This window comes from Spinacia oleracea, chromosome 5 (genome assembly GCF_020520425.1).
Source record: "Spinacia oleracea cultivar Varoflay chromosome 5, BTI_SOV_V1, whole genome shotgun sequence".
Taxonomy (NCBI): domain Eukaryota; kingdom Viridiplantae; phylum Streptophyta; class Magnoliopsida; order Caryophyllales; family Amaranthaceae; genus Spinacia; species Spinacia oleracea.
In genome coordinates, this window is record NC_079491.1 from 125,554,734 (window position 1) to 125,698,912 (window position 144,179).

The following is a 144,179-nucleotide window of genomic DNA, read 5'->3' on the forward strand; positions in this document are numbered from 1 at the left end:
ACAAATTGGAACCATAACGGCCCAAAACCAAAGTATTGAAAATCCAACAACTCAAAACATGATTAAAGTATAATTCAAACCACGAAGGCAATACGAGATTAAAATATTAAAATAGTTTCCAAAGCACAAAAGAACGCAACTCTCAACCATCCCAAGCTACATGATTTCGATCGTACTTTGTTCTACCAACCTGTTAAATTAAATCTACTCCCCAACAATGCAAGTGCAATAATGGATCATCATAGGGTCATTAAGGCAAAGGCCATGACCAAGAGACATAAAGCACGTAGTCAGCAAAACCTGAGTACTTACAAGACTAGAGTGAAAGAAAATTATAAACATGCATCACTCGCTAAAGTACTAATCCACATGCAAAAGCCATTTAATAAATAAAAAACAAATCATGAATATAAGACTCGACTCTTGACTCACAATTTAATTAGAATAAGCTTCGAACGGGCTAAAAGAAATTTCCATAAAAGGAAGGGTGTTGGGAGCCCACCAAACACCATAATAAATAATATAATGAATATCGGACCATACCGAGTGTCGGGCCATACCGACGAAATTCCAGCGCATAAATAAAATGAAACAACGTCTTGTATCATCAGTAGGAGATCGAGTTTTCCGGCAAGTCTCCCCCCATTGTTCATACTCGAGGTATATACGTTCCAAGAGTTTTGAAGCTTGTTCTGGTTGCACTTTACGTTTATTAATATTTTATTAATGGCGAACTCGAGACTCAAACCAACATACATTTAATAAACGACAACCAAAACAATCTCATTTTAATCCTTTAGGACTTGTGATCAATAAATCAAGACATAGTGAATTTACTACCAAGTTCCTTCTCACAAAAGGTGAAATTCCACATCATGCCTATTAACATGAGGGTTGTGCCCTAGCACGACAAATCCTAATTCATTTCATATAAAATATTCCCAACTGAACCCTACATGTGTTGTGGCTTACGTGAGCGAACCCTTCACATGTGGTAAAATAAATAGTGTAACGACGCACGAATAATTGGCTCAAAAGTATGCTAGACATCCCGTACAATAGCATAACAATAAATAATCCATCCCTTGCATAAGAAACAAACCATACATGCATAAATATTAAACAACATGATAGACAATGAAATCCATACTCACAATAGTCCCAACATGCTTGTTCAATCAACAAATCAATAATTCCAATAATAATAATTCACATGATTGTCCACCAAATCAAATATAAATCCACAAAGTTCACGTAATATAGTTCACATCAATTAAAGAATCACGTAATGTCCCTTGACAATTAATGTGGTCGCCCTAGACTTGTACGTACCTTGAATACCTAAGTGTAGGGGCCACTTTGCGAATACGATCACTCACTTAGAAATCACCTCCTATCATCAAAATAATGAAACCTTAATTATTTCCATGTTCATTAAATTTTCAGCAACTTTATGAAATATAAAACCTTGATGTTGTGGGATCTTTTACGGTGCTGACGTGGCACGCGCTCCTCGGAGGTATCAAGTATGACCTGGCACGAACTTATGGCAACCTGCAAAACAAGAATATTCCCGTAGGAATATTCCCTCCGATGCTTAAGTAAGTATAAGCTAGAGAGATAAGTAATTTGTAGAGAGAAGGCAGAGCAAAGATAGGTTTGTTGTTGTTGGGCAAGAAATGAATGCCCTTTTACCTAGGGATCTGCACTATTTATAGTGCTAGGGTTTCTCGGGAACTGGTCCTGTATGATTGAGTGTTTACGCTGAAGGAAATAATGCCCTTGGTCCAAGTATGCATTCTATGTTAAGTCTAATAAATGCGGTTCAGTATTAATTAACAAGTTAATAATTCAGTGAGATCAAGTGAGCTGAATGCCTAGCTAGAGGCCGCTTCAGTTCAAGTGGAATTAATGATATTAATCCACAACTTACTCTTGACTTAACCCGTAGGGTCACACAAATAGTACGTAAACGGATCAAGTATTTAATGGCATTAAATACTCTATCTATGGATATTCGGAATCGACGGATCTTGGTTTCAGTGGGAGCTGAGATCGTCACAAGCAAGAAATGAATACTCCGGAAACGATGATATTGCCGGAAACGGAAATATGGATCGCATCGGAAATATAAATATTATCCAAGTCGTAGATGTTGCCGGAAACGGAAACATGGTACGTATCGGAAAATATTATCGGAAATGGAAATATTGCCGGAATCGGAAATATTGCCGGAAACGGAAATATTGTCAGAATCGGAAATATTATCGGAATCGGAAAATAATTCCGGAAACGGAAATATTAAATATTTGTTCGAAACGGAAATTAATTCCGGAATCGGAAATATTAAATATTGTTCGTATCGGAAATGAATTCCGGAATCGGGAATTTAATCGGAAGCGCATCGTACGAATTAGCATCGGACGAGGCCCGCTAGACGAAGGCCCAGCACGAAGCCAGACCATCGCCCAGAGAGCCGCACGCAACAACGCACGCCTCGACCAGGCCCAGCGCAAGGCCAGGCCCAGCCAAGGGCGCACGCGCGCGCAGCACTGCACATGGGCTGTGCGTCTGTCGTGGGCCGCAAGGCCTGCGCAGGTGCACGGCTTGTACGATGCGTGTGCGGGAAATCCTAATCCTATTAGGATTTGTGCAAAGATTAAAATCCTAATCCTATTAGATTTGCTTTGTTATTTAGAGTCCTAATAAAGTTCTAATTAGCAAATCCACATCCTAGTAGGATTACAATTCCTTTTCCATACCTCTATAAATAAGGGCCTAGGGTCATTATTTGAAAAAAAACGATTGAAGTATTCAAAGGGTAAGGTTTTGAAATAAAATTAACCATACACTTGCAAACACTAGCCGAAATTCCTAGTAACCTTAAGGGCGATTCTAGTTGGTCTAACTTGAGGCTATCCGAACGTACTGTGGACTATCTACGGAGGGACGACATTTGGAGTCCTAAAGACTTGTTCTTGTTCGGTTCGGGCGCAGCTAGGGAAGGCACGCTACAACATGTATGCATCAATTCTATGCTAAATGATTATGTGGATATAATATGCTTTTCTGGCTTTTTGGTTTTTCCACATGATTTATGAATTGTCATATGTATCATAACCTAACAGTGGTATCACGAGCCTCTTATTATTTTCATAATCTAAATTGCATAAACATGGTTAAATATTACAAATTTGCAAGAATTAAAAAGGGGTGATTAATTTTCGTAATTGTTAATTAATTGCAAATTGCGTTTATTTAATTATACGTACGCAGTTTTTCGGCAGTTTCTTCGTTACTCATCCAAATCGAGTGATTTTTGTGTCGATTCCGCATGTAAAAGGCATTCTAAAATTTTGACAAAAACAAAAACTTTCGGCCGAAACCAGAATTCTCAAATTCGAAGCCTAACTATGACTTTTCGGAGGTTTTAGTTTTTCGAATGCAAAATTTCGTAAATTTAAGATGTTAAATTAAATATTTGCGATTCTTGTTGATAAATCTTGAATTTTTTATTGACCTACTGTATATGTTTAACAAGTTTGAATGCCTAGCCTTGTTAATTATGCAATCTAATTTGTAATTATGATTAATTTGTTGAAAATTGGAATAATTTAGAATTAATTTGATTTTCATAATTAGTTATAATTTAATTAGATACCTATGATTAAAAACCACCATAAAAATTGTAAGTTTATGTTAAATTTTAAATTTTTATGACCTAGACTTGAATCCATGTTAATAGGAAATCAATTAAATAATAAATTTTCGATTTTTCGCCCTAAAATTATGAAATTAATATTATTTATTAATTTGTCATTAATTTTGAATATAAATTTTTAATTTTTTATGCGATTCGCTCATATAACTTGCACGCACAAAGCAATGGACGCTACGTGTTACCCTTAAGGGGTGTTGTATAGTGCGGGCATGCGACGACGAGCAAGGGAGCACGTCGCCCATGCGGTACGAATGCAGTGAGCAAGGGCATGGTGCACGAGCACAAGGCAGCAGCCCTGCCATGTGTTGTGGGCTGTGAGCAATGGGCGCATGGGCAAGGGCGAGAGCAAGGCACGAGCAGTCGCGTGTGGGCAGCAAGCGTGCTGCGCCACAGCGCGCACTGCCTCGAGCAAGCATGCGGAGCCTCGCGCGCAGCGAGCGCTAGTGTGCGTGCGACGAGCGCTGCGCCCAGCGATGGCGTGCAGCGTGCTTGTTGCGACGTGCGGCGAGCGCTGCGCCCAGCGATGGCGAGCAGCTTGCTTGTTGCGACGTGCGACGAGCGCTGCGCCCAACGATGGGCTGCGGCAGCATGCTTGTTGCGTCGAGCGCTGGCGCGCGCAGCGAGCACTGGCTCGCGTGTTCGATTGATGCCTTGCGATGGGGAGCAGCAGCGATGCGACGCAGCGCATAGGCTGCGCGCACATGGCCAGCGATGGCTGTGTGCGTATGGCCCATGGGCGTGCGTTGCGTGGGGTTGTTGCGTTGCGATTAGATCATTTTGAAATTTTAATTTGAGATTTTTAGTTTACGTAATTTTAATTAATTTTAAAATTAATAATTTAAATTATTTTCTTGGATTTTAATTTTGAATATTGTAATTATAATAAATTTTATTTATTCTAATTATTTTACTAAAATTAAAATCATGAATTAATTTAAATACGACTGTAATTAAATTAAATTTATGGATTCAATTATAAATTTATATGAGCTTTAAATTTTAATTAAATTTGTATGTTTCCGGTTAGACTAGAAATACATTTTTATGTTTAAAATTAGTAAAGCATATGAATTTATTGGTTTAAGTTGGAGCCCTTTTTAGTCATAAACTCTTGATTAGGTCTACAAATCCTTAAGGTTAAAACAACTTGATTAGAATTAATAAGGACTGAATAATTTGTAGATTATTGGTGCCCTTGATTAATTGCTGCAAATGTTTATGTGAATCATAATGTGTTTTACTAACCAGCTATGTGGGCCATTCATGATAATGAATGGGTGAATGGTATATATTGTATATGTACTGTTTTGCAGGTTATGAAGTGACTAGTATGGCCCAAATAGGATAGAAAATATGGTCTGCGTACCATTAATTTGAATGTAATTGGTCTAAAGTATCAAAGTTGTTTTTCAATTCAAATATGGTCTGCGTACCATCAAATAGTTGTAATTAGTTTTAATTATAGCTTATCCTATTTGAAGAAAATGGTGCCTCCCACGAAGATTTTCAAGATGGACTTTGAAGTTAAAGCTTCAAGATGAAGTCGGGCCATACTAGATCACATTTATCTTATGCATGTTTTAAGTTATTTATTGCTTTAAATATGTCTTAATTATGCATGAGATTGTGGCTTGATTATGTTGCATGATTAAGGATTTTAGTTCACTTAAAATCTAACCAACATAGTAAGAGCCTTAAGTTCCAAACTTAAAAATTGAGTTAAAAGGTGCCATGCCAAAATATACACTTGCTTGGATATCCTTTACATCAATCTAGTAATAGTTTTCGCTCAGCGAGGTGTTACTTATTGGTCCTAAAGGGGCAAGGTACACAAATAATTGTGAGTACATGTTAGTTTTGGTGAAACTCAACGATATAAGGAGTCCTTTTATGTCGTGGCAAAGTCAATAGGTTTACCTAATAAGTTCTTAGACGTACCTATCAACCAAGAGTAGTTTCTAGACTATTAGCAAAAGGCTTTTGCTTACCTAAAATGTTTTAGAATTGAGTCGACAATCTGTGCTTAATTCTTCAATGGTTTTAGGGTCTTGGAATCATTTTATTCACACCTGCCGGAACAATAAATTCGAATAAAATGCTAATAACTTGTTTTAATTGCATGATTGCTTTAATTTTCAAGTTATTATTCATGATAAATGGTTAGACTTTGCATGCTTCAATGTATGTTTTAATTATTGTTTATAATTAAATATCTTGCACTGCGGTAAATTCTTTTAGAAAGGTAACAGTAAATTTCTTCGATTGGTAGTGAATCCAAGAACGATTCACGGAAATGAGAGAAAACGAGCAATTTAAAATGTACGTTTCTTTTAGCGACTTTTATGGTTGTTTTCGAATATCAAAATCGAATGGCAAACCAATTGGTGCTTGTGAATTCAAAATACACTGTAGTTTTGAGATCATAAAGCATTGAGCTTAAACGCTCAGCTTTACCAATGGTTAACAACCTAATATCTTTGTCCATTTAATTCTCGAATGAGTCTAGTCCCTAGACATTCGAATAGATCGATGCTTAGAGAACTTTAGAAGCTTCTGGTAAGATCATCTAGTTGAAACAGAATATTCAACATAAATTAAATGGAAAGAACCTTGTTGGAGTGACATTGGACATGTCTAACAAAATATAAAAGTCAACACTAGAGAATTCAATTCTTAAGGCTATAAGAAAGGGTACAAGAAATAGGAAAACAAAGGAATAGATGAAAGGAATTTACAATTCCGTTTCTACCTGTAAGTTTATGTTTAAAGAAAAGTGACCTAGCAATCAAACTTCCTTGGTATCATATACCGCTTGAGGTTCTTACTTCGGTAATAACTCAAACAATGGAAGCTAGGCTACACTAATGGCCTACAAGTGGGAAATGAAGCATGGCAATGCTACATTAGTTGTAGGGTCATCTAGTTTGTTTTAAGTCCTTTCAAAGGCTGGAACTTAATGGCTATTTTGTTCCATAATCAGCATACCTAAATGTCTGTTTTTTAAACACAGAAAGACTCACATTCAAGAAAAACAAAAACAATGTTTGTTTGTTTATTTGAGTGAAATGGTCAATTACGGGTTGAGTCAATATGCTTGATTAAAACAAAAAACTCTTTAACAATAAAAACTTTACTAGGTTCAAATCAATCCCTTGATTTGAGTTCCACTAATCTTTGGCATTGTTGCTTAGACCATATCAACAAGTTAACATTCAAAAGCTCTATTTTGATGGACTTTTGAAAGTTCATTGATTTCTAGATCAATTTAAGACGACTAGTCTTACTTGTTGAAAGTAACAAAAGATATGAACTATTGTTAGAACGCCTAGACAATAGAGTTCAAAGCTAAAGAAAGATTTTATGACTTTATTATTTCACATGGATTTGAGTAAATATAGGTTTATTTACTCAAATGTGATATAAGTTGAATCTGTTTGGCTAGTTCAAAGATTCAGAAGTATAAAATCCACTTAGAAAGAAATCATAAAGATCTAGTGTAGATCATGTTGATGATTACTTGAGACCAAATATGATCATCAATGATTGTGTGTTGTAATTTCACAATCTAGGTCCATAAGATATGGAATATCTTAGTTGGAATAATCGAAGTCAATTAGTACTTGATTCGATTAATGATGAATCATAAAGACTTTTCCTATAATTTCTAAAACAAAATGCTCAACTACCACCGAACTAAACCAAATTCGTCAAAGCTATTGAAAATTAATTTCTGAATAACTTTTCATAAAATATATCTAGAGAGTTGCAAAACTCAGTGGGAGCTTAGTGTTTGTCATTCGACAAACTAAGGCCCAAGTATAGATATATGTTTCATTGTGATTTATTCAAATGAGACACAAGGGTATTGTTTCTACCACGAATTTTTGAGAACATAATGTTTGTTTGCTCGAAATGATGTCCTTTTGGAGATTCGTTTCCAAAATGACATGTGGGAGAAAATAGACCTCGAAAGTCTTCGAGGCGAACAACAAACATAGACGGACATTCCGGAGGCTTTTCGAAGTTCTTTAGAAAATCCGAACACGTATTCTTTAAGGACTTTAGAAGTGGCTTTAAAGAATAGACATCTCTTAGAAGACTTTACAAGTGCTTCAAGGAGAACAGAATATTCAAAGGACTTTCAAGTGTCTATTGATATTCTATTGTTTGATGTTCTATACCCAAGTAGGCATGGAGTTCAAGTCACTGAAACTATGAGATTCTTCTATTAGATAGTGAAGAAACATAGAGTTCAGGTCAATGAAACTATGAAATTCTTCTATTAGATAGTGAAGAAACCTACAACTTGCAGTCAAAACTATTGTCATTAATGAGTTTGTGACTTGCAAGAAAGCTATGACGAAATATAGATTCCCTAAAATGGTTAGAGGCCATATATAGACTCAAATGTTTTAAATGGTTAGAGGCCATAAAACATACTCAATGTTTTGATGACAAAATTGAAATTTTGTTGATTTGCAAGAATAGTTTCACACCTATTGGTTGCAAGTTTGTTTTAAGGATAAAAACCATTAAACATGGAATTGTGTTCACACACAAAGCTAGATCAGTTGCTAAAGGTTACAAGCAAATTGATGGCATGGATTGTGTTGAAACCTCATGCATAATCGTAATGCTCAAGTCTATAATTCAAGCAATGATTGCATATTGGTAAATATGGCAATTGGATGACAAAGCGTATTCCTCAATCAAATGTTGGAGTAAACTATGTACATAACATGTCATAGGATTTGTGGATCCAAGTAATGCTTAAAAGGAAAGCTAGCTTATGAAATCTAAGTACAGATTTAAGCAAGCAATTGGGAATTAGAAATGTATTTTAGTGAAGCTAAAAAGTATTTTAGTTTCATAAAATGTACATGATTCTTATAGATATATAAGAATTTTAGTGGGAGTACATAAAACTTAATTGGTCCTATGTGTATCACACACATATCTCTCTATTGTAAAATAACATTCAAATGCTAATGACTTAGATTTGAAATTATTCATCAATGACGGACCAAGGCGAAACTTAGTACATACTGGGTATTAAGATCTGTTTTAGATTAAGTAATGGAATTTACTAAATCAAACACGAAAGACTCCATAGGAGATATTCGACCCATATGAATAAATCTAAGTAATGAATGTTTGAACTATGTATAAGCAGTTACTAAGTTAAACATCAAAGGATCTAAATGAGATTCCTAACCTATATTATATATCAAAGAATTTAGCTGGATTCAGTATCTACTGAAATTAAATGAGCTAAAGTTACATGAATAGAATTCAATTGAGAATTATTCTGCAAAAGAATTTATCATGTATGATATAATATGAGGATCGCCAAAAATGTATCGTATGACTTTGGGCATGACGAACATATACCAATCTCTATTGATCTAAGTGAAGATCAACTAGATTGAGATCAAGAAAAACTTATGGTACTTGAAAAGGTACATAAGACTAGTTCTTGACTCAAGGAAAGAAAGATATGCTAAACTTTGATGCTACACGCATAAACACTGGCAAAGGATCAAGCAAGATCCCTTTGGAGTTAACCATTGGCAAGGACGAGCTATAGAGCATCGTGTTTTGAAAATGGCAACATGGATTGGGGACCATGAGTTGTTGCGTGGGAAATTAAATATTAATTTCTATGTTCTAAGATACAGTTGGAAAGACTTCCACATATCTGTGAACTGCTTGGATAAGTAAATCTAAACAAAGCATCACTAGCAACCTAAATAGTTGAAGTAAAAGTACTTGTTGCCTAAGAAGCAATTAAACAGGGTTGTTTATGTGAACGAGTTCTTCATTGAACTTGGGTAGATCACATGTCTGCTGACTTGATAGTTCTTCATTGCAAAATGCGTAGAACCACTCTTGTAGCTAGAAAGAATAGATCACAAACTAAACACACCCAAAAGATATGCTAAACTTCGATGCTACACGCATAAACACTGGCAAAGGATCAAGCAAGATCCCTTTGGAGTTAACCATTGGCAAGGACGAGCTATAGAGCATCGTGTTTTGAAAATGGCAACATGGATTGGGGACCATGAGTTGTTGCTTGGGAAATTAAATATTAATTTCTATGTTCTAAGATACAGCTGGAAAGACTTCCACATATCTGTGAACTGCTTAGATAAGTAAATCTAAACAAAGCATCACTAGCAACCTAAATAGTTGAAGTAAATGTACTTGTTCCCTGAGAAGCAATAAAACAGGGTTGTTTATGTTAATGAGTTCTTCATTGAACTTGGGTAGATCACATGTCTGCTGACTTGATAGTTCTTCATTGCAAAATGCGTAGAACCACTCTTGTAGCTAGAAAGAATAGATCACAAACTAAACACACCCAAAAGATCTTATCATCATATCTCGAAGAACATTCGATGAAAAGGATATTAAGATTCGCAAAGCATGATAACTAAACCTATGCAACAAGTGAGAAGCAACACTCACATTGTAGCACTGGAAATCAAGCATAGCTTTGAATTCCATGAACTGTTTTAAAGATGGGTTTTGAGGCCCATGGTTCTTAAACAATGGGGTTGAACATTTATCATATATGAAATGTATTTTCATATTCCATTTAATCTTGGTTTAGTATTAAATGATGAGTCCCTTCAATTTGACGATATATTCAAGATAGACTGTCAGGACCAGTCCTGTGACTAAGAAATGTCTATCAAGTGAACTTGAATGTCAAAGGTTGAAAATGGTCCCTAGTCGGAGTTTTCTATAAAATTGGACGCATAGAAAACTTTAGATGACTAGAATGCAAGATGACTAGTAGTTCTGTTTCTTGAACTATGTGGACATGGCAATGTCATAATCATTTGCATAGATACTTACTTTGGGAAGACTAGTATCGGACAGACCTATGCAACTTTACTGTAAGAGATGAAAATCAGTCATAAGTAAATTTCATTAAAATTATTAGACACTAAATCCTCAATACCTGAGTGATTTGAGATTACTTGTTTGAGAACTGGTTGCTTTGACGTTGACCAACCGTCGCACCGTAAAAGTAGGCTATAAAGGCAACGCTCAGGTAATCACCTATCAAACGAAGTCTAATCTCAAGATCGTAAGATTGGGATTGTCCTCCCATAAATCGGGATGAGATGCTTAAAAGTTGTACAAGGCCACTCGGAGAGCTATAAACTGTGAAATGCATGGCCGTGCTCGGATGAATCATAGGCTATGATTATCTGTTTATTTGATCAGTTGAACTCTGAAACCGAGGAACACCTCTGGACATAATAAGGATGACAACTCTTACCTTATGTTCAAGAGCAAGCATCGAGCGACAAAGGAATTAGGAAATGCACACTTGTCCCTAAGGACAAGTGGGAAACTGAAGGAAATAATGCCCTTGGTCCAAGTATGCATTCTATGTTAAGTCTAATAAATGCGGTTCAGTATTAATTAACAAGTTAATAATTCAGTGAGATCAAGTGAGCTGAATGCCTAGCTAGAGGCCGCTTCAGTTCAAGTGGAATTAATGATATTAATCCACAACTTACTCTTGACTGAACCCGTAGGGTCACACAGATAGTACGTAAACGGATCAAGTATTTAATGGCATTAAATACTCTATCTATCGATATTCGGAATCGACGGATCTTTGTTTCAGTGGGAGCTGAGATCGTCACAAGCAAGAAATGAATACTCCGGAAACGATGATATTGCCGGAAACGGAAATATGGATCGCATCGGAAATATAAATATTATCCAAGTCGTAGATGTTGCCGGAAACGGAAACATGGTACGTATCGGAAAATATTATCGGAAATGGAAATATTGCCGGAATCGGAAATATTGCCGGAAACGGAAATATTATCGGAATCGGAAAATAATTCCGGAAACGGAAATATTAAATATTTGTTCGAAACGGAAATTAATTCCGGAATCGGAAATATTAAATATTGTTCGTATCAGAAATGAATTCCGGAATCGGGAATTTAATCGGAAGCGTATCGTACGAATTAGCATCGGACGAGGCCCGCTAGACGAAGGCCCAGCACGAAGCCAGGCCATCGCCCAGCGAGCCGCACGCAGCAACGCACGCCTCGACAAGGGCGCACGCGCGCGCAGCACTGCACATGGGTTGTGCGTCTGTCGTGGGCCGCAAGGCCTGCGCGGGTGCACGGCTTGTACGATGCGTGTGCGGGAAATCCTAACCCTATTAGGATTTGTGCAAAGATTAAAATCCTAATCCTATTAGATTTGCTTTGTTATTTAGAGTCCTAATAAAGTTCTAATTAGCAAATCCACATCCTAGTAGGATTACAATTCCTTTTCCATACGATTGAAGTATTCAAAGGGTAAGTTTTTGAAATAAAATTAACCATACACTTGCAAACACTAGCCGAAATTCCTAGTAACCTTAAGGGCGATTCTAGTTGGTCTAACTTGAGGCTATCCGGACGTACTGTGGACTATCTACGGAGGGACGACATTTGGAGTCCTAAAGACTTGTTCTTGTTCGGTTCGGGCGCAGCTAGGGAAGGCACGCTACAACATGTATGCATCAATTCTATGCTAAATGATTATGTGAATATAATATGCTTTCCCGGCTTTATGGTTTTTTCGCATGATTTATGAATTGTCATATGTATCATAACCTAACATACGCAAGATTGGGACACGTGTCCTGCATTGGTTCTGGAGGCTTGTTTAGGACCAATGTGGACCTCTTAATCGCTTGGGCCTGGGCCCTGTGAAGTTTGAGAAATGCCCGTAGGCAAGCTTTTGGGCTCTTTCTTCTGGGCTTTGATAGTGCAGTCAGGTGGAATTCTTTTAGGCCACATCATTTGCCCCTCAAGGAGGATGCCCCTTGTCACTGTGGGGTAGGCTGCTTGATCGGAAGGAGCGCCACGTGTGAGGGCTTTTCAGAGCTTAGATTTTCCTTTAAAAGCTTCAATTCCTCTTTCATTTTTCTTTTGTTACTTCAGAGCGATTTTTTCTTTAGAGAGAGAAAGTAAATTTCGTCCTGCCAAAGATCTGCTGGTGCTTGCGCTTGAGTGTTCTTGGATTTGCTGTCCAGTGTGCTTGAGGGTTTAGAGGATTTGCCAAGACTTCTCATCAGTTTGATCATTTTCTGGTAAGTTTTCTATCAACACCTTGTTGTTTGTATGCTTGTGGGACCTCTCTTGTTTATTGTTTATAGTATTCTGTGGAGGCGTCTTGGGGGTTATGACATCTATCCCTTTCATTCTTTTGCTAAAGTCAGACGTCCTGTCCCTTATGCAGGACGACATGGCTCGAATTAGACTGACAGCTAACGTGCGTGCATGGGCTGCACCGCGAGAGGGGGATGATATAGGGTTCCTTTTTCGAACCCATCCCAAGGAAGTAGGATTGGAGCCCGTTCCTCCCATAATACAGGAGACGGGGCCATTAGAACGACACATTCTCCTAGGAGAAGGAAGAATGTGGCTTCCCGTCCCCGCGTTCCACGCGAGGATTTTGAAGATGACTCCTCTAGCTCCTCAGACGAGGAGTTTGCAAAAAATCTTCCTCCTATGGTCCGGGGGAAGGAGGACGCCAATCTGTTTCCGTCGGATATCTTTCCCAGCATGAAATGGCTGCGGTACCTGAGGGAGCAGGGACGTGACTTTGAGCGTTTTCTGCTCTTGCTCCCAGGTTTTAGTCTTAGGAGCCCTCGACCTCATGACTCCGTGGACCAACTCTCCCAAGGAGAGGTAGCCGTTTATACTGCTGCCTTTAGGTTGGGCCTTTCATTTCCGTTGCACCCCTTTGTGATGGACGTTTTAGAGGGGTATGACATTGGCCTTGCTTTATTGACGCCCAACTCATGGGCAAATGTTTTTGGTTTTATCGCCAAGTGTGCTTTGAGCGGCGTCACCCCTTCCTTTCCTGCTTTCCTTCGTCTCGTAGTCATTGCCCCTTCTTCTCGTTCTCCCCAGGGGTGGTTCACCCTCTACAGCCGTCGGGGATATAAGACGGTGGTGGGTAAGACCTCTAGTTGGGTTTGGTGGAGGAAGAAGTGGTCTGTTGTCCGAATGGAAGACCTCTCTCTTTCCAGACGTCTTTCTCGGTGGAACCGTCGGCCCCGCTATTTGTCTAGAGCTGACGCCTACCCTCGCCTCTCGTCCAGAGAGTGGGGACTAGTGAAGCCCTTGTTCCAGGCTGAGATGTATCGGCTGTCGTCAAAAAGCCATGCCTGGGTGCCTAATGCTTGGCTTCCCCATGTCGGCCAGTTCACCAATATAGTCTTTCTTTCGGCCGTTGGTCTTTGTTCCTATTTGAGTAGAGGTAGTTCCCCAGTAGATTTTCAAACATTTTTCTTTCATCTTTTTTTTTTTTTTTTTTTTTTACTAACCCTTGGCTTTGTAGGTTCTGCCATAGATCGCTTATCTCCCGAAGACAAGGGTGTAGTGGAAGTACCCGCTTGGCTGTCCGAGGTATATACCGAGCACATTCTCAAGGCCGTGGAGGCCAAGAAGAAGGACTCCTCCAAGAAGTCCAGTGAGGGTGCCTCTGGCGACGTCGCCAAGGTAATATATATATATATATATATATATATATATATATATATATATATATATATATATATATATATATATATATATATATATATATATATATATATATATATATATTTTTTTTTTTTTTTTTTGCCTCTGTTCATTTCTGGTCATGATTTGGTCGCTGATTTCCTTTATCTTTAGGAACCCACCTTGCCGGCTACGAAGAAGCGTCCGGCATCTTCGACGGAGGCTCCTAAGCCAAAACGACCCTTCTTTAAGAAGATGGGTCCGGCCGACGCTGTCACCAAGCCGTCGGTACCCAAACCGTCCGCTCCCCTGGCTGAGGGGGAGGTTCCTCCTATCCAGACGCCCATTCTTCCTCCTGTGCAAAAGGAGGTTCCTTCCCAGGTGGACATCGAAATGGATGGTACTGCCGGAGCAGCTGCTGACGAAGTAGCAGTCGATCAGACTGCGGCGGCTGACGCCACCACCTTGTCCAGAGAGGACAAGGGTAAAGGCAAGGAGACTGAGGCTCCTTCTACTGATAATGCCTCTACTCCTCCTGCAGCCTCGCCAATTGGTTAGCGTCTCTGTACTTTAAATCTGTTATATCAGGTTGGGATTTGCACGATGTTTGTTAATCTTGATGTTTGGTTCAGTTGAGATGTTCAAGCGGATGCGTCGGGCCGAGGTGGCGAGCATCCCTCCTTCTGCCGGTTTTAGCTCAGAGGCGAAGGATAAGATCCTTGCCGATGTGTATGCGGCCATCCCTGAGGAATACGTGAGGTCACTCCCCGAGATTGACTTGGGATTCTTTGGGTCCATTTAGTCTCTCGTCCTTGATGTGAGATACTTACCTCTGGATTTCTGTGGTTATGATTATATGTGTACGCTATTTTTAATTCTATATTGTCTTTGGCAGCTTTTCATTCGCTGTGCCGAGAGTAGGAACTACCGCTTTGATATGCACAATGAGATTCTCAAGCACAAGGACCAGATCGAGAATCATGAGCAATATGCTGAGAAGACGGCCAGGTTGATCAACTTGGACGCGGATAAGAAGATCGCTCTGAAGACGGAAGAGCTGAAGAAGGCCGAGGAGGACGTTGAGAAATATGAAGAGAAGCTGCTGGAACATGAGGGGCGGCTTGCCATGCTGAGAAAGGAGTACTCTTCCGTCTTAGAACGGGTGACTGATTTCTCTTCCAAGGTGAACGTTCTGGAAGGTCAGCTCAAGGCCATGCAGGGGAAGATCGAGGCCGTGCGCAAGGAGGCTGCAAGCTCTTTTAAGTTGGGCGAGGAGTCCATCTTGGAGAGTGCCCAAAAGGCGTGGGATCAGTCCATAGACGGGAAGGATTTTTCCTGGTTCAAACGCCGTATCTCCCACCAGATAGCTGTTTCGACGGCTAGGCGCTTAGGCTTAGATCCTCCCGAGTTCGTTAGTGACGGGGAGGAAGACATAGAAGAAGACGAGGTGAAATCCCCTGAAGGCCAAGACGTCCAGGACGGGAGTTCTATTGCCCCTCATCCTTGAGCAGTTTTTCTTGCAGTTGGTTTAGATGACGCCGTGGGCGTTTGTAATAACTTTGGTGCCTTCTGGCATTTATTTGATTTGGTTTGTTTGCGCTTTGGGCGCTATGTATAAACAGTTGTGCCATTGTGCACTGTATTTTAATTCTATCAGTTCGTTACTGATTTCTTAGGAATTTTTCTTTGGGTCCAATTGTTGGACAGAAACCTCAGTGTTTTAGGTGATCAGCCTAATTTGAGGCGCTAATCTAGGCCACTTCTCAGGCCGTCAAACGATTAGTCTTTTTAGACGCCATCCAAGGAGGAGGTCTTATGTCTGAATGTTTTGCGAGCCTAATTTGAGGCGCTAATCTAGGCCACTTCTCAGGCCGTCAAACGATTAGCCTTTTTAGACGCCATCCAAGGAGGAGGTCTTAGGTCTGATTGTTTTGCTCTTGTTTGAGTCTTTCCTTTTTTTGGGCGCTTTTCAAAGAAAAGGCGTCATGCTGGATGTCTAAACCCTTTGTGTTTATTAGCACGGGGTACATCCAAACCCCTCGTGTTTATTAGCATTGGGTATTGTTTATTTAGCGGATAGGGACGCCACTTTAGGAATTGTTTTCTGGTGAGTTTCTTTCAACTGAGACTTGTATTCGTCAGATAAGTCTTAATTTACTAAATTGCTTGCTACATTCACCGCGTCTTAGGCGGGTATTTACAGGCCGTTTTGTGGGCTCTGAGTACAATAGCTAGGCCGTTTTGTAGGCTCTGAGTACAATGGTTACCCTAATGATGTTCTACTCTTAGCCACTTTCTTCAATTTTGACCGCTTCTATTTGGATGGGTCCAATTTCTTTGGTGACCTGGGGTTCATCTTCATGCTTTCGTTTTCCTCTGACTTCAGCAGAATATTGCTTCCATGCTGACGGGTTGAGGGTCGTCAGGTAACAATCCCTAGCCTGTTGTTGATCTCCATGTATGGTGCCTATAACTCCATCATCGCACACGAACTTCAGAAGCATCAGATGGGTGACGACTACAGCCTTGATCTTGTTTAAGGTGGGTCGTCCCAAGATGACATTGTATGCAGTCAGGTCTTTGACAATTAAGAAGTCCACCTCCAATTTTCGCCCATTCTTCCTATCTCCAATTCGAATTGGCAGAGTGATGACGCCAACAGGATGAATGATACTCCCTCCAAAACCAATGATGGGATAGTGAATTATTTCAATGTTTTTGGGATCGTGTGCTAAGCGATTGAGGCATTCTAGACTCATTATGTCGGACGAGCTTCCCGTGTCTATTAGTATGCGTTTAACTCTCATGTTATTTATCTTGAATTCAACCACAAGGGGATCATCGTGCGGCGTGGCTATCCGTCCGCCGTCTGACTCACATATTTCAATCTTTGGGAATGGATCCATGGGCGCTTTGGCTGACAGCAACACTTGTCCTAAGCGGCGAGCATAATCCTTCTGTCCTCATGGTAGGTCCTCCAGCGGCCGGTCCTCCAGATATGACAGCTACAAATCCTCCGTCGCTGTGTTGTCCCTTAGTCGGCGAGGCAGGGGACTTGTTCCTTTTGTATTGGTTTTTTCCAAAGCCATGAGCATTCTTCTGTAAGTAGTTCTTGAGATGTCCTTTGGAGGCTAGACCATCTAAAGCCCTCTTCAAGCTTCTACAATTCTTGGTTTCATGTCCTATATCTTCATGGAACTGGCAATATAATTTGGGATCTCGAGTCTCAGCAGGAGACTTCATGGGGAAGGGTCGATCAAGGTCGTACCTTTCCCCACGTCTTTTAGTATGGTGAGAAGGTCTGTGTTGTACTCAAAATATTCCCGTTCTTGCGGTCGTTCTCTCTTGTGCCTAGGAAAGTTGGTATCGTGCTCTTTTGAGAGAGCCCATGTGCCATTTACCCGTGGAGGTTTTCGGTCCACCTTATCCTTCTTCCCGGAGGAGTCTGTTGTTTCTCCAATCCTCCCTTCCTTTGACGCGCTGCATATTTCCGTTGCATGGATAAATGCTTCAAAGCCTCGTCTAGGACCTCTGCCATAGTCCTTACACTCTTCTTAACTAGGTCAAACTTGAAGGAGCCCTTCTTCAATCCTCTGATAAAATTATCAAAAGAGACACCATCGGGCAAGTCTGGGATCTGTCCCGCCTCCAGATTGAAACGCTTCACGTAGCTTCTTAGGGACTCGTCCTTCCCTTGCTGGATCCGTCCTAAATGCATGCTAGTTTTCCTTTCTTCCTTGTGTGCCAAGAACCTTGTAGAGAACAAAGTCTGTAATTCGCTAAAAGAGGCAATTGATCCTGGGGGCAGCCGTTCAAACCATTTAGACGCTACTCCCTTGAGCGTGGCTGGGAAGTACTTGCACCAAGTGGCTTCATTGGTTCCCTGAACGTACATGTGGTGGCGGTATGCGACAAGATGCATGTCGGGATCGGTGGTCCCGTCATAAGCTTCAATGGTAGGGGTTTTTACTTTGGGTTCCTTCGGGGCGTTCATGATCTCGTCAGAAAAAGGGGTACTCATGTGCCTTACGTCAGGTTGTTGAGTCCTTGCTGAATATGATAAGTTGGTTCACGGCGGTTTGATAGCAGGCGGGGGCGCATGCTTACCCTATGGGGCGTCATCTGGATCGGTCCACGTGTAGTGGGATAAAATGGTGGGTCTTCCATCACAGGGGTGGACCCGGTGTCTGATAGTTAAGATTCAGCCTCATAGTGTTCTTGACGCCTTGAATCTGGTCGCAAGATGGCTGGAGGACTTCCCCTAGATGATGGTCGTATGACCGGGTCCCTTCGAGGTAAGAAGGTGGGTGGGTCACGGCCATCTTCCGAGTGCTCAGGCACAGGGCTAACTCCCCTGCTTGCTTGTGGACGAGAACCTTCTCCAGCTCTCCAGACGTTGGACCTGAGCGGCATTCTGCTTATCCGATTGACGCCTAGACTGAGGGGCCTCTGCGGAGCCGTCCTCTCAGCGCAGTAGATCAGCATGTGTTTTCGAATTTCATCTTGCAGTGTAGTCCTCATCTGTTGTCGAAAGGTCTGATTCATTTGCTGTTGGAATCCTGGTAAAATCTCGCGTAGGGAGCCCACCGATACTGGCAAATCTAGATTCTCATCCAGCACGACGTCTCGGACGCTAGGGCTTAGATGGCCGCCTGGCGGAGACGCGTCGGTTATTGGTTCTTCTTCTACCACCACCTCAGCTTGCATTCGTCCTGGTGTGTTCCCTGCATTTGCAATTCGATTGGTCTCTTCAATGTGCCGTCTCTCTTCTTCTTCACCAGCATGCTCTCTGTCAGAGTGTAGTTCGACCATGACACTGTACCTCCCCACAGAAGGCGCCAAATGTTGTGGGATCTTTTACGGTGCTGACGTGGCACGCGCTCCTCGGAGGTATCAAGTATGACCTGGCACGAACTTCTGGCAACCTGCAAAACAAGAATATTCCCGTAGGAATATTCCCTCCGATGCTTAAGTAAGTATTGTTAGGTTATGATACATAGGACAATTCATAAATCATGCGGAAAAACCATAAAGTCAGGAAAGCATATTATTTTCACATAATCATTTAGCATAGAATAGATGCATACATCTTGCAAGCGTGCCTTCCCTAGCTGCGCCCGAACCGAACAAGAACAAGTCTTTAGGACTCCAAATGTCGTCCCTCCCTAGATAGTCCACAGTACGTTCGGATCCGCCTCAAGTTAGACCAACTAGAATCGCCCTTAAGGTTACTAGGAATTTCGGCTATGTGTTTGCAAGTGTATGGCTGATTTTTATTTCAAAACTTACCCTTTGAATACTTCAATCGTGCCTGCAAATAATGACCCTAGGCCCTTATTTATAGAGGTATGGAAAAGGAACTGGAATCCTATTAGGATACTAATTAGTTAAACTAGAATCCTAGTAGGACTCTAACTAATTAATTTTATCCTTTTAGGATTAGGAATTTAATCATCAAACAAATCCTACACAATTTAGGTGTCGTATGTGAACACAAACTCTACACGAGCATGACCCACGAGCGTGCAGGCCATGCCCGCGCACAGCCCACACGGCCGCTCGGCCCACGCGAGCCGTAAGCCCACGCGAGCAGCAGCACAGCTCGCAGCCCATTGCTGCGCGCGCTGCGCGCGCTGCCATGGCCTGCTGGGCCTGGCGTGGCCTTGGCTGTTCGTGTGGCGCGCTTGGCTTGCTGGGCGATGGCCTGGCTTCGTGCTGGGCCCTCGTCCGGCAGGCCTCGTCCGATGCTTATTCGTACGATACGCTTCCGATTAAATTCCCGGTTCCGGAATTCATTTCCGATACGAACAATATTTAATATTTCCGATTCCGGAATTAATTTCCGTTTCGAAAAAATATTTAATATTTCCGTTTCCGGAATTATTTTCCAATTCCGATAATATTTCCGATTCTAACAATATTTCCGTTTCCGGCAATATTTCCGATTCCGGCAATATTTCCATTTCCGATAATATTTTCCGATACGTACCATGTTTCCGTTTCCGGCAACATCTACGACTTGGATAATATTTATATTTCCGATACGATCCATATTTCCATTTCCGGTAATATCATCGTTTCCGGAGTATTCATTTCTTGCTTGTGACGATCTCAGCTCCCACTGAAACCAAGATCCGTCGATTCCGAATATCCATAGATAGAGTATTTAATGCCATTAAATACTTGATCCGTTTACGTACTATTTGTGTGACCCTACGGGTTCAGTCAAGAGTAAGCTGTGGATTAATATCATTAATTCCACTTGAACTGAAGCGGCCTCTAGCTAGGCATTCAGCTCACTTGATCTCACTGAATTATTAACTTGTTAATTAATACTGAACCGCACTTATTAGACTTAACATAGAATGCATACTTGGACAAAGGGCATTATTTCCTTCAGTCTCCCACTTGTCCTTAGGGACAAGTGTGCATTTCCTAATTCCTTTGTTGCTCGATGCTTGCTCTTGAACATAAGGTAAGAGTTGTCATCCTTATTATGTCCAGAGGTGTTTCTCGGTTTCAGAGTTAAACTGATCAAATAAACAGAATATCATAGCCTATGATTCATCCGAGCATGGCCATGCATTTCACAGTTTCTAGCTCTCCGAGTGGCCTTGTACAACTTTTAAGCATCTCATCCCGATTTATGGGAGGACAATCCCAATCTTGCGATCTTGAGATTAGACTTCGTTTGATAGGTGATTACCTGAGCGTTGCCTTTATAGCCTCCTTTTACGGTGCGACGGTTGGTCAACGTCAAAGCAACCAGTTCTCAAACAAGTAATCTTAAATCACTCAGGTATTGAGGATTTAGTGTCTAATAATTTTAATGAAATTTACTTATGACAGATTTTCATCTCTTACAGTAAAGTTTCATAGGTCTGTCCGATACTAGTCTTCCCAAAGTAAGTATCTATGCAAATGATTACGACATTGCCATGTCCACATAGTTCAAGAAACAGAACTACTAGTCATCTTGTATTCTAGTCGTCTAACGTTTTCTATGCGTCCATCTTTATAGAAAACTCCGACCAGGGACCATTTTCAACTTTTAACATTCAAGTTCACTTGATAGACATTTCTTAGTCACAGGACTGGTCTTGACAGTCTATCTTGAATATATCGTCAAATTTGAAGGGACTCATCATTTAATACTAAACCAAGATTAAATGGAATATGAAAATACATTTCATATATGATAAATGTTCAACCCCAATGTTTTACAACCATGGGCCTCAAACCCATCTTTAAAACAGTTCATGGAATTCAAAGCTATGCTTGATTTCCAGTGCCACAATGTGAGTGTTGTTTCTCACTTGTTGCATAGGTTTAGTTATCATGCTTTGCCAATCTTAATATCCTTTCCATCGAATGTTCTTCGAGATAGATGATAAGATCTTTTGAGTATGTTTATTTGGTGATCTAGTCTTTTCTTGTTTCAAGAGTGGTTCTACGCATTTTTCAATGAAGAACCATCAAGCCAACAGACATGTGATCTACCCAAGTTCAGTGAAGAACTCTTTAACATAAACAACCCTGTTTTATTGCTTCTTAGGCAATAAGTACTTTTACTTCAACTTTATAGGTTTCTAGTGATGCTTTGTTTGGAATTACTTATCCAAGCAGTTCACAGATATGTGGAATACTTTCCAGCTGTATCTTAGAACATAGAAATTAATATTTTAATATCCCACGCAACAACTCATGGTCTCCAATCCATGTTTCCATTTCAAAACACGATGCTCTATAGCTCGTCCTTATCAATGGTTAACTCCAAAGGGTCTTGCTTGATCCTTTGCCAGTGTTTATGCGTGTAGCATCAATATTTAGCATATCTTTATTTTCTTGAATCAAGAACTATTCCTATGTACCTTTTCAAGTACCATAAGTATTCTTGATCTCAATCTAGTTGATCTTCACTTAGATCAATAGAGATTGGTATATGTTCGTCATGCCTAAAGTCATACGATACGTTTTTGGCGATCCTCATATTATATCACAGATGATAAATTCTTTTGCAGAATAATTCCCAATTGAATTCTATTCATGTAACTTTAGCTTATCTAGTTTTAGTAGATACTAAATTCAGCTAAATTCTTTGACATATAATATAGGTTAAGAATCTCATTTAGACTCTTTGATGTTTAACTTAGTAAATGCTTATACATAGTTCAAACATCCTTTACTTAGATTTATTCACATGGGTCGAATATCTCCAATGGAGTCTTTCGTGTTTGATTTAGTAAATGCCATTACTTAATCCAAAACAATATCATAAGATCTTTGTAAATAGATCTTAATACCCAGTATGTACTAAGTTTCGCCATGGTCCATCATTGATGAATTATCTCAAATCTAAGTCATTAGCATTTGAATGTTATTTTACAATAGAGAGATATGTGTGTGATACACATAGGACCAATTAAGTTTTTATGTACTCCCACTAAACTTCTTATATATCTATAAGAATCATGTACATTTTATGAAACTAAAATACTTATTAGCTTCACTAAAATATAATTCCAATTCCCAATTGCTTGCTTAAATCTGTACTTAGATTTTATAAGCTAGCTTTCTCTTTCAAGCATTTATTTGGATCCACAAATCCTATGACATACCATGTACATAGTTTATTCCAACATTTGATTGAGGAATACGTTTTGTCATCCAATTGCTATATGTACCAATATGCAATCATTGCTTGAATTATAGACTTGAGCATTACGATTATGCATGAGGTTTCAACACAATTCACACCATGAATTTGCTTGTAACGTTTAGCAACTAATCTCGCTTTGTGTGTGAACACAATTTCATGTTTGATGGTTTTTATCCTTAAAACAAACTTGCAACCAATAGGTGTGAAACTATTCTTGCAAATCAACAAAATTTCAATTTTGTCATCAAAACATTGAGTATGTTTTATGGCCTCTAACCATTTAAAATATTTGAGTCTATATATAGCCTCTAACCATTTTAGGGAATCTGGGTTTCGTCATAGCTTTCTTACAGGTCACGAACTCATTAATCTACATGATAATAGTTTGACTGCAAGTTGTAGGTTTCTTCACTATCTAATAGAAGAATCTCATAGTTTCAGTGACTTGAACTCTATGCCTACTTGGGTATAGAACATCAAACAATAGAATATCAATAGCCACTAGAAAGTCCTTTGAATATTCTGTTCTCCTTGAAGCACTAGTAAAGTCTTCTAAGAGATGTCTATTCTTTAAAAGCTACTTCTAAAGTCCTTAAAGAATAAGTGTTCGGATTTTCTAAAGAACTTCGAAAAGCCTCCGGATTGTCCTTTTATGTTTGTTGTTCGCCTCGAAGACTTTCGAGTTCTATTTTCTCCCACTTGTCATTTTGGAAACGAATCTCCAAAAGGACATTATTTCGAGAAAACAAACATTATGTTCTTAAAAATTCGTGGTAGAAACAATACCCTTGTGTCTCATTTGAATAAATCACAATGAAACATATATCTATTCTTGGGCCTTAGTTTGTCGAATGACAAACACTATGCTCCCACTGAGTTTTGCAACTCTCTAGATATATTTTATGAAAAGTTATTCTGAAATTACTTTTCAATAGCTTTGACGAATTTGGTTTAGTTTGGTGGTAGTTGAGCATTTTGTTTTAGAAATTATAGGAAAAGTCTTTATGATTCATCATTGATCGAATCAAGTACTAATTGACTTCGATCATTCCAACGTAGATATGCCATATCTTATGGAGCTAGATTGTGAAATTACAACACACAATCATTGATGATCATATTTGGTCTCAAGTAATCATCAACATGATCTAACCTAGATCTTTATGATTTCTTGCCAAGTGGATTTTATACTTCTGAATCTTTGAACTAGCCAAACAGATTCAACTTATATCACATTTGAGTAAATAAACCTATATTCTCTCAAATCCATGTGAAATAATAAAGTCATAAAATCTTTCTTTAGCTTTGAACTCTATTGTCTAGGCGTTCTAACAATAGTTCATATCTTTTGTTACTTTCAACAAGTAAGATTAGTTGTCTTAAATTGATTTAGAAATCAATGAACTTTCAAAAGTCCATCAAAATAGAGCTTTTGAATGTTAACTTATTGATATGGTCTAAGCAACAATGCCAAAGATTAGTGGAACTCAAATCAAGGGGTTGATTTGAACCTAGTAAAGTTCTTTAAAGTGTTGTTTGTTTTAATCAAGCATATTGACTCAACCCGTAAATGACCATTTTATTTAAATAAACAAACAAACAAGGATTGTTTTTGTTCTTCTGAATGTGAGTCTTTCTGTGTTTGAAGCAGAAATTTAGGTATGCTGATTATGGAACAAAATAGCCATTAAGTTCCAGCCTTGAAAGGACTTAAAACAAACTAGATGACCCTACAACTAATGTAGCATTGCCATGCTTCATTTCCCAATTGTAGGTCATTAGTGTATCCTAGCTTCCATTGTTTGAGTTATTACCGAAGTAAGAACCTCAAGCGGTATATGATACCAAGGAAGTTTGTTTGCTAGGTCACTTCTCTTTAAACATAAACTTATAGGTAGAAACGGAATCGTAAATTCCTTTCATTTGTTCCTTGTTTTCCTATTTCTTGTACCCTTTCTTATAGTCTTAAGAATTGAATTCTATAGTGTTGACTTTTATACTTTGTTAGACATGTCCGATGTCATTCCAATAGAGTTCTTACCATTTTATTTATGTTAAATATTCTGTTTCAACTAGATGATCTTACCAGAAGCTTCTAAAGTTCTCTAAGCATCGATCTATTCGAATGTCTAGGGACTAGACTCATTCGAGAATTAAATGGACAAAGATATTAGGTTGTTAACCATTGGTAAAGCTGAGTGTTTAAACTCAATGCTTTATGATCTCAAAACTACTTTGTATTTTGAATTCACAAGCACCAATCGGTTTGCCATTCGATTTTGATACTCGAAAACAACCATAAAAGTCATTAAAAGAAACGTACATTTAAATTGATCATTTTCTTTCATTTCCGCGAATCGTTCTTGGATTCATTACCAATCAAGGAAATTTACTGTTACCTTTCTAAAAGGATTTATTGCAGTGCAAGATATTTAATTATAAACAATAATTAAAACATACATTGAAGCATGCAAAGTCTAAACATTTATCATGAGTAATAACTTGAAAATTAAAGCAATCATGCAATTTAAACAAGTCATTAGCATTTTATTCGAGTTATGTGTTCCGGCAGGTGTGAATAAAATGATTCCAAGACCCTAAAACCATTGAAGAATTAAGCACACTTTGTCGACTCAATTCTAAAACATTTTAGGTAAGCAAAAGCCTTTTGCTAATAGTCTAGAAACTACTCTTGGTTGATAGGTACGTCTAAGAACTTATTAGGTAAACCTATCGATTTTGCCACGACATAAAAGGACTCCTTACTTATATCGTTGAGTTTCACCAAAACTAACATGTACTCACATTTATTTGTGTACCTTGCCCCTTTAGGACCAATAAGTAACACCTCGCTGAGCGAAAACTATTACTAGATTGATGTAAAGGATATCCAAGCAAGTGTATATTTTGGCATGGATTTTAAGGCTCTTACTATGTTGGTTAGATTTTAAGTGAACTAAAATCCTTAATCATGCAACATAATCAAGCTTTGATCTCATGCATATTTAAGACATATTTAAAAGCAATAAATAACTTAAAACATGCATAAGATAAATGTGATCTAGTATGGCCCGACTTCATCTTGAAGCTTTAACTTCAAAGTCCGTCTTGAAAATATCCGTGGGAGGCACCATTTTCTTCAAATAGGATAAGCTATAATTAAAACTAATTACAACTATTTGATGGTACGAAGACCATATTTGAATTGAAAAACAACTTTGGTACTTTAGACCAATTACATTCAAATTAATGGTACGCAGACCATATTTTCTATCCTATTTGGGCCATACTAGTCACTTCATAACCTGCAAAACAGTACATATACAATATATACCATTCACCCATTCATTAACATGAATGGCCCACATAGCTGGTTAGTAAAACACATTATGCATCACATAAACATTTGCAACAATTAATCAAGGGCACCAATAATCTACAAATTATTCAGTCCTTATTAATTCTAATCAAGTTGTTTTAACCTTAAGGATTTGTAGACCTAATCAAGAGTATATGACTAAAAGGGCTCCCACTTAAACCAATAAATTCATATGCTTTACTAATTTTAAACATAAAAATGTATTTCTAGTCTAACCGAAAACATACAAATTTAATTAAAATTTAAAGCTCATCGCTGGCCATGTGCGCGCAGCCCATGCGCTGCGTCGCATCGCTGCTGCTCCCCATCGCAAGGTGCGCGCCAGCGCTCGTCGCAACAAGCATGATGCTGACCATCGCTGGGCGCAGCGCTCGTCGCACGTCGCAACAAGCACGCTGCACGCCATCGCTGGGCGCAGCGCTCGTCGCACGTCGCAACAAGCACGCTGCACGCCATCGAGGGGCGCAGCGCTCGTTGCTCGCGAGCTTGTGCTCGCTGCGCGCGAGGCTCCGCACGCTTTGCGCGAGGCAGTGCGCGCTGTGGCGCAGCTCGCTTGCTGCCCACACGCGACTGCTCGTGCCTTGCTCTCGCCCTTGCCCATGCGCCCATTGCTCACAGCCCACGACACAAGGCAGGGTTGCTGCCTTGTGCTCGTGCACCATGCCCTTGCTCGCTACATTCGTACCGCATGGGCGACGAGCTCCCTTGCTCGTCGTCGCATGCCCGCACTATACAACACCCCTTAAGGGTAACACGTAGCGTCCATTGCTTTAAACGTGCAAGTTATATGAGCGAATCGCATAAAAATTAAGAATTTATTTTCAAAATTAATGACAAATTAATAAATAATATTAATTTCATAATTTTAGGGCGAAAAATCGAAAATTTATTATTTAATTGATTTCCGATTAACATGGATTCAAGTCTAGGTCATAAAAATTTAAAATTTAACATAAATTTACAATTTTTATGGTGGTTTTTAATCATAGGTATCTAATTAAATTATAATTAATTATGAAAATCAAATTAATTCTAAATTATTCCAATTTTCAACAAATTAATCATAATTACAAATTAGATTGCATAATTAACAAGGCTAGGCATTCAAACTTGTTGAACATATACAGTAGGTCAATCAAAAATTCAAGATTTATCAACAAGAATCGCAAATATTTAATTTAACATCTTAAATTTACGAAATTTTGCATTCGAAAAACTAAAACCTCCGAAAAGTCATAGTTAGGCTTCGAATTTGAGAATTCTGGGTTCGGCCGAAAAATACTACTTTTGTCAAAATTTTAGAATGCCTTTTACATGCGGAATTGACACAAAAATCACTCGATTTGGATGAGTAACGAAGAAACTGCCGAAAAACTGCGTACGTATAATTAAATAAACGCAATTTGCAATTAATTTACAATTACGAAAATTAATCACCTCTTTTAATTCTTGCAAATTTGTAATATTTAACCATGTTCATGCAATTTAGATTATGAAAATAATAAGAGGCTCGTGATACCACTGTTAGGTTATGATACATATGACAATTCATAAATCATGCGGAAAAACCATAAAGCCAGGAAAGCATATTATTTTCACATAATCATTTAGCATAGAATAGATGCATACATGTTGCAGCGTGCCTTCCCTAGCTGCGCCCGAACCGAACAAGAACAAGTCTTTAGGACTCCAAATGTCGTCCCTCCGTAGATAGTCCACAGTACGTCCGGATCCGCCTCAAGTTAGACCAACTAGAATCGCCCTTAAGGTTACTAGGAATTTCGGCTATGTGTTTGCAAGTGTATGGCTGATTTTTCTTTCAAAACTTACCCTTTGAATACTTCAATCGTGCCTGCAAATAATGACCCTAGACCCTTATTTATAGAGGTATGGAAAAGGAACTGGAATCCTATTAGGATACTAATTAGTTAAACTAGAATCCTAGTAGGACTCTAACTAATTAATTTTATCATTTTAGGATTAGGAATTTAATCATCAAACAAATCCTACACAATTTAGGTTTCGTATGTGAACACAAACTCTACACGAGCATGACCCACGAGCGTGCAGGCCATGCCCCGCACAGCCCACACGGCCGCTCGGCCCACGCGAGCCGCAAGCCCACGCGAGCTGCAGCACAGCTCGCAGCCCATTGCTGCGCGCGCTGCCATGGCCTGCTGGGCCTGGCGTGGCCTTGGCTGTTCGTGTGGCGCGCTTGGCTTGCTGGGCGATGGCCTGGCTTCGTGCTGGGCCCTCGTCCGGCAGGCCTCGTCCGATGCTTATTCGTACGATACGCTTCCGATTAAATTCCCGGTTCCGGAATTCATTTCCGAAACGAACAATATTTAATATTTCCGATTCCGGAATTAATTTCCGTTTCGAACAAATATTTAATATTTCCGTTTCCGGAATTATTTTCCGATTCCGATAATATTTCCGATTCTGACAATATTTCCGTTTCCGGCAATATTTCCATTTCCGATAATATTTTCCGATACGTACCATGTTTCCGTTTCCGGCAACATCTACGACTTGGATAATATTTATATTTCCGATACGATCCATATTTCCGTTTCCGGCAATATCATCGTTTCCGGAGTATTCATTTCTTGCCTTTGACGATCTCAGCTCCCACTGAAACCAAGATCCGTCGATTCCGAATATCCATAGATAGAGTATTTAATGCCATTAAATACTTGATCCGTTTATGTACTATTTGTGTGACCCTACGGGTTCAGTCAAGAGTAAGCTGTGGATTAATATCATTAATTCCACTTGAACTGAAGCGACCTCTAGCTAGGCATTCAGCTCACTTGATCTCACTGAATTATTAACTTGTTAATTAATACTGAACCGCACTTATTAGACTTAACATAGAATGCATACTTGGACCAAGGGCATTATTTCCTTCAAGTATAAGCTAGAGAGATAAGTAATTTGTAGAGAGAAGGCAGAGCAAAGATAGGTTTGTTGTTGTTAGGCAAGAAATGAATGCCCTTTTACCTAGGGATCTGCACTATTTATAGTGCTAGGGTTTCTCGGGAACTGGTCCTGTATGATTGAGTGTTTACGCAAGATTGGGACACGTGTCTTGCATTGGTTCTGGAGGGTTGTTTAGGACCAATGTGGACCTCTTAATCGCTTGGGCCTGGGCCCTGTGAAGTTTGAGAAATGCTCGTAGGCAAGCTTTTGGGCTCTTTCTTCGGGGCTTTGATAGTGCAGTCAGGTGGCATTCTTTTAGGCCACATCACTTGACAATAATTAGAATTTAATCGTTCTTTAATAAATTAATCGTCTCAATTTGCAAAACTACTCCCTAGTATGAAAACATACTTTTTTCACCCTTAAAATCAATAAAAATTGTCACTTTAAACCTTTTTATAAATCTGAAAATATAATTGATTATCATAATTAAATCAATCATCTAATTATGCTAATCAATTGACCCTTTTAGGTCTAGGTTAAAACCCTAACTTTAATTCTTCAATAAAATCAATTTAACACCATAAAAATCAAGTCTTTATTAAAATAAATGAATCTGAAAATTGATGCTTTAATAATTAAAATACGCCTCAAGAATCAAAACATGTAAGTCATCATAATACGGTGTTTACAACCGATTCCCAGCATTTTAATTATTCAAAACAATAATAATATAATTTAAAATACGGAATTGAAATAGAATAGGTAACGAGAAAAAGAATTTTACCAATTCGACCTATAGCACGGAACAATCACGAATTGAATGTGATTGGGCAAAAAATTGAACGAACGAACAAAAACAACAAACACAAACACACACGACTCGTGTGTGCGCGCGCGGACGAAGGACGAGAGCAGCAACAGTGCGCGCTGGGCGCGACACACGAGGGAGAGAGGGGTCTGCTGGGTGAGCAAGAGAAGGACGAGTGTGCGTGTGGCTGGGCGAGAGGGCAGCAGCGCACACATCAACAACAACAGCAGCAGCGCGCAACAACACTGGGTGCTGCGCTGCGCGAGGGAGAGAGGAGCGACGAGGTGTGGGCAGCGATGGTGTGCGAGAGGCACGGGCACGGAAGCACAAGGCACGACTCGTGCTCGTGCTGTGCGGGTGAGGGGAGCCGGGCACAAGGAGAGAGAAAAGAGAGAGAGGAGTGTTGGGCAAGTAAAGGAGGAAGGGTTTAATAAAAAATAAGGGGATCATTTAATGAGGGGGAGTCCTTTTACAGACTCCCAAATCCCTAGTGGGCTAGGCTTAGGAATTTGATATTGGGCTAAGCAATTAAATGATTGGGCTAGCTTTAGCGTTTAGAATTAAATTCTTTTTATTGGGCTCGTTTAATAAAATGAGTTGGACTTTTATTTAAAAACCCAAACCTTTAAAATTACATGCGACCCATTAAATTTCCCGACTCGAAAATTAAATTCGTTTCATAATTAATTAAAATAATAAATATTCTAATTAATTAAAATACATTAAAATACTATTTAAATGAGAAATAAATTCTAAAAATCATATAATTCTTTATAAATATAATAAAATATATTTATAATTCCAAAACTTGGGTTCGGAAATCAAAATTTAAACTCAAAACTTGAGACTTTAATGCGTTCATTTGCAAAAAAATTCAAGTTGCTGTAGTCTTTACATGATTAAACAGGACAATAATGAGTGCAAATTCAATAGAAAGCACTAAATTGGGCATAAAATAGGGGAAAACAAGGTAAAAAGCGCGAAATTCTACCGCACTCTACCCCCCTTAAAAGACACGAGTTACGACCCCGTAACTCAACTAACCTTGGGAAAAAGCTCGGGATATTTCTTTCTCATTTCGTCCTCGGCTTCCCAAGTTGCTTCCTCAGATTCTTGATTAGACCACAACACTTAGAAAATTTTCACATTAGTACGTGTACTACGCACTTTACTATCCAGGATTTTGACAGGTCTTTCCTCGAAATTTAAACTTTGGTCTAATTCTATGGTCTCCGGTTGCAACTCATGCGACTTATCCGGAACATATTTTCTCAACTGAGATATGTGAAACACATTATGCACTCTATGCAAGTCCATAGGCAAGGCTAGTCTATAGGCTACCTTTCCAATTCGTTCTAAGATTTCGTATGGGCCTATGTACCTAGGGCTTAACTTCCCTTTCTTTCCAAATCTCATATCACCTTTCATTGGTGACACTTTGAGCAACACCTTATCACCTATATTGAACTCTTCATCCCTACGTTTGAAGTCTGCATAACTCTTTTGACAATCCTGCACCGCTTGAATTTTCGATTGGATGGTTCGTATTTGGTTCATGGTGTCCTCTATCATTTGAGGTTCCAACACTACAGTTTCACTAATGTCATTCCAAAAAGTGGAATTCTAAATTTCCGTCCATAAAGGGCCTCAAATGGTGCCATTCCTATGCTAGCATGGTAGCTATTGTTGTATGAAAACTCAATCAAATTCAGGCTATCTTCCCAACCTCCTTGGAAATCGATGCTGCATGCTCGAAGCATGTCCTCAAGGGTTTGAATGGTTCTCTCAGTTTGTCCATCTGTGGCTGGATGGAATGCTGTACTCATTTTCAATGTCGTACCAAAGTTCTTCTGCACACTTTTCCAAAAGTTCGAAAGAAACCTTGAATCCCTATCTGATACGATATCCTTAGGAACTCCATGTAGTCTCACAATATTCTTAATGTAAGCCTTGGCAAGTTGTTCCATTTTCCAGGTTTCCTTCATTGGTATAAACACTGCCGACTTGGTCAACCTATCTACCACAACCCAAATTGTATCATTTCCGGTTTTTGACTTGGGCAAACAAGTGACAAAGTCCATTGAAATACAGTCCCATTGCCAACTCGGAATATCCAAAGGTTGGACCTTTCCTTGAGGTCTCCTATGTTCTATCTTGACTTTCTGACAAATCAGGCATCTAGCCACAAATTCAGCCACTTCATTCTTGATTCTTGGCCACCAATAGATCTTCTTCAAATCCTTATACAACTTGTCACTACCCGGGTGCACAGAGTATGGCGTATTATGCCCTTCTCTCATCAATTTCTCCTTCAATTCACCACATTTTTGAGGCACGCACCACCTGCCTTTGTACCTCAAACTTCCATCATCATGGATCTTGAAATCTAATTCCTTTCCTTGCGAAATCTTTTCCTTGATTCGCTCCAACTTTACATCACCAGCCTGATTCTCCTAAATCTCATCAAATATCGACGGCTGAATGGTTAAGGAATTCATCATTCCCTCAAGACATTCACCCCTCACTATTTCTAGATTCAATCGTTGCATGTCCTTACACAGCTCGTTAGCAACTACTAACGCATTCACATTGTGACTTGATTTCCTACTCAAGGCTTCCACAACTACATTGGATTTTCCTTCATGGTATTGAATGTCAAGATTATAATCCTTGATTAACTCCAACCACCTTCGTTGGCACATATTCAAATCCTTCTGTGTGAAAATGTACTTCAAACTCTTATGATCCGTGAATATCCTACATCTCACACCATACAGATAGTGTCTCCATATCTTCAATGCAAACACTATAGCGGCTAGCTCTAAATCATGGGTAGGGTAATTATATTCATATGGTTTTAACTGCCTCGATGCATACGCAATCACCTTTCAGTTCTGCATCAAAACACACCCTAAGCCATTCTTAGAGGCATCACTATATACATCATAGGTACCACTCTCATCTGGCGAAGTTAACACCGACGCGGTTGTCAATCGCGTCTTCAAAGCTTGGAACGCCTCCTCACACTATTCATTCCATTCAAACTTCGCTTCCTTCTTCATCAAGGTTGTCATTGGCTTGGCTATCCTAGAGAAGTCTTGCACAAAGCGTCTATAGTAACCAGCTAATCCCAGAAAACTTCGAATGTCAGTCACACTCTTGGGTGTAGGCCATTCACTCACAGCTTTGATCTTAGCAGGGTCTACTGCCACTCCTTCCTTAGACACAAAATGTCCCAAAAATGCAACTATTTCCAACAAAAACTCACACTTTGAGAACTTGGCATACAACTGGTTATCTCTCAGGGTACTCAACACAGATCTCAAGTGTTCAGCGTGATCCTCTTCACCCTTCGAATACCCTAGGATGTCATCTATGAAAACCACTACAAACTTGTCCAAATAGGCATGGAACACACGATTCATTAAGTCTATAAATATTGCAGGTGCATTGGTTAACCCAAAAGGCATAACGGTGAACTCATAATGTCCGTATCTAGTCCTGAATGCGGTCTTTGGTATATCGTGATCAACGATTCTCAATTGATGATAACCTGAGCGCAAATCGATCTTTGAAAAGATTCCTGCTCCTTTCAATTGGTCAAATAGGTCATCTATCCTAGGTAAAGGATACTTATTCTTGATCGTGACTTTATTGAGCTCCCTGTAGTCTATATAGAGCCTCATACTTCCATCCTTCTTTTTCACAAACAAGACTGGTGCTCCCCAAGGTGATGCGCTTGGCCTAATGTAACCTTTCTCTAACAGATCCTCCAATTGGCCTTTTAACTCATTCATTTCTGCTGGAGCCATTCGATATGGTGCTTTCGAGATAGGCGAGGTTCCAGGCACTAAGTCTATGGTGTAGTCAATAGGACGATTGGGAGGCATCCCTGGGATCTCTTCCGGAAACACATCGAGGAATTCACTAACTACCGCAATGTCCTCAGGTTGATCTTTGGTCAAATTCTCTAGGTTTCTCACATTGCATAAGAAGACTGGGTTCCCTTTACTGATTAGCTTCCCGAGTTCCATTGCCGTAATAATCCTTATGTTCTTAGGTTTACCAAAACGACGACACGACACTACTTTGCCTAAGCTAGACCTCAAGTGAACCTTTTGCTTCTCACAATCTATTTTGGCTTTGAACATGGCCAACCAGTCCATCCCTAGAATCACATCTAGCTCTCCTAACTCAAACTCGATTAGGTTAGATAGGAATACGGTCTTGGCTATGGTCAAAGGCACATCCCTATGGATTTTGGTACACCTTACTACGCTACCAGTAGGTATGACTATAGGTACCTCAATTGCTTCAGGCTCTTCCAAACCTAATTTTCCCAAAACGTTTACTGAGATAAAAGAATATGTTGCACCAGAATCAAATAGTACTTTAACTAAAACGGAGTTAATAGAAAAAGTACTATCTATGACGTCAGAGGAAGTTTCTGCTTCTTGCCTAGATATCACATTCAGCTTCCCTTGGGCAACTCCTTTATTATAGCCACCTCCAGTAGCGTTTCCATTGTTGTTTCGGTTCCCATCCTGCTGTTGGTTTCCTCCAAGCTTTCCATGGTTCTGGTGATTGTCATTGCTATTGTTACCACCTTGGTAACCCCTTTGGTTTCCACCTCCATTTCCTCCATTTCGGTGTTGGTTATTCCGATTATTGTTCTGGTGGTTACCTTGGTTAGGATTTCCATTCTTAGAATAACATTCGTACTCTCTATGGCCTAACTTCTGACAGAACGTACAGGTCACTAGGTTTCTGTCACAGTCCTTTCCAGGGTGATTCATGTTATAGCGCCTACAGTCGTAGGTCCTTACTCCATTCCTTCCAGACTGGTTTCCACCACCTTGGTTGTTGCGATTTCCACCATTGTTACCTCTAAACTGGAAATTCCCATTCCCTTTGTTCTTCTTAAAACTCCCTTAATTTTGTTGGTTACTCCCCTGATTCGAGTTTTCAACATCCTTTCTTTTCTCAGCACCTCCACTTTTCCTTTGTTGTGACACATACAGGTGAGCAACTTTTCCGTACAGGGTGTCTAATGAGGTAAAGGTCTCTCCAGACAACAACAACTATAAGTCCAGGGTCAATCCATTCTCAAACCTTTGAGCTCTAAGCTCTTCCGTTGCCACCACTTCAGGTGCAAACCTAGACAGCTCTACAAACTTAGAATAGTACTCTGTTACTAACAAACCTTCCATTTTGAGTTCGATGAACTCCTGCGCCTTTTGCTTCCTCAGGTAAGGTGGGTAAAACTTTTTTCTCAGTGCGGTTTTAAACGCTTCCCATCCAAAGTTAGGTGTGGCTCTAAAGGCATTCTCACATCATTGCCACCATAAATCAGCCTCGCCTCTAAGGTAATACACATCACTGTTTACCCTAAGGTCTTCAGGGCAATTCACAGCTAGGATAAGCTTATCAAATTTTCTCAACCAGTTTCAAGTACACTTGGTTCAATCTCCCTATGGTACAGTGGAGGCTTACTTTGAGCTATTTTCTTAAACATTTCCCCAGCCGGATCATGCACTAGGTTGGCTCTAGTTTGAGCTAGGTCTCGAACTACCTTAGCTAGTTGTCTAACCACTTCAGAAATTTCTTGGTTAGCCATATCTCCTGAATAGAATAAAAGACAAAATTTAATATTGGTTGGACACGACATCACTAAGGCACTAGTTCGACAATGAACCCACTCACACCAAGAACACGAATCAAATGTGTCCTAGGGGAAGTTGGCGCCAACTTTAGGCCTTCCTTCCCACTTATTCGAAGCATGTAATTTAGATGGTTGCTAAATTGACCACCTTGCATGTAATACCTCGTATTTTTATAATATTTATAAATATATTTATTATATTTATAAAGCATTTTACGATTTTTGGAATTTATATTGCATTTAAATATTATTTAAATGTATTTTAATTAATTAGAATATTTATTATTTTAATTAATTATGAAACGAATTAAATTTTCGAGTCGGGGAATTTAATGGGTCGCAAGTAATTTTAAAAGGTTTGGGTTTTAAATGAAAAGTCCAATTCGTTTTATTAAACGAGCCAAATCAAAAGAATTTAATTCAAGCTTTAAGATAGCCCAATCATTTAATTCCCTAAGCCCAATTCTAATTTCTTAAGCCTAGCCCATTAGAAATTGGGAGCCTATAAATAGGACTCCCCTCATTAAATGATCCCCCTTAATTTCATAAACCCTCTTTTGCTTTTCTTTCCCCACACTCCTCCTTCCTCTCTCCCCTTTGCCCGTCCGGTTCTCTCGGCCCGCAAGCACGAGCCTCGTGCTGTTGATGCGTGCCGCTGCCCCTTCACACTCGTGTGCCCCCTTCCTCTTTTGCTGCGTCGTTGTTGTTGTGTTGTGTGGCTGTCGCTGCTGCTCTCCCTCACTCGCCCGGCCTCACGCCACACTCCCTCACTCTCTTCGTCCGCGCCTAGCGTGCTGCTCCCCTCTCGCCCAGCACTGCTGCGCGCCCTTGCTGCCTTCGTCCCTTCGTCGCTGCACACACGCACGCGGGTGGTGCGTTGTGTGTTGTCGTTGTTTCTTGTTCATTCGCTGTTCAATTCTTTTCGCCCAATCACATTATATTCGTGATTGTTCCGTGCTATAGGCCGGATTGGTATAATTCTCTTCTTCCTTGCCTATTCTATTTCAATTCCGTATTTTAAATTATAATATTATTATTGTTTTGAATAATTAAAATGCTGGGAATCGGTTATGAATACCGTGCGTTGAGGTTTTATGTGTTGTGATTCTTTAGGCTTGGTTTAATTATTAAAGCATGAATTTTCAGATTCGTTTATTTAATAAAGAATTGATTTTTATGATGTTAAATTGGTTTTATTGGGATTTTCAAGTTAGGGTTTTAACCTAGACCTAATGAGTCAATTGATTAGAATAATTAGGTGATGATTTTAATTATGATAATCAATTGTATTTTCAGATTTTTATATAAAGGCTTAAAGTGTTGATTTTTATTGATTTTAAAGGCGAAAAAAGTATGTTTTCATACTAGGGATTGGTTTTGTAAATTGAGACGATTATTTTATTGAAGAACGATTGAATTCTAAAGTTTAAATAAGGTTTAAGATTCTATAAAGGTGCTGGAAATTTAATGAACATGAAAATAATTTAAGTTTCATTATTTTGGTGATAGGAGGTGATTTCTAAGTGAGTTCTCATATTGCAAAGTGGCCCCTACGCTTAGGTATTCAAGGTACGTACAAGTCTAGGGAGACCACACCATTTGTCAAGAGAACTACATGATTATTGTTGATGTGAATTATATTATGTGGAATCATGTTTATTTTGGTGAACGATCATGTGAATTATGATGTTGGATTTACTGGATTATTGATTGAACAAGCATGTTGGGATTATTATGAGTATGGATTTTATTTTCAAGCATGTTGTTCAATATTTATGCATGTATGGTTGTTTTCACATGCAAGGGATGGATTATTTATTATTATGCTATCGTACGGGATGTCTAGCATACTTTTGAGCCAATTATTCGTACCACGTTGTACTATTTATTTTACCACATGTGAAGGGTTAGCTCATGTAAGCCACTGCACATGTAGGGTTCAGTTGGGAATATTATATGAAATGAATTAGGATTTGTCGTGCAAGGGCACAACCCTCATGTTAATGGGCATGATGTGGAATCTCACTTTTGTGAGGAGGAACCTGATAGTAATTTCACAAGTGTCTTGCTTTGTTGATCACAATTCCTAAAGCATTAAAATAAGATTGTTTTGGTTGTTGTTTATTAATTGTATGTGTGTATGTTGTTGAGTCTTGAGTTCACCTGTAATAAAATATTAATAAACGTAAAGTGCAACGAGAACAAGCTTCAAAACTCTTGGAACATATATACCTTGAGTATGAACAATGGGGGGAGACTTGCCGGAAAGCTTGATCTCCTACTAATGATACACTACGTTGTTTCATTTATATTATGCGCAGGAATTCCGTCGGTATGGCCCGACACTCGGTATGGCCCGATTTTATTATTCATTATTTGGTGTATGGTTGGCTCCCATCACCCTTCCTTTATGGAATATTTTAGCTTTTGGCCCGTTCGAAGCTTATTCTAATTAAATTGTGAGTCAAGAGTCGAGTCAAGAGTCGAGTCTTGTATTCATGATTTGTTTGTTAATTATTAAATGGCTTTTGCATGTTGATTAGTACTTAGTGAGTGATGTATGTTTATAGTTTTGTTTCACTCTATTCTTGTAAGTACTCAGCTTTTGCTGACTACGTGCTTCATGTCTTTTGGTCATGGCCTTTGCCTTAATGACCCTATGATGATCTATCATTTGCACTTGCATTGATGGGGAGTAGAATAATATAGCAGGTTGGTAGATCGAAATCATGTGGCTTGGGATGATTGAGAGAGTTGCATGCTTTCGTACTTTGAACTATTTTATTATACTTTAATTATGTTTGAATTCGTTGAACTTTTTGTACTTTGGTTTTTGGGCCGTCATGGTTCCAATTTGTAGGAGGACTCGATAATTTATTATTTATGTTTTTGAAAAGTTAGATGTCATTAAATTCCGCTGCGTAATTCTGGTACTAGCCTTAACCGTTATCACGGTGGCGGTAATACTTTAGTAATTCCTTTATTTTAAGTCAGAAAATGGTTTTATAAAGGCAAGGAATTATTAGGGTGTTACAAAATGGTATACTAGAGCTTAGTTTCATTCCTTCTTTGTAGTAAGCAATACTACAAAGTGGTAATCGGAGACTAATGCGGAACTTTAGGATTTTTAAATATTATTTTCCTAAAGTCAAAACGTATTATTTTGAGTACTCAATATTTTAAAGGTCAAATATCAATTATTTTGGGTCGTTTGAAATAAGTTGAAAAGTTTGAATTATTATTTAATTTACTTAATTTTTCCGAAATTCATTTTATTTATTCGATATTTTCGAATTAAATTCGAATTTTTTTTTTTCGGATTTTCCTTTTAATTATCCGAATTTATTTTATTTTATTTATTTATTCACTCGAATTTCTTTTTCGAAATTTTCGGATTAAAAAAAAATAATTCGGATTTCCTTAATTATTATCCGAAATTAATTTGTTTAATTAATTAATAATTCTTATTAATTTTCGATTTTTAATTTCAATAATTTCAACTAAGTTAGGAGTTATTTCTTAATTAATTTCGAAAATTAATATTATATTCAAGTGAGGAATGGGTAGATTAAGAAGGGCATATTAGTTTAAGAATGCATATTATGTGACAATGTGATTTATTAATTGCCATGTATGTGTTTTAACCATGTTTTATCTTGCTTTATGTGATTAATTGCATCATATTTCATGTTGAGCATATACTTGTGCATTGAAATTGTATGGCTCCACGAACTACTTATTGTATCCTTTTTGGGTTGGAATCTCTATGGGAACGCGTTAGTAAGACTTTCTAGTTGTGAATTTTCAGGAATTAAGGATGCTACCTTCTAATTTAACCAGTCTAGGATACTTAGAGAAGATGGATAACGAGACTCCACACATGTATGTCCAGAAGATCGTGTTTGTTTGCAACTATTTTGCTTCGACCAAGGATATGCCCCACCTTAGGCACAAAGATATGATGGCTAGTATGGTTATTCATTGTTTTCCCCATAAGAACCCTTACATAGACCTTTAGAACAAGTTCAGTGACATGCATTTTAATGATGGCACCCCTAATTGGTACAAATATGGGACTGGAGATGGTAGGTAAAAGTATGATACTGAGGTTCTTACTACTATCTTAGAGGTTGCGAGAATAGCTATGAGGATGGGAAGTACTCTGCGGGCCTACGTATGGGCTATGGAGGAGTAGAAAGTGATGGTGAGGATGACATGATCCATGATGAGCAAGCAAATGATGTTGAGGAGGACGATGATGATGATGATGATGTAGTGGAGATTGAAAATCCTAATCCTATAGTTCCTGAACCAACAATTGAGATATCTAGTGGATCTGAGGATGAGCTTGAAGAGAATAATGTGATTGATAGTGAGCCACAACAGGATGATGAGGCTATGGATGAAGACTTTGATCCGGAAGAAGACTTGGATGATCCTAATGATCAAGACTTTACTCCAGAGCAATACAAGGAAAGAAATGATCGTCGTGATGACATTAGTCTTTAGAGAAATGTAATCCTTAGTTATTTATTTTTCGTTGAATAATAAAGTGGGAAAGCTACTACTTATGGTTGTTAGTTCTGTTATAGTTGGAGAAATAAAAGTTATATCATTGGTGGATGTAAGACCTATTCATTGAAGCATTAATAAAAGCATAGAATTTCCTTTTCGTTATCTCTTAAGTTCAATTTTCAATTCTAAGTTTTGTGGGTATCGCAAAGGGATTAATTGTTATTTCTTCAGTGAAATTTTATGTGCAAGGTGGTCAAAGTAGCAACCATCTAAATTACATGCATCGAATAGTTGGTTGAGGAAGCCCAAAAGTGGCGCCAACTCCCCCTAGGGCACGTGTGATTGTGTTCTTGTTGTTGAAGGAAATAATGCCTTTGGTCCAAGTATGCATTTAATTTTAAGTCTAATAAATGCGGTTCAGTATTAATTAACAAGTTAGTAATTCAATGAGATCAAGTGAGCTGAATGCCTAGCTAGAGGCCGCTTCAGTTCAAGTGGAATTAATGATATTAATCCACAGCTTACTCTTGACTGAACCCGTAGGGTCACACAAATAGTACGTAAACGGATCAAGTATTTAATGGAATTAAATACTCCATCTATGGATATTCGGAATCGACGGATCTTGGTTTCAGTGGGAGCTGAGATCGTCAAAGGCAAGAAATGAATACTCCGGAAACGATGATATTGCCGGAAACGGAAATATGGATCGTATCGGAAATATAAATATTATCCAAGTCGTAGATGTTGCCGGAAACGGAAACATGGTACGTATCGGAAAATATTATCGGAAATGGAAATATTGCCGGAATCGGAAATATTACCGGGAACGGAAATATTGTCAGAATCGGAAATATTATCGGAATCGGAAAATAATTCCGGAAACGGAAATATTAAATATTTGTTCGAAACGGAAATTAATTCCGGAATCGAAAATATTAAATATTGTTCGTATCGGAAATGAATTCCGGAATCGGGAATTTAATCGGAAGCGCGTCGTACGAATTAGCATCGGACGAGACTTGTTAGACGAAGGCCCAGCACGAAGCCAGGCCTACGCCCAGCAAGCCAAGCGCCCAAACACACGCTGCCAAGCCACGCCAGGCCCAGCGCAAGGCCAGGCCCAACAATGGCTTTGGCGCGCGCGGAGCTGCGACATGGGCTGCGACGAGTGGGCTGGCGTTGTGCGTGGGCCGTAAGGCCTGCGTGCGGTGCTGGCGTATCACTCGAAGTGTGTTACTCGAATCCTAAGGCTACCGGGATTCGTCATATGATTAAATCTAATCCTAAAAGATTTAGTTTATTTAATTAGAGTCCTAGTAGCATTATAATTAAATAAATTAGTATCCTAATAGGATTCCAAGTCCTTTTCCATAACTCTATAAATAAGTGCCTAGGGTCACAATTTATAAGACACAATTTCAAGTATTCAAACAATAAAAAAAGCTAAGATTTTTAAGTAGAAAAATCAGCCATATTCTTGCCCTATTAGACGAAAATATATAGTACCTTAAGGGCGATTCTAGTTGGTCAATCTTAAGGCGGATCCGGACGTGCTGTGGACTATCTACGGAGGGACGACACTTGGAGTCCTAAAGACTTGTTCTTGTTCGGTTCGGGCGCAGCTAGGGAGGGCACGCTACAAAGTGTATGCATCTGAATTATGCTAAATGATTATGTGTAAATAATATGTTTCCTAGCTTTATGGTTTTTCCGCATGATTTATGTTTATTCATATGTATCATAACCTAACAGTGGTATCACGAGCCTCTTATTATTTTCATAATCTATATTGCATGAACATGGTTAAATTTTACAAATTTGCAAGGAATTAAAGGGGTGATTAGTTTCCGTAATTAATTGCAAATTGCGTTTATTTAATTATATGTACGCAGTTTTTCGGCAAAATATTCGTTACTCAACCAAATCGAGTGATTTTTGTGTCAATTTCGCATGTAAAAGGCATTCTAAAATTTTGAAAAAAAAATGGTGTTTTTCGGCCGAACCCAGAATTCTCAAATTCGAAGCCTAACTATGACTTTTCGGAAGTTTAAGTTTTTCGAACGCAAAAGTTTGTAAATTTAAGATGTTAAATTGAATATTTGGAATTCTTGTTGATAAATCTTGAGTTTTTGATTGACCTACAGTATATGTTTAACAATTATGAATGCCTAGACTTGTTAATTATACAACCTAATTTGTAATTATGATTATAATTTGTTGAAATTCGAATAATTTAGAATTGATTTGTTTTTCATAATTAATTAATAATTTAATTAGGTATCCATGATTAAAATCCAACATAGAAATTGTTAATTTATGTTAAATTTTAAATTTTTATGACCTAGATTTGAATCCATGTTAATCGGAAATTAATTAATTAATAAATTTTCGATTTTTCGCCCTAAAATTATGAAATTAATATGATTTATTAATTTGTCGTTAATTTTAAATTAAAAATTTTAAATTTTTATGAAAACGCTCATAAATGTTGCACGCACAAAGAAAAGGAAGCTACATGTTACCCTTAAGGGGTGTTGTATAGTGCGGGCATGCGACGACGAGCAAGGGAGCTCGTCGCCCATGCGGTACGAATGCAACGAGCAACAAGCAAGAGGCGCGCGCGCGAAGCAAGGGAGCTGGGCGTGTGCGACTCAATGGGCGATGGGCGGAGGGCGTGGCATGTGCCAGGCGAGCAGTCGCGTGTGGGCAGCAACCGAGCTGCGCCACAACGCGCGTTGCCTCGCCCAGCGAGCAAAGCAGTAGCGTCGTGCTATGCGGGTTGCGCGCAGCGTGGCCTGGCATGGCTGCGATGCGTGTGGCCTGCTCGTGCGCGCCTAGCGATCAGTCGATGGGGCGCGGCTGCCTCATGAAGCATTAGCGCTTTTATTTCCGAATCCTTTTGTTTAATCCGAAAAGGAAAAGAAATAGGAGAAATACACATTTCTTTTATAGTCTTGAACTTGCAGGTTGCTTTTTCACATTTATAAGAAAATATCGCTCCTACACAATTACTTATTCGTTGAGAAAATAATACACGGAAAGGACTTAATGTGAGGATGAAGAATTCGTGTTACCCACTCGGTTTCTTCTTTCCTCCCCCTTTTTAGTCCGAAGGAGAAGTGTTGCAACAAAGAGAGTATTTCGAAATTCACATGAAACCTAGTACCTAATTAGTAATTCTAGGGCTTGGGCGCAAGCCCAAGTGCCTCGTCATGTTACGATTGACGCGTTTTGAATTTAATTTGAGATTTTCAGTTCGGAAATAATTTTAATTAATTTTCAAATTAATAATTTAAATTGTTTTCTCGGATTTTAATTTTGAATATTATAATTATTATAAATTTTATTTATACTAATTATTTTACTAAAATTAAACCTTGAATTAATTTAAATTCATTTAATTCAACTGAAAAATAAATTAAATAAAATGGATTCAATTATAAATTTATATGAGCTTTAAATTTTAATTAAATTTGTATGTTTCCGGTTAGACTAGAAATACATTTTTATGTTTAAAATTAGTAAAGCATATGAATTTATTGGTTTAAGTGGGAGCAATTTTAGTCATAAACTCTTGATTAGGTCTACAAATTCTTTAAGGTCAAACAACTTGATTAGAATTAATAAGGACTGAATAATTGGTAGATTATTGGTGCCCTTGATTAATTGCTGCAAATGTTTATGTGATGCATACAATGTGTTTTTACTAACCAATTATGTGGGCCATTCATGATAATGAATGGGTGAATGGTATATATTCTATATATACTGTTTTGCAGGTTATGAAGTGACTAGTATGGCCCAAATAGGATAGAAAATATGGTCTGCGTACCATTGATTTGAATGTAATTGATCTAATGCACCAAATTTGTTTTTCAATTCAAATATGGTCTGCGTACCATCAAATAGTTGTAATTAGTTTAATTATAGTTGATCCTGTTTGAAGAAAATGGGGCCTCCCACGGTGAAATTCAAGACGAAGTTTCCATCCATTTTCAAGACGGACTTTGAAGTTGAAGCTTCAAGATGAAGTCGGGCCATACTAGATCACATTTATCTTATGCATGCTTTAAGTTATTTATTGCTTTTAAATATGTCTTAAATATGCATGAGATCGAAGCTTGATTATGTTGCATGATTAAGGATTTTAGTTCACTTAAAATCTAACCAACATAGTAAGAGCCTTAAGTTCCAAACTTAAAAATTGAGTTAAAAGGTGTCATGCCAAAATAACACTTACTTGGATAACCTTTACATCAATCTAGTAATAGATTACGCTCAGCGAGGTGTTACTTATTGACCCTAAAGTAGAGCTGTCAAACATTGACCCGACCCGAGAAACCGATCTGAACCGACCTGTATTTTTAAGGACCCAGACCCGACCCGAGACCTGGAATTTTGTTAAAATAGGAAACCCGTAACCCGACCGTGTCAAACCCGTTAAAACCGACGACCGATTTTGACCCGTTAATGCATGACCCGGACCCGAACCTGACACCCGACCGAAATATAACCGATAACAAAACTGAGTCAGCTTACCCGACCGAAAAATGACCCGAACCCGATTCAACACCCGACCAGATGTCAACCCGAAACCGATTATAACCCGATGAAACTTGTTATTGACTCAATTCGTGACAATCCATTACCTGAATTTACGCGACCTGTTGACAACCCGATTTGTCATTGACCTAACTAAATAATTACTTAAATCAAGTTAATATTATTTTTTATAATTACCTAATCTAGAACAAGTGAAAAGAGTTAAACCAAATTTAACCAAATTTATAAAAGTTAATTATAAGGTTAAAACTTGACTAAACCTGATAGCTATCGTACCGGTCTTAACCTGTGCCCGATGGTGAACCCGACCTGAATTTTAACCGACCCGATAATTATCCGATCCGAACTTGACCCGACTCGTTAAGACCCAAACCCGTAACTGAACCCGACTAGAAAAAGACCCAACCCGAACCCGAACCGAACCCGACCTATACCGAAATAGAAAAATAACCCGACATGACCCGACAAATTTTCAACCTGACCGAACCCGACCTGAACCCGACCTACACCCGGTGATAAAATGACCCGACACGACCCGACCAGATCATGACCCGTGACCCGAGATGACCAGACCCGGACCGGACTCGAGTAACCGTTTTGACAGCTCTACCCTAAAGGGGTAAGGTACACAAATAATTGTGAGTACATGTTAGTTTTTGTGAAACTCAACGATATAAGTAAGGAGTCCTTTTATGTCGTGGCTAAATCGATAGGTTTACCTAATAAGCTCTTAGACGTACCTATCAACCATGAGTAGTTTCTAGACTATTAGCAGAAGGCTTTTGCTTACCTAAAAGATTTTAGAATTGAGTCTAAATACATAATGTGCTTAATTTTTCAATGGGTTTTAGAGTCTTGGAATAATTTTATTCACACCTGCCGGAACAATAAATTTGAATAAAATTCCAATGACTTGTTTAAATTGCATGATTGCTTTAATTTTCAAGTTATTACTCATGATAAATGTTTAGACTTTGCATGCTTCAATGTATGTTTTAATTATTGTTTATAATTAAATATCTTGCACTGCAGTAAATCCTTTTAGAAAGGTAACAGTAAATTTCCTCGATTGGTAGTGAATCCAAGAACGATTCACGAAAATGAGGGAAAATAAGCAATTTAAAGTGTACGTTTCTTTTAGCGACTTTTATGGTTGTTTTCGAGTATCAAAGTCGAATGGAAAACCGTTTGGTGCTTGTGAATTCAAAATACAATGTAGTTTTGAGATCATAAAGCATTGAGTTTACACGCTCAGCTTTACCAATGGTTAACAACCTAATATCTTTGTCCATTTATTTCTCGAATGAGTCTAGTCCCTAGACATTCGAATAGATCGATGCTTAGAGAACTTTAGAAGCTTCTGGTAAGATCATCTAGTTGAAACTTAATATTCAACATAAAATGGTAAGAACCTTGTTTTAGTGACATTGGACATGTCTAGACAAAGTATAAAAGTCAACGCTAGAGAATTCAGTTCTTAAGGCTATAAGAAAGGGTACAAGAAATAGGAAAACAAGGAACAAATGAAAGAAATTTACGATTCCGTTTCTACCTAAAAGTTTATGTTTAAGGAGAAGTGTCCTAGCAATCAAACTTCATTGGTATCATATACCGCTTGAGGTTCTTACTTCGGTAATAACTCAAACAATGGAAGCTAGGCTACACTAATGACCTACAAGTGGGAAATGAAGCATGGTAATGCTACATTAGTTGTAGGGTCGTCTAGTTTGTTTTAAGTCCTTTCAAGGCTGGGACTTAATGGCTATTTCGTTCCATAATCAGCATACCTAAATTTCTGTTTCAAACACAGAAAGACTCACATTCAAGAAAACAAAAACAATGTTTGTTTGTTTATATGAAATGGTCATTTACGGGTTGAGTCAATATGCTTGATTAAAACAAACAACTCTTTAACAATAAAAACTTTACTAGGTGCAAATCAACCCCTTGATTTGAGTTCCACAAACCTATAGCATTGTTGCTTAGACCATATCAACAAGTTAACATTCAAAGGATCTATTTTGATGGACTTTTGAAAGTTGATTGATTTCTAGATCAATTTAAGACAAGCTAGTCTTACTTGTTGAAAGTAACAAAAGATATGAACTATTGTTAGAACGCCTAGACGATAGAGTTCAAAGCTAAAGAAAGAGATTTATGACTTTATTATTTCACCTAGATTTGAGTGAATATTGGTTTATTTACTCAAAGTGATATAAGTTTGAATCTGTTTGGCTAGTTCAAAGATTCAGAAGTATAAATCCCACTTGGCAAGAAATCATAAAGATCTAGGTTAGATCATGTTGACGATTACTTAAGTCAAGAATGATCATCAATGATTGTGTGTAGTAAATTCACAATCTAGCTCCATAAGATATGGCATATCTAAGTTGGAATGATCGAAGTCAATTAGTACTTGATTCGATCAATGATGAATCATAAAGAATTTTCCTATAATTTCCAAACAAAATGCTCAACTACCACCAAACTAAACCAAATTCTTCAAAGCTATTGAAAAGTACGTAATTTCATTATATCTTTTCATAATATATCTAAAGAGTTCCTAAACTCAGTTGGAGCTTAGCGTTTGTTATTCAACAAAGTAAGGCCCAAGTATATAGATATATGTTTCATTGTGATTTATTCAAATGAGACACAAGGGTATTGTTTCTACCATGAATTTTTTGAGAACATAATGTTTGTTTGCCCGAAATAATGTCCTTTTGGAGATTCGTTTCCAAAATGACAAGTGGGAGAAAATACACCTCGAAAGTCTTCGAGGCAAACAACTAACATAAACGGACATTATGGAGGCTTTTCGAAGTTCTTTAAAAAAAATCCGAACAGGTATTCTTTAAGGACTTTAGAAGTGGCTTTAAAGAATAGACATCTCTTAGAAGACTTTACAGGTGCTTCAAGGAGAACAGAATATTCAAAGGACTCTCAAAGTGCCTGTTGATATTCTATTGTTTGATGTTCTATACCCAAGTAGGCATAGAGTTCAAGTCACTGAAACTATGAGATTCTTCTATTAGATAGTGAAGAAACATGGAGTTCAGGTCACTATGCAATTCTTCTATTAGATAGTGAAGAAACCTACAACTTACAGTCAAACTATTATCACATAGATTAATGAGTTTGTGACTTGTAAGAAAGCTATGACGAAACCCAGATTCCCTAAAATGGTTAGAGGCCATATATAGACTCAAATGTTTTGAATAGTTAGAGGCCATAAAACATACTCAATGTTTTGATGACAAAATTGAAATTTTGTTGATTTGCAAGAATACTTTCACACCTATTGGTTGCAAGTTTGTTTTAAGGATAAAAACCATCAAACATGAAATTGTGTTCACACACAAAGCTAGATTAGTTGCTAAAGGTTACAAGCAAATTCACGGTATGGATTGTGTTGAAACCTCATGCAAAATCGTAATGCTGAAGTCTATAATTCAAGAAATAATTGCATATTGGTACATATGGCAATTGGATGACAAAACGTATTCCTCAATCAAATGTTGGAAGAAACTATGTACATGGCATGTCATAGGATTTGTGGATCCAAATAAATGCTTGAAAAGGAAAGCTAGATTAGGAAATCTAAGTACAAATTTAAGCAAGCAATTGGGAATTAGAACTGTATTTTAGTGAAGCTAATAAGTATTTTAGTTTCATAAAATGTACATGATTCTTATAGATATATAAGAAGTTTAGTGGGAGTACATAAAACTTAATTGGTCCTATGTGTATCTCTCTATTGTGAAATAACATTCAAATGCTAATGACTTAGATTTGAAATTATTCATCAATGATGGACCAAGGCGAAACTTAGTGCATACTGGGTGTTTGGGCTCCCAATTAACTATCAATTGGGCCACTAAGTCCTAATCCCAATGGCTCAAATATAGCAACATCAATCCCACAAACACTACAGTCCAAAAAGGCTATTCAGCCACCAATCAAGGCCCAAGGCCCACTTGCAATAAATGACCTAAGGGGATTTATTGTACAAACACTATAAATAAGCCGCCAGGGCTCACATACCAAGGTACGTCCATTTCACGCCTCAAGACTACTCTTCTAGAGAACTTCTCTCTAGAATCCGAGCATTGTTCTTACTTAGGCATCGGAGGGGCTTTCCTCAGAAACACCCCCGAGGCTAGTAACTTGTTTATTGTGCAGGTTAACTTGGACACGACGCATTCGAGCTAGCAAGACCTTCAACACACACAAAAGGGGCCTTCATACGAAGCCCATTGTTTCACCCACTTCAACACCGGAACACTTTGGCGCCGTCTGTGGGGAAGAACACTTGAAAGCTCCGAAAAACACTTCACTTTTCACGTAAAAAATGGAAATTCCCAACAATGACAACCAGGTGGGAGATGTCCTTGTCCAAACGGATTCGGAATCCGATGGAGGGGAACAGCTGCACTCAGTGGCGAGATCGCAGCCAACAAGGGCCACCGCCACAACCAGCAGACCACTCCCTTCTCGAGAAGAGCTCGCTGCAGCCATGACCATCATGCAGAACTTCCTCTTCAACGAGAAAGAACAAGCCCAGGCAGCAGCACGACGAGAGGCGAGGAGAGCTAGGCGACAGGTCTTGCTGAACATGCCCTCGACTGACGAGGACAATGTGAGGCCCGAGCAAGATCTCTCCACAATGTCAGGAACACACCTGATGACAATGTGGAGAGAGACCACGTGGGACACGCAGCAGAGGGCTGCACAGCAGCCAGAGTGGTTCGCAACGCCGTCTCCAACACCGCAAGCTCTCCAAAGCGGGGCAAGTGATCGCACTCGGATCCGAAGCTCGGTCCATAGCAGACTGCGACCTTCAGTTCACGATAGGCTGGGTAGCCCCTGTGGGTCCAATAGACAACCTGAAGGCGGTGGCCAGTCGAGAAGGAGAAGGAGAAGTGACCGAACTCCTAGCCCCCTACACGCCCCCGAGCAATCGCTTAGAGGGAACTCGAAGAGCGAAGGTATCAGGGCGAGGCTAGGAAAGAGGATCATGACTCCAGCATCGTCCCCATTCTCGGATGACATTGTCATGGAGACGATCCCCAAAGTGAGGCTGCCAGCACACTTGACATATAGCGGGATTACGGATCCGAGGGATCACGTCATCTCCTATGAACAACAGATGTTTCTAAGTCCCTACTCCGAAGCCTGTTGGTGCAAATACTTCCCAACCACGCTGACAGGAATTGCGGGAGAATGGTTCAGATCGCTGCCGAAGGGATCGATCAAAAGTTGGAAGAAGCTGAAGAAGAGGTTCTGTGTGCAGTTCGTGAGTAACAATCGCCCAGAACGAACCACTGCCGAGCTAACTTCTATACAGCAAGAAAGAGACGAGAGCCTGCGAGACTTCATGACCAGATTCATGAAAGAATCCACCAACATTCTGAACCTGCAGCCAGACGTGGCAATCTTCGCCTTGAAGCACGCGCTACGGGAAGGAAAATTCCGAGACAAACTGACAATGAAAAACCCCTCCAAGATAGCGGACGTGCTCCAAATGGCAGATGCGTTCATCAGAACAGAAGAGTTCAACAAGGCCGCAGCAAGGCTAAGAGGAGCCGCGGATCTGAAGTATAACAAGGCAAATCAGAGTAAGCCCGAGGGCAACTCGAGAAAGGGGAAAGAGAAGGTGGGTGCGAGAGAGGTGAGCCCAAAGAAAGATGGGAAAAAGGGTGAATTTCAACCCAAATACACCAACTACACTCCACTCGCCATACCCCGAAGAGAAATTTTCAATCTCCACAAAGATGATGAAAAGTGGAAGCTACCAGACAAGCTCAGATCCAACCCCCTCCGTAGGAACAAGAACAAGTGGTGTGAGTTCCACGATGACTTCGGCCATACCACTGAGGAATGCAACTCGCTGAAGGACAACATCGAGGACCTCATTCGCCGAGGCTACCTAAAGCAATACTTGGTCGACCGTAGAACGGAGAGGGAAGAAAAAGAGAAAGCAACATCCGGAAAGCTACAAGAGCAAGCCCAGAGAAGAGTCCATGAGACCGAGGGGCAAAAGAAGAAACCAATTCTCGTGGTGTTCGGAGGACAGAGGTCCGGCCACGCCAGCAAGAAACACTTAAGAGCTCTCTCCCACCGAGTTAACTTCAGCAATGTTGGGGAGAACCAGCCTACCCCCCCGAACATGACCTTCACTGCTGATGACTGCCTCGGTACCCAGTACAAACATGACGACCCGTTGGTGATCGAAATGGATCTCAACAACCACAATGTCCACAGAGTACTAGTCGATGGAGGAAGCGCCGTCAATATCATCTTCAGGAACTGTTTCGAGCAGCTCATCCTCGAAGAGGGAGAAGAGTCACTGACCAAGGTCAGCTACCCATTGATCGGATTCAACGGATCCGCAGCTATTCCCCGAGGAAAGATCACCCTACCCGTCACAATCGGCCAAGGCCTGGCGGCGAGAAACGTCCGAGAAGAATTCCTGGTGATGGACTGCGACTCAGTGTATAACGTCATCATGGGACGAACCATGATCCACAAAATACAAGCAGTCCCATCCACATACCATCAGATGATGATGTACGTCTCGGATGCAGGCTTCGCCGAGCGGATAAAAGGCGACCAAGAGGTGCCAAGATCAACCTGTCACACGGCCATCCGAAAGCCGAAGCTAGGAGACAGTCCTGAGGACGAAGATGAGAAGAGCCCTCCCCCAGGTGGAGAAAAAGAGGCCAAGAGGAGAAAGGCAGAGCCGAGCAGTTTGGTAAAGCCCGCAGAGGTTGATGCTCGACCAGAGACCCTTTCCCCCGAACCAGACCAAGAAAGGGAAGATATTCCCCTAGAGGGTGATTCAGACAAAGTATCCGAATAGGCAGAGGCCTAGGCTCGGGACTTCGAATAGAGTTGATCAAATTGCTGAGGGATCACAAAGTCATTTTCGCGTGGTCGGCGGCTGACATGCCAGGGATAGATCCGAAGATGATCTGTCACAAGCTGGATGTCAGTCCCGAAGCTCGGCCAATCAAACAGAAGAAAAGAAACTACTCCTCGGAGAAAAACAAAGCTATCGCCGAAGAAGTAAAGAAACTGCAAGAGGCAGGCTTCATCGAGCCATGCAGGTACCCCAAGTGGTTGGCCAATGTGGTCATGGTCAAGAAAGCGAATGGCTCATGGCGCATGTGCGTCGATTTCACTGATCTGAACCGAGCCTGTCCAAAAGATTGCTATCCCCTCCCGAGGATAGATCAGCTAGTGGACTCAACCAGTGGTCATGCATTGCTGAGCTTCATGGACGCCTTTTCAGGTTACCACCAAGTGTTCATGCACCCTGACGATAGAGCGAAGACCGTCTTCATCACAAGCGCGGGAGTGTTCAACTACAGAATGATGTCCTTCGGATTGAAAAATGCCGGAGCCACCTACCAAAGACTAGTTGATCACGTCTTCGCCGATCAAAAGGGAAGGAACGTCGAGGTTTATGTGGACGATTCCATAGTAAAAAGCTCGAAAGAAGAAGATCACATCAAAGACTTGGCTGAGACCTTCGCCAACCTGAGGAAATACAACATGAAATTGAACCCGAAGAAACGTATCTTCGGGGTAAAGTCAGGAAAGTTCCTCGGATTCATGGTGAGCGAAAGGGGAATAGACGTGAACCCGGACAAGGTCCAGGCCGCGCTAGATTTGCCCGAGCCGAAGACAAAGAGAGACGTGCAAAGACTAACAGGCAGGTTAGCCGCACTGTCGAGATTCATATCGAAAGCTTCGGATAAAGGGGCACCCTTCTTCAAAGCTCTCAAACCTAAGACCCTCCCAGGAGGAGAAGCAGAACCTATAAAAAAGAAAGGCGTCCCGAGGAAAGTAGACCCCGAGTTGACATGGGAACAAGAGAAAAGAGACGCATTCCAGCAACTTATGGCTCACTTAGCTCAACTGCCGACGCTAGCCAGGCCAAAAGAAGGGGAAACTTTGTACTTGTACGTCGCAGTCAGCCCCGGAACCGTAAGCGCAGTGCTCCTCCGAGAGGAGGAAAAGAAACAACAGCCAATCTATTTTACCAGCCGAACCTTGACAGACGCCGAAACTCGGTACCCGCTCAGTGAGAAAGTAGCATACGCGGTGGTGGTAGCAGCTCGGAAACTGAGACCCTATTACGATTCCCATCAAATAGTGGTGCTAACTGACCAACCACTTGAGAAAGTGCTAGACAAAATAGAGAGATCGGGAAGATTGGCTGCATGGGCTTTCGAGCTATCTTAGTACGGGATCAAGTATCAGCCAAGGACAACCATCAAAGCGCAAGCGCTCGCAGACTTCTTAGCCGAATGCTCATATCACGAATTGCTAGATGACACCAAAAAGACATGGGAGGTCTACACTGACGGATCTTCCACTGTGAATGGCTCGGGAGACGGAGTAGTACTGATACCCCCAGTGGGAAAAAGCATAGAGTACGCCCTAAAGTTCGGTTTCAAAGCAACCAACAACGAGGCCGAATATGAGGCCGCAATCGCAGGGATAGAGCTGTGCTTATCTCTGGAAGCCGAACATGTTTGTCTCAAGACTGATTCTCAGCTCGTAGCCAACCAGATCCGAGAAAAATATGAGACCAAATGGCCAAGCATGACAGCTTACCTAGCATAAATCAAATCCTTAACGTCAAAGTTAAGATCCTTCGAAGTCATACTCATCCCCCGAGGTCAGAACGCACAAGCAGATGCACTATCCAAACTTGCAAGCTCAACGCTCACCGACCTAAACAGGTCAGTCCATGTGGAAGTACACCAAGAAAGAAGCATTGACATGCCACCCCCCACAGTGTGCAATGTGCGTCCAGAACCGAGCTGGATGGAGGCAGTCATTGCGTACAAAAAGAGGGGAGAACTTCCCGAAGACAAGCTGCAAGAAAAGAAGCTGAAAAGGTTCAACCAGTGGTTCATCATTGACGCCAACAGAGAGCTCATGAGGAAGTCATTCTCAGCCCCACTGCTGAAATGTGTAGGCCCAACCGATGCCGATTATATCCTAAGGGAAATCCACCTCGGCATATGTGGAAATCACATCGGAGGAAGGGCACTGGCACACAAGGCACTAAGGGCCGGATTCTGGTGGCCCACCATGGTCTCCGAAGCAAAGGCGCTGACAAGGAAATGTGAGAAATGCCAAAAGTTCGCACCTGCAATCCACCAGCCAGCCCAAACCCTGCAAGTAACACTCTACCCCTTACCATTTGCATAATGGGGTTTGGATATCATCGGTCCATTCCCTTCGGCTGTGAATCAGAAAAAGTGGCTGATTGTAGGGATCGACTACTTCAGTAAGTGGATTGAGGCCGAGGCAGTCTCATCCATCAAGGAGCAACATGTCCGCAAGTTCATTTGGCAAAATATCATCACAAGGTTCGGGATACCGACGCTAATGGTCTTTGACCATTGGAAGCAATTCGACAACACACCACTGCAAAGATGGTGTGAACAGTTCGGTATCCGCCTCGCCTACTCAGCAGTGTGCCATCCTCAGAGCAATGGCCAAGCCGAAGCCGCAAACAAACTCATCCTCAATGCACTCAAGAAGAGAGTTGAGAACGAAAAAATCAAATGGCTAGAGGAGCTCCCTGGGACACTCTGGTCCCTTCGGACCACCAAGAAAGAAGCCACAGGAAAAACACCCTTCCACTTGGTTTACGGTTTCGAAGCTGTCATCCCTGTAGCGATCGGAACAGAAATCCTAAGGTCCAAGCATACAACAAGTATGATGGAATCCATGGGCAAAGCAACAATCAACTTCTGTCCGAATCCTTGGATCTACTAGATGAGGCTCGGGACGAAGCCAGAACTCTCAACGCAGCCTATCAGCAAAGAGTCAGCAAGCACTACAACCGAAGAGTCAATGCCAGACCTCTAAAGGTCGGTGATCTAGTGCTCAGAAATGCTGCTGCAGTTCAGAAGGGAAAGATCCACGGAAAACTCTCGGCAACATGGGAAGGACCATACATCATCCACTCTGAAAAGAGGACTGGCACCTTTATGCTTAAACAGTTAGATGGAACAATCTTGAAGAACCATTGGAATGCCGATGTTCTCAAGAAATATTTTGTATGATCTCACCCCTCCTTTTGTATTCCAAGTAAGTCGTTTAATGAGAAGAGGAAAGACACTGGCACCATGTGTTTCATTAAACATATCCCTATGTCTTTCTTATTTTTCTATCACTATGTTCTCATTCGCATGCATGCAACTTCGGATCTGATCAATCCGAAGCTGAAGTCAACCCGAAGTAGCCATTTCTTGGGGTCAAAAAACCCAAAAAATAGCTAACTCAAAACAACCCGCAAGGTACCGTCAAGAATCCTTGGATTCGCGATACCCAGGGGCATTCCGTTCGCAAAAAAGTCAGACTTGCGATTTCTTGCCCAGGTTATGAAGAGTTCGGCTCAGATCCACGGATCCCCGAAACTCATAACTAAATCTGTTAGGTTATGATACATATGACATTACATAGATCATGCGGAAACAACCATTAACCCAGGACAACATATTATTTACACATAATCATATAGCATAATTTAGATGCATACTCTTTGTTGCGTGCCCTCCCTAGCTGCGCCCGAACCGAACAAGAACAAGTCTTTTAGGACTCCAAGTGTCGTCCCTCCGTAGATAGTCCACAGCACGTCCGGATCCGCCTTAAGATTGACCAACTAGAATCGCCCTTAAGGTACTAGAAAATTTCGGCACTTTATGAGCAAGATGTGTGTTTTAATTTTCTCTCAAAAACTCACTTTTGAATACTTTGAAACTTGTGTATAAATTATGACCCCTAGGCCTTTATTTATAGAGTTATGGAAAAGGAATCGTAATCCTAGTAGGATACGAATTAATTGGAATTAGAATTCTACATGAATTCTATTTAATTAATTTATCCAATTAGGAATAGAAATTTAATCATACACTGACTCTTGTAGATTCAGGAATCACGCATGAGCACAAACTCACACACACACGGCAGCCACAAGGGCTGCCCATGCGCGTGCGAGCAGCAGCCCGCGTAGCACGGCCCACGCAGCCGTGGCCCTTGGCGCGCGCTGGGCCTGCCTTGCGGTAGGCCTGGGCGCTGCCTTGGCTGGGCTTGTGGCGCGCATGCTTGCTGGGCGATGGCCCCGGCTTCGTGCTGGGCCTTCGTCCGGCAAGCCTCGTCCGATGCTAATTCGTACGATACGCTTCCGATTAAATTTCCATTTCCGGAATCTATTTCCGATACGAACAATATTTAATATTTCCGATTCCGGAATTAATTTCCGTTTCGAACAAATATTTAATATTTCCGTTTCCGGAATTATTTTCCGATTCCGGCAATATTTCCGATTCTGACAATATTTCCGTTTCCGGCAATATTTCCGATTCTGGTAATATTTCCATTTCCAATAATATTTTCCGATACGTACCATGTTTCCGTTTCCGGCAACATCTACGACTTGGATAATATTCATATTTCCGATACGATCCATATTTCCGTTTCCGGCAATATCATCGTTTCCGGAGTATTCATTTCTTGCCTGTGACGATCTTAGCTCCCACTGAAACCAAGATCCGTCGGTTCCGAATATTCATAGATGGAGTATTTAATGCCATTAAATACTTGATCCGTTTACGTACTATTTGTGTGACCCTACGGGTTCAGTCAAGAGTAAGCTGTGGATTAATATCATTAATTCCACTTGAACTGAAGCGGCCTCTAGCTAGGCATTCAGCTCACTTGATCTCACTGAATTATTAACTTGTTAATTAATACTGAACCGCATTTATTAGACTTAACATAGAATGCATACTTGGACCAAGGGCATTATTTCCTTCAGTCTCCCACTTGTCCTTAGGGACAAGTGTGCATTTCCTAATTCCTTTGTCGCTCGATGCTTGCTCTTGAACATAAGGTAAGAGTTGTCATCCTTATTATGTCCAGAGGTGTTCCTCGGTTTCAGAGTTCAACTGATCAAATAAACAGATAATCATAGCCTATGATTCATCCGAGCACGGCCATGCATTTCACAGTTTCTAGCTCTCCGAGTGGCCTTGTACAACTTTTAAGCATCTCATCCCGATTTATGGGAGGACAATCCCAATCTTGCGATCTTGAGATTAGACTTCGTTTGATAGGTGATTACCTGAGCGTTGCCTTTATAGCCTCCTTTTACGGTGCGACGGTTGGTCAACGTCAAAGCAACCAGTTCTCAAACAAGTAATCTCAAATCACTCAGGTATTGAGGATTTAGTGTCTAATAATTTAATGAAATTTACTTATGACAGACTTTCATCTCTTACAGTAAAGTTTCATAGGTCTTGTCCGATACTAGTCTTCCCAAAGTAAGTATCTATGCAAATGATTATGACATTGCCATGTCCACATAGTTCAAGAAACAGAACTACTAGTCATCTTGCATTCTAATCGTCTAACGTTTTCTATGCGTCCAATTTTATAGAAAACTCCGATTAGGGACCATTTTCAACCTTTGACATTCAAGTTCACTTGATAGACATTTCTTAGTCACAGGACTGGTCCTGACAGTCTATCTTGAATATATCGTCAAGTTGAAGGGACTCATCATTTAATAAACCACAAATTAAATGGAAAAATGAATTCCTTTCATTTATTGTGAATGATTAACCAATAATGTTTTACAAAGATTTAAACTCTAAAACTTTAAAACATTAAACAGAGACATCAAAGCCATTCTCCAATATGCTTGATTCCCATAGCTGCAGTGTGCGAGTTGTGCTTCGCTTGCGGCAGAGGTTTAGTTAATGGATCTGATATGTTGTCATCAGTTCCAATTTTGCTTATCTCGACTTCTTTTCTTTCAACGAACTCTCGTAGAAGGTGAAATCTACGAAGTACATGCTTGACTCTCTGGTGGTGTCTAGGCTCTTTTGCCTGTGCAATAGCTCCGTTATTATCACAATACAGGGCTATTGGTCCTTTAATGGAGGGGACTACACCAAGTTCTCCTATGAACTTCCTTAGCCATATAGCTTCCTTTGCTGCTTCATGTGCAGCAATGTACTCCGCTTCAGTTGTAGAATCCGCAATGGTGCTTTGCTTAGCACTTTTCCAGCTTACTGCTCCTCCGTTGAGGCAGAAGACAAACCCAGACTGTGATCTGAAATCATCTTTGTCGGTTTGGAAACTTGCGTCCGTATAGCCTTTAACAATTAATTCATCATCTCCACCATAGACCAGGAAGTCATCTTTGTGCCTTTTCAGGTACTTCAGAATGTTCTTGGCAGCAGTCCAATGCGCCTCTCCTGGGTCTGACTGGTATCTGCTCGTAGCACTAAGTGCGTACGCAACATCCGGGCGTGTACATATCATAGCATACATTATTGAACCAATCAATGATGCATATGGAATCCCATTCATTCGTCTACGCTCATCAAGTGTTTTTGGGCACTGAGTCTTGCTTAGAGTCATTCCATGAGACATGGGTAGGTAGCCTCGCTTGGAGTCCGCCATCTTGAACCTATCAAGCACCTTATTGATATAAGTGCTTTGACTAAGTCCAATCATCTTTTTAGATCTATCTCTGTAAATCTTGATGCCCAATATGTACTGTGCTTCTCCTAGATCCTTCATCGAAAAACATTTCCCAAGCCAAATCTTGACAGAGTTCAACATAGGAATGTCATTTCCGATAAGCAATATGTCGTCGACATATAATACTAGGAAAGCAATTTTGCTCCCACTGACCTTCTTGTATACACAAGATTCGTCTGCGTTCTTGATGAAACCAAAGTCACTGACTGCTTCATCAAAACGTATATTCCAGCTCCTGGATGCCTGCTTCAATCCGTAGATTGACTTCTTTAGCTTGCATACCTTTTTAGCATTCTTTGGATCCTCAAAACCTTCAGGCTGTGTCATAAACACAGTTTCTGTTAAAACGCCGTTTAAGAAAGCAGTTTTGACATCCATCTGCCATATTTCGTAATCGTAATATGCAGCGATTGCTAACATTATTCGAATAGACTTTAGCATTGCAACTGGTGAAAAGGTTTCATCGTAATCCACACCGTGGACTTGCCTGTAACCTTTTGCAACCAATCTTGCTTTGAAAACTTCAAGTTTCCCATCCTTGTCCTTTTTCAGTTTGAAAACCCATTTGCTTCCAATGGCTTGGTAGCCATCTGGCAAATCGACCAAATCCCATACTTGGTTTTCAGACATGGAGTCTAATTCAGATTGCATGGCTTCTTGCCACTGCTTGGAGCTAGGGCTCGTCATAGCTTGCTTGTAAGTCGCAGGTTCATCACTTTCAAGTAATAGAACGTCATAGCTCTCGTTCGTCAAAATACCTAAGTACCTTTCCGGTTGAGATCTATATCTTTGCGATCTACGCGGGGTAACATTTCTAGATTGACCATGATTCTCACCAGATTCTTCTAAAGATCTCTGAGTTTCATCCTGAATGTCATCTTGAGCATTCTCTAGAGTTTGTTGTTCGACTCGAATTTCTTCGAGGTCTACTTTTCTCCCACTTGTCATTTTGGAAATGTGATCCTTCTCCAAAAAGACACCATCTCGAGCAACAAACACTTTGTTCTCAGATGTATTGTAGAAGTAATACCCCTTTGTTTCCTTTGGATAGCCCACAAGGATACATTTGTCAGATTTTGGATGAAGTTTGTCTGAAATTAATCGTTTGACGTATACTTCACATCCCCAAATCTTAAGAAAAGACACATTTGGAGGCTTTCCAAACCATAATTCGTATGGAGTCTTTTCGACAGCTTTAGACGGAGCTCTATTTATAGTGAGTGCAGCTGTATTTAGTGCATGTCCCCAAAATTCTAATGGAAGTTCGGCCTGACCCATCATTGACCTGACCATGTCTAGCAAGGTTCTGTTCCTCCGTTCTGACACACCGTTCCATTGTGGTGTTCCAGGAGGAGTCAATTCTGATAGAATTCCACATTCTTTCAGATGGTCATCAAATTCATAGCTCAGATATTCACCGCCTCTATCAGACCGCAGTGCCTTAATCTTCTTGCCTAATTGATTCTCTACTTCACTCTGAAATTCCTTGAATTTGTCAAAGGATTCAGACTTATGCTTCATTAGGTAGACATAACCATACCTACTGAAGTCATCAGTGAAAGTGATAAAGTAGCTGAAACCACCTCTAGCATTTGTACTCATTGGTCCACATACATCTGTATGGATTAAACCCAATAGTTCATTTGCTCTTTCTCCAACTTTAGAGAAAGGTTGCTTTGTCATTTTGCCAAGTAAACATGATTCGCATTTACCATAATCCTCTAAGTCAAATGGTTCTAGAATTCCTTCCCTTTGAAGTCTTTCTAAGCGTTTCAAGTTTATATGGCCTAATCGACAATGCCACAGATAGGTGAGATCTGAATCATCCTTTTTGGCCTTTTTGGTATTTATGTTATATACTTGTTTGTCGTGATCTAATAAATAAAGTCCATTGACTAATCTAGCAGATCCATAAAACATCTCTTTAAAATAAAACGAACAACTATTGTCTTTTATTATAAAGGAAAATCCCTTAGCATCTAAGCAAGAAACTGAAATGATGTTTTTAGTAAGACTTGGAACATGGAAACATTCTTCCAGTTCCAAAACTAGCCCGGAGGGCAACGACAAATAGTAAGTTCCTACAGCTAATGCAGCAATCCGTGCTCCATTTCCCACTCGTAGGTCGACTTCACCCTTGCTTAACTTTCTACTTCTTCTTAGTCCCTGTGGATTGGAACATAAGTGTGAGCCACAACCTGTATCTAATACCCAAGAAGTTGAATTAGCAAGTATACAGTCTATAACGAAAATACCTGAAGATGGAACGACTGTTCCGTTCTTCTGATCTTCCTTTAGCTTCAAGCAATCTCTCTTCCAATGCCCCTTCTTCTTGCAGTAGAAGCATTCGGATTCAGAAGTGGGTTGACTGACCTTCCTCTTTGCAGATTTGGCGCCAGTTTGCTTAGTTGGGCTGGCCTTGTTGCCACCTTTCTTAGCATTCCTCTTCTTTCCAGATTTCTTGAACTTGCCCCCACGCACCATAAGCACATCCTGCTTATCATTTTTGAGCGTCTTTTCAGCGGTCTTCAGCATACCGTGAAGCTCAGTGAGCGTTTTGTCCAGACTATTCATACTGTAGTTCAGTTTGAACTGATCATACCCGCTATGAAGAGAATGGAGGATGGTGTCTATAGCCATTTCCTGAGAAAATTGCTGATCCAGCCGACTCATATTCTCAATGAGTCCAATCATTTTGAGAACATGTGGACTTACGGGCTCGCCTTTCTTAAGCTTGGTCTCAAGAATTTGCCTATGAGTCTCGAATCTTTCGACTCGAGCCAGATCTTGGAACATGTTCTTCAACTCACTGATGATTGTGAAAGCATCTGAGTTGATGAACGTTTTCTGCAGATCCGCACTCATGGTGGCGAGCATTAGACATTTCACATCCTTGTTGGCATCAATCCAACGATTGAGGGCAGCCTGAGTGACCCCGTCGCCAGGAGCTTCGGGCATCGCCTCATCCAGGACATACTCCTTTTCTTCCTGCATAAGAACTATTTGCAAGTTCCTTTGCCAGTCAAGGAAGTTTTTCCCGTTCAACTTCTCCTTTTCGAGAATTGATCGAATGTTGAATGAATTGTTGTTTGCCATATTAAAAACTACAATTGAAAAGAATAAACAAATAAATAACCATTCACAGTTTCTCTTAATAAACTTAAATTCTAGCATACATGCATAATTCAATGTTTATTAAGCATTTTATTCAAGTTATGTGTTCCGGCAGGTGTGAATAAAATGATTCCAAGATCCTAAAATCATTGAAGAACTAAGCACAGTTTGTCGACTTAATCCTAGAACATCTTAGGTAAGCAAAAGCCTTTTGCTAATAGTCTAGAAACTATTCTTGGTTGATAGGTACGTCTAAGAACTTATTAGGTAAACCTATCGAATTTGCCACGACATAAAAGGACTCCTTACTTATATCGTTGAGTTTCACCAAAACTAACATGTACTCACAATTATTTGTGTACCTTGCCCCTTTAGGACCAATAAGTAACACCTCGCTGAGCGAAAACTATTACTAGATTGATGTAAAGGATATCCAAGCAAGTGTATATTTTGGCATGGCACCTTTTAACTCAATTTTTAAGTTTGGAACTTAAGGCTCTTACTATGTTGGTTAGATTTTAAGTGAACTAAAATCCTTAATCATGCAACATAATCAAGCTTTTGATCTCATGCATTTTAAGACATATTTAAAGCAATAAATAACTTAAAACATGCATAAGATATTTGTGATCTAGTATGGCCCGACTTCATCTTGAAGCTTTGACTTCAAAGTCCGTCTTGAAAATCTCCGTGGGAGGCACCATTTTCTTCAAATAGGATAAGCTATAACTAATTACAACTATTTGATGGTTCGCAGACCATATTTGAATTGAAAAATAACTTTGGTACTTTAGACCAATTACATTCAAATTAATGGTACGCAGACCATATTTTCTATCCTATTTGGGCCATACTAGTCACTTCATAACCTGCAAAACAGTACATATACAATATATACCATTCACCCATTCATTATCATGAATGGCCCACATAGCTGGTTAGTAAAACACATTATGCATCACGTAAACATTTGCAGCAATTAATCAAGGGCACCAATAATCTACCAATTATTCAGTCCTTATTAATTCTAATCGAGTTGTTTTAACCTTAAGGATTTGTAGACCTAATCAAGAGTTTATGACTAAAAAGCGCTCCCACTCAAACCAATAAATTCATATGCTTTACTAATTTTAAACATAAAATTGTATTTCTAGTCTAACCGGAAACATACAAATTTAATTAAAATTTAAAGCTCATATAAATTTATAATTGAATCCAAAAATTTAATTTAATTTCAGTCGCATTTAAATTAATTCATGATTTTAATTTTAGTAAAATAATTAGAATAAATTCCATTTATTATAATTATAATATTCAAAATTAAAATCCAAGAAATTAATTCAAATTATTAATTTTAAAATTAATTAAAATTACGTGAACTGAAATTTTCAAATTAAACATTCAAAACGATCTAATCGTAACGCAAACACCCTACGCGTTGCACGCCCATGGGCCGCACGCACACAGCCATTGCTGGCCATGTGCGCGCAGCCCATGCGCTCGTCGCATAGCTGCTGCTGTCCTATCGCAAGCCTCCGCACAGCGCCCCATCGCACGCGAGCTAACGCTCGCAGTGCGCGCGCGCGAGATCGCTCGCTGGGCGCGCTGGCTCGCTCGCTGTGCGCGCGAGCCATCGCTCGCTGGGGCGCGACATCGCTCGCTGGGCGAGCGACATCGCGCGCTGCGCGCGCGAGCCATCGCTCGCTGGGGCGCGACATCACTCGCTGGGCGAGCGACATCGCGCGCTGCGCGCGCGAGCAGTGCTGGGCGCAGCGCTCGTGGCACGCGAGCTTGCGCTCGCTGCGCGCGAGGCTGCGCGCACTTGTGCGAGGCAGCGCGCGTTGTGGCGCAGCTCGCTTGCTGCCCACACGCGACTGCCTTGGCTCGCCCTTCGCCCATGCCCATTCGTTCATTGCTCGTGGCACACGACACAAGGCAGGGCTGCTGCCTTGTGCTCGTGCACTACGCCCTTGCTCATTGCATTCGTGCCGCACGGGCGACGAGCTCCCTTGCTCGTCGTCGCATGCCCGCATTATACAACACCCCTTAAGGGTAACACGAAGCGTCCATTGCTTCGTGCGTGCAAGTTATTTGAACGAATCGCATAAAAATTTAAAATTTATATTTAAAATTAATGACAAATTAATAAATATTATTAATTTCATAATTTTAGGGCGAAAAATCGAAAATTTATTATCCAATTGATTTCCGATTGATATGGATTCAAGTCTAGGTCATAAAAATTTAAAATTTATCGTAAATTTACAATTTTTATGGTGGTTTTTAATCATAGGTTTCTAATTAAATTACAATTAATTATGAAAATCAAATTAATTCTAAATTATTCTAATTTTCAACAAATTAATCATAATTACAAATTAGATTGCATAATTAACAAGACTAGGCATTCAAACTTGTTAAACATATGCAGTAGGTCAATCAAAATTCAAGATTTATCAACAAGAATCGCAAATATTTAATTTAACATCTTAAATTTACGAAATTTTGCATTCGAAAAACTAAAACCTTCGAAAAGTCATAGTTAGGCTTCGAATTTGAGAATTCTGGGTTCGGCAGAAAAAAACTATTTTTGTCAAAATTTTAGAATGCCTTTTACATGCGGAATTGACACAAAAATCACTCAATTCGGATGAGTAACGAAGAAACTGCCGAAAAACTGCGTACATATAATTAAATAAACGCAATTTGCAATTAATTAACAATTACGAAAATTAATCACCCCTTTTAATTCTTGCAAATTTGTAATATTTAACCATGTTCATGCAATTTAGATTATGAAAATAATAAGGGGCTCGTGATACCACTGTTAGGTTATGATACATATGACATTACATAGATCATGCGGAAACAACCATTAACCCAGGACAACATATTATTTACACATAATCATATAGCATAATTTAGATGCATACTCTTTGTTGCGTGCCCTCCCTAGCTGCGCCCGAACCGAACAAGAACAAGTCTTTTAGGACTCCAAGTGTCGTCCCTCCGTAGATAGTCCACAGCACGTCCGGATCCGCCTTAAGATTGACCAACTAGAATCGCCCTTAAGGTACTAGAAAATTTCGGCACTTTATGAGCAAGATGTGTGTTTTAATTTTCTCTCAAAAACTCACTTTTGAATACTTTGAAACTTGTGTATAAATTATGACCCCTAGGCCTTTATTTATAGAGTTATGGAAAAGGAATCGTAATCCTAGTAGGATACGAATTAATTGGAATTAGAATTCTACATGAATTCTATTTAATTAATTTATCCAATTAGGAATAGAAATTTAATCATACACTGACTCTTGTAGATTCAGGAATCACGCATGAGCACAAACTCACACACACACGGCAGCCACAAGGGCTGCCCATGCGCGTGCGAGCAGCAGCCCGCGTAGCACGGCCCACGCAGCCGTGGCCCTTGGCGCGCGCTGGGCCTGCCTTGCGGTAGGCCTGGGCGCTGCCTTGGCTGGGCTTGTGGCGCGCATGCTTGCTGGGCGATGGCCCCGGCTTCGTGCTGGGCCTTCGTCCGGCAAGCCTCGTCCGATGCTAATTCGTACGATACGCTTCCGATTAAATTTCCATTTCCGGAATCTATTTCCGATACGAACAATATTTAATATTTCCGATTCCGGAATTAATTTCCGTTTCGAACAAATATTTAATATTTCCGTTTCCGGAATTATTTTCCGATTCCGGCAATATTTCCGATTCTGACAATATTTCCGTTTCCGGCAATATTTCCGATTCTGGTAATATTTCCATTTCCAATAATATTTTCCGATACGTACCATGTTTCCGTTTCCGGCAACATCTACGACTTGGATAATATTCATATTTCCGATACGATCCATATTTCCGTTTCCGGCAATATCATCGTTTCCGGAGTATTCATTTCTTGCCTGTGACGATCTTAGCTCCCACTGAAACCAAGATCCGTCGGTTCCGAATATTCATAGATGGAGTATTTAATGCCATTAAATACTTGATCCGTTTACGTACTATTTGTGTGACCCTACGGGTTCAGTCAAGAGTAAGCTGTGGATTAATATCATTAATTCCACTTGAACTGAAGCGGCCTCTAGCTAGGCATTCAGCTCACTTGATCTCACTGAATTATTAACTTGTTAATTAATACTGAACCGCATTTATTAGACTTAACATAGAATGCATACTTGGACCAAGGGCATTATTTCCTTCAAAATCAGACTTGCGATTTCTTGCCCAGGTTTCCGAACCACAAGAAGTCGGAAGGACGGAAGTTGGACATTAAGAGAGCTCAAAAGCAGACTCAACAGATCCACGGATCGGAAGAGCTCAGAAGCAGACTCTAAACATGTCTACAAACATTAAAAGATCTCAAAAGCAGACTCAACAGATCCACGGATCTGAAGAGCTCAGAAGCAGACTCTATATGTCTACAAACGTTAAAAGAGCTCAAAAGTAGACTCTTATCAGATCCACGGATCTGAAGAGCTCAAAAGCAGACTCCAAACGTGCCCAACATTGGAGAAGAGCTCAAAAGCAGACTCTCAACAGATCCACGGATCCGAAGAGCTCAAAAGCAGACTCTAAACATCTTCAGCGCTACAAAAGAGCTCGAAGTAGATTCAGAAGCAGACCGAGTCCCTGAAACAAATCTATGGATTTGACTCACAAACAAAGAAGCGCCTTAATAAATCTGCGGATTCAAGGACAAAAGAACTAGATACTTCGGAAGTAGCAGAAGAGAAAGAGAAGGAGTAGTCAATTAACAAACAATCATTTTTCATTCAATGTTTGGGGGGAAAATACAAGCAGAACAGTCAACTCAGTACATACCCGAGGACCTTCAAAAATTGAAAATAAAAATGAACAGTTAAAACGACAGCCATCAACAGATTAAAATCGGCCTAACGAAGTACACAGAAAGCAAAAATTATTAAAAAGTACGACGCAGCACCGAGGCAAAAGGGGGGAAAGTCACCACAAGTTCGGAGGCCCTCAACTGGAACCAACCGACTCCGAAGAAGACGACTGCCCGAATTCCTAAGGGACTTCACCAACAGGTCCCTGAGGAGATTCATTCGGAGAAGCAGCCGCAGTGGTGTCACCTTCCGAGGCGATCCTCCGAGCTTGCTGCTCCTTATCCTAGCGTCATCCCTATCAGCCTGGCACTCCACCTGGTTATCCTCAGCTGCGAGCCACTTAGGCACATTCTCTGCCCACTTAAAATCAGGCATGTTCTTGGCAAACATCCTGCGGCAGCCGAGGATCCCCTCCCAGTACATATCCTGGCATTGATCGCCAGTATACATCCGAGCTTTCTCCGCCTCGAGTTCACGAACTTGCTCCTTCAGACGCTTGACGTCATCTTCAAGAACGGGAACCCGATCAGCAAAGGCCTGGAGCTTCATGTTGATCTCCCGAAGCTCCACAATGGTAGCGTCCCTTTTGTGAAGCTTGGCCTCGAGGTCAGCTCTCTCTTCGGCACTCTTCTTCGCTTCGGCAACGTGCTTTAGCGCACCCTCCTCCACTAGGAAAGTCAAAACGCCGACCTCCTTGCCAATCTGAAGCAAGGCATCCCCACCTTCCTTGGTAAATTCAGCGACCTCTCGCCTCGCTTTCGCAAGCTCGGACACGAGAAAGCTGAACTTTCGATCATTGTTGGGCATGTCCCGAGCATAGAGCTCTTCAAACTTGCGGAGCCGCCTCTCATCATGAAACTGACATACGGCAGCGAAAGAGCTCCAATATGCAGACTGGGAGAAGGCAAAGTTAGAAGAAACGAAGAAAAGAAAGCGATAAAAAAAACAAAAAAAAACACGCACACATTACCTCATTCAGATGATATTGAGCCATCTTTGTCGGATGGTTCGCCACCTCCCCAGGAATGCGGAACTGCGGGATCCCGCGAAGCAAGTTCTCGTGGGCAGCTTCGGGACCGACCAGAGAGCCCACATGAGCCAAGGGGTCCTCACCCAACACAGCAGGGCGAGCGTAGCGAGCCATGGTGTCCCGAACTTCAGACGGAATCCTTTTCAAAGGAACGTCCGCGCAGGGGTCACCATGGACCAACCCTTCCAACACAGAAGTGGAAGTCGAGCCCAAAGTCTCACGAGGCCTCTTAACCCCACGACCTTCGAAGGGTCCACCTTCAGCAAGTTGGAGAGGCGAAGGCTGCTCGGCACCTTCGGCGGCAGAAGTTGGGTTCTCCGCAACCTCAGAATCAGAAATCTCCACCACTACCCTAGGTGGAGTCTGAGGATCCTCTCCCATCGCAGCAGCAACTTCCTCAGAAGCAATACCCTCAGTGGGAACCATAGGGATATCCACCTCGGCTTGCTCCAACTCGTGGGTAATGTCCTCAACGAACACTTCCGTTGGAGTCAAGGGCTTCAGCGGCGAAGGAACATCAGTCTCCTTGGCCAAAGGATGATCCACAGGATCATTAGTCACCAGCACGGCGACGCTTTTCAACCCTTGGCCAGGGAGGGGAATGAAGCGACGCAGATTCTCGGGGAGAACCATCTCCTTCTCCTGCCGAGCAAGGTACCGCTCTCCTGCTTCAGCGAGGCTTGGATCCGAGGCAACAACCTGTTGAACCTTTTCCTTAGTTAAAAAAGGTCGTTGGCTCAGAAACTCAAGAACCTCGGGGCGAGGAGTTACCTTGGAAGACTTCTTCTTCTTCTTCTTTGGGGACCTCTCTCCCGAAGCAGACTTCCCTTTCTGAGAAGTTTCTTCCTCCGAAGATTTTCGCTTTTTTAACCTCCGCGACTCCTAGAAAAGATAGGAGTGAGAAAGCAGGCAAAAAAATAGAAAAAGGAAGATGGAGAAAGAACAACGCTTACCTCGGGAAGGGTAAAAGAGGGAGGAGATGAGGCAGACGAAACAACGGGAGCAGCAACTGTCACCTCGGGACCCTACAACAAAAGGAAGGAGATGAATCTCTACCCCAGCAGTAAACACCTCATACCCAAAAGATAAAAAACAGGAATGTTACCGGATCAGAAGTAGTTACCTGCTCAAGTAGAACAGTCTGTCTCGGAACGGCTTCTCCAGGGCGGTCGGCACACCAAGGGTCAGCTCGGACGTCGTCAAGGTGGGCCAAGGCGTGATCCGAAAATTTGTAGCTATCTAGCCTCGGCTGCCGAGGATTAGATGCCTTGAAATCGTAAGGAGGGCAACTCTCAAGAACCTCGCCTTCCAAGGAGTACCCCAATTTCTTAGGGTCAATAGCAGCCTCGCCGTATGCTACAACAAAACAAGAGAGAGGGTCAGATACAGGCAAACCCAAGGAGAAGCAAATACCTCAGCAGAAGCACGATCTCAGCACAAGAAATCTCACCCCTATAATAGATCCGACTGAGACCGGCAGCAGCGAGGAGAGCCTCCTGAGTGATATAATGGAAGTTAGGAAGCCAATGCAAAGGCTCCCTAGTCGTTTTCGCTCGGAACCACTCCAGAAGAGCAACATGATCCGGATTCCTCAGATCGATCACGCCAACCCTAGACATCTCCGGATCCACCCTGACAAACCATTTCGGGGGCGCATAATAATGGGGATGCTTCGGATCCACGGGCACCCGCACTAGAAGCCACTGCTTCTTCCAGTTATGAACCGAAGACACATAAGGGAACGCAGTCAGATACTGCGAGTCGCTCTTCCGAAGCCGCTTGTTGGTAATGGTCCACCAACCATGTTGGGCATTCTGATTCCTCCCGAGTTCGTGTATCTCCTTGAAAACCTCGAGAGACGGGGGATAACCCAGAAAATCGCATGTCCAGCGGTAAGAAATGATATGACGCATCGACTTCGGCGTCAACTGCGCCAGAGAAATGTTATACTCCTCCAACACTCGAGAGACGAACGGATCCAAATGAAATCGAAGCCCATAATCAAAGTGATGGAGATACACAGCAATTAAGCCTGGGGGGGCCTCGTCACCCGAGCATGCTTCTGAAGCGGAAGCTCACACCAGTAGCCCAAGGCATATTGAATGCCATAAAGATCTTCGGCGAGCCGATGATAATGCCCTCGACGAGCTTCAACTAACCACTCCCCTTCAACGGCCGTGCCATCGGGACCAACGATCTCACTCGGATCATCAAAGAGAGCCGCAAGTTTACCCTTAGGATCCGCCTCTTCCCACCGCCTCGGGAAGAAAGGGCGAATAGGAAAACGGCCAGTAGCGCCGGTTCCATGACTCGGCCCAGCGCGAGCCCCACTCCCTGAGCGCTCTTCAGCCTCAGAAGAGGTCTTCGCCGATCTATCCTCGGAATTACTAGACGAGGATACCACACCCGTCTTCGTCTTCCATCTTCCCCCAGCCATAGCAAAAACTCCAAAGAAAGAGTGCCGAAATACGAAGAATCGGAGAGTAAAAAAGAGAAAACGAGAAACAAATTACCTTCCTCGGAGCGTAAATCGCCGACAAGTCGAACGGAACAAAGACCCGAAGCTGATTCTTGACAAATTCGCGAAGATCTAAAGGAAACTCAGAAGAAAAACCACCGGAATTCTGGGAGGATTTGAGAAAGAATTTTGCGAATAAAGTTTTGAACGAAGGGTTGGGTCGAGTATTTATAGGCCACCACCCACTGAAACCGCCTAACTTCCACTTTGTTTTGGGCCGTTCGATCAACGCCATACATGAAGCATCCATTTGACACCTTCCCTACTAATGCATGGCTCCAACGCCCCCTTTAGAAAAAAGAGAGGGAAAACCTTCCAACTTCTGATACATGGAAACCCGCCCATTTATTCCTAAATGGACCGGGTCAGGGAGGCATGTTGTTTGGGATCCACTAAGTCCTAAGCCCAATGGCTCAAATACAGCAACATCAAACCCACAAACACTACTGTCCAAAAAGGCTATTCAGCCACCAATCAAGGCCCAAGGCCCACTTGCAATAAATGACCTAAGGGGATTTATTGTACAAACACTATAAATAAGCCGCCAGGGCTCACATACCAAGGTACGTCCATTTCACGCCTCAAGACTACTCTTCTAGAGAACTTCTCTCTAGAATCCGAGCATTGTTCTTACTTAGGCATCGGAGGGGCTTTCCTCGGAAACACCCCCGAGGCTAGTAACTTGTTTATTGTGCAGGTTAACTTGGACACGACGCATTCGAGCTAGCAAGACCTGAAGGAAATAATGCCCTTGGTCCAAGTATGAATTCAATGATAAGTCTAATAAATGCGGTTCAGTATTAATTAACAAGTTAATAATTCAGTGAGATCAAGTCAGCTGAATGCCTAGCTAGAGGCCGCTTCAGTTCAAGTGGAATTAATGATATTAATCCACAGCTTACTCTTGACTGAACCCGTAGGGTCACACAAATAGTACGTAAACGGATCAAGTATTTAATGGAATTAAATACTCTATCTATGGATATTCGGAATCGACGGATCTTGGTTTCAGTGGGAGCTGAGATCGTCACAAGCAAGTGAATACTCCGGAAACGATGATATTGCCGGAAACGGAAATATGGATCGTATCGGAAATATGAATATTATCCAAGTCGTAGATATTGCCGGAAACGGAAACATGCTACGTATCGGAAAATATTATCGGAAATGGAAATATTGCCGGAATCAGAAATATTGCCGGAAACGGAAATATTGTCAGAATCGGAAATATTATCGGAATCGGAAAATAATTTCGGAAACGGAAATATTAAATATTTGTTCGAAACGGAAATTAATTCCGGAATCGGAAATATTAAATATTGTTCGTATCGGAAATGAATTCCGGAACCGGGAATTTAATCGGAAGCGTATCGTACGAATTAGCATCGGACGAGGCGTGCCGGACGAAGGCCCAGCACGAAGTCGGGCCATCGCCCAGCAAGCAAGACGCACGCCAACACGCACAGCCCATGGCAGCGCCAGGCCCACCGCAAGGCAGGCCCAACGCGCCAAGGCATGGCTGCGTAGGGTAGGCTGCGTAGCGTGGGCCAAGCGCACGCGCATGGGCGGCCCTCGTGGCTGCCGTGCGTGTGTGTGTTTGTGTCCATGCACAATTCCTAAATCTATTAGGATTTGGTGTATCATTAAATTCCTATTCCTAAAAGGATTATTTAATTAATTAGAGTCCTTGTAGGATTCTAAGTTTAATTAAATCTTATCCTACTAGGATTCCAATTCCCTTTCCAAACCTCTATAAATAAAGGCCTAGGGTCATAATTTATGTATATGGGATTAAAGTATTCTAAGGGTAAGTTTTGAAAGAAAAATAAGCCAAACACTTGCAAACACTTAACCGAATTTCCTAGTAACCTTAAGGGCGATTCTAGTTGGTCTAACTTGAGGCGGATCCGGACGTACTGTGGAATATCTACGGAGGGACGACATTTGGAGTCCTAAAGACTTGTTCTTGTTCGGTTCGGGCGTAGCTAGGGAGGGCACGCTTCAAAGTGTATGCTCCTAAATTATGCTAAATGATTATGTGTAAATAATATGTTTCCTGGCATTAAGGTTTTTCCGCATGATTTATGTTTTGTCATATGTATCATAACTTAACAGTGGTATCACGAGCCTCTTATTATTTTCATAATCTAAATTGCATAAACATGGTTAAATATTACAAATTTGCAAGAATTAAAAGGGGTGATTAATTTTCGTAATTGTTAATTAATTGCAAATTGCGTTTATTTAATTATATGTACGCAGTTTTTCGCCAGTTTCTTCGTTACTCATCCAAATCGAGTGATTTTGTGTCAATTCCGCATGTAAAAGGCATTCTTTAAAAGGCAGTTTTTCTGCCGAACCCAGAATTCTCAAATTCGAAGCCTAACTATGACTTTTCGGAGGTTTTAGTTTTTCGAATGCAAAATTTCGTAAATTTAAGATGTTAAATTAAATATTTGCGATTCTTGTTGATAAATCTTGAATTTTTGATTGACCTACTGTATATGTTTAACAAGTTTGAATGCCTAGCCTTGTTAATTATGCAATCTAATTTGTAATTATGATTAATTTGTTGAAAATTAGAATAATTTAGAATTAATTTGATTTTCATAATTAATTATAATTTAATTAGATACCTATGATTAAAAACCACCATAAAAATTGTAAATTTATGATAAATTTTAAATTTTTATGACCTAGACTTGAATCCATGTTAATCGGAAATCAATTGAATAATAAATTTTCGATTTTTTCGCCCTAAAATTATGAAATTAATATTATTTATTAATTTGTCATTAATTTTAAATATAAATTTTTTAAATTTTATGCGATTCGCTCATATAACTTGCACGCACAAAGCAATGGACGCTACGTGTTACCCTTAAGGGGTGTTGTATAGTGCGGGCATGTGACGACGAGCAAGGGAGCTCGTCGCCCATGCGGCACGAATGCAATGAGCAAGGCCATGGTGCACGAGCACAAGGCAGCAGCCCTTCCTTGTGTCGTGGGCTATGAGCAATGGACGAATGTGCATGGGCGAAGGCAAGGCACGGCAGTCGCATGTGGGCAGCAAGCGAGCTGCGCCACAGCGCGCACTGCCTCGCGCAAAGCGTGCAGAGCCTCGCGCGCAGCGAGCGCAAGCTCGCGTGCCACGATTGCTCCGCCCAGCGTTGATGCCTCGCATAGCGAGCGCTGGCAAGCGCGCGCAGCGAGCGCTGGCGAGCGCGCACAGCGAGCGTTGGCTCGCATGCAGCGAGCGCTGGCGAGCGAGCGCAGCGAGCGATGGCTCGCGTGCATCGAGCGCTGGCGCGCGCGCAGCGTGCACCAGCTCGCATGAGGCCTTGCGAAGGATAGCAGCAGCAGCGATGCGACGCAGCGCATGGGCTGCGCGCACATGGCCAGCGATGGCTGTGTGCGTGTGGCCCATGGGCGTACGTTGCGTAGGGTGTTTGCGTTGCGATTAGATCGTTTTGAAATTTTAATTTGAAATTTTCAGTTTACGTAATTTTAAATAATTTTAAAGTTAATAATTTAAATTATTTTCTTGGATTTTAATTTTGAATATTGTAATTATAATAAATTTTATTTATTCTAATTATTTTACTAAAATTAAAATCATGAATTAATTTAAATAGGACTGAAATTAAATTAAATTTTTGGATTCAATTATAAATTTATATGAGCTTTAAATTTTAATTAAATTTGTATGTTTCCGGTTAGACTAGAAATACATTTTTATGTTTAAAATTAGTAAAGAATATGAATTTATTGGTTTAAGTGGGAGCCCTTTTAGTCATAAACTCTTGGTTAGGTCTACAAATCCTTAAGGTTAAAACAACTTGATTAGAATTAATAAGGACTGGATAATTGGTAGATTATTGGTGCCCTTGATTAATTTCTGCAAATGTTTACGTGATGCATAATGTGTTTTACTAACCAGCTATGTGGGCCATTCATGATAATGAATGGGTGAATGGTATATATTGTATATGTATTGTTTTGCAGGTTATGAAGTGACTAGTATGGCCCAAATAGGATAGAAAATATGGTCTGCGTACCATTAATTTGAATGTAATTGGTCTAAAGTACCAAAGTTGTTTTTCAATTCAAATATGGTCTGCGTACCATCAAATAGTTGTAATTAGTTTTAATTATAGCTTATCCTATTTGAAGAAAATGGTGCCTCCCACGGAGATTTTCAAGACGGACTTTGAAGTTAAAGCTTCAAGATGAAGTCGGGCCATACTAGATCACATTTATCTTATGCATGTTTTAAGTTATTTATTGCTTTTAAATATGTCTTAAAATGCATGAGATCAAAAGCTTGATTATGTTGCATGATTAAGGATTTTAGTTCACTTAAAATCTAACCAACATAGTAAGAGCCTTAAGTTCCAAACTTAAAAATTGAGTTAAAAGGTGCCATGCCAAAATATACACTTGCTTGGATATCCTTTACATCAATCTAGTAATAGTTTTCGCTCAGCGAGGTGTTACTTATTGGTCCTAAAGGGGCAAGGTACACAAATAATTGTGAGTACATGTTAGTTTTGGTGAAACTCAACGATATAAGTAAGGAGTCCTTTTATGTCGTGGCAAAATTGATAGGTTTACCTAATAAGTTCTTAGACGTACCTATCAACCAAGAATAGTTTCTAGACTATTGGTAAGCAAAAGCCTTTTGCTAATAGTCTAGAAACTATGCTTAGTTCTTCGATGATTTTAGGATCTTGGAATCATTTTATTCACACCTGCCGGAACACATAACTTGAATAAAATGCTTAATAAACATTGAATTATGCATGTATGCTAGAATTTAAGTTTATTAAGAGAAACTGTGAATAGTTATTTATTTGTTTATTCTTTTCAATTGTAGTTTTAAATATGGCAAACAACAATCAAAACATCATCATAGGTTCTGAGCTTATGGTCAAGCTGAACCTGGCAAATTTTCTTGAATGGGAAGCTAAGCTAGTTGAAATAGTCAAACTCAATGGACTTGAGTATGTACTGTCACATCCCATGCCAAGCTACTATGCCAGAGACATGACCCCTGAGAGATTTTACGCCTGGGATGCGGATCTCAAAAAGGTTATGAGTCTCATGCTGAACAATATCCCTGATGATTGGGCTAGAAGGTTTGTAGCCTATGAACCTTTTACGCTCATCAAGAATCTGAGGGATATCTGTCGTGGAAGCACGGAGGACAGGGACCTGAACGTCCATGAGTTGATTGAATCAATGTCTGGTCTAAAGGTTAGTTCTCCCAACAGGTGTTATAGGATGGAGGTCCAAGAAACACATGTTCAGCTCCTTCGCACTAAACAGAGGGTAGGCGTCCCACTGAGGTTCCATGTGGATCTTATGCGTTCATACTTTGATCGCCTAAGTCTACTAGGAACACCAATAAGCGAAAGGATGGCAGTCTCTATCTTTCTCAATTCACTACACAGTGGGTTTGGTCGCTTCAAGCAACTATACCTAAGTGAACCAAGAGAAGAAACAGTTGCAGAATTTGTTCACCTTGTCAGAAAGGCTGAAATAATACTGGACTGTGAAGCCAAAGATTTACTCAAGGCTAGAAGGAGACTGTTCAAGAAAGGTGGAAAGTCCAAGGGCAATGCTAAATCAAAGCAGGACAAGTCCACATCAAGCTGTCTTTATTGTGATGGAATAGGCCATTACAAAAGAGAATGTCCAAAGATAAAGGAAGATCAGAAGAACGGAACAGTCGTTCCATCTTCAGGTATTTTCGTTATAGACTGTATACTTGCTAATTCAACTTCTTGGGTATTAGATACAGGTTGTGGCTCACACTTATGTTCCAATCCATATGGACTAAGAAGAAGTAGAAAGTTAAGCAAGGGTGAAGTCGACCTACGAGTGGGAAATGGAGCACGGATTGCTGCATTAGCTGTAGGAACTTACTATTTGTCGTTGCCCTCCGGACTAGTTTTGGAACTGGAAGAATGTTTCCATGTTCCAAGTCTTACTAAAAACATCATTTCAGTTTCTTGCTTACATGCTAAGGGATTTTCCTTTTTAATAAAAGACAATAGTTGTTCGTTTTATTTTAAAGAGATGTTTTATGGATCTGCTAGATTAGTCAATGGACTTTATTTATTAGATCACGACAAACAAGTATATAACATAAATACCAAAAGGGCCAAAAAGGATGATTCAGATCTCACCTATCTGTGGCATTGTCGATTAGGCCATATAAACTTGAAACGCTTAGAAAGACTTCAAAAGGAAGGAATTCTAGAACCATTTGACTTAGAGGATTATGGTAAATGCGAATCATGTTTACTTGGCAAAATGACAAAGCAACCTTTCTCTAAAGTTGGAGAAAGAGCAAATGAACTATTGGGTTTAATCCATACAGATGTATGTGGACCAATGAGTACAAATGCTAGAGATGGTTTCAGCTACTTTATCACTTTCACTGATGACTTCAGTAGATATGGTTATGTCTACCTAATGAAGCATAAGTCTGAATCCTTTGACAAATTCAAGGAATTTCAGTGTGAAGTAGAGAATCAATTAGGCAAGAAGATTAAGGCACTGCGGTCTGATAGAGGCGGTGAATATCTGAGCTATGAATTTGATGACCATCTGAAAGAATGTGGAATTCTATCAGAATTGACTCCTCCTGGAACACCACAATGGAACGGTGTGTCGGAACGGAGGAACAGAACCTTGCTAGACATGGTCAGGTCAATGATGGGTCAGGCCAAACTTCCATTAGAATTTTGGGGACATGCACTAAATACAGCTGCACTCACTATAAATAGAGCTCCGTCTAAAGCTGTCGAAAAGACTCCATATGAATTATGGTTTGGAAAGCCTCCAAATGTGTCTTTTCTAAAGATTTGGGGATGTGAAGTATACGTCAAACGATTAATTTCAGACAAACTTCATCCAAAATCTGACAAATGTATCCTTGTGGGCTATCCAAAGGAAACAAAGGGTATTACTTCTACAATACATCTGAGAACAAGGTGTTTGTTGCTCGAGATGGTGTCTTTTTGGAGAAAGATCACATTTCCAAAATGACAAGTGGGAGAAAAGTAGACCTCGAAGAAATTCGAGTCGAACAACAAACTCTAGAGAATGCTCAAGATGACATTCAGGATGAAACTCAGAGATCTTTAGAAGAATCTGGTGAGAATCATGGTCAATCTAGAAATGTTACCCCGCGTAGATCACAAAGATATAGATCTCAACCGGAAAGGTACTTAGGTATTTTGACGAACGAGAGCTATGATGTTCTATTACTTGAAAGTGATGAACCTGCGACTTACAAACAAGCTATGACGAGCCCTAGCTCCAAGCAATGGCAAGAAGCCATGCAATCTGAATTAGACTCCATGTCTGAAAACCAAGTATGGGATTTGGTCGATTTGTCAGATGGCTACCAAGCCATTGGAAGCAAATGGGTTTTAAACTGAAAAAGGACAAGGATGGGAAACTTGAAGTTTTCAAAGCTAGATTGGTTGCAAAAGGTTACAGGCAAGTCCACGGTGTGGATTACGATGAAACCTTTTCACCAGTTGCAATGCTAAAGTCTATTCGGATAATGTTAGCAATCGCTGCATATTACGATTACGAAATATGGCAGATGGATGTCAAAACTGCTTTCTTAAACGGCGTTTTAACAGAAACTGTGTTTATGACACAGCCTGAAGGTTTTGAGGATCCAAAGAATGCTAAAAAGGTATGCAAGCTAAAGAAGTCAATCTACGGATTGAAGCAGGCATCCAGGAGCTGGAATATACGTTTTGATGAAGCAGTCAGTGACTTTGGTTTCATCAAGAACGCAGACGAATCTTGTGTATACAAGAAGGTCAGTGGGAGCAAAATTGCTTTCCTAGTATTATATGTCGACGACATATTACTTATCGAAAATGACATTCCTATGTTGAACTCTGTCAAGATTTGGCTTGGGAAATGTTTTTCGATGAAAGATCTAGGAGAAGCACAGTACATATTGGGCATCAAGATTTACAGAGATAGATCTAAAAAGATGATTGGACTTAGTCAAAGCACTTATATCAATAAGGTGCTTGATAGGTTCAAGATGGCGGACTCCAAGCGAGGCTACCTACCCATGTCTCATGGAATGACTCTAAGCAAGAATCAGTGCCCAAAAACACTTGATGAGCGTAGACGAATGAATGGGATTCCATATGCATCATTGATTGGTTCAATAATGTATGCTATGATATGTACACGCCCGGATATTGCGTACGCACTCAGTGCTACGAGCAAATACCAGTCAGACCCAGGAGAGGCGCATTGGACTGCTGCCAAGAATATTCTGAAGTACCTGAAAAGGCACAAAGATGACTTCCTGGTCTATGGTGGAGATGATGAATTAATTGTTAAAGGCTATACAGACGCAAGTTTCCAAACCGACAAAGATGATTTCAGATCACAGTCTGGGTTTGTCTTCTGCCTCAACGGAGGAGCAGTAAGCTGGAAAAGTGCTAAGCAAAGCACCATTGCGGATTCTACAACTGAAGCGGAGTACATTGCTGCACATGAAGCAGCAAAGGAAGCTATATGGCTAAGGAAGTTCATAGGTGAACTTGGTGTAGTCCCCTCCATTAAAGGACCAATAGCCCTGTATTGTGATAATAATGGAGCTATTGCACAGGCAAAGGAGCCTAGACACCACCAGAGAGTCAAGCATGTACTTCGTAGATTTCACCTTCTACGAGAGTTCGTTGAAAGAAAAGAAGTCGAGATAAACAAGATTGGAACTGATGACAACATATCAGATCCATTGACTAAACCTCTGCCGCAGGCGAAGCACAACTCGCACACTGCAGCTATGGGAATCAAGCATATTGGAGAATGGCTTTGATGTCTCTGTTTAATGTTTTAAAGTTTTAGAGTTTAAATCTTTGTAAAACATTATTGGTTAATCATTCACAATAAATGAAAAGAATTCATTTTTCCATTTAATTTGTGGTTTATTAAATGATGAGTCCCTTCAATTTGACAATATATTCAAGATAGACTGTCAGGACCAGCCCTGTGACTAAGAAATGTCTATCAAGTGAACATGAATGTCAAAGGTTGAAAATGGTCCCTAGTCGGAGTTTTCTATAAAATTGGACGCATAGAAAACGTTAGACGATTAGAATGCAAGATGACTAGTAGTTCTGTTTCTTGAACTATGTGGACATGGCAATGTCATAATCATTTGCATAGATACTTACTTTGGGAAGACTAGTATCGGACAAGACCTATGAAACTTTACTGTAAGAGATGAAAATCTGTCATAAGTAAATTTCATTAAAATTATTAGACACTAAATCCTCAATACCTGAGTGATTTGAGATTACTTGTTTGAGAACTGGTTGCTTTGACGTTGACCAACCGTCGCACCGTAAAAGGAGGCTATAAAGGCAACGCTCAGGTAATCACCTATCAAACGAAGTCTAATCTCAAGATCGCAAGATTGGGATTGTCCTCCCTTAAATCGGGATGAGATGCTTAAAAGTTGTGCAAGGCCACTCGGAGAGCTAGAAACTGTGAAATGCATGGCCGTGCTCGGATGAATCATAGGCTATGATTATCTGTTTATTTCATCAGTTGAACTCTGAAACCGAGGAACACCTCTGGACATAATAAGGATGACAACTCTTACCTTATGTTCAAGAGCAAGCATCGAGCGACAAAGGAATTAGGAAATGCACACTTGTCCCTAAGGACAAGTGGGAGACTGAAGGAAATAATGCCCTTGGTCCAAGTATGCATTCAATGTTAAGTCTAATAAATGCGGTTCAGTATTAATTAACAAGTTAATAATTCAGTGAGATCAAGTGAGCTGAATGCCTAGCTAGAGACCGCTTCAGTTCAAGTGGAATTAATGATATTAATCCACATCTTACTCTTGACTGAACCCGTAGGGTCACACAAATAGTACGTAAACGGATCAAGTATTTAATGGCATTAAATACTCCATCTATGGATATTCGGAATCGACGGATCTTGGTTTCAGTGGGAGCTGAGATCGTCACAGGCAAGAAATGAATACTCCGGAAACGATGATATTGCCGGAAACGGAAATATGGATCGTATCGGAAATATAAATATTATCCAAGTCGTAGATGTTGCCGGAAACGGAAACATGGTACGTATCGGAAAATATTATCGGAAATGGAAATATTGCCGGAATCGGAAATATTGCCGGAAACGGAAATATTGTCAGAATCGGAAATATTATCGGAATCGGAAAATAGTTCCGGAAACGGAAATATTAAATATTTGTTCGAAACGGAAATTAATTCCGGAATCGGAAATATTAAATATTGTTCGTATCGGAAATGAATTCCGGAATCGAGAATTTAATCGGAAGCGCATCGTACGAATTAGCATCGGACGAGGCCTGCCAGACGAAGGCCCAGCACGAAGCCGGGCCATCGCCCAGCAAGCCAAGCGCAACAACCACACGCCAAGCATGCGACCAGGGCCAGTGCAAAAGCCAGGCCCAGCCGAAGCTTGGGCGCGCGCGCGGGGCTGCGACGAGTGGGTTGGCGCTGTGCGTGGGCCGCAAGGCCTGCGTGCGGTGCTAGCGTATTACTCGAAGTGTGTTACTCGAATCCTAAGGCTACCGGGATTCGTCATATGATTAAATCTAATCCTAAAAGATTTAGTTTATTTAATTAGAGTCCTAGTAGGATTATAATTAAATAAATTAGTATCCTAATAGGATTCCAAATCCTTTTCCATAACTCTATAAATAGGTGCCTAGGGTCACATATTTACAACGAGTTTTCAAGTATTCAAAGTGAGTTTGTGAGAGAAAAATTCAGTCACACATTTGCCTAAAAGTGCCGAAAATAATAGTACCTTAAGGGCGATTCTAGTTGGTCAATCTTAAGGCGGATCCGGACGTGCTGTGGACTATCTACGGAGGGACGACACTTGGAGTCCTAAAGACTTGTTCTTGTTCGGTTCGGGCGCAGCTAGGGAAGGCACGCAACAAAGAGTATGCATGTAAACTATGCTAAATGATTATGTGTAAATAATATGTATTCCTGGCTTTATGGTTTTTCCGCATGATTTATGAATTGTCATATGTATCATAACCTAACATGATACACATAGGACCAATTAAGTTTCACGTACTCCCACTAAACTTCTTATATATCTATAAGAATTATGTACATTTTACGGATTTTTCATGAAATACCCCTCAATTTTCACGAAATTCACCAAATGCCCCTCAACTTTCAGAAATTCACCAAATGCCCCTCACCTTTAATATAATACCCAAACTACCCTTACTAATGACATGCCGTTAGTCCGCCGTTAGCCTACTTTTCTAATTCACCAAATGCCCCTACAATGTAACTTATTTCACCAAATACCCTTATTTCAAAATATAATTCACAAAATGCCCAAATGTAAAAATTACCTTTTTAAAGCCCAACGGCTAGTTTTTGGGCATGTGTATGTCGACCGAAAAGATGGAACAGTCCTTGTCGGCTGGTGTTACGGGGGAGGAAATTGATGAAGCAGGTTCTCCGTGCTAATTTGTTGGTGGCATTTCTGGGTTTTCTCCGGCTAACAATTGTCCATTGGTTGGGGTTGGGGTTTGGTTGGGGTTGGGTTCTCTCTCTCCATTTTTTTAAGACAAGTGAGAGTCTTTTTATTATTAGATGTGAGTACAACATTAGTTTACACCATAACTGAGCTTAATCATAGTTTGGGGAAGTTGCTGTCAAAAATCCGTAGCTCTAGCGACAACCACATGTCCATAATAGGACTAGACATCGAAAGACACTACTGTCAAGATGACACCAAATGCCAACTTGCTGAAAAAGTTGCCATAGTGAAGCTGTGTTTCTTCGACAATTGCTTGATTATTCAGTTGTTGCGGATTAATAAACCTATTTGTTCACTGGCCTAGTTCTTCCAAAGACAAGAGCTTACCTTTGTTGCTTTTAAAATGAACAACTGTCTTAAAGCGTTGAACATTCAATGCAGGAATGCTTTTGATTTGGGTGAATTGGTTGTAACTGTTAAACAAGATAAAAAACAGACCAATGAAAAGTTCAAAACATTTGGATTGCAATATTTGACGAATCTATTTACACCGGGTAAAGAATTGTTTTTGTACGTGCTTAAAGGTCCTGCAGCACCTCTAGGAAGTTGGGGTGCTACTATGTTGTCTTTACAACAAATTGAAGCAGCTACTCGTGATGCTTACTTGTGCTGCCTTGTTGCGTATTTCTCTTGTTAATTACTCCATATTTGGGAAATAAACTGCTTCCTCATGAAATTGTAATCAATCTAGCATTTCTGCTGCTAATAGTTTCAGATGTGTCAAAAATAAAGTGTACTAAAAATATCAGCAACAGATTAAGCATATTAAACACACAAAAAAACATCACTTATCAAACTAGATTAAGCATATTCACCATTCAAAAACATCATAATTATCATATTCACCATTCAAAAATAACTTCATATAGTGACAGATATACTGAAACAATATGTAGTATGGATAAAAAACATCATAATTAAGCATATTCGCCATTGTTGCTTGGATCACGCTTGTAGTATACCCTTTGTGGATTGAGTGTTGTATCGGAGCTACGAATGACAAATTTCCTCCCACGATAACATATTTTATTTGGGACTCTAACATATGTGGACTCATTATGTGTGGATGATGATTTTGAATGATAACTCATGACATAAAATGAGATGAAACTACAACAAAAGAATTTGGTGACTAAATAAACACTCAGAACAGGGTTATTTATACTAAAACAATAAGCTACGGCTATTTTTCAATCCCAAAAAACTAGCCGTTGGGCTTTAAAAAGGTAATTTTTACATTTGGGCATTTGGTGAATTATATTTTAAAATAGGGGTATTTGGTGAAATAAGTTACATTGTAGGGGCATTTGGTGAATTAGAAAAGTAGGCTAACGGCGGACTAACGGCGGACTAACGGAGCGTCATTAGTAAGGGTAGTTTGGGCATTATATTAAAGGTGAGGGGCATTTGGTGAATTTCTGAAAGTTGAGGGGCATTTGGTGAATTTCGTGAAAATTGAGAGGTATTTCATAAAAAATCCGTACATTTTATGAAACTAAAATACTTATTAGCTTCACTAAGATACATTTCCAATTCCCAATTGCTTGCTTAAATCTGTACTTAGATTTTATAAACTAGCTTTTCTTTTCAAGCATTTATTTGGATCCACAAATCCTATGACCTACCATGTACATAGTTTCTTCCAACATTTTGACTGAGGAAGATGTTTTGTCATCCAATTTCATATGTACCAATATGCAATCATTGCTTGAATTATAGACTTAAGCATTACGATTTTGCATGAGGTTTCAACATAATCCACATCGTGAATTTGCTTGTAACTTTTAGTAACTAATCTAGCTTTTTGTGTGAACACAATTCAATGTTTGATGGTTTTTATCCTTTTAAACAAACTTGCAACCAATAGGTGTGAAACTATTCTTGCAAATCAACAAAATTTTAATTTTGTCATCAAAACATTGAGTATGTTTTATGGCCTCTAACCATTAAAACATTTGAGTCTATATATGGCCTCTAACCATTTTAGGGAATCCGGGTTTCGTCATAGCTTTCTTACAGGTCACAAACTCATTAATCTACATGATAATAGTTTGACTGCAAGTTGTAGGTTTCTTCACTATCTAATAGAAGAATTGCATAGTTTCAGTGACCTGAACTCCATGTTTCTTCACTATCTAATAGAAGAATCTCATAGTTTCAGTGACTTGAACTCTATGCCTACTTGGGTATAGAACATCAAACAATAGAATATCAATAGCCACTTAAAAGTCCTTTGAATATTCTGTTCTCCTTGAAGCACTTGTAAAGTCTTCTAAGAGATGTCTATTCTTTAAAAGCCACTTCTAAAGTCCTTAAAGAATACGTGTTCGGATTTTTTAAAGAACTTCGAAAAGCCTCCAGATTGTCCATTTTATGTTTTTTGTTCGCCTCGAAGACTTTCGAGGTCTATTTTCTCCCACTTGTCATTTTGGAAACGAATCTCCAAAAGGACATTATTTCGAGCAAACAAACATTATGTTCTCAAAAATTCGTGGTAGAAACAATACCCTTGTGTCTCATTTGAATAAATCACAATGAAACATATATCTATACTTGGGCCTTAGTTTGTTGAATGGCAAACACTAAGCTACCACTGAGTTTTGCAACTCTCTAGATATATTTTATGAAAAGTTATTCTGAAATTACTTTTCAATAGCTTTGACGAATTTGGTTTAGTTTGGTGGTAGTTGAGCATTTTGTTTTAGAAATTATAGGAAAAGTCTTTATGATTCATCATTGATCGAATCAAGTACTAATTGACTTCGATTATTCCAACGTAGATATGCCTTATCTTATGGAGCTAGATTGTGAAATTACAACACACAATCATTGATGATCATATTTGGTCTCAAGTAATCATCAACATGATCTAACCTTGATCTTTATGATTTCTTGCCAAGTGGATTTTATACTTCTGAATCTTTGAACTAGCCAAACAGATTTCAACTTATATCACATTTGAGTAAATAAACCTATATTCACTCAAATCCATGTGAAATAATAAAGTCATAAAACCTTTCTTTAGCTTTGAACTCTATCGTCTAGGCGTTCTAACAATAGTTCATATTTTTTTGTTACTTTCAACAAGTAAGACTAGCTTGTCTTAAGTTGATCTAGAAATCAACCAACTTTCAAAAGTCCATTAAAATAGAGCTTGTGAATGTTAACTTGTTGATATGGTCTAAGCAACAATGCCAAAGATTAATGGAACTCAAATCAAGGGTTTGATTTGAACCTAGTAAAGTTTTTATTTAAAGAGTTGTTTGTTTTAATCAAGCATATTGACTCAAACCGTAAATGACCATTTCATTCAAATAAACAAACAAACAAGCATTGTTTTTGTTCTTCTGAATGTGAGTCTTTATGTGTTTGAAGCAGAAATTTAGGTATGCTGATTATGGAACAAAATAGCCATTTAGTTCCAGCCTTGAAAGGACTTAAAACAAACTAGATGACCCTACAGCTAATATAGCATTGCCATGCTTCATTTCCCACTTGTAGGTCATTAGTGTATCCTAGCTTCCATTGTTTGAGTTATTACCGAAGTAAGAACCTCAAGCGGTATATGATACCAAGGAAGTTTGATTGCTAGGTCACTTCTCTTTAAACATAAACTTATAGGTAGAAACGGAATCGTAAATTCCTTTCATTTGTTCCTTGTTTTCCTATTTCTTGTACCCTTTCTTATAGTCTTAAGAATTGAATTCTCTAGTGTTGACTTTTATACTTTGTTAGACATGTCCAATGTCACCAACAAGGTTCTTTACCATTTTAATTTATGTTGAATATTTTGTTTCAACTAGATGATTTTACCAGAAGCTTCTAAAGTTCTCTAAGCATCGATCTATTCGAATGTCTAGGGACTAGACTCATTCGAGAATTAAATGGAAAAAGATTTTAGGTTGTTAACCATTGGTAAAGCTGAGCGTTTAAACTCAATGCTTTATGATCTCAAAACTACATCGTATTAGTTTGCCATTCGATTTCGATATTCGAAAACAACCATAAAAGTCGATAAAAGAAACGTACATTTTAAATTGCTCATTTTCTCTCATTTCCGTGAATCGTTCTTGGATTCACTACCAATCGAGGAAATTTACTGTTACCTTTCTAAAAGGGTTTACTGTAGTGCAAGGATATTTAATTATAAACAATAATTAAAACATACATTGAAGCATGCAAAGTCTAAACATTTATCATGAATAATAACTTGAAATTAAAGCAATCATGCAATTCAAAAAAGTCATTAGCATTTTATTCGAATTATGTGTTCCGGCAGGTGTGAATAAAATGATTCCAAGACCCTAAAACCATTGAAGAATTAAGCACAGTTTGTCGACTCAATTCTAAAACATCTTAGGTAAGCAAAAACCTTTTGCTAATAGTCTAGAAACTATTCTTGGTTGATAGGCACGTCTAAGAACTTATTAGGTAAACCTATCGATTTTGCCACGACATAAAAGGACTCCTTACTTATATCGTTGAGTTTCACCAAAACTAACATGTACTCACAATTATTTCTGTACCTTGCCCCTTTAGGACCAATAAGTAACACCTCGCTGAGCGAAAACTATTACTAGATTGATGTAAAGGATATCCAAGCAAGTGTATATTTTGGCATGGCACCTTTTAACTCAATTTTTAAGTTTGGAACTTAAGGCTCTTACTATGTTGGTTAGATTTTAAGTGAACTAAAATCCTTAATCATGCAACATAATCAAGCCACAATCTCATGCATAATTAAGACATATTTACAGCAATAAATAACTTAAAGCATGCATAAGATAAATGTGATCTAGTATGGCCCGACTTCATCTTGAAGCTTCAACTTGAAAGTCCGTCTTGAAAATCTCCGTGGGAGGCACAATTTTCTTCAAATAGGATAAGCTATAATTAAAACAAATTACAACTATTTGATGGCACGCAGACCATATTTGAATTGAAAAACAATTTTGGTACTTTAGACCAATTACATTCAAATTAATGGTACGCAGACCATATTTTCTATCTTATTTGGGCCATACTAGTCACTTCATAACCTGCAAAACAATACATATACAATATATACCATTCACCCATTCATTATCATGAATGGCCCACATAGCTGTTTAGTAAAACACATTATGCATCACATAAACATTTGCAGCAATTAATCAAGGGCACCAATAATCTACAAATTATTCAGTCCTTATTAATTCGAATCATGTTGTTTTAACCTTAAGGATTTGTAGACCTAATCAAGAGTATATGACTAAAAGGGCTCCCACTTAAACCAATAAATTCATATGCTTTACTAATTTTAAACATAAAAATGTATTTCTAGTCTAACCGGAAACATACAAATTTAATTAAAATTTAAAGCTCATATAAATTTATAATTGAATCCAAAAAGTTTAATTTAATTTCAGTCGTATTTAAATTAGTTCATGATTTTAATTTTAGTAAAATAATTAGAATAAATAAAATTTATTATAATTACAATATTCAAAATTAAAATCCAAGAAAATAATTTAAATTATTAGTTTTAAAATTAATTAAAATTACGTAAACTGAAAATTTCAAATTAAAATTTCAAAACGATCTAATCGCAACGCAACTATCCCACGCAACGCACGCCCAAGGGCCACACGCACACAGCCATCGCTGGCCATGTGCGCACAGCCCATGCGCTGCGTCGCATCGCTGCTGCTCACCATCGCAAGGCATCAATCGAACACGCGAGCTGGTGCTCGCTTCGCGCGCCAGCGCTCGACGCAACAAGCATGCTGCCGCAGCCCATCGCTGGGCGCAGCGCTCTTCGCACGTCGCAACAAGCAAGCTGCTCGCCATCGCTGGGCGCAGCGCTCGTCGCACGTCGCAACAAGCACGCTGCACGCCATCGCTGGGCGCAGCGCTCGTCACACGCACACTAGCGCTCGCTGCGCGCGAGGCTCCGCATGCTTGCGCGAGGCAGTGCGCGCTGTGGCGCAGCTCGCTTGCTGGCCACACGCGACTGCTCGTGCCTTGCTCTCGCCCTCGCCCATTCGCCCATCGCACACAGCCCAAGACACAAGGCAGGGCTGCTGCCTTGTGCTCGTGCACCATGGCCTTGCTCATTGCATTCGTACCGCATGGGCGACGAGCTCCCTTGCTCGTCGTCACATGCCTGCACTATACAACACCCCTTAAGGGTAACACGTAGCGTCCATTGCTTTGTGCGTGCAAGTTATATGAGCGAATCGCATAAAAATTTAAAATTTATATTCAAAATTAATGACAAATTAATAAATAATATTAATTTCATAATTTTAGGGCGAAAAATCAAAAATTTATTATTTAATTGATTTTCGATTAACATGGATTCAAGTCTAGGTCATAAAAATTTAAAATTTAACATAAATTTACAATTTTTATGGTGGTTTTTAATCATAGGTGTCTAATTAAATTATAACTAATTATGAAAATCAAATTAATTCTAAATTATTCCAATTTTCAACAAATTAATCATAATTACAAATTAGATTGCATAATTAACAAGGCTAGGCATTCAAACTTGTTAAACATATACAGTAGGTCAATCAAAAATTCAAGATTTATCAACAAGAATCGCAAATATTTAATTTAACATCTTAAATTTACGAAATTTTGCATTCGAAAAACTAAAACCTGCGAAAAGTCATAGTTAGGCTTCGAATTTTGGAATTCTGGGTTCGGCCGACTGAAGGAAATAATGCCCTTGGTCCAAATATGCATTCAATGATAAGTCTAATAAATGCGGTTCAGTATTAATTAACAAGTTAATAATTCAGTGAGATCAAGTGAGCTGAATGCCTAGCTAGAGGCCGCTTAAGTTCAAGTGGAATTAATGATATAAATCCACAGCTTACTCTTGACTGAATCCGTAGGGTCACACAAATAGTACGTAAACGGATCAAGTATTTAATGGCATTAAATACTCTATCTATGGATATTCGGAATCGACGGATCTTGGTTTCAGTGGGAGCTGAGATCGTCGGAAACGGAAATATGGATCGTATCGGAAATATAAATATTATCCAAGTCGTAGATGTTGCCGGAAACGGAAACATGGTACGTATCGGAAAATATTATCGGAAATGGAAATATTGCCGGAATCAGAAATATTGCCGAAAACGGAAATATTGTCAGAATCGGAAATATTATCGGAATCGTAAAATAATTCTGGAAACGGAAATATTTAATATTTGTTCGAAACGGAAATTAATTCCGGAATCGGAAATATTAAATATTGTTCGTATCGGAAATGAATTCCGGAACCGGGAATTTAATCGGAAGCGTATCGTACGAAGTAGCATCGGATGAGGCCTGCCGGACGAAGGCCCAGCACGAAGCCGGGCCATCGCCCAGCAAGCAAGACGCACGCCAACACGCACAGCCCATGGCAGCGCCAGGCCCAGCGCGCCAAGGCATGGCTGCGTAGCGTGGGCCAAGCGCACGCGCATATGGGCGGCCCTCGTGGCTGCCGTGCGTGTGTGTGTTTGTGTCCTTGCACAATTCCTAAATCTATTAGGATTTGGTGTATGATTAAATTCCTATTCCTAAAAGGATTATTTAATTAATTAGAGTCCTTGTAGGATTCTAAGTTTAATTAAATCGTATCCTACTAGGATTCCAATTCCCTTTCCAAACCTCTATAAATAAAGGCCTAGGGTCATAATTTATGTATATGGGATTGAAGTTTTCTAAGGGTAAGTTTTGAAAGAAAAATAAGCCAAACACTTTCAAACACTTTACCGAATTTCCTAGTAACCTTAAGGGCGATTCTAGTTGGTCTAACTTGAGGCGGATCCGGACGTACTGTGGACTATCTACGGAGGGACGACATTTGGAGTCCTAAAGACTTGTTCTTGTTCGGTTCGGGCGCAGCTAGGGAGGGCACGCTTCAAAGTGTATGCTCCTAAATTATGCTAAATGATTATGTGTAAATAATATGTTTCCTGGCATTAAGGTTTTTCCGCATGATTTATGTTTTGTCATATGTATCATAACTTAACAAGACCTTCAACACACACAAAAGGGGCTTTCATACGAAGCCCATTGTTTCACCCACTTCAACACCGGAACACTGGGTATTAAGATCCATTCACAAAGATCTTATAATATTGTTCTGGATTAAGTAACGGCATTTACTAAATCAAACACGAAAGACTCCATTGGAGATATTCGACCCATATGAATAAATCTAAGTAAAATATGTTTGAACTATGTATGAGCATTTACTAAGTTAAACATCAAAGGATCTAAGTAAGATTCTTAAACCTATATTATATGTCAAAGAATTTAGCTGGATTTAGTATCTACTGAAACTAGATGAGCTAAAGTTACATGAATAGAATTCAATTGGGAATTATTCTGCAAGAGAATTTATCGTGTATGATATAATATGAGGATCGCCAAACCGTATCGTATGACTTTAAGCATGATGAACATATACCAATATCTATTGATCTAAGTGAAGATCAACTAGATTGAGATCAAGAAAAACTTATGGTACTTGAAAAGGTACATAGGAACAGTTCTTGACTCAAGGAAATAAAGATATGCTGAATATTGATGCTACACGCATAAACACTGGCAAATGATCAAGAAAGATCCCTTTGGAGTTAACCATTGGCAAGGACGAGCTATAGAGCATCGTGTTTTGAAATGGCAACATGGATTGGAGACCATGCCTTGTTGCGTGGGAAATTAAGTATTAATTTCTATGTTCTAAGATACAGATGGTAAGTCTTCCACATATTCGTGAACTTCTTGGATAACCAAATCCAAACAAAGCATCACTAGCAACCTATACAGTTGAAGTAAAAGTAATTATTGCCTAAGAAGCAATGAAACAGGGTTGTTTTAGTTAAAGAGTTCTTCACTGAATTTGGGTGTATCACATGTCTGCTAACTTGATAGTTCTTCATTGCAAAATGCTTAGAACCACTATCGAAGTAAGAAAGACTAGATCACATAATAAACAAACTCAAAAGATCTTATGATCATATCTCGAAGAACATTCGATGAAAAGGATATTAAGATTGGCAAAGCATGATAACTAAACCTATGCAACAAGTGAGAAGCAACACTCACATTGTAGCACCGGAAATCAAGCATAGTTTTGAATTCCATTAATTGTTTTAAAGAAGGGTTCGAGGCCCATGGTTGTAAAACATTACGGTTGAACATTTATCATATATGAAATGTATTTTCATATTCCATTTAATCTTGGTTTAGTATTAAATGATGAGTCCCTTCAAATTTGACGATATATTCAAGATAGACTGTCAGGACCAGTCCTGTGACTAAGAAATGTCTATCAAGTGAACTTGAATGTCAAAAGTTTAAAATGGTCCCTGGTCGGAGTTTTCTATAAAGATGGACGCATGGAAAACGTTAGACGACTAGAATGCAAGATGACTAGTAGTTCTGTTTCTTGAACTATGAGGACATGGCAATGTCGTAATCATTTTCATAGATACTTACTTTGGGAAGACTAGTATCAGACAGGCCTATGAAACTTTACTGTAAGAGATGAAAATCTGCCATAAGTAAATTTTATTAAAATTGTTAGACAATAAATCCTCAATACCTGAGTGATTTGAGATTACTTAATTGTTTGAGAACTGCTTACTTTGACGTTGACCAACCGTCGCACCGTAAAAGGAGGCTATAAAGGCAACGCTCAGGTAATCACCTATCAAACGAAGTCTAATCTCAAGATCGCAAGATTGGGATTGTCCTCCCATAAATCGGGATGAGATGCTGAAAGTTGTACAAGGCCACTCGGAGAGCTAGAAACTTTAAAATGCATGGCCGTGCTCGGATTAATCATAGGCTATGATTATCTGTTTATTTGATCAGTTGAACTCTGAAATCGAGAAACACCTTTGGACGTAATAAGGATGACAACTCTTACCTTATGTTCAAGAGCAAGCATGGAGCGACAAAGGAATTAGGAAATGCACACTTGTCCCTAAGGACAAGTGGGAGACTGAAGGAAATAATGCCTTTGGTCCAAGTATGCATTTAATTTTAAGTCTAATAAATGCGGTTCAGTATTAATTAACAAGTTAATTATTCAGTGAGATCAAGTGAGCTGAATGCCTAGCTAGAGGCCGCTTCAGTTCAAGTGGAATTAATGATATTAATCCACAACTTACTCTTGACTGAACCCGTAGGGTCACACAAATAGTACGTAAACGGATCAAGTATTTAATGGAATTAAATACTCCATCTATGGATATTCGGAATCGACGGATCTTGGTTTCAGTGGGAGCTGAGATCGTCAAAGGCAAGAAATGAATACTCCGGAAACGATGATATCGCCGGAAACGGAAATATGGATCGTATCGGAAATATAAATATTATCCAAGTCGTAGATGTTGCCGGAAACGGAAACATGGTACGTATCGGAAAATATTATCGGAAATGGAAATATTGCCGGAATCGGAAATATTACCGGGAACGGAAATATTGTCAGAATCGGAAATATTATCCGAATCGAAAAATAATTCCGGAAACGGAAATATTAAATATTTGTTCGAAACGGAAATTAATTTCGGAATCGAAAATATTAAATATTGTTCGTATCGGAAATAAATTCCGGAATCGGGAATTTAATCGGAAGCGCGTCGTACGAATTAGCATCGGACGAGACTTGTTAGACGAAGGCCCAGCACGAAGCCAGGCCTACGCCCAGCAAGCCAAGCGCCCAAACACACGCTGCCAAACCACGCCAGGCCCAACGCAAGGCCAGGCCCAGCAATGGCCTTGGCGCGTGCGGAGCTGCGACATGGGCTGCGACGAGTGGGCTGGCGCTGTGCGTGGGCCGTAAGGCCTGCGTGCGGTGCTGGCGTATCATTCGAAGTGTGTTACTCGAATCCTAAGGCTACCGGGATTCGTCATATGATTAAATCTAATCCTAAAAGATTTAGTTTATTTAATTAGAGTCCAAGTAGGATTATAATTAAATAAATTAGTATCCTAATAGGATTCCAAGTGCTTTTCCATAACTTTATAAATAAGTGCCTAGGGTCACAATTTATAAGACACAATTTCAAGTATTCAAACAATAAAAAAGCTAAGATTTTTAGGTAGAAAAATCAGCCATATTCTTGCCCTATTAGCCAAAAATATATAGTACCTTAAGGGCGATTCTAGTTGGTCAATCTTAAGGCGGATCAGGACGTGTTGTGGACTATCTACGGAGGGACGACACTTGTAGTCCTAAAGACTTGTTCTTGTTCGGTTCGGGCGCAGCTAGGGAGGGCACGCTACAAAGTGTATGCATCTGAATTATGCTAAATGATTATGTGTAAATAATATGTTTCCTGGCTTTATGGTTTTATCGCATGATTTATGTTTATTCATATGTATCATAACCTAACAGTTGTGAGTGGGTTTGTTGTCAAACTAGTTCCTTAGTAATGTCATGTCCAACTAATATTAAAGTTAGTCTTCTATTTTATTCAGGAGAAGGGATATGGCTAACCAAGATATTTCTGAAGTGGTTAGACAACTAGCTGAGGTAGTTCGAGACCTAGCTCAAACTAGAGCAAACCCAGTGCATGATCCGGCTGGGGAAATGTTTAAGAAAATAGCTCAAAGCAAGCCTCCACTGTATAGCGGAGAGATTGAACCAAGTGTGCTTGAAAACTGGTTGAGAGAATTTGATAAGCTTATTGTAGCTGTGAATTGCCCTGAAAACCTTAGGGTGAATAGTGTTGTGTACTACCTGAGAGGTGAAGCTGATCTATGGCGGCAACGATGTGAGAATACCCTTAGAGCCACACCTAACTTTGGGTGGGAAGCATTCAAAACCGCATTAAGGAACAAGTTTTACCCACCCTATTTGAAGAAGCAAAAGGCGCAGGAGTTCATCGAACTCAAAAGGGAGGGTCTGTCTGTAACGGAATACTATTCTAGGTTCATAGAGCTGTCTAGGTTTGCACCTGAAGTGGTGGCAACGGAAGAGCTCAGGGCTCAAATATTTGAGAATGGATTCACCATGGACTTGCAATTGTTGTTGTCTGGAGAGACCTTTACCTCATTAGACACCCTGTACGGAAAAGCTGCTCACTTGTATGGGTTACAACAAAGGAAGAATGGGAGTACTGAAAAGAGAAAGGATGGTGGAAACTCGAATCAAGGGAATAACCATCGAAATCAGCGAAATTTTAAGAAGGAAAAAGGGAATGGGAACTTCCAGTTTAGAGCTAACAATGGTGGCAACCGCAATAACCAAGGTGGTGGAAATCAGTCTGGAAGGAATGGAGTAAGGACCTACGACTGTAGGCGCTGTAACATGAATCACCCTGGAAAGGATTGTGACGGAAACCTAGTGACTTGTAGATTCTGTCAAAAGTTAGGCCATAGGGAGTATGAATGATATTCTAAGAATGGAAAGCCTAACCAAGGTAACCACCAGAACAATAATTGGAAAAATCAGAATCAAAATGGGGGAAATAAAGGTGGAAACCAAAGGAATTACCAAGGTGGTAACAATGGAAATAGCAATGGCAATCACCAGAACCATGGAAAGCCTGGAGGAAACCAACAGCAGAATGGGAACCGAAACAACAATGGAAACACCAATGGAGGTGGCTATAACAAAGGAGTTGCCCAAGGGAAGCTGAATGTGATATCTAGGCAAGAAGCGGAGACTTCCTCTGACGTCAAAGCGGGTACTTTTTCTATTAATTCCGTTTTAGTTAAAGTTCTATTTGATTTTGGTGCGACATATTCTTTTATATCAGTAGATGCTTTGGGGAAATTAGGGTTGAAAGAGCCTGAAACAATTGAAGTACCTATAGTCATACCTACTAGTAGCGTAGTGAAGTGTACCAAAATCCATAGAGATGTGCCTTTGACCATAGCCAAAACCGTGTTCTTATCTAACCTAATCGAGTTTGAGTTAGGAGAGCTAGATGTAATTCTAGGAATGGACTGGTTGGCCATGTTCAAAGCCAAAATAGACTGTGAGAAGCAGAAGGTTCACTTGAGGTCTAGCCTAGGCAAAGTAGTGTCATATCGTCATTTTGGTAAGCCTAAGAACATAGGGATTATCACGGCAATGGAACTCGTGAAGCTAGTCGGTAAAGGGAACCCAGTCTTCTTATGCAATGTGAGAAACCTACCTAGAGCATGTGATCAAAGATCAACCTGAATATATTGCAGTAGTTAATGAATTCCTCGATGTGTTTCCGGAAGAGATCCTGGGGATGCCTCCCAATCGACCTATTGACTTTACCATAGACTTAGTGCATCGAATGGCTCCAACAGAAATGAATGAGTTAAAAGGCCAGTTGGAGGATCTATTGGAGAAGGGTTACATTAGGCCAAGTGCATCGCCTTGGGGAGCACCAGTGTTGTTTGTGAAGAAAAAGGATGGAAGTATGAGGCTCTGTATAGACTACAGGGAGCTCAATAAGGTCACGATCAAGAATAAGTATCCTTTACCTAGGATAGAGGACCTATTTGACCAACTGAAAGGAGCAGGAATCTTTTCAAAGATCGATCTGCGTTCGGGTTATCATCAATTGAGAATCGCTGACCACGACATACCAAAGACCGCATTGAGGACTAGATACGAACATTATGAGTTCACTGTTATGCCTTTTGGGTTAACCAATGCACCTGCAATATTTATGGACTTAATGAACCGTGTGTTCCATGCCTATTTGGACAAGTTTGTAGTGGTTTTCATAGATGGCATCCTAGTGTATTCGAAGAGTGAAGAGGATCACGCTGAACACTTGAGATCTGTGTTGAGTACCCTGAGAGATAACCAGTTGTATGCCAAGTTCTCAAAGTGTGAGTTTTGGTTGGAAAGAGTTGCATTTTTGGGACATTTTGTGTCTAAGGAAGGAGTGGCAGTAGACCCTGCTAAGATCAAAGCTGTTAGTGAATGGCCTACACCCAAGAGTGTGACTGACATTCGAAGTTTTCTGGGATTAGCTGGCTACTATAGACGCTTTGTGCAAGACTTTTCTAGGATAGCCAAGCCAATTACAACCTTGATGAAGAAGGAAGCAAAGTTTGAATGGAATGACTTTTAGGTTATGATTCATATGACAAAACATAAATCATGCGGAAAAACCATAAAGCCAGGAAAGCATATTATTTACACATAATCATTTAGCATAGTTTAGATGCATACAATTTGTTGCGTGTCCTCCCTAGCTGCGCCCGAACCGAAAAAGAACAAGTCTTTAGGACTCCAAGTGTCGTCCCTCCGTAGATAGTCCACAGTACGTCCGGATCCGCCTCAAGATTGACCAACTAGAATCGCCCTTAAGGTGCTAGGATTTTCGGCTAGGTTAGTGCTAGTGTTTTGCTGAATTTTTCTTTCAAAAACTTACCCTTTGAATACTTCAATTGTGTGTCTATAAATTATGACCCTAGGCTCCTATTTATAGAGGTATGGAAAAGGAATTATAATCCTACTAGGATTTGGATTTATTAATCAGAATCCAACTTGAACTCTAAATAATAAATATAATCTTATTAGGATTAGGATTTAATCAATATGTAGAATCCCGATAGCTTTAGGATTCGTACAGGAACACAAACACTTACGCACGCACGAGCCGCACGCCCATGCGCAAGCCTTGCGGCCCACGCACGGCGCACAGCCCCTTTGCCCGCAGCCCATTATGCGCGCGCGCCAAGGCTTGCTGGGCCTGGCCTTGCGCTGGGCCTGGTCGAGCTTGGCATGTGTTTGTTGCGTGTGGCTTGCAGGGCGACGGCCAGGCTTCGTGCTGGGCCTTCGTCTAGCATCTTCGTACGATACGCTTCCGATTAAATTCCCGATTCCGGTATTCATTTCCGATACGAACAATATTTAATATTTCCGATTCTGGAATTAATTTCCGTTTCGAACAAATATTTAATATTTCCGTTTCCGGAATTATTTTCCGATTTCGATAATATTTCCGATTCTGACAATATTTCCGTTTCCGGCAATATTTCCGATTCAGGTAATATTTCCATTTCCAATAATATTTTCCGATACGTACCATGTTTCCGTTTTCGGCAACATCTAAGACTTGGATAATATTTATATTTCCGATACGATCCATATTTCCCTTTCCGGCAATATCATCGTTTCCGGAGTATTAATTTCTTGCTTGTGACGATCTCAGCTCCCACTGAAACCAAGATTCGTCGATTCCGAATATCAATAGATGGAGTATTTAATTCCATTAAATACTTGATCCGTTTACGTACTAGTTGTGTGACCCTACGGGTTCAGTCAAGAGTAAGCTGTGGATTAATATCATTAATTCCACTTGAACTGAAGCGGCCTCTAGCTAGGCATTCAGCTCACTTGATCTCACTGAATTATTAACTTGTTAATTAATACTGAAGTTTATTAGACTTAACATTGAATGCATACTTGGACCAAGGGCACTATTTCCTTCAGTCTCCCACTTGTCCTTAGGGACAAGTGTGCATTTACCTAATTCCTTTGTCTCTCGATGCTTGCTCTTGAACATAAAGTAAGAGTTGTCATCCTTATTATGTCTAGAGGTGTTTCTCGATTTCAGAGTTCAACTGATCAAATAAACAGATAATCATAGCCTATGATTCATCCGAGCACGGTCATGCATTTTACAGTTTCTAGCTCTCCGAGTGGCCTTGTACAACTTTTAAGCATCTCATCCCGATTTATGGGAGGGCAATCCCAATCTTGCGATCTTGAGATTAGACTTCGTTTGATACGTGATTACCTGAGCGTTTTTCATCTCTTACAGTAAAGCTTCATAGGTCTGTCCGATACTAGTCTTCCCAAAGTAAGTATCTATGCAAATGATTATGACATTGCCATGTCCACATAGTTCAAGAAACAGAACTACTAGTCATCTTGCATTCTAGTCGTCTAACGTTTTCTATGCGTCCAATTTTATAGAAAAATCCGACCAGGGACCATTTTCAACCTTTGACATTCAAGTTCACTTGATAGACATTTCTTAGTCACATGACTGGTCCTGACAGTCTATCTTGAATATATCGTCAAATTGAAGGGACTCATCATTTAATAAACCACAAATTAAATGGAAAAATGAATTCTATTCATTTATTATGAATGATTAACCAATAATGTTTTACAAAGAATTAAACTCTAAAACTTTAAAACATTAAATAAGGACATTAAAGCCATTCTCCAATATGCTTGATTCCCATAGCTGCAGCGTGCGAGTTGTGCTTCGCCTGCGACAGAGGTTTAGTTAATGGATCTGATATGTTGTCATCAGTTCCAATCTTGCTTATCTCGACTTCTTTTCTTTCAACGAACTCTCGTAGAAGGTGAAATCTACGAAGTACATGCTTGACTCTTTGGTAGTGTCTAGACTCCTTTGCCTGTGCAATAGCTCCGTTATTATCACAATACAGGGCTATTGGTCCTTGAATGGAGGGGACTACACCAAGTTCACCTATGAACTTCCTTAGCCATATAGCTTCCTTTGCTGCTTCATGTGCAGCAATGTACTCCGCTTCAGTTGTAGAATCCGCAATGGTGCTTCAGTTGTAGAATCCGCAATGCTGCTTCATTTACAATTTTTATGGTGGTTTTTAATCATAGGTATCTAATTAAATTATAACTAATTATGAAAATCAAATTAATTCTAAATTATTCCAATTTTCAACAAATTAATCATAATTACAAATTAGATTGAATAATTAACAAGGCTAGGCATTCAAACTTGTTAAACATATACAGTAGGTCAATCAAAAATTCAAGATTTATCAACAAGAATCGCAAATATTTAATTTAACATCTTAAATTTACGAAATTTTGCATTCGAAAAACTAAAACCTTCGAAAAGTCATAGTTAAGCTTCGAATTTTAGAATTCTGGGTTCGGCCGAAAAATAGTTATCTTTGTCAAAATTTTAGAATGCCTTTTACATGCGGAATTGACACAAAAATCACTCGATTTGGATGAGTAACGAAGAAACTGCCGAAAAACTGCGTACGTATAATTAAATAAACGCAATTTGCAATTAATTAACAATTACGAAAATTAATCACCCCTTTTAATTCTTGCAAATTTGTAATATTTAACCATGTTCATGCAATTTAGATTATGAAAATAATAAGAGGCTCGTGATACCACTGTTAGGTTATGATACATATGACAATTCATAAATCATGCGGAAAAACCATAAAGCCAGGAAAACATATTATTTACACATAATCATTTAGCATAGTTTAGATGCATACTCTTTGTTGCGTGCCTTCCCTAGCTGCGCCCGAACCGAACAAGAACAAGTCTTTAGGACTCCAAGTGTCGTCCCTCCGTAGATAGTCCACAGCACGTCCGGATCCGCCTTAAGATTGACCAACTAGAATCGCCCTTAAGGCACTACTTATTTTCGGCTAAATGGGCAAGAGTTATGGCTGATTTTTCTGCTTAAAAATCCTAGTTTTGAATACTTGAAAACTTGTGTATAAATTTATGACCCTAGGCATATATTTATAGAACCTTAGAAAGGATTTCGAATCCTGTTAGAATACTAATTAATTAATTAGAATCCTATCAGAACTCTAAATAATTAATTTAATCTTTTAGTATTAGGATTTAATCTATGCACGAATCCCGATAGCTTTAGGATTCGTATAGCACGTACACACGCACCGCACGAGCATCGCACGACCATGCGCAAGCCTTGCGGCCCACGCTGTGCGCACGGCGCACAGGCCCACTGCCCGCACCCCATTTGTGCGCGCGCGCCAGCCTTGGCTGGGACTGGCCTTGCGCTGGGCCTGGTCGAGGCATTGGCGTGTTGTTGGATGCGTGTGGCTTGCTGGGCGATGGCCTGGCTTCGTGCAGGGCCCTCGTCCGACAGGCCTCGCCCGATGCTTATTCGTACGATACGCTTCCGATTATATTCCCGGTTCCGGAATTCATTTCCGATACGAACAATATTTAATATTTCCGATTCCGGAATTAATTTCCGTTTCGAACAAATATTTAATATTTCCGTTTCCGGAATTATTTTCCGATTCCGATAACATTTCCGATTCTGATAATATTTCCGTTTCCGGCAATATTTCCGATTCCGGCAATATTTCCATTTCCGATAATATTTTCCGATACGTGCCATGTTTCCTGTTTCCGGCAACATCTACGACCTGGATAATATTTATATTTCCGATACGATCCATATTTCCGTTTCCGGCAATATCATCGTTTCCGGAGTATTCATTTCTTGCCTGTGACGATCTCAGCTCCCACTGAAACCAAGATCCGTCGATTCCGAATATCCATAGATGGAGTATTTAATGCCATTAAATACTTGATCCGTTTACGTACTATTTGTGTGACCCTACGGGTTCAGTCAAGAGTAAGCTGTGGATTAATATCATTAATTCCACTTGAACTGAAGCGACCTCTAGCTAGGCATTCAGCTCACTTGATCTCACTGAATTATTAACTTGTTAATTAATACTGAACCGCATTTATTAGACTTAACATAGAATGCATACTTGGACCAAGGGCATTATTTCCTTCAGTCTCCCACTTGTCCTTAGGGACAAGTGTGCATTTCCTAATTCCTTTGTCGCTCGATGCTTGCTCTTGAACATAAGGTAAGATTTGTCATCCTTATTATGTCCAGAGGTGTTCCTCGGTTTCAGAGTTCAACTGATCAAATAAACAGATAATCATAGCCTATGATTCATCCGAGCACGGCCATGCATTTCACAGTTTCTAGCTCTCCGAGTGGCCTTGTACAACTTTTAAGCATCTCATCCCGATTTATGGGAGGACAATCCCAATCTTGCGATCTTGAGATTAGACTTCGTTTGATAGGTGATTACCTGAGCGTTGCCTTTATAGCCTCCTTTTACGGTGCGACGATTGGTCAACGTTAAAGCAACCAGTTCTCAAACAAGTAATGTCAAATCACTCAGGTATTGAGGATTTAGTGTCTAATAATTTTAATGAAATTTACTTATGACAGATTTTCATCTCTTACAGTAAAGTTTCATAGGTCTTGTCCGATACTAGTCTTCCCAAAGCAAGTATCTATGCAAATGATTATGACATTGCCATGTCCACATAGTTCAAGAAACAGAACTACTAGTCATCTTGCATTCTAATCGTCTAACGTTTTCTATGCGTCCAATTTTATAGAAAACTCCGATTAGGGACCATTTTCAACCTTTGACATTCAAGTTCACTTGATAGACATTTCTTAGTCAAAGGACTGGTCCTGACAGTCTATCTTGAATATATATCGTCAAATTTGAAGGGACTCATCATTTAATACTAAACCAAGATTAAATGGAATATGAAAATACATTTCATATATGATAAATGTTCAACCCCATTGTTCTACGACCATGGGCCTCAAACCCATCTTTAAAACAGTTCATGGAATTCAAAGCTATGCTTGATTTCCAGTGCTACAATGTGAGTGTTGCTTCTCACTTGTTGCATAGGTTTAGTTATCATGCTTTGCCAATCTTAATATCCTTTTCATCGAATGTTCTTCGAGATAGATGATAAGATCTTTTGAGTATGTTTACTTTGTGATCTAGTCTTTTCTTGCTTCAAGAGTGGTTCTACGCATTTTTCAATGAAGAACCATCATGCCAGCAGACATGTGATCTACCCAAGTTCAGTGAAGAACTCTTTAACATAAACAACCCTGTTTTATTGCTTCTTAGGCAATAAGTACTTTTGCTTCAACTGTATAGGTTGCTAGTGATGCTTTGCTTGGATCTACTTATCCAAGCAGTTCACATATATGTGGAAGACTCTCCAACTATATCTTAGAACATAGAAATTATTATTTTAATTTCCCACGCAACAACTCATGGTCTTCAATCCATGTTGCCATTTCAAAACACGATGCTCTTTAGCTCGTCCTTGTCAATGGTTAACTCCAAAGGGTCTTGCTTGATCCTTTGCCAGTGTTTATGCGTGTAGCATCAATATTTAGCATATCTTTATTTCCTTGAATCAAGAACTATTCCTATGTACCTTTTCAAGTACCATAAGTGTTCTTGATCTCAATCTAGTTGATCTTCACTTAGATCAATAGAGATTGGTATATGTTCGTCATGCCTAAAGTCATACGATACGTTTTTGGCGATCCTCATATTATATTATATACATGATACATTCTTTTGCAGAATAATTCCCAATTGAATTCTATTCATGTAACTTTAGCTCATTCAGTTACAGTAGATACTGAATCCAACTAAATTCTTTGACATATAATATAGGTGAAGAATCTCATTAGATTCTTTGATGTTTAACTTAGTAAATGCTTATACATAGTTCAAACATTCATTACTTAGATTTATTCATATGGATCGAATATCTCCAATGGAGTCTTTCGTGTTTGATTTAGTAAATGCCATTACTAAACAATATCATAAGATCTTTGTAAATAGATCTTAATACCCAGTATGTACTAAGTTTCGCCTTGCTCCATCATTGATGAATAATTTCAAACCTAAGTCATTAGCATTTGAATGTTATTTCACAATAGAGAGATATGGGTGATACACATAGGACCAAATAAGTTTTACGTACTCCCACTAAACTTCTTATATATCTATAATAATCATGTATATTTTATGAAACTAAAATACTTATTAGCTTCACTAAAATACATTTCTAATTCCCAATTGCTTGCTTAAATCTGTACTTAGATTTCATAAGCTACCTATTCTTTTCAAGCATTTATTTGGATCCACAAATCCTATGACATACCATGAACATAGTTTCTTCCAACATTTGACTGAGGAAGATGTTTTGTCATCCAATTGTCATATGTACCAATATGCAATCATTGCTTGAATCATAGACTTGAGCATTACGATTATGCATGAGGTTTCAACACAATCCATGCCATGAATTTGCTTGTAACCTTTAGCAACTAATCTAGCTTTGTGTGTGAACACAATTCCATGGTTGATGGTTTTTATCCTTAAAACAAACTTGCAACCAATAGGTGTGAAACTATTCTTGCAAATCAACAAAATTTCAAATTTGTCATCAAAACATTGAGTATGTTTTATGGCCTCTAACCATTTAAAACATTTGAGTCTATATATGGCCTCTAACCATGTTAGGGAATCTGGGTTTCGTCATAGCTTTCTTACAGGTCACAAACTCATTAACCTACATGATAATAGTTTGACTGCAAGTTGTAGGTTTCTTCACTATCTAATAGAAGAATCGCATAGATTCAGTGACCTGAACTCTATGCCTACTTGGGTATAGAACATCAAACAATAGAATATCAACAGGCACTTTGAGAGTCCTTTGAATATTCTATTCTCCTTGAAGCACTTGTAAAGTCTTCTAAGAGATGTCTATTCTTTAAAAGTCACTTCTAAAGTCCTTAAAGAATAAATTCGGATTTTCTGAAGCACTTCGAAAAGCCTCCGGAATGTCCGTTTATGTTTGTTGTTCGCCTCGAAGACTTTCGAGGTCTATTTTCTCCCACTTGTCATTTTGGAAACGAATCTCCAAAAGGACATTATTTCGAGCAAACAAACATTATGTTCTCAAAAATTCGTGGTAGAAACAATACCCTTGTGTCTCATTTGAATAAATCACAATGAAACATATATCTATACTTGAGTCTTAGTTTGTTGAATAACAAACACTAAGCTCCCACTCAGTCTAGGAACTCTTTAGATATATTATGAAAAGATATTCTGAAATTACTTTTCAATAGCTTTGACGAATTTGGTTTAGTTTGGTGGTAGTTGAGCATTTTGTTTTAGAAATTATAGGAAAATTCTTTATGATTCATCATTGATCGAATCAAGTACTAATTGACTTCGATCATTCCAACTTAGATATGCCATATCTTATGGATCTAGATTGTGAAATTACAACACACAATCATTGATGATCATATTTGGTCACAAGTAATCATCAACATGATCTAACCTAGATCTTTATGATTTTTTGCCAAGTGGATTTTATACTTCTGAATCTTTGAACTAGCCAAACAGATTCAACTTATATCACATTTGAGTAAATAAACCTATATTCACTCAAATCCATGTGAAATAATAAAGTCATAAAATCTTTCTTTAGCTTTGAACTCTATCGTCTAGGCGTTCTAACAATAGTTCATATCTTTTGTTACTTTCAACAAGTAAGACTAGTTGTCTTAAATTGATCTAGAAATCAATCAACTTTCAAAAGTCCATCAAAATAGAGCTTTTGAATGTTAACTTGTTGATATGGTCTAAGCAACAATGCCAGAGATTAGTGGAACTCAAATCAAGGGGTTGATTTGAACCTAGTAAAGTTCTTATTGTTAAAGAGTTGTTTGTTTTAATCAAGCATATTGACTCAACCTGTAATTGACCATTTCATTCAAATAAACAAACAAACATTGTTTTTGTTTTTCTTGAATGTGAGTCTTTCAAACAGAAATTTAGGTATGTTGATTATGGAACAAAATAGCCATTAAGTTCCAGCCTTTGAATGGACTTAAAACAAACTAGATGACCCTACAACTAATGTAGCATTGCCATGCTTCATTTCCCACTTGTAGGCCATTAGTGTAGCCTAGCTTCCATTGTTTGAGTTATTACCGAAGTAAGAACCTCAAGCGGTATATGATACCAAGAAAGTTTGATTGCTAGGACACTTCTCTTTAAACATAAACTTATAGGTAGAAACAGAATCGTAAATTCCTTCCATTTGTTCCTTGTTTTCCTATTTCTTGTACCCTTTCTAATAGCCTTAAGAATAGAATTCTTTAGTGTTTGACTTTTATACTTTGTTAGACATGTCCGATGTCATTCCAACAGAGTTCTTACCATTTTATTTATGTTGAATATTCTGTTTCAACTAGATGATCTTACCAAAAGCTTCTAAAGTTCTCTAAGCATCATCTATTCGAATGTCTAGGGACTAGACTCATTCGAGAAATAAATGGACAAAGATATTAGGTTGTTAACCATTGGTAAGGCTGAGCGTTTAAACTCAATGCTTTATGATCTCAAAACTACATTGTATTTTGAATTCACAAGCACCAATTGGTTTTCCATTCGATTTTGATATTCGAAAACAACCATAAAAGTCGATATAAGAAATGTACATTTTAAATTGCTCACTTTCTCTCATTTCCGTGAATCGTTCTTGGATTCACTACCAATCGAGGAAATTTACTGTTACCTTTCTAAAAGGTTTTATGGCAGTGTAAGATATTTAATTATAAACAATAATTAAAACATACATTGAAGCATACAAAGTCTAAACATTTATCATGAATAATAACTTGAAAATGACAGCAATCATGCAATTTAAACAAGTCATTAGCATTTTATTCGAATTATGTGTTCCAGCAGGTGTGAATAAAATGATTCCAAAATCCTAAAATCATTGAAGAACTAAGCACAGTTTGTCGACTTAATCCTAAAACATCTTAGGTAAGCAAAAGCCTTTTGCTAATAGTCTAGAAACTATTCTTGGTTGATAGGTACGTCTAAGAACTTATTAGGTAAACCTATCGATTTTGCCACGACATAAAAGGACTCCTTACTTATATCGTTGAGTTTCACCAAAACTAACATGTACTCACAATTATTTGTGTACCTTGCCCCTTTAGGACCAATAAGTAACACCTCGCTGAGCGAAAACTATTACTAGATTGATGTAAAGGATATCCAAGCAAGTGTATATTTTGGCATGGCACCATTTAACTCAATTTTTAAGTTTGGAACTTAAGGCTCTTACTATGTTGGTTAGATTTTAAGTGAACTAAAATCCTTAATCATGCAACATAATCAAGCTTTTTATCTCATGCATTTTAAGACATATTTAAAAACAATAAATAACTTAAAACATGCATAAGATAAATGTGATCTAGTATGGCCCGACTTCATCTTGAAGCTTTAACTTCAAAGTCCGTCTTGAAAATCTTCGTGGGAGGCACCATTTTCTTCAAATAGGATAAGCTATAATTAAAACTAATTACAACTATTTGATGGTACGCAGACCATATTTGAATTGAAAAATAACTTTGGTACTTTAGACCAATTACATTCAAATTAATGGTACGCAGACCATATTTTCTATCCTATTTGGGCCATACTAGTTACTTCATAACCTGCAAAACAGTACATATACAATATATACCATTCAACCATTCATTATCATGAATGGCCCACATAGCTGGTTAGTAAAACACATTATACATCACATAAACATTTGCAGCAATTAATCAAGGGCACCAATAATCTACAAATTATTCAGTCCTTATTAATTCTAATCAAGTTGTTTTAACCTTAAGGATTTGTAGACCTAATCAAGAGTTTATGACTAAAAAGGGCTCCCACTCAAACCAATAAATTCATATGCTTTACTAATTTTAAACATAAAAATGTATTTCTAGTCTAACCGGAAACATACAAATTTAATTAAAATTTAAAGCTCATATAAATTTATAATTGAATCCAAAAAGTTTAATTTAATTTCAGTCGTATTTAAATTAATTCATGATTTTAATTTTAGTAAAATAATTAGAATAAATTAAAATCCAAGAAAATAATTTAAATTATTAATTTTAAAATTAATTAAAATTACGCAAACTAAAAATTTCAAATTAAAATTTCAAAACGATCTAATCGCAACGCAACAATCCCACGCAACGCACGCCCATGGGCCACACGCACACAGCCATCGCTGCTGCTCAACATCGCAAGGCATCACGCGAGCTGGTGCTCACCATCGCAAGGCATCACGCGAGCTGGTGCTCGCTGCGCGCGCCAGCGCTCGATGCACGCGGGCCATCGCTCGCTGCGCTCGCTCGCCAGCGCTCGATCCATGCGAGCCATCGCTCGCTGCGCGCCTGCCTTTCCCGCACGCGAGCTTGGGCTCATTGCACGAGGCAGCAGTATGCGAGCTGGCGCTCGCTGCGCGCGAGGCATCGACGTTGGGCGTAGCACTCGTGGCACGCGATCTTTCGCTCGCTGCGCGCGAGGCTCCGCACGCTTGGCCGAGGCAGTGCGCTCTGTGGTGCAGCACGCTTGCTGCCCACACGCGACTGCTGTGCCTTGCTTTCGCCCTCGCCCATTCGCACATTGCACACAGCCCACGACACAAGGCAGGGCTGCTGCCTTGTGCTCGTGCACCATGGCCTTGCTCATTGCATTCGTGTCGCATGGGCGACGAGCTCCCTTGCTCGTCGTCACACGCCCGCACTATACAACACCCCTTAAGGGTAACACGTAGCGTCCATTGCTTTGTGCGTGCAAGTTATATGAGCGAATCGCATAAAAATTTAAAATTTATATTCAAAATTAATGAAAAATTAATAAATAATATTAATTTCATAATTTTAGGGCGAAAAATCGAAAATTTATTATTCAATTGATTTCCGATTAACATGGATTCAAGTCTAGGTCATAAAAATTTAAAATTTAACATAAATTTACAATTTTTATGGTGGTTTTTAATCATAGGTATCTAATTAAATTATAACTAATTATGAAAATCAAATTAATTCTAAATTATTCCAATTTTCAACAAATTAATCATAATTACAAATTAGATTGAATAATTAACAAGGCTAGGCATTCAAACTTGTTAAACATATACAGTAGGTCAATCAAAAATTCAAGATTTATCAACAAGAATCGCAAATATTTAATTTAACATCTTAAATTTACGAAATTTTGCATTCGAAAAACTAAAACCTTCGAAAAGTCATAGTTAAGCTTCGAATTTTAGAATTCTGGGTTCGGCCGAAAAATAGTTATCTTTGTCAAAATTTTAGAATGCCTTTTACATGCGGAATTGACACAAAAATCACTCGATTTGGATGAGTAACGAAGAAACTGCCGAAAAACTGCGTACGTATAATTAAATAAACGCAATTTGCAATTAATTAACAATTACGAAAATTAATCACCCCTTTTAATTCTTGCAAATTTGTAATATTTAACCATGTTCATGCAATTTAGATTATGAAAATAATAAGAGGCTCGTGATACCACTGTTAGGTTATGATACATATGACAATTCATAAATCATGCGGAAAAACCATAAAGCCAGGAAAACATATTATTTACACATAATCATTTAGCATAGTTTAGATGCATACTCTTTGTTGCGTGCCTTCCCTAGCTGCGCCCGAACCGAACAAGAACAAGTCTTTAGGACTCCAAGTGTCGTCCCTCCGTAGATAGTCCACAGCACGTCCGGATCCGCCTTAAGATTGACCAACTAGAATCGCCCTTAAGGCACTACTTATTTTCGGCTAAATGGGCAAGAGTTATGGCTGATTTTTCTGCTTAAAAATCCTAGTTTTGAATACTTGAAAACTTGTGTATAAATTTATGACCCTAGGCATATATTTATAGAACCTTGGAAAGGATTTCGAATCCTGTTAGAATACTAATTAATTAATTAGAATCCTATCAGAACTCTAAATAATTAATTTAATCTTTTAGGATTAGGATTTAATCTATGCACGAATCCCGATAGCTTTAGGATTCGTATAGCACGTACACACGCACCGCAGGAGCATCGCACGCCCATACGCAAGCCTTACGGCCCACGCTGTGCGCACGGCGCACAGGCCCACTGCCCGCAGCCCATTTGTGCGCGCGCGCCAGCCTTGGCTGGGACTGGCCTTGCGCTGGGCCTGGTCGAGGCATTGGCGTGTTGTTGGATGCGTGTGGCTTGCTGGGCGATGGCCTGGCTTCGTGCTGGGCCCTCGTCCGGCAGGCCTCGTCCGATGCTTATTCGTACGATACGCTTCCGATTAAATTCCCGGTTCCGGAATTCATTTCCGATACGAACAATATTTAATATTTCCGATTCCGGAATTAATTTCCGTTTCGAACAAATATTTAATATTTCCGTTTCCGGAATTATTTTCCGATTCCGATAATATTTCCGATTCTGACAATATTTCCGTTTCCGGCAATATTTCCGATTCCGGCAATATTTCCATTTCCGATAATATTTTCCGATACGTGCCATGTTTCCTGTTTCCGGCAACATCTACGACCTGGATAATATTTATATTTCCGATACGATCCATATTTCCGTTTCCGGCAATATCATCGTTTCCGGAGTATTCATTTCTTGCCTGTGACGATCTCAGCTCCCACTGAAACCAAGATCCGTCGATTCCGAATATCCATAGATGGAGTATTTAATGCCATTAAATACTTGATCCGTTTACGTACTATTTGTGTGACCCTACGGGTTCAGTCAAGAGTAAGCTGTGGATTAATATCATTAATTCCACTTGAACTAAAGCGGCCTCTAGCTAGGCATTCAGCTCACTTGATCTCAATGAATTATTAACTTGTTAATTAATACTGATCCGCATTTATTAGACTTAACATAGAATGCATACTTGGACCAAGGGCATTATTTCCTTCAAGACTGTGATCTGAAATCATCTTTGTCGGTTTGGAAACTTGCGTCCGTATAGCCTTTAACAATTAATTCATCATCTCCACCATAGACCAGGAAGTCATCTTTGTGCCTTTTCAGGTACTCCAGAATGTTCTTAGCAGCAGTCCATTGTGCCTCTCCTGGGTTTGACTGGTATCTGCTCGTAGCACTGAGTGCGTACGCAACATCCGGGCGTGTACATATCATAGCATACATAATTGAACCAATCAATGATGCATACGGAATCCCATTCATTCGTCTACGCTCATCAAGGGTTTTTGGGCACTGAGTCTTGCTTAGAGTTATTCCATGAGACATGGGTAGCTAGCCTCGCTTGGAGTCTGCCATCTTGAACCTATCAAGCACCTTATTGATATAAGTGCTTTGACTAAGTCCAATCATCTTTTTAGATCTATCTCTGTAAATCTTGATGCCCAATATGTACTGTGCTTCTCCTAGATCCTTCATCGAAAAACATTTCCCAAGCCAAATCTTGACAGAGTTCAACATAGGAATGTCATTTCCGATAAGTAATATGTCATCGACATATAATACTAGGAAAGCAATTTTGCTCCAACTGACCTTCTTGTATACACAAGATTCGTCTGCGTTCTTGATGAAACCAAAGTCACTGACTGCTTCATCAAAACGTATATTCCAGCTCCTGGATGCCTGCTTCAATCCGTAGATTGATTTCTTTAGCTTGCATACCTTTTTAGCATTCTTTGGATCCTCAAAACCTTCAGGCAGTGTCATAAACACAGTTTCTGTTAAAACGCCGTTTAAGAAAGCGGTTTTTACATCCATCTGCCATATTTCGTAATCATAATATGCAGCGATTGCTAACATTATCCGAATAGACTTTAGCATTGCAACTGGTGAAAAGGTTTCATCGTAATCCACACCGTGGACTTGCCTGTAACCTTTTGCAACCAATCTAGCTTTGAAAACTTCAAGTTTCCCATCCTTGTCCTTTTTCAGTTTGAAAACCCAGTTGCTTCCAATGGCTTGGTAGCCATCTGGCAAATCGACCAAATCCCATACTTGGTTTTCAGACATGGAGTCTAATTCAGATTGCATGGCTTCTTGCCATTGCTTGGAGCTAGGGCTCGTCATAGCTTGTTTGTAAGTCGCAAGTTCATCACTTTCAAGTAATAGAACGTCATAGCTCTCGTTCGTCAAAATACCTAAGTACCTTTCCGGTTGAGATCTATATCTCTGCGATCTACGCGGGGTTACATCTCTAGATTGACCATGATCCTCACCAGATACTTCTAAAGATCTCTGAGTTTCATCTTGAATGTCATCTTGAGCATTCTCTAGAGTTTGTTGTTCGACTCGAATTTCTTCGAGGTCTACTTTTCTCCCACTTGTCATTTTGGAAATGTGATCCTTCTTCAAAAAGACACCATCTCGAGCAACAAACACCTTGTTCTCAGATGTATTGTAGAAGTAATACCCCTTTTTTTCCTTTGGATAGCCCACAAGGATATATTTGTCAGATTTTGGATGAAGTTTGTCTGAAATTAATCGTTTGACGTATACTTCACATCCCCAAATCTTAAGAAAAGACACTTTTGGAGGCTTTCCAAACCATAACTCATATGGAGTCTTTTCGACAGCTTTAGACGAAGCTCTATTTATAGTGAGTGCAGCTGTATTTAGTGCATGTCCCCAAAATTCTATTGGAAGTTCGGCCTGACCCATCATTGACCTAACCATGTCTAGCAAGGTTCTGTTCCTCCATTCCGACACACCTTTCCATTGTGGTGTTCCAGGAGGAGTCAATTCTGATAGAATTCCACATTCTCTCAGATGGTCATCAAATTCATAGCTCAGATATTCACCGCCTCTATCAGACCGCAGTGCCTTAATCTTCTTGCCTAATTGATTCTCTACTTCACTCTGAAATTCCTTGAATTTATCAAAGGATTCAGACTTATGCTTCATTAGGTAGACATAACCATATCTACTGAAGTCATCAGTGAAAGTGATAAAGTAGCTGAAACCACCTCTAGCATTTGTACTCATTGGTCCACATACATCTGTATGGATTAAACCCAATAGTTCAGTTTCTCTTTCTCCAACTTTAGAGAAAGGTTGCTTTGTCATTTTGCCAAGTAAACATGATTCGCACTTACCATAATCCTCTAAGTCAAATGGTTCTAGAATTCCTTCCTTTTGAAGTCTTTCCATGCGTTTCAAGTTAATATGGCCTAATCGACAATGCCAAAGATAGGTGAGATCTGAATCATCCTTTTTGGCCTTTTTGGTATTTATGTTATAAACTTGTTTGTCGTGATCTAATAAATAAAGTCCATTGACTAATCTAGCAGATCCATAAAACATCTCTTTAAAATAAAACGAACAACTATTGTCTTTTATTAAAAAGGAAAATCCCTTAGCATCTAAGCAAGAAACTGAAATGATATTTTTAGTAAGACTTGGAACATGGAAACACTCTTCCAGTTCCAAAACTAGCCCAGAGGGCAACGACAAATAATAAGTTCCTACAGCTAATGCAGCAATCCTTGCTCCATTTCCCACTCGTAGGTCGACTTCACCCTTGCTTAACTTTCTACTTCTTCTTAGTCCCTGAGAATTGGAACATAAGTGTGAGCCACAACCTGTATCTAATACCCAAGAAGTTGAATTAACAAGTGTACAGTCTATAACGAAAATACCTGAAGATGGAACGACTGTTCCGTTCTTCTGATCTTCCTTTAGCTTCAAGCAATCTCTCTTCCAATTCCCCTTCTTCTTGTAGTAGAAGCATTCGGATTCAGAAGTGGGTTGACTAACCTTCCTCTTTTCATACTTGGCGCCAGTATGCTTAGTTGGGATGGCCTTGTTGCCACCTTTCTTAGCATTCCTCTTCTTTCCAGATTTCTTGAACTTTCCCCCACGCACCATAAGCACATCTTGCTTATCACTTTTGAGCGTCTTTTCAGCGGTCTTCAGCATACCGTGAAGCTCAGTGAGCGTTTTGTCCAGACTATTCATACTGTAGTTCAGTTTGAACTGATCATACCCGTTATGAAGAGAATGGAGGATGGTGTCTACAGTTATTTCCTGAGAGAATTGCTGATCCAGCCGACTCATATTCTCAATGAGTCCAATCATTTTGAGAACATGTGGACTTACGGGCTCGCCTTTCTTAAGCTTGGTCTCAAGAATTTGCCTATGAGTCTCGAATCTTTCGACTCGAGCCAGATCTTGGAACATGTTCTTCAACTCACTGATGATTGTGAAAGCATCTGAGTTGATGAACGTTTTTTGCAGATCTGCACTCATGGTGGCGAGCATTAGACATTTCACATCCTTGTTGGCATCAATCAAACGATTGAGGGCTGCCTGAGTGACCCCTTCGCCTGCGGCTTCGAGCATCGCCTCTTCCAGGATATACTCCTTTTCTTCCTGCATAAGAACTATTTGCAAGTTCTTTTGCCAATCAATTGCAAGGAAGTTTTTCCCGCTTAACTTTCTCCTTTTCGAGAATTGATCGAATGTTGAATGAATTGTTGTTTGCCATAATTAAAACTACAATTGAAAAAGAATAAACAAATAAATAATCATTCACAGTTTCTCTTAATAAACTTAAATTCTAGCATACATGCATAATTCAATGTTCATTAAGCATTTTATTCAAGTTATGTGTTCCGGCAGGTTTGAATAAAATGATTCCAAGATCCTAAAATCCATTGAAGAATTAAGCACATTATGTATTTAGACTCAATTCTAAAATCTTTTAGGTAAGCAAAAGCCTTTTTCTAATAGTCTAGGAACTACTCTTGGTTGATAGGTACGTCTAAGAACTTATTAGGTAAACCTATCGATTTTGCCACGACATAAAAGGACTCCTTACTTATATCGTTGAGTTTCACAAAAACTAACATGTACTCACAATTATTTGTGTACCTTACCCCTTTAGTATCGATAAGTAACACCTCGCTATGGCGGAAAACTATTACTAAGATCGATGAAGAAAGGATATCCAAGTAAGTGTTATTTTGGCATGGCACCTTTTAACTCAATTTTTAAGTTTGGAACTTAAGGCTCTTACTATGTTGGTTAGATTTTAAGTGAACTAAAATCTTTAATCATGCAACATAATCAAGCTTTGATCTCATGCATATTTAAGACATATTTAAAAGCAATAAATAACTTAAAACATGCATAAGATAAATGTGATCTAGAATGGCCCGACTTCATCTTGAAGCTTCAACTTCAAAGTCCGTCTTGAAAATCTCCGTGGGAGGCACCATTTTCTTCAAATAGGATAAGCTATAATTAAACTAATTACAACTATTTGATGGTACGCAGACCATATTTGAATTGAAAAACAATTTTGGTACTTTAGACCAATTACATTCAAATTAATGGTACGCAGACCATATTTTCTATCCTATTTGGGCCATACTAGTCACTTCATAACCTGCAAAACAGTACATATGCAATATATATACCATTCACCCATTCATTATCATGACTGGCCCACATAGCTGGTTAGTAAAACACGTTATGCATCACATAAATATTTGCAGCAATTAATCAAGGGCACCAATAATCTACCAATTATTTAGTCCTTATTAATTCTAATCAAGTTGTTTAACCTTAAGGGATTTGTAGACCTAATCAAGAGTTTATGACTAAAAATGCTCCCACTTAAACCAATAAATTCATATGCTTTACTAATTTTAAACATAAAAATGTATTTCTAGTCTAACCGGAAACATACAAATTTAATTAAAATTTAAAGCTCATATAAATTTATAATCGAATCCATTAATTTAATTTATTTCAGTTGAATTAAACGATATTAAATTAATTCAAGATTTAATTTTAGTAAAATAATTAGTATAAATAAAATTTATAATAATTATAATATTCAAAATTAAAATCCAAGAAAACAATTTAAATTTCGAATTTTAAAATTAATTAAAATCGTTTCCGAACTGAAAATTAAAATTAAAATCAAATTCAAAGCTAAACAAATCAGTCCAAATTAGACGAAATATCAGTATGAATAATAAGGCTCCCATCGGAGCGCAAAAGAACGTAAGCAGAAAAATCTTCACCACCACAACGGCGACGATGGCATCGGCGTCAACGGAAGTAGCAGCCGGAAACCCACTGCAAGGGGAAGAAAATCACCATCTTTGTTCGAACATACGACTTGCGCAACACCGATGTTAAATACCCCCATCATAATTTAAGGACAAATTAATATCCACCAAGATACAGAAGATCAAAAGAATTGTTACATCTCCGTCCAGATCTGGAGATTTGAACCACACACGAAAACTCGGGTAGGATAGAAATTCAGAGATGTGAGTAGTTTTGCCATTTTTGCAGATGTAATCATGTATATTGAGTGGAAATTATAGGGAGGAAGAGAGAGAATGAGTGAGTAAGAGCAACTTCAATGGTGGGCTACAAGGTGGTGTAGCTAAGTTTGCCACATCATATTTCTAGCTACAATTAAATTAAGCTACAAACTTTCACATTGGTGGGCTACAATCTCTTGTATCTCCCTTTAATATTTAATTCATATATATTTCCCCTTTTATTTTTTGAGCTACCTGCCCAAAATAGCTACAATGTTTTAGTAGCTGCTGATGTCATTATTGCAATAATGGTGGGCTACCTGCTCATATATTCTTTTTATTCGTGAGCAGGTTAATTTTCCAACCATTGGAGTTGCTCTAACTATGGTTTGGGGGTTTAGTTTTGTGGTTCTTTTAGGAAATGAGAGACACGTGGTAAGCAGAGTTGAGTTGTTGACCATACAGTTGTGAGGCAATTACCGGTAATTGCTTTCCATTTCTTCAAGTCAATTCTCATTTTTTTAAATTATCTTTACTTTGTGGTAAAGATCAGTATCCAATAAAATAACTTCTTGGCTTTTTGATTTTTTATAATTTTAATGATAATGATACTATTGTCTGTATTGTATTATGGTGAAAACTTCATGCATGTGTTTATTTAGCTTTCTAAGCTTTTCTTCCTATAAGGCAAAGAGTAACAAGGTAGTATCACCTATAATTGAATACTATATATGAAGCATGTGATTGTTGCTTCGAGAAGGTTATCAGTTTTAAAGGACTTTAAAAGTGTCAATCGTTATAATCTCAACTGGGGCAAGTAATTTGGGATAGGAAGAGTATTTGAGGTTATTAGACGTAATAACACAATCCCACATTTAAACGTACTCCTGCACGCATCGCGTGCATATAAGACTCGCGCCCCGTTCGATTGATAGTAGCACAAAGCACACACAACGACACGCCACAACTGGTCACGCTGCGCGCAGCCTTGTGCTGTGTCGCGTGTTGCTGCGCAGGCCAGCGCGCGCCGAGCGAGGGATCGCACCCTGCTCTCGCGTTCTGCTTGCTGGCTGGGCGAGCCAGGCGCGCTGTGGTGCGGCAGCATTGCTGCCCACACGCGTCTTGCTCGTCGCTCGTGCCTTGCATCGTCGCCCTCGCCCATCGCATAGCACACACGCACACACGCATAGGCTGCGTTGCCTCGTGCACGCGCCATGCACTATGTTGCTCGCTGCATTCGTACCGCACGGGCGACGAGCTCTCTTGCTCGTCGTCGCGTGCTCGCACTATACAACACCCCTTGAGGGTAACACGTAGCTTCCATTGCTTTGTGCGTGCAACATTAATGAGCGTTTTCATAAAAATTTAAAATTTTTAATTCAAAAATTATTGACAAATTAATAAAACATATTAATTTCATAATTTTAGGGCAAAAAATCGAAAATTTATTAATCAATTAATTTCCGATTAACATGGATTCAAATCTAGGTCATAAAAATTAAAAATTTAACATAAATTAACAATTTTTATGGTGGATTTTAATCATAGATACCTAATTAAACTATTAATTAATTATGAAAATCAAATTAATTCTAAATTATTCGAATTTCAACAAATTAATCATAATTACGAATTAGGTTGTATAATTAACAAGGCTAGGCATTCAAACTTGTTAAACATATACTATAGGTCAATCAAAAATTCAAGATTTATCAACAAGAATCGCAAATACTTAATTTAACATCTTAAATTTACAAACTTTTGCGTTCGAAAAACTAAAACCTCCGAAAAGTCATAGTTAGGCTTCGAATTTTGGAATTCTGGGTTCGGCCGAAAAAATGTTTTTGTCAAAATTTTAGAATGCCTTTTACATTCGGAATTGACACAAAAATCACTCGATTTGGATGAGTAATGAAGAAACTGCCGAAAAACTGCGCACATATAATTAAATAAACCCAATTTGCAATTAATTAACAATTACGAAAATTAATCACCCCTTTTAATTCCTTGCAATTTTGTGAAATTTAACCATGTTATTCAATTTAGATTATGAAAATAATAAGAGGCTCGTGATACCACTGTTAGGTTATGATTCATATGACAAAACATAAATAATGCGGAAAAACCATAAAGCCAGGAAAGCATATTATTTACACATAATCATTTAGCATAGTTTAGATGCATACACTTTGTTGCGTGCCCTCCCTAGCTGCGCCCGAACCGAACAAGAACAAGTCTTTAGGACTCCAAGTGTCGTCCCTCCGTAGATAGTCCACAGTACGTCCGGATCCGCCTCAAGATTGACCAACTAGAATCGCCCTTAAGGTGCTAGGATTTTCGGCTAGGTTAGTGCAAGTGTATGGCTGAATTTTTCTTTCAAAAACTTACCCTTTGAATACTTCAATTGTGTGTCTATAAATTATGACCCTAGGCTCCTATTTATAGAGGTATGGAAAAGGAATTATAATCCTACTAGGATTTGGATTTATTAATCAGAATCTAACTTGAACTCTAAATAATAAATATAATCTTATTAGGATTAGGATTTAATCAATATGTAGAATCCGATAGCTTTAGGATTCGTACAAGAACACAAACACTTACGCACGCACGAGCCGCACGCCCATGCGCAAGCCTCGCGGCCCACACACGGCGCACAGCCCCTTTGCCCGCAGCCCATTATGCGCGCGCGCCAAGGCTTCGCTGGGCCTGGTCGAGATTGGCATGTGTTTGTTACGTGTGGCTTGCTGGGCGACGGCCTGGCTTCGTGCTGGGCCTTCGTCTAGCAAGCCTCGTCCGATGCTAATTCGTACGATACGCTTCTGATTAAATTCCCGATTCCGGAATTCATTTTCGATACGAACAATATTTAATATTTCCGATTCCGGAATTATTTTCCGTTTCGAACAAATATTTAATATTTCTGTTTTCGGAATTATTTTCCGATTTCGATAATATTTCCGATTCTGACAATATTTCCGTTTCCGGCAATATTTCCGATTCTGGTAATATTTCCATTTCCAATAATATTTTCCGATACGTACCATGTTTCCGTTTCCGGCAACATCTACGACTTGGATAATATTTATATTTCCGATACGATCCGTATTTCCGTTTCCGGCAATATCATCGTTTCCGGAGTATTCATTTCTTGCTTGTGACGATCTCAGCTCCCACTGAAACCAAGATTCGTCGATTCCGAATATCCATAGATGGAGTATTTAATGCCATTAAATACTTGATCCGTTTACGTACTATTTGTGTGACCCTACGGGTTCAGTCAAGAGTAAGCTGGATTAATATCATTAATTGCACTTGAACTGAAGCGACCTCTAGCTAGGCATTCAGCTCACTTGATCTCACTGAATTATTAACTTGTTAATTAATACTGAACCGCATTTATTAGACTTAACATTGAATGCATACTTGGACCAAGGGCACTATTTCCTTCAATGACCAGTGTGAGGAGGCGTTCCAAGCCTTGAAGACGCGATTGACAACCGCGCCGGTGTTAACCTTGCCAGATGAGAGTGGTACCTATGATGTGTATAGTGATGCCTCTAATAATGGTTTAGGGTGTGTGTTGATGCAGAACGGGAAGGTTATTGCGTATGCGTCCAGGAAGTTGAAGCCATATGAATCCAATTACCCTACCCATGATTTAGAGCTAGCTACTATAGTGTTTGCATTGAAGATATGGAGACACTGTCTGCATGGTGTGAAGTGTTGAATATTCACGGATCATAAGAGTTTAATGTACATCTTCACACAGAAGGATATGAATATGCACCAACGAAGGTGGTTGGAGTTAATCAAGGACTATGATTTGGATATTCAGTAACATGAAGGAAAAGCCAATGTAGTTGCAGATGCCTTGAGTAGGAAATCAAGTCATAGTGTTAATGCGTTAGTAGTTGCTAATGAGCTGTGTAAGGACATGCATCATTTGAACCTTGAAATAGTAAGTGGTGAAAGTGTTGAGGGAATGATGAATGCCTTAACCATCCAGCCGTCAATATTTGATGAGATTAGGGAGAATCAAGCTGGTGATGTAAAGTTGGAGTGAATCAAGGAAAAGATTTCGCAAGGTAAGGAGTTAGATTTCCGAATCCATGATGATGGAAGTTTGAGGTTCAAAGGCAGGTGGTGCGTGCCTCATAAGTGTGGAGAATTGAAGGAAAAGTTGATGAAGGAAGGGCACAATACGCCATATTCTGTGCACCCGGGTGGTGACAAGTTGTATAAGGATTTGAAAAAGATCTATTGGTGGCCCAGGATGAAGAACAAAGTGGCTGAATTTGTGGCTAGATGCCTGACATGTTCGAAGGTCAAAATAGAGCACAGGAGACCTCAAGGAAATGTCCAACCTTTAGAGATTCCAAGCTGGAAATGGGACTGTATTTCTATGGACTTCGTCACTTGTTTGCCTAAGTCGAAAACCGGAAATGATACAAGTTGGGTTGTGGTAGATAGGTTGACCAAGTCAGCGGTGTATATACCAATGAAGGAAACCTGGAAAATGGAACAACGTACTTGCTAAAGCTTACATTAAGAATGTTGTGAGGTTACATGGAGTTCCTAAGGATATCGTATCAGATAGGGATTCAAGGTCTCTTTCGAATTTCTAGAAAAGTGTGCAGAAGAGCTTTGGTACGACGTTGAAAATGAGTACAGCCTTCCACCCAGCCACAGATGGACAAACTGAGAGAACCATCCAAACCCTTGAGGACATGCTTCGAGCATGCGTCATCGATTTCCAAGGAAGTTGGGAAGATAGCCATGATTTGATTGAGTTTTCATATAACAATAGCTATCATGCTAGTATTGGGATGGCACCATTTGAGGCCATGTATGGACGTAAGTGTAGGAGTCCCCTTTATTGGAATGAAATTAGTGAAACCGTAGTGTTGGGACCTCAAATGATAGAGGACACCATGAACTAAATTCGAACCATCCAATCAAAGATTCAAGCGGCGCAGGATCACCAAAAGAGTTATTCAGACTTGAAACGTAGGGATGAAGAGTTCAACATAGGTGATAAGGTCAAAGTGTCACCAATGAAAGGTGTCATGAGATTTCGAAAGAAAGGATAGTTAAGCCCAAAGTACATAGGCTCATATGAAATCTTAGAAAGAATTGGAAAGGTAGCTTATAGACTAGCCTTGCCTATGGACTTGCATAGAGTGCATAATGTGTTCCACATATCTCAGTTAAGGAAATATGTCCCGGATAAGTCGCATGTGTTGCAACCGGAGACCATAGAATTAGACCAAAGTTTAACTTTTGAGGAAAGACCTGTTAAAATCCTAGATAGTAAAGTGCGTAGTACACGTACTAAGGATATGAAAATTGTCAAAGTGTTGTGGTCTAATCAAGAATCCGAGGAAGCAACTTGGGAAGCCGAGGACGAAATGAGAAAGAAATATCCCGAGCTTTTTCCCGAGGTTAGTTGAGTTACGGGGGCGTAACTCGTGTCTTTTAAGGGGGTAGAGTGCGGTAGAATTTCGCGCTTTTTACCTATTTTATGATCAATTTAGTGCTTTCTATTGAATTCACACTTATTATTATCCTGTTTAATCATGTAAAGAGTACATCAACTTAAAATTTTTGCAAGTGAACGCATTAAAGTCTCATAAAGTCTCAAGTTTTGCGTTTGAATTTGGATTTCCGAACCCAAGTTTCGGGACGAAACTTCTTTTAAGGAGGGTAGACTGTAATACCTCGTATTTTTATAATATTTATAAATATATTTTATTATATTTATAAAGCATTTTACGATTTTTGGAATTTATTTCGCATTTAAATATTATTTAAATGTACTTTAATTAATTAGAATATTTATTATTTTAATTAATTACGAAACGAATTTAATTTTCGAGCCGGGGAATTTAATGGGTCGCAAGTAATTTTAAAAGGTTTGGGTTTTAAGTGAAAAGTCCAATTCGTTTTATTAAAGGAGCCCAATCAAAAGAATTTAATTCAAGCTTTAAGCTAGCCCAATCATTTAATTCCCTAAGCCCAATTCTAATTTCCTGAGCCTAGCCCATTAGTAATTGGGAGCCTATAAATAGGACTCCCCTCATTAAATGATCTCCCTTAATTTCATAAACCCTCTTTTTCTTTTCTTGCCCCACACTCCTCCTTCCTCTCTCCCCTTTGCCCGTCTGGTTCTCTCGGCCCGCAAGCACGAGCCTCATGTTGTTGCTGCGTGCCGCTGCCCCTTCCCTCGTCTCGCACACTCGTGTGCCCCCTTCGCCTTTTGCTACGTCGTTGTTGTTGTGTTTTGTGGCTGTCGCTGCTGCTCTCCCTCACTCGCCCGGCCTCACGCCACACTCCCTCGCTCTCTTCGTCCGCGCCCAGCGCGCTGCTCCCCTCTCGCCCAGCACTGCTGCGCGCCCTTGATGCCTTCGTCCCTTCGTCGCTGCACACACGCACGCGGGTGGTTGTTGCTTGTTCGTTCGTTGTTCAATTCTTTTCGCCCAATCACATTATATTCGTGATTGTTCCGTGCTATAGGCCGAATTGGTATAATTCTCTTCTTCCTTGCCTATTCTATTTCAATTCCGTATTTTAAATTATAACATTATTATTGTTTTGAATAATTAAAATATTGGGAATCGGTTATGAACACCGTGTGTTGAGGATTTATGTGTTGTGATTCTTTAGACTTGTTTTAATTATTAAAGTATGAATTTTCAGATTCGTTTATTTAATAAAGAATTGATTTTTATGATGTTAAATTGGTTTTATTGGGATTTTCAAGTTAGGGTTTTAACCTAGACCTAATGATTCAATTGATTAGCATAATTAGGTGATGATTTTAATTATGAGAATCAATTGTATTTTCAGATTTATATAAAGGCTTAAAGTGTTGATTTTTATTGATTTTAAAGGCGGAAAAAGTATGTTTTCATACTAGGGATTGGTTTTGCAAATTGAGACGATTATTTTATTGAAGAACGATTGAATTCTAAAGTTTAAATAAGGTTTAAGATTTTATAAAGTTGCTTGAAATTTAATGAACATGGAAATAATTTAAGTTTCATTATTTTGGTGATAGGAGGTGATTTCTAAGTGAGTGCTCGTATTGCAAAGTGGCGACCACACTTAGGTATTCAAGGTACGTACAAGTCTAGGGCGACCACACTTAGGTATTCAAGGTACGTACAAGTCTAGGGCGACCACACCATTTGTCAAGAGAATTACATGATTGTTGTTGATGTAAATTATATTATGTGGATTCATGTTTATTTTGGTGAACGATCATGTGAATTATGATGTTGGATTTACTGGATTATTGATTGAACAAGCATGTTGGGATTATTATGAGTATGGATTTTATTGTCAAGCATGTTGTTCAATATTTATGCATGTATGGTTGTTTTCACATGCAAGGGATGAATTATTTATTATTATGCTATCGTACGGGATGTCTAGAATACTTTTGAGCCAATTATTCGTACCACGTTGTAATTCGTACCACAATTAATGTGGTCGCCCTAGACTTGTACGTACCTTGAATACCTAAGTATACGGGCCACTTTGCGAATACGATCACTCACTTAGAAATCACCTAATATCATCAAAATAATGAAACCTTAATTATTTCCATGTTCATTAAATTTCCAGCAACTTTATAAAATATAAAACTTTGACAATAATTAAAATTTAATAGTTCTTTAATAAATTAATCGTCTCAATTTGCAAAACTAGTCCCTAGTATGAAAACATACTTTTTTCACCCTTAAAATCAATAAAAATTGTCACTTTAAACCTTTTTATAAATCTGAAAATATAATTGAATATCATAATTAAATCAATCATCTAATTATGCTAATCAATTGACCCTTTTAGGTCTAGGTTAAAACCCTAACTTTAATTCTTCAATAAAATCAATTTAACACCATAAAAATCAAGTCTTTATTAAATAAATGAATCTGAAAATTCATGCTTTAATAATTAAAATACGCCTCAAGAATCAAAACATGTAAGTCATCACAATAGGGTGTTCACAACCGATTCCCAACATTTTAATTATTCAAAACAATAATAATAATAATATAATTTAAAATACGGAATTGAAATAGAATAGGTAAGGAGAAAGAGAATTATACAAATCCGGAATTAAATGTGATTGGGCAAAAAATTGAACGAACGAACAAGAAAAACACACATACACACACACATACGACTCGTGTGTGCGCGCGCGGATGAAGGGCGAGAACAGCAGCAGTGCGTGCTGGGCGCGACATGCGAGGGAGAGAGGGGTGTGCTGGGCGAGCAAGAGAGGGACGAGTGTGCGTGTGGCTGGGCGAGAGGGCAGCAACGCACACAACAACAACAACAACAACAACAACAACAACAGCAGCGCGCAACAACACTTGGTGCTGCGATGCGCGAGGGCGAGAGGAGCGACGAGGTGTGGGAAGCGATGGTGTGCGAGAGGCACGGGCACGGCAGCACAAGGCACGACTCGTGCTCGTGCTGTGCGGGTGAGGGGAGCCGGGCACAAGGAGAGAGAAAAGAGAGAGAGGAGTGTTGGGCAAGTAAAGGAGGAAGGGTTTAATGAAAAATAAGGGGATCATTTAATGAGGGGGAGTCCTATTTATAGGCTCCCAAATCCCTAGTGGGCTAGGCTTAGGAATTTGATATTGGGCTTAGAAATTAAATGATTGGGCTAGCTTTAGAGTTTATAATTAAATTCTTTTTATTGGGGTCGTTTAATAAAACGAGTTGGACTTTTATTTAAAAACCCAAACTTTTAAAATTACTTGCGACCCACTAATTTTTCCGACTCGAAAATTAAATTCGTTTCATAATTAATTAAAATAATAAATATACTAATTAATTAAAATACATTTAAATACTATTTAAATGCGAAATAAATTCTAAAAATCATAAAATGCTTTATAAATATAATAAAATATGTTTATAATTATTATAAAAACACAAGGTATTACAACTTGGTTCATTCTCCCCGTGGTACAGTGGAGACTTCCTTTGAGATATTTTCTTAAACATTTCCCAGCCGGATCATGCACTGGGTTGGCTCTAGTTTGAGCTAGGTCTCGAACTACCTCAGCTAGTTGTCTAACCACTTCAGAAATTTCCTTGTTAGCCATATCCCTTCTCCTTAGAATAAAAGACTATGCCTAACTTTAATATTGGTTGGACACGACATCACTAAGGCACTAGTTCGACAATGAACCCACTCACAACATGAACACAATTTAAACGCGTCCTAGGGAAAGTTGGCGCCAACTTTGGGCCTTCTTTCCCACTTATTCGAAACATATAATTTAGATGGTTGCTAAATTGACCACCTTGCACGTAAAGTTCCATTGAAGAAGTAACAATTAATCCCTTTTCGATACCCACGAAACTTTTAATCGAGATTTGAACTCAAGAGATAACAAAAGGAATTCGATGCTTTTATTAATACTTCAATGAAAAAGTCTTACATCCATCAATAACATTTCTTTTATTTCTTCAAACCATAATTAAACTAATAACCATAAATAATAGCTTTGCTACTTTATTAATCAACAAAATAAATAACTAAGGATTACAGTTCTTTAAAGACTAATGTCATCACGACGATCATCTCTTTCTCTGTATTGTTCTGGAGTAAAGTCTTGATCATTAGGATCATCCAAGTCTTCTTCAGGATAAAAATCTTCATCCATAGCCTCATCATCCTGTTGTGGCACACTATCAACCACATTGTCTTCTTCAAGTTCAGCCTCGGATTCACTAGATATCTCAATTGTTGGTTCGGGAACTACAAGGTTAGGATTATCAATTTCAACCACCTCATCATCATCCTCCCCAATATCATTAGCTTGCTCATCATGTATCATGCCATCTTCACCATCACTTTCTTCTCCCACATAGCCCATACCTAGACCCACAGAGTACCTTCCATCCTCATAACTATTTCAGCAACCCCTAAGATAATAGTGAGAACCTCAGTATCGTACTTCCATCTACCATCTCCAGTCCCATATTTGTACCAATTAGGACCATCGTTATAGTGCATGTCACCGAACTTGTTCTTAAGGTCTATGCAAGGGTTCTTATGGGGAAAACAATGAATAATCATACTAGCCATCATATCCCTATGCATAAGATGTGGCATATTCTTGGTTGAAGCAAAATAGTTGCAAGCAAACTCAATCTTCTGAACATACATATGAGGAGTCTCGTTATCCAGTTTCTCTAGGCATCCTAGACTTAGAACTTAGAAGGTAGCATCTTAAATCCTGAAAATTCACAACTAAAAAGTCTTAGCGGACAGGCTCGCCATCTTTAGCCGGCGGGGTCTGCGCCACTAACCGCGCAGGTCCTTAGTCGCCGTAGCGATAACTTTTTTCGGTTTTCCCTTTTTCCAAAAATTAAAGGATTGGTTTTCCGTTTTTCCAAAAAAGAACGATGTGCCGGATTTTCCTTCATTTTACGTCCCATAAAAACAAGGGGGTTTTCTCGTTTAGGTAACCCTGAAAATGAGAATCTTTAAAAACATTTTTACCTCGTGATTGGGCTTGGCCCGGCCCAATTACACTTTATAGCTTTGATTTCGAAAACATCTGTAGCTACTTCCAATAACAAAGTGAGGGAGTTTCTACGCATCTTTAGATACTTCCAATGACAAAGTGAGGGAGTTTCTATACTATTCGTTGACAAATCCCAATGACACGTGAGGGATATGTCGACACTTCAAGTGATGACCCTTAAGTCAAATGTTATCACTCGGGGGTTCGTGAGACCCTCGCAAAACAAGTCACATACACTATGGCTTGTGTGACGCACTCCGTCCAGTACTTTGACCATCGTCTCATCCCGAGACTCAATCAAAGTGGGGGCTAACTGTGGACACCTACTTTTTCCCCATTCCCGAAAGGGAAGGTTCGATGATGAGAACATAAAATCTCCACTTGGCAACGCATCTCCTATAAAATAACGAATCTCAATCACCCTTTTCATTTCACCTGAACCTGTTATTTATAGAAACATGCTAAAAATAGTAACTGCCGTAACGGGTAGTCGCTAAAAGTGGCAAGTCATAAAAGATAGAAACCTGTCATAATTAGGTGTTGCACTCCAACATAAATCCAAAAAGAGATAGAATTTGCAAGAAGAATCCTATTCCTAGTATAATTCAAAAATAAGAGTTACGTATTAATTAAAATCCTAACGAGCCTAGAGTTCGTAACGGGCCCAGACGCATTCCGTCATAAAGTTAATACGCACTAAAAGACTCGGATAAGTCTCAAAGACTCCGTATTCTACGAGTCCAAATCTGACAAGGAAATACGGCCCAGACCCTATTTTCAACGCCTGGCTCTGGTCGCCGAAATCTTCGGCGCCCAGCCCTAGGCGCTGAAATTACCTGGGTACGTGTTCTCTCCTAATTCTTCTTGGATTAGTGCTCTAAAATTCTATCTTTCCACGAACTCTTTTCTATAAATACAGCCCCAAATTCGATGTGAAACAACACATATTCATATTCTGAGTATTGACTCCAACCCCTAAGCCTAAGCCTCACGCTGGGAAATTAATCCCGCGTTCTGTAGCAATCGATCCAAAAATCAAACAGAACATATCCTGTCCCTTGTAGCTGAAGAATTAAGCCCGGAAACTTGAGATTCGTTAAATAAAAGGAGAAATAGCAAAGCCAAAGTGGTTAGTTTTCTGAGAACCGTGACGCACCTCTCAAGGGTGCGTCGTAATGTGTCCCTTTGCTATCGCTTTCCTCGCCCTTTTATAAAACTGTTAAACTATTAAATCTGATTGTTCTATCACGCCTAATAATAATATCTTGGGAAATTGAACTATCATGCTAGGTCCCTTAAATCAATCTAAACAAGATAATCACGATCGATCTAGTATTATGTGTTGCATATTGTTAAAATCAATTCAGATTAGTTTAATAGTTAACGCATGTCCCTTCAATTATTTATGCTGAGCTAGTAAGGATATCCTGCCTCTGGAGTTATCAAAGAGCGAGTACTCCTCTCGGTAGTTACAGTCCCCCGAACCCTCAATCTCTACCGTGCGGGTGTACGTTGAGAAATCCCCACACCAGGGATCACAAGGGAACCTATGGCCGTCGTGGTCAAACATAATTGCACTCCCTTTATGTCACGATAACCGGGTTTTGTCAGTTTTTCTCATTGTCGTTAAAAACTGAATGGCGACTCCTATATTACTAGTCAATTGGGTGTAAACTCACAGGAAATCCAATTACACTTGATTTGACAAAAAGAAACGTCACGCCCACGAGGGACGAGGTCACGCATTAGCCTCGTGCTTTTTCGACCCCCTCACACCATAGCCTTATCATCCTGTTGTGGCACACTATCAACCACATTGTCTTCTTCAAGTTCAGCCTCGGATCCACTAGATATCTCAATTGTTGGTTCGGGAACTACAAGGTTAGGATTATCAATTTCAACCACCTCATCATCATCCTCCCCAATATCATTAGCTTGCTCATCATGTATCATGCCATCTTCACCATCACTTTCTTCTCCCACATAGCCCATACCTAGACCCACAGAGTACCTTCCATCCTCATAACTATTTCAGCAACCCCTAAGATAGTAGTGAGAACCTCAGTATCGTACTTCCATCTACCATCTCCAGTCTCATATTTGTACCAATTAGGACCATCGTTATAGTGCATGTCACCGAACTTGTTCTTAAGGTCTATGCAAGGGTTCTTATGGGAAAAACAATGAATTATCATACTAGCCATCATATCCCTATGCATAAGATGTGGCATATTCTTGGTTGAAGCAAAATAGTTGGAAGCAAACTCAATCTTCTGAACATACATATGAGGAGTCTCGTTATCCAGTTTCTCTAGGCATCCTAGACTTAGAACTTAGAAGGTAGCATCTTAAATCCTGAAAATTCACAACTAAAAAGTCTTACTAACGCGTTCCCAAAGAAATTCCAACCCAAAAGGATACAATAAATAGTTCGTTGAGCCAAACAATTTCAATGCACAAGTACATGCTCAACATGAAATATGATGCAAATAATCACATAAAGCAAGATAAAACATGGTCAAAACATATACATGGAAATTAATAAATCACATAATTACATAAAATGCATACTTAAACTAATATGCCCTTCTTAATCTACCCAATCCTCACTTGGAAGTACTAATAATTTTTGACATTAATTAAGAAATAACTCCTAACTTAGTTGAATTATTAAAATTAAAATCGAAAATTAATAAGAATTATCAATTAATTAAAGTAAATAAATTTCGGATATTTAATTATAAAAAGAAAATCCGAAAAAAAACTCGAATAAAATGAAAATATAAATCGGATTAAATTCGAAAATTTCGAATAAAAAAAAAGTCGGACAAAAATTAATTAAATTAAATAGTAATCCCAAACTTTTCAACTTATTTCAAACGACTCAAAATAATTGGTATTTGACTTTTAAAATATTGAGTACTCAAAATAATACGTTTTGACTTTAGGAAAATAATATTTTAAAAATCCTAAAGTTCCGCAAATACCACTTTGTAGTATAGATTATTACAACGCAGCCTTAGTATCCGATTACCACTTTGTAGTATTACTTACTACAAAGAATGAATGAAACTAAGCTCTAGTATACCACTTTGTAACACCCTAATAATTCCTTGCTTTTATAAAACTATTTTCCAACTTAAAATAAAGGAATTACTAAAGTATTACCTCCACCGTGATAACGGTTAAGACTAGTACCAGAATTACGCAGCGGAATTTAGTGATAACTAACTTTCAAACCAACATAAATAATAACTGAGGCCTCCTACAAATTGGAACCATAACGGCCCAAAACCAAAGTATTGAAAATCCAACAACTCAAAACATGAATAAAGTATAATTCAAATCACGAAGGCAATACGAGATTAAAATATTCAAATAGTTTCCAAAGCACAAAAGAATGCAACTCTCAACCATCCCAAGCTACATAATTTCGATCGTACTTTGTTCTACCAACCTGTTAAATTAAATCTACTCCCCAACAACGCAAGTGCAATGATGGATCATCATAGGGTCATTAATTAAGGTGAAGGCCATGACCAAGAGACATAAAGCACGTAGTCAGCAAAAGCTGAGTACTTACAAGACTAGAGTGAAAGAAAATTATAAACATGCATCACTCGCTAAAGTACTAATCCATATGCAAAAGCCATTTAATAAATAACAAACAAATCATGAATACAAGAGTCGACTCTTGACTCGACTCTTGACTCACAATTTAATTAGAATAAGCTTCGAACGGGCCAAAAGAAATTTCCATAAAAGGAAGGGTGTTGGGAGCCCACCAAACACCATAATAAATAATAATAATGAATATCGGACAATACCGAGTGTCGGGCCATACCGACGGAATTCCAGCGCATAAATAAAATGAAACAACGTCTTGTGTCATTAGTAGGAGATCGAGTTTTCTGGCAAGTCTCCCCCCATTGTTCATACTCGAGGTATATACGTTCCAAGAGTTTTGAATCTTGTTTTGGTTGCAATTTACGTTTATTAATATTTTATTAATGGAGAACTCGAGACTCAAACCAACATAAATTTAATAAACGACAACCAAAATAATCTCATTTTAATCCTTTAGGACTTGTGATCAATAAATCAAGACGTAGTGAATTTACTACCAAGTTCCTTCTCACAAAAGGTGAGATTCTACATCATGCCTATTAACATGAGGGTTGTTCCCTAGCACGACAAATCCTAATTCCTTTCATATAAAATATTCCCAACTGAACCCTACATGTGCGGTGGCTTACGTGAGCGAACCCTTCACATGTGGTAAAATAAATAGTTCAACGAGGCAGGAATAATTGGCTCAAAAGTATGCTAGACATCTCGTACAATAACATAACGATAAATAATTCATCCCTTGCATGTGAGACAAACCATACATTCATAAATATTGAACAACATGATTGACAATGAAATCCGTACTCACAATATATAGTCCCAACATGCTTGTTCAATCAACAAATCAATAATTCCAACAATAATAATTCACATGATTGTTCACCAAATCAAATATGAATTCACCAAGTTCACGTAATATGATTCACATCAACAAATAATCATGTAATGTCCCTTGACAAATAATGTGGTCGCCTAGACGTGTACGTACCTTGAATATCTAAGCGTAGGGGCCACTTTGCGAACACGATCACTCACTTAGAAATCACCTCCTATCATCAAAATAATGAACACTTAATTATTTCCATGTTCATTAAATTTCCAGCAACTTTTATGACATATAAAACCTTGACGATAATTAGAATTTAATCGTTCTTTAATAAATTAATCGTCTCAATTTGAAAAACTACACCCTAGTATGAAAACATTCTTTTTCCACTCTTAAAATCAATAAAAATTGACACGTTAAACCTTTTTATAAATCTGAAAATATAATTGATTATCGTAATTAAATCAATCACCTAATAATGCTAATAAATTGACCTTTTATGTCTAGGTTAAAACCCTAACCTTAATTCTCCAATAAAATCAATTTAACACCATAAAATTCAAGTCTTTATTAAATAACTTTATCTGAAATTTCATATTTTAATAACTAAAATACAACTCAAGAATCAAAACATGTAAAACATCACAATAAGGTGTTCACAACCGTTTCCCAGCATTTTAATTATTCAAAACAATGATAATAATATAATTTAAAATATGGAATTGAAATAGAATAGGTAAGGAAGAAGAGAATTATACCAATCCGGCCTATAGCACGGAACAATCACGAATTAAATGTGATTGGGCGAAAAATTGAACGAACGAACAAAAACAACACACACACACACACACAATGCGTGTGTGCGCGCGGACAAGGCATGACGCAGCAGCAGGGCGCGCAACAGCAGCGCGGAACGAGAGAGACGAGTGTGCGGGGCTGGGCAAGCAAGAGAGTGAGGGGTGTGCGTGTTTGGCTAGGCGAGAGAGGGCAGCGGCACAGCAGCGCACAACAACAACAATAACAACAATAGCAACGCGCAACAGCACTGGCGTGTTGTGCTGCGCGAGGGCGAGAGGAGTGACGAGGGGAAGGGGCAGCGATGGTGTGCGAGAGGCACAAGGCACGGCAGCACAAGGCACGAAACGTGCTCGTGCTGTGCGGGTGAGGGGAGCCGGGCACAAGGGAGAGAAAAGAGAGAGGAGTGTTGGGCAAGAAAAGGAGGAAGGATGTAATGAAAAATAAGGGGGATCATTTAATGAGGGGAGTCCTATTTATACAATCGTTAACTGCTGTACCCGGGTATAGCCAGCTCTGGCTGTACCCCCTAAAACGACGCGCTCATATTGTTTGTTCATTCTTGTCGACAGTTTGTTCTTTTTTATTGTACCCTTTGTTCATTCTTATTGTACTGTTTGTTCTTTCTTGTTGTACTGTTTGTTCTTTCTTGTTGTTTTTTAAATTCATCATCAAATTTTCATAATTGTTGTATTTTTTGTTCTTTCTTCTGGAATTTTATGTTCTTTTTTATATTGTTTGTTCTTTCTTGTTTATTTGTTTGTTTATAATAATCATATGGTTAATGTTCATAATTAAACTCTTCATTAATCTTTTTATTCTTTCTTTTTGTATTGCTTGTTCTTTCTTGTTGTACTGTTTGTTCTTTCTTGTTGTTTTTTAAATTCATTCATCAAAGTTATTGTTGTATTGTTTGTTCTTTCATGTTGGCTATAAAATTCATCATAAAATTGTTCATAATTGTTGTATTGTTTGTTCTTTTTTCTGGAATTTTACGTTCTTTTTTATATTGTTTGTTCTTTTTTGTTGAATTATTTGTTCTTTTTTGTTTATTTGTTTGTTCACAATAAATATATGGTTAATGTTCATAATGAAATTGTTCACTTCATTGGTCTTTTATGTTTTTACAAGCGCCTATATTGTTTATTTCCAAATAAATGTTCATTTCCAAAATAGTAAATGTTCATTCCAAATAAATAAATAAATGTTCATTTCCGAAATAGTAAATGTTCATTTTTGTAGTTTATTTCCAAATAAATAAATAAATGTTCATTTCCAAAATAGTAAATGTTCATTCCAAAGAAATAAATAAATGTTCATTTCCGAAATAGTAAATGTTCATTTTTGTACCAGTATTTGTTCTTTCTTGTTGTATTGTTTGTTCTTTCATGTTGGCTTTAAAATTCATCATAAAAGTGTTCATAAATGTTGTATTGGTTGTTCTTTTTTCTGAAATTTTATGTTCTTTTTTATATTGTTTGTTCTTTTTTGTTGAATTATTTGTTTTTTCTTGTTTATTTGTTTGTTCACAATAAATATATGGTTAATGTTCATAATGAAATTGTTCACTTCATTGGTCTTTTTATGTTTTTACAAGCGCCTATATTGTTTATTTCCAAATAAATAAATAGATGTTCATTTCCAAAATAGTAAATGTTCATTCCAAATAAATAAATAAATGTTCATTTCCGAAATAGTAAATGTTCATTTTTGTAGTTTATTTCCAAATAAATAAATAAATGTTCATTTTCAAAATAGTAAATGTTCATTCCAAATAAATAAATAAATGTTCATTTCCGGAATAGTAAATGTTCATTTTTGTACCAGTATATTAATGTTCATTTTAAACAACACAAAACGACATCGTTCTGGATAGGGGTACAGCCAGCTTTGGCTATACCCGGGTACAGCCAGCTTTGGATATACACGGGTATAGCCAAAAATTTGCGCTATTTATAGGCTCCCAAATCCCTAATGGGCTAGCCTTAGGAATTTGATATTGGGCTTAGCAATCAAATGATCGGGCTAGCTTTAGTGTTTAGAATTAAATTCTTTTGATTGGGCTCGTTTAATAAAACGAGTTGGACTTTTATTTAAAACCCAAACCTTTAAAATTACCTGCGACTCCATTAAATTTCCCGACTCGAAAATTAAATTTGTTTCATAATTAATTAAAATAATAAATATTCTAATTAATTAAAATACATTTAAATAATAATTAAATGCGAAATAAATTCTAAGAATCATAAAATGCTTTATAAATATAATAAAATATATTTATAATTATTATCAAAATACGAGGTATTACAGTCTACCCTCCTTAAAAGAAGTTTCGTCCCAAAACTTGGGTTCGGAAATCAAAATTTAAACTCAAAACTTGAGACTTTATGAGACTTTAATACGTTCACTTCCAAAAAGTTTAAATTGCTGTACTCTTTATATGATTAAACAGGACAATAATGAGTGCAAATTCAATAGAAAGCACTAAATTGAACATAAAATAGGGGAAAACAAGGTAAAAAACGCGAAATTCTACCGCACTCTACCTCCCTTAAAAGACACGAGTTACGACCCCGTAACTCAACTAACCCCGGGAAAAAGCTCAGGATATTTCTTTCTCATTTCGTCCTCGGCTTCCCAGGTTGCTTCCTCGGATTCTTTATTAGACCCCAACACTTTGACGATTTTCACATCCTTAGTACGTGTACTACACACTTTACTATCTAGGATTTTGACAGGTCTTTCCTCGAAAGTTAAACTTTGGTCTAATTCTATGGTTTCCGGTTGCAACACATGCGAATTATCCGAAACATACTTTCTCAACTGAGATATGTTAAACACATTATGCACTCTATGCAAGTCCATAGGCAAGGCTAGTCTATAGGCTACCTTTCCAATTCGTTCTAAGATTTCTTATGGGCCTATGTACTTAGGGCTTAACTTCCCTTTCATTCCAAATCTCATAACACCTTTCATTGGTGACAGGTTGAGCAACAACTTATCACCTAAGTTGAACTCTTCATCCCTACGGTTCATATCTTCATAACTCTTTTGGCGATCCTGCGCCGCTTGAATTTTCGATTAGATGGTTCGGATTTGGTTCATGGTGTCCTCTATCATTTGAGGTCCCAACACTACTGTTTCACTAATGTCATTCCAACAAAGGGGACTTCTACATTTCCGTCCATATAGGGCCTCAAATGGTGCCATTCCTATGCTAGCATGGTAGCTATTGTTGTATGAAAACTCAATCAAATCCAGGCTATCTTCCCAACCTCCTTGGAAATCGATGACGCATGCTCGAAGCATGTCCTCAAGTGTTTGAATGGTTCTCTCAGTTTGTCCATCTGTGGCTGGATGGAATGCTGTACTCATTTTCAATGTCGTACCAAAGTTCTTATGCACACTTTTCCAGAAGTTCGAAAGAAACCTTGAATCCCTATCTGATACGATATCCTTAGGAACTTCATGTAATCTCACAACATTCTTAATGTAAGCTTTTGTATAAACACTGCCAACTTGGTCAACCTATCTACCACGACCCAAATTGTATCATTTCCGGTTTTTGACTTGGGTAAACAAGTGACAAAGTCCATTGAAATACAGTCCCATTTCCAACTCGGAATCTCCAAAGGTTGGATCTTTCCTTGAGGTCTCCTATGTTCTATCTTGACTTTCTGGCAAGTCAGGCATCTAGCCAAAAATTCAGCCACTTCATTCTTCATTCTTGGCCTTCAATATATCTTCTTCAAATCCTTATACAACTTGTCACCACCCGGGTGTATAGAGTATGGCGTATTGTGACCTTCTCTCATCAATTTCTCCTTCAATTCAACACACTTTTGAGGCACGCACCACCTTCCTTTGAATCTCAAACTTCCATCATCATGGGTCTTGAAATTTAATTCCTTTCCTTGCGAAATCTTTTCCTTGATTCGCTCCAACTTTACATCACCAGCCTGATTCTCCTTAATCTCATCAAATATCGACGGCTGGATGGTTAAGGCATTCATCATTCCCTCAAGACATCCACCACTCACTATTTCTAGATTCAATCTTTGCATGTCCTTACACAGCTTGTTAGCAACTACTAATGCATTAACACTATGACTTGATTTCCTACTCAAGGCATCTGCAACTACATTGGCTTTTCCCTCACGGTATTGAATGTCCAGATCATAATCCTTGATTAACTCCAACCACCTTCGTTGGCGCATATTCAAATCCTTCTGTGTGAAAATGTACTTCAAACTCTTATGATCCGTGAATATCTTACATCTCACACCATACAGAGATAGTGTCTCTATATCTTCAATGCAAACACTATGGCGGCTAGCTCTAAATCATGGGTAGGGTAATTGGACTCATATGGTTTCAACTGCCTCGATGCATACGCAATCACCTTTTAGTTCTGCATTAATACACACCCTAAGCCATTCTTAGAGGCATCACTATATACATCTTAGGTACCACTCTCATCTGGCAAAGTTAACACCGGCGCGTTTGTCAATCGCGTCTTCAAAGCTTGGAACTCCTCCTCACACTGGTCATTCCATTCAAACTTCGCTTCCTTCTTCATCAAGGTTGTCATTGGCTTGGCTATCCTAGAGAATTCTTGCACAAAGCATCTATAGTAACCAGCTAATCCCAGAAAACTTCGAATGTCAGTCACACTCTTGGGTGTAGGCCATTCACTAACAGCTTTGATCTTAGCAGGGTCTACTGCCACTTCTTCTTTAGACGCACAATGTCCCAAAAATTCAACCTTTTCCAACAAAAATTCACACTTTGAGAACTTGGCATACAACTGGTTATCTCTCAGCGTACTCATCACAGATCTCAAGTGCTCAGCGTGATCCTGTTCACTCTTCGAATACACTAGGATGTCATCTATGAAAACCACTACAAACCTGTCCAAGAAAGCATCGAACACACGGTTCATTAAGTCCATAAATATTGCAGGTGCATTGGTTAACCCAAAAGGCATAACGGTGAACTCATAATGTCCGTTTCTAGTCCTGAATGCGATCTTTGGTATATCGTGATCAGCGATTCTCAATTGATGATAACCTGAGCGCAAATCGATCTTTGAAAAGATTCCTGCTCCTTTCAGTTGGTCAAATAGGTCATCTATCCTAGGTAAAGGATACTTATTCTTGATCGTGACTTTATTGAGCTCCCTGTAATCTATACAGAGCCTCATACTTCCATCCTTCTTTTTCACGAACAAGACTGGTGCTCCCCAAGGCGATGCACTTGGCCTAATGTAACCTTTCTCTAACAGATCCTCCAATTGGCCTTTTAACTCATTCATTTCTTCTGGAGCCATTCGATATGGTGCTTTCGAGATAGGCGCGGTTCCAGGAACTAAGTCTATTGTGAAGTCAATAGGTCGATTGGGAGGCATCCCTAGGATCTCTTACGGAAAAACATCGAGGAATTCATCCACTACCGCAATGTCCTCAAGTTGATCTTTGGTCGAATGCTCTAGGTTTCTCACATTGCATAAGAAGATTGGGTTCCCTTTAGTGACTAACTTCACGAGTTCCATTGCCGTGATAATCCCTATGTTCTTAGGCTCACCAAAATGACGATACGACACTACTTTGCCTAATCTAGACCTCAAGTGAACTTCTGCTTCTCACAATCTATTTTGTCTTTAAACATGGCCAACCAGTCCATCCCTAGAATCACATCTAGCTCCCCTAACTCAAAATCGATTAGGTTAGATAGGAATACGGTCTTGGCTATGGTCAAAGGCACATCCCTATGGATTTTGGTACACTTTACTATGCTACCAGTAGGTATGAGTGTATGACTATATATAGGTACCTCAATTGTTTCAGGCTCTTTAAAACCTAATTTTCCCAAAACGTCTACTGAGATAAAAGAACATGTTGCACCAGAATTAAATAGTACTTTAACTAAAACGGAGTTAATAGAAAAAGTACCAGCTATGACGTCAGAGGAAGTTTCTGCTTCTTGCATAGATATCACATTCAGCTTCCCTTGGGCAACTCCTTTGTTATAGCCACCTCCATTGGCGTTTCCATTGTTGTTTCGGTTCCCATTCTGCTGTTAGTTTCCCCCAGGCTTTCCATGGTTCTGGTGATTGCCATTGCTATTGTTACCACCTTGGTAACCCCTTTGGTTTCCACCTCCATTTCCTCCATTTCAGTTCTGGTTATTCTGATTATTGTTTTGGTGGTTACCTTGGTTAGGCTTTCCATTCTTAGAATAGCATTCGTACTCTCTATGGCCTAACTTCTGACATAACCTACAGGTCACTAGGTTTCCGTCACTGTCCTTTCCAAGGTGTCCTCTTGAGGTCTCAACACTACAGTTTCACTAATGTCATTCGAACAAAGTGGACTTCTACATTTCCGTCCATACAGGGCCTCAAATGGTGCCATTCCTATGCTAGCATGGTAGCTATTGTTGTATGAAAACTCAATCAAATCCAGGCTATCTTCCTAACCTCCTTGGAAATCGATGACGCATGCTCGAAGCATGTCCTCAAGGGTTTGAATGGTTCTCTCAGTTTGTCCATCTGTGGCTGGATGGAATGTTGTACTCATTTTCAATGTCGTACCAAAGTTCTTCTGCACACTTTTCCAGAAATTCGAAAGAAACCTTGAATCCCTATCTGATACGATATCCTTAGGAACTCCATGTAGTCTCACAACATTCTTAATGTAAGCCTTGGAAAGTTGTTCCTTTTTCCAGGTTTCCTTCATTGGTATAAACACTGCCGACTTGGTCAACCTATCTACCACAACCCAAATTGTATCATTTCCGGTTTTTTACTTGGGCAAACAAGTGACAAAGTCCATTGAAATACAGTCCCATTTCCAACTCGGAATCTCCAAAGGTTGGACCTTTCCTTGAGGTTGTTAGGTTATGATACATATGAACAACATAAATCATGCGGAAAAACCTATATGCCAGGATTCAAATTAATTGCACATAATCAAATAATTAGTATAGAATGCATACACTTTGTAGCGTGCCCTCCCTAGCTGCGCCCGAAGCGAACAAGAACAAGTCTTTAGGACTCCAAGTGTCGCCCCTCCGTAGAAAGTCCACAGCACGTCCGGATCTGCCTTAAGATTGACCAACTAGAATCGCCCATAAGGTACTAGGAATTTTCGGCTAATATGGGCAACAATGTGACTGAATTTTTCTCTCAAAATGTCACTCTGAATACTTGAAACTCGTCCTTAAATTGTGAACCTAGGCCACATATTTATAGAATTGGAATCCTATTAGGATACTAATTAACTTAATTAGAATTTTATTAAAACTCTTTTTAACTAATTCTATCCATTAGAATTAGGAATTAATCATTGAGCGAAACCATTAGATTTAGGATTTGTATCGAACACAAACGCACACGAGCCACGCCCTTGCAGGTGCTCAGCCCGCGCAAGCCTTGCGGCCCACGCGAGCCTCGCAGCCCACGCGAGCAGCGCAGCTCGCAGCCCACCCGTGCGCGCGCCTTGGCCTGCTGGGCCTGGCCTTGCGCTGGGCCTGGCGTGGCCTTGGATGCCTTGTGTTGGCGCGCTTGGCTTGCTGGACACGGGCCTGGCTTCGTGCTGGGCCTTCGTCTAGCAAGTCTCGTCCGATGCTAATTAGTACGACGGGCTTCCGATTAATTTCCCGATTCCGGAATTCATTTCCGATACGAACAATATTTAACATTTCCGATTCCGGAATTAATTTTCGTTTCGAACAAATATTCAATATTTCCGTTTCCGGAATTATTTTCCGATTTCCAATAATATTTCCGATTCCGGCAATATTTCCGTTTCCGGCAATATTTTAGATTCCGGCAATATTTCCATTTCCGATAATATTTTCCGATACGTACCATGTTTCCGTTTCCGGCAACATCTACGACGTGGATAATACTTATATTTCCGATACGATCCATATTTCCGTTTCCGACAATATCACCGTTTCCGGAGTATTCATTGTTGCCTTTGACAATCTTAGCTCCCACTGAAACCAAGATCCGTCGATTCTGAATATCCATAGATGGAGTATTAAATGCCATTAAATACTTGATCCGTTTACGTACTATTTGTGTGACCCTACGGGTTCAGTCAAGAGTAAGCTGTGGATTAATATCATTAATTCCACTTGAACTGAAGCGGCCTCTAGCTAGGCATTCAGCTCACTTGATCTCACTGAATTATTAACTTGTTAATTAATACTGAACCGCATTTATTATACTTAACATTAAATCCATACTTGGACCAAGGGCATTATTTCCTTCAGTCTCCCACTTGTCCTTAGGGACAAGTATGCATTTCCCAATTTCTTTGTCACTCGATGCTTGCTCTTGAACATAAGGTAATAGTTGTCATCCTTATTATGTCCAGAGGTGTTTCTCGATTTCAGAGTTCAACTGATCAAATAAACAGATAATCATAGCCTATGATTCATCTGAGCACGGCCATGCATTTTTACAGTTTCTAAGTCTCCGAGTGGCCTTGTACAACTTTTAGCATCTCATCCCGATTTATGGGAGGACAATCCCAATCTTGAGATTAGACTTCGTTTGATAGGTGATTATCTGAGTGTTGCCTTTATAGCCTCCTTTTATGGTGCGACGGTTGACAACGTCAAAGTAAGCAGTTCTCAAACAAGTAATCTCAAATCACTCAGGTATTGAGGATTAGTGTCTAATAATTTTAATGAAATTTACTTATGACAGATTTTCATCTCTTACAGTAAATTTTCATAGGTCTGTCCGATACTAGTCTTCCCAAAGTAAGTATCTATTCAAATGATTACAACATTGCCATGTCCACATAGTTCAAGAAACAGAACTACTAGTCATCTTGCATTCTAGTCGTCTGACATTTTCTATGCGTCCATCTTTATAGAAGACTCCGACCAGGGACCATTTTCAACTTTTGACATTCAAGTTCACTTGATAGACATTTCTTAGTCACAGGACTGGTCCTGACAGTCTATCTTGAATATTTTGTCATATTGAAGGGACTCATCATTTAATAAACCACAAATTAAATCGAAAAATGAATTCTATTCATTTATTGTGAATGATTAACCAATAATGTTTTACAAAGTATTAAACTCTAAAACTTTGAAACATTAAATAAGGACATCAAAGCCATTCTCCAACATGCTTGATTCCCATAGCTGCACTGTGCGAGTTGTGCTTCGTCTGCGGCAGAGGTTTAGTCAATGGATCTGAGATGTTGTCATCAGTTCCAATCTTGCTTATCTCGACTTCTTTTCTTTCAACGAACTCTCGTAGAAGGTGAAATCTACGAAGTACATGCTTGACTCTCTGGTGGTGTCTAGGCTCCTTTTCCTGTGCAATAGCTCCATTATTATCACAATACAGAGGTATTGGTCCTTTAATGGAGGGGACTACACCAAGTTCACCTATGAACTTCCTTAGCCACGCATATAGCTTCCTTTGCTGCTTCATGTGTAGCAATGTACTCCGCTTTAGTTGTAGAATCCGCAATGGTGCTTTGCTTAGCACTTTTCCAGCTTACTGTGATAGGTTATGATACATATGACAAAACATAAATCATGCGGAAAAACCTTAATTCCAGGAAACATATTATTTACACATAATCATTTAGCATAATTTAGGAGCATACACTTTGTAGCGTGCACTCCCTAGCTGCGCCCGAACCAAACAAGAACAAGTCTTTAGGACTCCAAATGTCGTCCCTCCGTAGATAGTCCACAGTACGTCCGGATCCGCCTCAAGTTAGACCAACTAGAATCGCCCTTAAGGTTACTAGGAAATTCGGTTAAGTGTTTGCAAGTGTTTGGCTTATTTTTCTTTCAAAACTTACCCTTTTGAATACTTCAATCGTGTGTTTATAAATTATGACCCTAGGCCCTTATTTATAGAGGTTTGGAAAGGGAATTTGAATCCTAGTAGGATACGATTTAATTAAACTTAGAATCCTACAAGGACTCTAATTAATTAAATAATCCTAATAAGAATAGGAATTTAATCACACACCAAATCCTAATAGATTTAGGAATTGTGAATGGACACAAACACACACACACGGAGCCACGAGGGCGCCCGCACGCGTGCGCTCGGCCCACGCAGCCCACGCTGGGCAGCCTTGCCTTGGCGCACTGGGCCTGCCTTGCGGTGGGCCTAGCGCTGCCTTGGGCTGGGCGTTGGCGCGCGTCTTTTCTTGTTGGGCCATGGCCTGGCTTCGTGCTGGGCCTTTGTCCGGCAGGCCTCGTCAAATGCTTATTCGTACGATACGCTTCCGATTAAATTCCCGGTTCCGGAATTCATTTCCGATACAAACAATATTTAATATTTCCGATTCCGGAATTAATTTCCGTTTCGAACAAATATTTAATATTTCCGTTTCCCGAACTATTTTCCGATTCCGATAATATTTCCGATTCCGGCAATATTTCCGTTTCTGGCAATATTTCTGATTCCGGCAATATTTCCATTTCCGATAATATTTTCCGATACGTACCATGTTTCCGTTTCCGGCAACATCTACGACTTGGATAATATTTATATTTCCGATACGATCCATATTTCCGTTTCCGGCAATATCATCGTTTCCGGAGTATTCATTTCTTGCTTGTGACGATCTCAGCTCCCACTGAAACCAAGATCCGTCGATTCCGAATATCCATAGATAGAGTATTTAATGCCATTAAATACTTGATCCATTTACGTACTATTTGTGTGACCCTACGGGTTCAGTCAAGAGTAAGCTGTGGATTAATATCATTAATTCCACTTGAACTGAAGCGGCCTCTAGCTAGGCATTCAGCTCACTTGATCTCACTGAATTATTAACTTGTTAATTAATACTGAACCGCATTTATTAGACTTATCATTGAATGCATACTTGGACCAAGGGAATTATTTCCTTCAGTCTCCCACTTGTCCTTAGGGACAAGTGTGCATTTCCTAATTCCTTTGTCGCTCGATGCTTGCTCTTGAACATAAGGTAAGAGTTGTCATCTTTATTATGTCCAGAGGTGTTTCTCGGTTTCAGAGTTCAACTGATCAAATAAACAGATAATCATAGCCTATGATTCATCCGAGCACGGCCATGCATTTCACAGTTTCTAGCTCTCCGAGTGGCCTTGTACAACTTTTAAGCATCTCATCCCGATTTATGGGAGGACAATCCCAATCTTGCGATCTTGAGATTAGACTTCGTTTGATAGGTGATTACCTGAGCGTTGCCTTTATAGCCTCCTTTTACGGTGCGACGGTTGGTCAACGTCAAAGTAACCAGTTCTCAAACAAGTAATCTCAAATCACTCAGGTATTGAGGATTTAGTGTCTAATAATTTTAATGAAATTTACTTATGACAGATTTTCATCTCTTACAGTAAAGTTTCATAGGTTTGTCCGTTACTAGTCTTCCCAAAGTAAGTATCTATGCAAATGATTATGACATTGCCATGTCCACATAGTTCAAGAAACAGAACTACTAGTCATCTTGCATTCTAGTCGTCTAACATTTTCTATGCGTCCATCTTTATAGAAAACTCCGACCAGGGACCATTTTCAACCTTTGACATTCAAGTTCACTTGATAGACATTTCTTAGTCACATGACTGGTCCTGACAGTCTATCTTGAATATTTCGTCAATTTGAAGGGACTCATCATTTAATACTAAACCAAGATTAAATGGAATATGAAAATTCATTTCATATATGATAAATGTTCAACCCCAATGTTTTGCAACCATGGGCCTCAAACCCATCTTCTAAAACAGTTCATGGAATTCAAAGCTATGCTTGATTTCCAATGCTGCAATGTGAGTGTTGCTTCTCACTTGTTGCATAGGTTTAGTTATTATGCTTTGCCAATCCTAATATCCTTTTCATCGAATATCTTTTCGAGATAGGATGATAAGATCTTTTGAGTGTGTTTAGTTTGTGATTTATTCTTTCTAGCTACAAGAGTGGTTCTACGCATTTTGCAATGAAGAACCATCAAGTCAGCAGACATGTGATCTACCCAAATTCAATAAAGAACTATTTAACATAAACAACCCTGTTTAATTGCTTCTTAGGCAATAAGTACTTTTACTTCAACTGTATAGGTTGCCAGTGATGCTTTGTTTGGATTTACTTATCCAAGCAGTTCACAGATATGTGGAAGACTTTCCAGCTGTATCTTAGAACATAGAAATTAATATTTAATTTCCCACACAACAACTCATGGTCTCCAATCCATGTTGCCATTTTAAAACACGATGCTCTATAGCTCGTCCTTATCAATGGTTAACTCCAAAGGGTCTTGCTTGATCCTTTGCCAGTGTTTATGCGTGTAGCATCAATATTTAGCATATCTTTATTTCCTTGAATCAAGAACTATTCCTATGTACTTTTTCAAGTACCATAAGTATTCTTGATCTCAATCTAGTTGATCTTCACTTAGATCAATAGAGATTGATATATGTTCGTCATGCCTAAAGACATACGATACATTTTTGGCGATCCTCATATTATATCACACATGATAAATTCTTTTGCAGAATAATTCCTAATTGAATTCTGTTCATGTAACTTTAGCTCATTTAATTTCAGTAGATACTGAATCCAGCTAAATTCTTTGACATATAATATAGGTTAAGAATCTCATCTAGATCCTTTGATGTTTAACTTAGTAAATGCTTATACATAGTTCAAACATTCTTTACTTAGATTTATTCACATGGGTCGAATATCTCCAATAAAGTCTTTCGTGTTTGATTTAGTAAATGCCATTACTTAATCCAAAACATTAATATAAGATCTTTGTAAATAGATCTTAATACCCAGTATGTACACTAGTAGAAAAAACCCTTGTTGCAGCGGGCTTTTAGACCCCTGTTGCAGCGTACATCGTATGCTGCAACTGGGGGGCCTGCAACAAGTATTGACTTGTTGCAGCGTACAATGTACGCGGCGAAAAGTACTTTTTTGCAGCGTACATTTGCATGTACGCTGCAACAAGTGTGTAAAATTAGGCAAAATTCAAGACTTGTTGCAGCGTACAAAATGATGTACGCTGCAACAGACTGGTTTGTTGCAGCGGGCTTTTATTTGTACGCTGCTGCAACAAACCAGTTTGTTGCAGCGTACAAATAAAAGCCCGCTGCAACAAACCAGTCTGTTGCAGCGTACATCATTTTGTACGCTGCAACAAGTCTTGATTTTTGCCTAATTTTACACACTTGTTGCAGCGAACAAGTATATGCCCCCTGCAACAAAGCTGTGCTTTTGGCGGGAAAATTTTAGTTTTATTTATCTATACCTAGGGTGTCTTGCACCAAATATAGGAACCTGTCAACAACAATAAATAAAATATCGCAACCTGTAGAACAAATATAAAAAATAATAACTGGTGTTTTGTATACATATATATATATCCCAAAACCAAAGTGCACGTACTACATTCAAATATACGTTCCAATTTCAATGTACGCATACATTTTAATGGAAACGATTGTTCTATAACAACTAAACCACCTCGATCAAGCGCGCTCAAGCCAATAGTAAATACTTGCGGGTAAAACACTTAGCCCGTTGCTCACTAACCACATCAATTTCCTCACTAGTATAGGCGCATTCCTCGGAGTGTAGACCTTTACAAAAACAGAAATTTCAACTAAGCATTAGATTAAATTCAAATTAAATATCACACTTTAACATTCAAGCAACTAATAACAATGTCCTAATAGTCTTGGAAACTTAAAGCTAAGCATATTAATCATGTAAAAGGTATAAAATGAATTCTTAGGTTATGTAGCTCAAATTTGGGAGCGAAAATGTCATTTTAGCCTAAATAAAACCTATAACGACCCAATGAGCCTTAAATGTGCGTAAATAGATTGGAATGAGTCTTAGAAAGTTAAAACTATGCATATTAAACATGTAAAAAGTTTAAAATGAGTCATTAGGTTCTTTAGTTCAAAGTTGGGAGCGAAAATGTCAATCCAGCCTAAATAAGACCTATAACGACCCAATGAACCTTAAATGTGCATAAATAGATTGGAACGAGTCTTGGAAACTTAAAGCTAAGTATATTAATCATTTAAAAGGTTTAAAATGAGTCCTTAGGTTCTTTATTTCAAATTTGGGAGAGAAAATACTCATTTTAGCCTAAATATGGCCAATAA

At 39.1% G+C, this 144,179-nt stretch overlaps 1 protein-coding gene across 1 annotated transcript in view; it reads right to left on the minus strand.

Moving 5' to 3' along the window:
* Positions 1-143,534: 143,534 nt before the first annotated feature.
* The window catches only part of LOC130461844 (protein DETOXIFICATION 45, chloroplastic-like), a 4,754-nt gene continuing 4,109 nt past the window's right edge, over positions 143,535-144,179 (minus strand). Inside the window, exon 6 of the mRNA XM_056830081.1 lies at positions 143,535-143,645. Within this exon, the coding sequence (XP_056686059.1) occupies positions 143,535-143,645 (111 nt within the window). The remainder of the gene's footprint in view (positions 143,646-144,179) is intronic.